The sequence below is a fragment of the Nomascus leucogenys genome, chromosome 13, assembly GCF_006542625.1.
Source record: "Nomascus leucogenys isolate Asia chromosome 13, Asia_NLE_v1, whole genome shotgun sequence".
NCBI classification, from domain to species: Eukaryota; Metazoa; Chordata; class Mammalia; order Primates; family Hylobatidae; genus Nomascus; species Nomascus leucogenys.
The window spans coordinates 103146571-103290749 of NC_044393.1; the positions used below are offsets into that span (position 1 = coordinate 103146571).

A 144179-nucleotide genomic window follows, 5' to 3' on the forward strand; every position below is an offset into this window, starting at 1 on the left:
CTGATTGGTGTATTTACAATCCCTGAGCTAGACATAAAGGTTCTCCACATCCCCACCAGACTCAGGAGCCCAGCTGGCTTCACCCAGTGGATCCCGCACCGGGGCTGCAGGTGGAGCTGCCTGCCAGTCCCGCACTGTGCACCTGCACTCCTCAGCCCTTGGGTGGTTGATGGGACTGGGCACCGTGGAGCAGGGAGCAGCGCTCGTCAGGGAGGCTCGGGCTGCACAGGAGCCCACGGAGGAGGTGGAAGGCTCAGGCATGGTGGGCTGCAGGTCCCGAGCCCTGCCCTGCACGAAGGCAGCTAAGGCCCAGCGAGAAATCGAGCGCAGCGCCAGTGGGCTGGCACTGCTGGGGGACCCAGTACACCCTCCGCAGCCGCTGGCCCGGGTGCTAAGCCCCTCATTGCCTGGGACCGGCAGGGCCGGCCGGCTGCTCAGAGTGCGGGGCCCGCCAAGCCCACGCCCACCCGGAACTCCAGCTGGCCCTCAAGCGCCACATGCAGCCCTGGTTCCCGCTCGCACCTCTCCCTCCACACCTCCCTGCAAGCTGAGGGAGCCAGCTCCGGTCTTGGCCAGCCCAGAAAGGGGCTCCTACAGTGCAGCGGTGGGCTGAAGGGATCCTCAAGTGCCACCAAAGTGGGAGCCCAGGCAGAGGAGGTGCCGAGAGTGAGCGAGGGCTATGAGGACTGCCAGCACACTGTCACCTCTCACCAGGACACCTGATGTCCACAACCTAGCCCAGCACACCTGACACTGCTGCAACATCAGCCCAGGACACCTGCAGCCCAGGACACCTGACACCCACACAACCTCAGCCTAGCACACCTGACACCACATGACCTCAGCCCAGGACACCTGCAGCCCAAGACACCTGACAGTGCCCCACCTCAGAGCAGAGGTGATGCTCAAAGCACTAACAGCTTCGGGGCACAACCCGCTGGGGCTGCCCACATTGGGCTGGAACAGCCCCCTCCAACCTCCCCCATGTCAGGTATTTGGATCCCCCGGTGCCAGATTATGAGGTGATATTGGTGGGTGGGGACGCCCAAGAGAGGGGCTTATGCAGCACTACTACAAACGCGTGGGAGGATTTCCATATTTCTGTATTTTTACCACAAATGAGGGCTCCACAGTGCCGGCTGCTGACTCTCTGCCATTCTTAGATCAAACTTCTAGGTTCTTAGTGCAATAAAACACAAGTGGCAGAAGTGTCCCCAGAGATCCCCCACAGTGTGCGGCTGGGGTTACAAGTGGATCCCAAGTCTCCTTGGGAGTGCCATTTGACCAGTGGTGCCCCTCACAGCAGCCTGCCGCTTCCCTTTTCCTCGCCTCCATCCTTAGCTTTCCCAGGCCACCCCTTCCTAGCACCAATCCACAAAACTACGTGTTGCCCAGGTCCCCATGTCTTGGCTCAATAGGTGACTCCAAAACAAAAGCATTGTGTCTTTAAAGGTGCCGTCATTTCCTCTCCGTGTATGCCGGCAAGACAGGCTTGGAGGCTGGGATCGGGGCCTGGGAACAGATGGGCCCAGTGGGGGGCAGGCAGGGGCAGGCGGGGGAAGGCCCAGCAAGAACAGGGGATGCTTACGTAAGAGGAAAGCTGTCCTGGGCGCCCCAGGAGAGTCCCGGCTCAGGGCCCTGCATGTCGCCGGCAGAGAGAGATAGCCGGTGGGTGGGAAGTGTCACCTGAGCCCCCTGCTCTGTTCACAAGCCAAGTAAAAGGAGACCCAGCACCACCTGCCACAACTCACAGTGGCCAAGGGTGAGATGTTGGAGCCTGTGCCTGGGGTAGACCCTGGTCACGCTACTGAAACCTCTGTGCTCTGCCTTCCTCTGCTGTGGAAGGGAGGAGGTGACAGCACCTGTCTCCTGTCAGCATTCTGAAGATAAAGTGGGTGTGTATATGCACGGGACTTAGCTCAGGATCTGGCATGGGCAAGCACAGTGCAAGCACCTGTCCTAACTGTGCACCGTTTCCCGTCATTACTATTTATTATTATTACTCTCATTCCACTTCTTGGCTAATGGGGTGTGATGGCTGGAACAGGAACCATGTGCATGCATCGGACAAGAAGCGCACTTGGTCTGGCCTCTGTGTCTGATCGTGAATTGGTGTTTCTGAGATTGAACCTCTGGATAGTGCTTCTGTGCACTAACCAGTCTCCACAAGCCTAGTAACCAATCTTCAGATGACTAGTAACTGATTGCAACCAATTGCCAGATGGCTAGTAACCAGTCTTCAGATGATCAGTAACCAGATGATGACTACAGTTTCCAGATGACTGATAACTAACCAGTCTCCAGATGGCTAGTAACCAGTCTCCAGATGACTATTAACTAGTCTTCAGATGACTAGTAATTAATCAGTCTCCAAATAACTAGTAACCCACTGGTAGATGACGAGTAACCCACTGCCAGATGATGAGTAACCAGTCTCCAAATGACTAGTACCCCCGTCTCCAAATGGCTAGGAACCAATTTCCAGATGACTAGTAACCAGTCTCCAGATGACTAATAACCAGTCTCCAGATGGCTAATAACCAGTTTCCCGATGACTAGTAACCAATCTCCAGATGACTAGTAACTAGTCTTCAGATGACTAGTAACTGGTCTCCAGATGGCTCCCCAAGAGAGCACACCTTCAGTGTCATGCATGGGAAGCTCCCCCAACACTGAGCTGCCTGTCCCTGTGTCACCAGTAGCACCATGGTGGTGACACATGTCACTTCAGAGACTCAGTGATCAGAAGCCTTGAAGCATCCACCTTGGTGTCTGGGAATGCACAGTCCAGCCCATGCTGAAGAGAGAAGTGGGCAGAGCAACGCTGGTCAGCCCCCAGCCCTTCCTGTCAGCGCAGCCCCAGCCAACATGGGGAAGGGCTAGCTCATATCTTCCAGCCCAGGAGACAGGGATGGCCTGGAGAGGTCATGGGACCCCGTGGGGCCATCTCAGTCACCTCCAGCCAGGGAAGCCACACTCGCTGGGGCAGGAGAGTTGTGGAAAAGGCTCAGGCAGCCCCTGCTGTGCCCCACCCACAGGATCCTGAGCACAGCGAAATGGTTCTTGTTTTAGGGAATTGAGTTTTGGAGTATGTGTTCCCTATCTAGCAATATATATCCCAAAAATATCCTTGTGTTCAGGCCAACGTGCCCACAGAAGAGGGCAAGCCCTTCATATATGTATGGCTGGGAAAGGAAACTCATCTATTTCCCCTTCAAATTTGGAGCCCTCAAAATCATCTTTGGAGAAAGATAAACCTCCTAGAATGATTGAGACTTGTCTCATCACTTTTCTCAATTGACACCCTCAAGGACTCTAACTGGGGCTGTTAACGGTCAACCTAAGACAATCAAAAGGCTTGGGATCCAGTTAAAAGAGCTTAACCAAGTGTAAAGTATGAGGGCAGCTGTCTGGGACACACTGACACTGAAGAATGTTCACCAGTGCTCCTGGAGTCGGGAAACGTAAGGATCGTTTATATAGGGAAAACACAGGTGAATTACATTTTCCATGGAAAGGTTGACACAAAGATATAAGATTTAATTGGCTACTATTGCTTACACTCTCCAGCATTGCTTAACATTCCGTTGTGAAGAGGTAACAATCGCAAGGGTCTCTCGCTCCAGCATCATTTAGTCTAGGTGTAAATGAAGAATGAGGAGGGCAAAAATCACCTGGTGAGCATCATGCAGACCCCAGGGACAAAAATTCCTTATCTGAGGAATTTAGAAGTAATTAGATTTCCCTGTTATCTAAAGGTACCTGGTTCCAGGCCTCTTCTCAAAACGTGTGAGTAACTAGAATTTCTATACATCTCTGGAATCCTGCATGCATGCCAAAACTTATGATGCAACCCTTACTGACACTGAGGCACCAAAATGTCTACAAATGTAATACTTTACCGTGCAAATCACCCTTCAGCTCCTGCTTTAAGGTCCATAAATACCCCTAAGGAAAAATCACCGCAGCGTGCTCAGTCCTCTCTAGCTGAGGCACCCACTGCACTCTGCAGCAGCACTCTTTCTAACAAAACTTTCCTTTGGCCGGGTGTGGTGGCTCATGCCTGTCATCCCAGCATTTTGGGAGGCCAAGGCAGGTGGATCACAAGGTCAGGAGATCAAGACCAGCCTGGCCAACATGGTGAAACCCCGCCTGTACTCAAAATGCAAAAATTAGCTGGGCATGGTGGCGCATGCGTGTAATCCCAGCTACTCAGGCTGAGACAAGAGAATCACTTGAACCCGGGAGGCGGAGGATGCAGTCAGCAGAGATCACACCACTACACTCCAGCCTGGGCGACAGAGCAAGACCCCGTCTCAAAAAGAAAAAAAATTTTTTCCTTTTTCAAATCTATACTGTTGTTGGTAAATTCTTACCAACCCACGAATTGGCCACTTGCTGATGCCAGGTGGCAAAGAACAGGAGCCTGGCTAATGTGTCACATCTCAACACACCAAGGTCAGACAGCTACAGTTGTGCCCCAGAGAAGAAACACAGCCGTTACATGACTTGGTTTCCAGGGCCTTAGCTTTCCAGCTTGGCAAAATACATTTAGAAGCTCCTGAAACTTATTTTATTTTCACAGTTCTCCCTTTCTTTGAAACTTGTTCAGAGAAAGCATTTGTTTTAGTCCATTTGTATTACTATAAAGAAATACTTGAGGCTGGGTAATTAATAAAGAGAAGAGGTTTATTTGGCTCATGGTTCTGCAGACTGTACAGTAAGCATAGTGCCAATGTCTGCTTCCTGAGGGCCTCAGGAAATTTCTCCTCATGGCAGACAGGGAAGGGGAGCTGGCACATCATGTGGCAAGAGAGGGAGGAGGAGGTGCCAGGCTCTTTTGAAAAACCAGTTCTCTGGGCAACTCTTGCGGGAACCAATAGAGGAAGAACTCACTCATTACCTAGAGGACACCAAACCATTCCTGAGAATCCACCCCCATGACCCAGCCACCTTCCAGTAGGCCCCACCTCCAACACTGGGGATCAAATCTCGACTTGAGATTTGCAGGGGACAGACGTCCAAACCGTATTAGTATTGCAGAGGAATCATGCTCAGGCCTTGTATTTTATCAAATCCCACATTGCTAGGAGGGCTCATTCCTCGGAAGTCACCTCCCCAGGAAGGGGGACTGGAAGGGACCAAGGTGAAATGTCAAAGGAACAAAGGGAGAGTAGTCCTGGAGCCTGAGTCAGGCTGCGCAGCTGCCTCTTCAATCACAGCAATTCTCTGAACAATCACGGTTCTAGTTTTCTCAGCTGCATGTTGACTCAGTTGCAGACGAACACCGTAGCAGTGCTGTGGATGAGGACAGGACGAAACCCACCATGATGTTGATTCCTAAGATGAGCAGCAGCTTTTGCCAGCAAGTTCCCCAAGAGCCAAAACAACTACTTAGCCAGTCCCAGAGGGAGGGTTTTCGATCTGAAAGTCTGGTTATTTGGGTTATATGAGTTATGAATTTGTGAGGTTATTTGATTCATCTAACGTGAATGAAATGAAGGCACGACATTCAGTTTTCATGACAGCACATGCTTCTCCTCGGGCCGCACTGAGTGTGTCTCAGGCCACATGGCTCTGTAATACAGCCTTTCTCATGACAGCCACTTCATGATTTAATAACAAAATACCCATGCAGCTGTCACTTAGGGTCTTTCGTGCACAACTGGTTAGGGCCTCTATGTGCTAAATGACAACTTCAATACCCAGCTGTGGTAGGACGACAGAAGCCAAATGACCACACCAATGGAACACAGAACATACCCAACAAGATTGTAAATGAGGAAATTTTACTGGTTTTGATAGGGTATGAACTACACAGCCTTGTGCCCAAGCATAACCCGGGTAACATCATTCTTACCATCCTGGGGGCAACAATGGCCATATGTTAGTGTCACATAGCCAAGATGTTCCATTTGGGGCTATAACCAATAAATACCAGTACTTGTGTCTAATTGGTGGCAGACCAATCAGTCCTTTGTAAGACAAGGGTGCGGGCATACTGCATTTTTGGTGTCTACCCCATATCTCTAGCACAGTTGGGCCGTTATCTTTGGTGTGATTTTTTTTGTTCCTAACACAAAGGAGGATGCTGCCTAAACTGGCCATAAGAGGAGATGAGCCCAGGTGAGGTGGCTCACGCCTGTAACCCCAGTACTTTGGGAGGCCAAGGCGGGTGGATCATCTAAGGTCAGGAGTTTGAGACCAGCCTGGCTAACATGGTGAATCCCCATCTCTACTAAAAAAATACAAAAAAATAGCTGGGCGTGGTGGCATGTGCCTGTAGTCCCAGCTACTCAGGAGGCTGAGGCAGGAGAATTGCTTGAACCTGGGAGGTGGAGGTTGCAGTGAGCCGAGATCACACCACTGCACAACAACCTGGACGACAGAGTGAGGCTCCATCTGAAGAAAGAAAAAAAGAGGAGGTGAGCTAAGTAAGCCCACTCCAAATTTGTAATATACCATCTTGAAATCGTGCTGTCAATTAGGTATCATTGTTTTCCCTTTCATTTGGGGTGGGGCCTGAGGAAAAGCCAATAAGCTGGTTTCTTCTACCAAGAAGCTCTTCTCATGTTCCTTATTCTGTAAAGCGTCATCAATAGGTCGATGGTGTACTTTATCCCTAGTCAGACTAGTGTGAAGGACACCAGGCTGATTTTGTGTCCCGTCTGATAGTTTTGATAAATTTTTGACATTCTGTCCAGTCTTGCCTTTGGAAGAGAAAAGCCCACCGTGGTAGGCCAGAGCCACTGGAAAGGGACCACATATCCAGCAGGCGTCATTTTGTAATCTACCAGCATAGCCTGGGACCCATTGCAAAAAGAGGCTGATAGTCATGCCGTCACATAAGGACTAAGGATACTAGAAGGAAGTTCAGTGGAAGCTTATAAAAGAAAATCTTCTCCATAGATTAATAACTTAGTATTAAATGTTTGTCTAGCATTTTGGGTTTCAGCTGTCTATGTCAAATGCCATCTTTTTCTCTGCCTGGTGTCAACTATTTTGAGTCAGAGGTCACCTGCTGGGGAAAGAGTCCAACCTAGGGTCTCAGCCTTTGATATGGTTTGAATTTGTGTCCTCACCTAAATCTCATGTCCAAGTATAATCCCCAGTGATGGAGGAGGGACCTGGTGGGAGGTGATTGGATCATGGTGATGGAGTTCGTCCTTGCTGTTCTGTGATAGTGACTGAGTTCTCACAAGATCTGGTTGTTTAAAAGTGTGTAGCACTGCCATGCAGGGTGGCTCACACCTATAATCCCAGCACTTGGGGAGGCCAAGGTGGGCGGATCACCTGAGGTAAGGAGTTCAAGACCAGCCTGACCAACATGGTGAAACCCTGTCCCTACTAAAAATCCAAAAATTAGCTGGGCATGGTGGCACACACCTGTAATCCCAGCTACTTGGGAAGCTGAGGCAGGAGAATCACTTGAACCCGGGAGGAGGAGGCTGCGGTGAGCTGAGATCACGCCACTGCACTCCAGCCTGGGCAACAGAGCAAGACTCCATCTCAAAAAAAAAAGTGTGTAGCACCTCCCTGTGTTCTCTTCCTCCTGCTGGCCATGTAAGACATGCCTGCTTCCCCTTTGCCTTCCACTGTGATTGAAAGTTTCCTAAGGCCTCCCCAGCCATGCTTCCTGTACAGCCTGCAGAACCAAGAGCCAATTAAACCCCTTTTCCTTACAAATTACCCAGTCTCAAGTTGTTCTTCATAGCAATGCAAGAACGAACTAATAGTCTTCTTTAGATGAGAAGTGTTACTGACTTCTACTTTAGCAGCACAAAGTTTAGCAAGCAGTACTCAATAAGGTCTATACCATTTTGGTTGAAGAGAGTTATTTAAGAAATGTTGTGTCCAATAGATGAAATCTCATGGGTCAAGTCCATGGTCCTTGAAGTTTTCTTCTCCCAGGAGCTCACTGTGAAAAGATTCTTCTACCAATTCATAATTTTTAGTTAATTCCTTCATTACGCCATTGCAATAGCTAAATATGTCTCCTTTATTAGTAAAGGCTATAGATCTCCCTACTGTAATTTTTAATGGAGATAACTGGTGTTTACCAAAAGGGATCGACCTCAGATTAAGCGGAAACAGTGGAAGAGCTTTTAGCCAGGGAGTTTGAAAGACCTCCATTAATTTTGCCAATTGAGCTTTGATTTTTCTGTTTGTGTGGTCCACTAACCCAGATGACTGGGGGTGGTCGACACAACAGAAACGCTGGAGAATGAGCCAAATTTAACGTACTGGTTGGATGATTAGTCCAGTGATCCCATTGCCTCTGTCATTATGAAGCTCCAGAGGAACTCCCCAGGCTGCAAAAATGTTTTCTAAGAGAATTGTACTCACCCTAAGGTCATTGCTCTTCTACATAGAAACACCTGCACCCAATGAGAAAACATGCAAATCATTACCAAAACATATGTGTATATTTGTGAGGGTGGCAACTGGACAGAATGAAATTGCCATACCTTGACAGAGGCCTCCCTGGATTATTTTGGGGGCAAAGGTAACAACTGTACATCCTGTGTGCTACAGTCAGAGAAGGTTTCCAAAATATCGTTTCCCTCAAGCAATCACTCTGTCAGGCTCTGGGGAGTAATGTCATGTGCATAAGTTAGAAATGATAACAAAAATTCAGCATGAAGTAGAGGCATGTTGTTTGGTCCATATCATACCTCGTCTTTGGGGGAGTATGTTCCGCCTCTTTGCTTTCCAACTTTTATGTTCTGGTTTTGGAGCCCGGATTGAGGTAATTTTATATAAATGCAGGTGTTTCTTTTAAGATTACTGTAGATTATTTTTCTTGTTTCGATGCATTTAGAGTAGCTCTTTTTACTGTCTTATTAGCTAGCTGATTTCCTTTGCTTTCTGGAGTGTTTGATTTGGAATGGCCTGGAATTTTAATTATGGCCAGTGACTTTGGTAATAGTATGGCTTCCAACAATTGTGAAATGAGGTGTCCATTTTTTATGGATTGACCGGAAGAGGTGAAAAATCCTCTGTTTCCATAGCATTCCAAAATCATGAGCTACTCTGCAAGCATATTTACTGAATGTTATAATGAATATTATCAACAATTATTCCTTTCACCAACTGACAAACCCTGATCAATGCAATTCTGCTTGTTGATGTGAGGTGGCTTCTGGAAGGTAAGCCTTTCTATTTCTTCAGTTGAAGATACTATTGTGTAACCCGCTCAGTAAGTCCCTGATCCATCCTCTAAATAAGAGCTGCCTGTAACTCAAACAACATCAGCATTACTCAGTGGAGTCTCTTGCAAGTCAGTCCTAGGAGAGAGAAGCCAATCAGTTGGGGCTATGTGATCATGCAGTGTTTCATCTGAAAATGAAGGCAGAAGAGTGTCAGGATTTGGGTTACCCCTGGAGATGGTGATAGGAGAAGCTGAAAGAAGTAAAACTCATGTGAAGCTCGTCTACTAATTGAATAATGTCCAGTGTGGTGCGAGTTTAGTGATGCTTCCACAGAACAAGGGATAAAAATAGTAAGGGGAGTTCCCACCACAGTTCCTTGGGTCACCTTAATGAACAAGGTGGTTGCTGTTTTGTCTTCCATGCAAAGAGGCAATCCTTTTGCTAGCGAGCCTAATTGTTGGCTGTAATGCCCGACAGTTCTATTTCAGCCTTCATGTTTCTGAGTCAGATTATCTAAAGCATTTCCATCATTTTCATGTACAAACAATGAAAATGTGAGGTTATAATTTACATGCCCCGAAGAACAGGCATTGGCAAGATCATTCTTAGTCATTTCTAATGTTAGTTGATTTTCTTTTATCCAGTCTAGAGGGTTAAAAGGTCTCTATTAAGAGGGCATATAAGGAAGCTGGGCACAGTGGCTCATGCCTGTAATCCCAGCACTTTGGGAGGCCGAGATGGGTGGATCAATGAAGGTCAGGAGTTCAAGACCAGCCTGGCCAACATGGTGAAACCCCGTCTCAAGTAAAAATACAAAAATTAGCCGAGTGAGACTCTGTCTCAAAAACAAAAAAGAGGACATATAAGGATTGGGCTTTTAAATAAAAATTTGGAATCCAATTTCTCCAATATCCTGCCAGTCCTAAAAACCCACTCAACCATCTCTTCATTCTTGGTTGTAAAAAGCTGAGATCCTTTCTAGTCTGTCTGAATTAATAAAACGTCCTTCCTTGGATATTAGGTGGCCTAAGTATTTCACTTGTCTTTGACAAAATTGAAGTTTCTCTTTAGAGACTTTGTTTTCTTAGGGCTGCCTTTTGTAATAAATGTAGCTCATCATTCACAGAACCTGTTTGCTCTCCAAGATGGAAGTCATCTATTTACTGGATTAACACATGCATTTCCAGGAAATTAACATCTGAAAGGCCTATTTTTAATATTTTTGAAAAGTAAGTCAGGCTTTCAGTGATATATCCTTGGAGGCATGTGTGACCCAGTGTATTGTCTGTCTTCCCAAGTGAAGGCAAAGAGAAATTGGCTATTTTTGTCTACAAGAATGCTAAAGAATGTACTACATAAGTCCATGACTGTAAGGAATTCCACATTAGATGGAATGGCTGTGAGTAACATAGGCTTGTGCAGTATAGGGTGCCATGGGATTGCCATGTTGTTTATTGCTCTCAAGTCTTGTACAAACCTCCATTCGCTACCATTTCATTTTCTTACCAGGAGGATTGGGGTACTACAATGGCTTGTACAAGGAATCATCAGTCATCTTTCTGTATAATCTGACATTATAAGCTTTATCCCTCCTAGAGCTTTAGTTCTCAAGGGGTATTGTCTTATATTTTGAAGATGTTTCCATGGGTATATTTGAATATTTATTGGAGTAGCTGAGATGATAGTTTCTATATCAAGGGAGGACACTGACCACAATGGATCATGTACTGTCTTTAGTACATTTTGTAATTCTTCATTAAGCAATAATTCATTGTCTTTCATGGCAATAGGGATTGCAATTGGATTAGATTTTGAAAATTTTATTAAAATATCTGTTGTGTCTCGTAGTTGAGTCTTATAATCTAATTTTAAATATATTTCCTTCCTTTGGGAGAAAGAAATGTGGGTATCATATAATTCTAAGTAGTTTATTCCTATTGAATGGATGGGGTCTGATGGAACAAAGAGGAGGGCATGAGTTCCTTGTAAGGAACACAGTTGAAAGGTTACAGGCTGAGATTTGTATGCCAATACAGGAGGATTGTGATGCCTACCTTTTGAATTCCTTGTTTACTGCAAGGAATGGGACCTTGTACCAAGATGGGATTAATTCCAGATAATGTGGCTCCAGTGTCAATAAGCGCTTGTGTTAGTTCTCCATTTATAATAATTTCTATTTCTCCCAGTGTTAGTAAGTAGGAAATGAAAGGCCCCTTTAAGTTCCTTGGAGCACTCCTGTTTTCTTTTCTGCCTCCACTGGTTAACATTCTTTCCTTTTTCATTTTTGGCAGTTCTTTTTAAAGTGATCATGCTTTTTGCAAAAATTGCAAATAGTCTAACAAGGAGGCTTAGAGAGACAGGGGAGCAGGGAGAGAAGACATTTCAGTGTTTTTTAAAATTCAATAATGGTTTTAAAGCACTTTTTATTTCTTCCTCTAAGGGAAGAATTCTGTCAAAACCTCTTTTGGATGCTTCTCGGTGCCATTGGAAGTAACTCTCTTAATTATTTTATTTGATTCTATAGCTGGCTTTTTAAAATTTTTCATATAAATAATCTAGACATTTTAAATATTCTTCTCTTTGATCATTGTAATTTAGGATCTTCTTAGGTCAAATAAGACCATTTCTCCAACTATTGACAGGAGGTGGCGCCATAAGTCTTGTACATAAACCCCACTGGCGTTTCCAAAGGTGCATTGCTTAAGGAGGGCTTGGTTATAGATGGATAATTGCTCATAATTTGGATTCTCTTTTAAAATGCCCAAAGGCTAAAAGGGAAAAGTGTTTGGGGTCCAGTGTGCTGCTTAGTAGGGATTATTCCTGGAGGTGTCACCTACAAGTAGCTTCTTCCCTCTTACCTACCTCAGAGAAACCCAGACATTTCTGGGGGTTCAAGGCACTGGGTGACCAGTCCCTTGTGTGTTGTGTGCCCCAGGGGTTAAGCAACTCTCCCTGTGAATTCTTCTCTGGAGTTTGTTGTGAGCTTCCACACCCTTGTGTTACCTCCATTGCCTAAGGTGCCTTTCAGCTGGGAGAAAGAGTGCTTTTTGTCTTCAGCTTATCACGTCCTCATTCCAAGCCTTTTACAAATTTTTGGTCGCTCAAGAAGAAACTTTAAATCTCAATGTTAACCAAGATCCAAAGCCTGGCTGGTTTAATACCACAAATTTAGCTTAAGCCACAAACATTCACTTTCTCCTTTTAAAAGAAAACTGCTTTCTCTTTAACCAAATGTCAAATGAGAGAAAAGTTTACAAACTTGAGCAAGTAAGACGAACGAAAACTTAACCTAATAGAAAAGTGAAACCACAAATCTGCCATTAGCAGAATCTTTAGAGAAATGACAAACAAAACTCCTGCCTTAAAGCCCTAAATGACAGCTTCAATATCAGCCCCATTGAGCATGAAATTCATTTACTTAAATAAAATCTGAATCTCAGCCCAAACCTGGCAGATTCAAAACCTGAGAGCAGTCTTACCAAAGACGCCTGTATGTCTGGTGAAGTCAGTTGGATGCAAGCAGTTTGTGCTGGTACCAGGGCCCCAGCTACTGATGAAGTGGCAGGAGTCCACGGAAACCTACTTCAAAGTTCCTGGGGCTTCCAGGGGAGGTGAGAACACAAGTGATGGGAGAGCCTGGGGAGGGAATGTCTAGTGAGTAAAGGTTGTGCTGCTGTGGATGAAATGTCTCTGAGGTCGTAAACATCTCAGAGCTGCCTTCAGGAGAACAGGTGATAGTCATCTGGGCTGATGTCACCTCCAGTGTCCTCTCCTGTGATCTGTGTTAATCTTCCCAGATTGATGAGATTCCCGGGGAGGTGATTCATGACAACTGAGTTCCTTTTGGAGGATCCATCTTCAGGCAGGTAAGCGGAGCTCAGAGGAAACCTCTGCCTGCATCCGCTGATCCCCAAGTGCCCTCAGCTCACAGGGATCAGCACTCCCAAGTGCCATGGGGGTGGCATTTCCTGAACTCCTTCAAAGCAATAACAACAGGCTGGGTGTGGTGTCTCACACCTGTAATCCCAGCACTTTAAGAGGCTGAAGTGTGAGAATTGCTTGAGCCCAGGAATTCAAGACCAGCCTGGGCAAAATAGGGAAACCCTGTCTCTACAAAAAATTAAAAGAAAACTTAGCCAGGCATGGCAGTGCACACCTGTGGCCCCGCCTACTCGGGAGGCTGAGGTGGGAAGAGTGCTTGAGCCAGGGTGGTTGAGGCTGCAGGGAGCTGTGATTGCACACTGCACTCCAGCCTGGGCAACAGAGTGAGACTCTGTCTCAAAACACGCAAACAACAACAACAACAAAAGTGAAACAATAGCAACAACTAACTTTTACAAAATGGACATTTGGGATCTACATGCCACACTCCTAAGTGCATCTCTTTAAGCAACAGGTGTCACAGTCTTAAACCTTGTTATCCTTACCCTCTTCATTCTAGGCACCTGTTTCATTCCAGGTAGGGCTTCCTCCTGGTTTCCTAACATGGCAGGTTGATGGACAACAGAGAAGGACACTGCACACCTCTGCAGGGTCTCCCCTCTGGCCCACCAGCCCTCCCTTCTCCAGCAGCGAAGACCTCACTATGACATCCAGGCAGGAATAATATAGACAGAAACCCCAGAAGCCCCAAAGCTCTGAAGCCTAAACCACAAGCCCCACGAATTCCCACAGGGCCCACTGGGCAGAATGGCCTGAACCTTCAGGGTTTGTTTGGTTTTATGGACCATTTACTCATTCTTTCTCCTTCCTCCCATGGTAGCACTAAAATACATTCTCAGGCTCCCAGGTATATACAGGGGAGACGGAGAGGGGAGGATATTCCTGATTGGAAAACAAAACAAAACCTACCTTTACTAATCTCAATATACAGATTAGGCTAATCAGATTAAATAATTCTGGAATTTTTCAAAATTTCATTGTTAGATTTTTCATCATTTTAGAGAAGGGGTCTTACTCTGTTGCCCAGGCTGGACTCAAAATTCTTGGGCTCAAGTGAACCTCCTGCCTCAGCCTCCTGAGTAGCTGGACTACAGGTGCGCACCACCATGCCTGGCTGAAATTCGTTTTTATTGAGGGTCTTGATATGAAAAAAAAATCTTTGAATCTTAATGTTAATTTTTCATTTCTTCTTGGCAACAAAAGCATCCATATTTTAATTTTTATTTGTCTATTGTTGGCTAGAGAGCACTGCCTTCCTCATTCACTATGCATCAAGCCCTCTCCCCTGCCTGAAGAACACCATGTTCCTCTTAGCAATCATCAGTAACAAGGCGTGCCACTCAAAGAACTACGAAGATAAGGGTTTGGGGTTTATGCTGGGGAAAGCTCATGACCCTAGCTGCAGGAATAGAGGACTGAGCCTCCCAGGTCCTGGAAAGCAGAGGGATGATGCCCCGCTCCGATTTCCTCAGCATCCTTGCAGAGCTCTTGGTCTCCTGCCTGTGCCCTGCAGGCCTGATTCACCCTCCTCTCTGCACATGAGACTCTGCACACCTCCTATTGTGTTTATTGACGCATGGCAGCCTCAGCCCTCTGTTTTATGTGACCTCCCAGCTTTGCTCTCTACAACACCTAACGCAGTCAGTTTCTATGTCCTACTTCAAAATTGCTGGGAGAAAAAAAAGTCAGATTGGCATTTGAGTTTGAGAACGAAGCCTTGAAAGAGCCAGTTTGAAGAATGGAAGCAAGGCCTGGCTAGAGCACTGGTCGACAAATTTTTCCTGTAAAGGGCTGGGTAGTAGATACTGTAGGCTTTGCAGGCCATGAAATCCACTCTGCGTTGTACTGGTGTGCAAGCTGCCATAGTCAATATGTAAATGAATGAGTGTGGCTGGGTCGCATTAGCATTTTATTTCCAAAAATAGCAGGTGGCCAGATTTGGCCCATGGACTGTAATTTTCCAATTCCTGAGATACTAGAAACAGAAGTGTTTTGTTGTTGTTTTAACTAAATCTTTATTGAAGTACAGCAAACAGAAAAGTATACACATTATAGCATTTTATGAAGTATCACAGAGTGATTACACCTATGTAACCACCAACTATGTGAGAAAACATTGCCAGCATCCCAGAAACTATGTTTGCACACTTACTAGTTACTAATCTCACACTACTCCCCAAAAGTAACTAAAACTCTGATTTGTAATGTCAGTGGTTTATCCTGTTTTGGTCTTTATATAAATGAAGTCATATTGTATGTATTTATACTTTCTGTCTAGCTTCTTTGTATAATATTCTCCCAATGGAATTCATCTGTATTGTGGTTTGTACCAATGGTTCATTTTTTTATTGTTATTATAGTATTTTATTGCATTACTATAATACTATTTATTTCATTCTACTGTAGATGGACATTTAACATAGTTTCTAGTTTGGGGCTGTGGCATGTCTTTGGATGAATATGTGTACACATTTTTGTTGGAAGTAGAATTGCTGGTCCAACATAGATAGATAGATAGACAGACAGACAGATAGGCAGATTTATTATTGAATATATATAACAAAATTTTCTATATTGTTCATTATAATTACCAAATGTCATTTTTTTCTATTTGGTGTGGAATCACTTTCATACCTTCCATTAATTTTTTAGACATAGTTCTTTTATTTGAACATATTTTTGATACCTGGTTTAATGTCTTTGTCTAATAAGTCCAACATCTGGGCTTACTCTGGGATAATTTCTTTTGACTACCTTTATATGTTTATAGGCCATACTTGCCTGTTCTTTTGTGTGTCTCCTAATTATTTGGTTGAAAACGAGACACTTTAAAAAATATATCAACTCTGGAAATTAGAGTTGTTGCTGTTTTTGTGATTGCTGTTGTGGTGGTGGTTTGTTTAGTGATGTTTCCGGTTTGGCTTTGTAAAGTCTGTATTCTTTTTTGTGTGCAGCCACTAAAGTATTTACTTGGTTAGCTTAGTGGTCGGCTAATGATTGGACAGAGAATTCCCTAAATGCCTTCAACCAATAAGCCTCCTCTTGCTCATGGGCTGTTTGTTAGGGTATGTCTTCAATGTCCCTGTCTTCACTCCTGTTTGAGCAGACCCTCAAGAGCCACTGGAGTAAGTACTTAGGGCCTTCCTGATCTCTCTTGGGCCTGCATGCAGCCATGCACACAGGAGGCCTTCTAATCCCCCAGGAATAAATTGGAGCTTTCCAAAGCCCCTAAGAATATTTGTCTCCCTAGACTTTCCTTGTAAGTTTTATATCCAATATCTTATCTGCCCTAAGTGGTACCACCACTTTTGGCAGCTGGGATGTTGAACAGTTAGTGCTGATTGATTTTCACAAACACTCTGGGGATGGGGCTTTCCTCACTGGGAGATCTGAATCAGGTCAAATAAAGGTGAGCCTTGTGAATGGGGCTTGAATAGGAGCTGCCAGCCCAGGAGAAAGAGTGATGATTCTCTGGGAATGAGGTTTTTGGGGCTCCGAAGCTGTCCTGCCCCTCTAGTCCAGTCCATTAGGCTGTTGGTTTTCACTACTACCATGGTTCCAAGGCTGCTGTTTTTCAAGGCTGCTGCAGAGCTGATGGTGGTTAAAGGGGTGGGAGTGGGGAAGAGGCAAAGTTAAAATTCCACAAAGCCTGCTGTTTACTGAGTTTCAGCCATTTTCTTGAACAAACACTCTGAATTGTTCCAATCCTATGTTACTATCGAGAGTTCTGAAAAAGTGGATTTTGACAGCTTATGCTATGTCCTTTCTCTTATGGAGGCACAGATTCTTAGAGGGCCCTCCTCCATCACTTCACACATCCTTCTCCAGGCATTATGGGTGGTGGTTTTTATTTTTTACCATGGTAAATTTTAAATCTTTTCTAGGTCAAATTTTTTTTAGTGTAATAAAAGACACAGAAAAAAAGCATACACACACACAGAAACACACATACACAAATGTACATTGGCCTATTATATAATTCTATACGTGGATGTTGGGTTTTGTATTAGTCTGTTCTCATGCTGTTGTAAAGAACTGCCAGAGACTGGGTAATTTATAAATGAAAGAGGTTTAATTGACTGACAGTTCAACAGGGCTGGGGAGGCCTCAGGAAACTTACAGTCATGGTGGAAGGTGAAGCAAATATGTCTTTCTTCACATGGTGACAGGAAGGAGAAGCGTCGAGCAAAGAGGGAAAAGCCCCTTATAAAACCATCAGATCTCATGAGAACTCACTCAATATCATGAGAACAGCATGGGGGTAACTGGTCCCATGATTCAATTACTTCCGACTGGGTCCCTCCCCCAACATGTGGGGATTACAATTCAAGATGAGATTTGGGTGGGGACACAGACCCAGACCATATTATACACCCTGGCCCCTCTCAAATCTTGTCTTTCTCACATTTCAAAACACAATTATGCCTTCCCAACGGTTTCCCAAACTTTTCACTCATTTCAGCATTAACCCCAAAGCCCAAGTCCATAGTTTCTTCTGAGACAAGGCAAGTCCCTTCCACCTATGAGCCTGTAAAATCAAAAGCAAGTTAGTTACTTCCTAGATAAATGGGGGAACAAGCATTGGGTAAATACGCCTGTTCCAAATGGAAGAAATTGGCCAAAATGAAGGGGCTACAGGCCCCATGCAACTCTGAAATCAAATAGGGCAGTCATTAAACCCTAATGCACCAAAATGATGTTTTTTGACTCCAGGTCTTACATACAGGTCTCACTGATGCAAGAGGTAGGCTCCCACAGCCTTGGGCAGCTCTGCCCCTGTGGCTTTGCAGGGTACAGCCTCCCCACCCCCTGTGTGCCAGCTGCTTTCACGGCAGGCTTTGAGTGTCTGGCTTTTGAAGGTGCATGGTGCAAGCTGTCAGTGGATCTACGATTCTGGGGTCTGGAGGATGGTGACCCTCTTCTCACAGCTCCACTAGGCAGTGCCTCAGTGGGGATGCTGTGTGGGGGCTCTGACCCCACATTTCCCTTCAGCACTGCCCTAGCAAAGGTTATCCATGAGGCCTCCACCCCTGCAGCAGACTTCTGTCTGGACATCCAGGTGTTTCCATACATCCACTGAAATCTTCGTGGAGGTCCCCAAACCTCAATTCTTGTCTAATGCACACCTGAGGGACTAACACCATATGGAAGCTGCCAAGGCTTGGGGCTTGCACCCTCTGAAGCAATTGCCTGAGCATGTATCTTGGCCCCTTTTAGCCGCAGCTGGAGCTGAAGCAGCTGGGATGCATTGCAACTAGTCCTCAGGATGCGCACAGCAGGGGTGCCCTGGACCTGGCCGATGAAACCATTTTTGCCTCCTAGGCCTCAAGGCCTGTGATAGGAGGGGCTGCTGCAAAGGTCTCTGACATCCCCCAGAGATATTTTCCCCATTGTCTTGGTGATTAACATTTGGCTCCTCGTTACTTATGCAAATTTCTGCAACTGGCATAAATTTCTCCACAAAAAATGAGTTTTTCTTTTCTACCGCATTATCAAGCTGCAAATTTTGCAAACATTATGCTCTGTCACCTCTTGAATGTGTTGCTTTAGCAGGCAAAATTGTAAAACAGAATTCTAAAGAAATTTCTAAAGTTCAGAAATTTCTTCCACCAGATACCCTAAATCATCCTTCTCAAGTTCAGATATCTAGGGCAGGGGCAAAATGTCACCAGTCTCTTTGGTAAACTATAGCAAAAGTCAGCTTCATTCTAGTTCCCAACAAGTTCTTCACCTCCATCTGACACCACCTCAGCCTGGACTTCATTGTCTACATCACTATCAGCATTTTGGTCAAAACCATTTAATAAGTCTCTAGGAAGTTTCAAACTTTCCCGTATCTCCTTGTCTTCTGAACCCTCCAAGTATCCAGGCAGTTCCAAACTTTCCCACATGTTCCTGTCTTCTTCTGAGCCCTCTAAACTGTTTCAACCTTTGCCTATTACCAGTTCCAAAGTTGTTTCCACATTTTGTGGGTATCTTTGTAGCAGCACCCTACTCTCTGTGGTACCAATTTACTGTATTAGCCTATTCTTACACTGCTATAATGAACTGCTAGAGACTAGGTAATTTATAAAGGAAAAGGTTTGACTCACACTTCCACTGGGCTGGGGAGGCCTCAAGAAACTTACAGTCATGGCAGAAGGTGAAGCAAACACGTCCAGCTTCACATGGTGCCCGAAAGGAGAAGTGTTGAGCAAAGGGGGAAAAGCCCCTTATAAAACCATCAGATCTCATGTGAACACACTCACTATCATGAGATCAGCATGGGGGTAACTGCTCCCATGATTTATTTACCTCCCACCAAGTCCCTGCCCCAACACATGGGGATTACAATTCAGGTTACAATTCAAGATAAGATTCAGGTGGGGATACAAAGACAGACCATATCAGGTTTTGAACACAAGGTTTAAGATAAGTTAAAAGAAAGTCCTGTGGAAGAGCAAAATATGAATTCACAACAGAATCTCCCCTTGGCCAACCTCCTTGTCACCAATTCACTGGCTAAACTAGTGCTCTGCATTTTCTTGTTTTTAAATTGTGATGAAATATACACAATACAGGACTTAACATCTTAACCATTTTTAAGTGTACAGGTTTGTTACTTTTAAGTACATTCACACTGTTGTGCAGTCACCACCACCTCATCTCCATTACTTTTTTCATCTTAAAACTGAAACTCTATACCCATTAAATAACTCTCCACGCTTCTCCCACTCCCTGGAAACCACCATTCTACTTTCTGTGTCTATACATTTGACTACTCTAGGAACCTCATGCAAGTGGAATCATAAATTATCTGTCTTTTGTGACTGATTTCTTTCACTTAGCATTATATTTTGAAGTGTATGATAAATCATACACTATGTGTCTTTTGTAACTGATTTCTTTCACTTAGCATTATATTCTGAAGGTTCATCCATGTGTAGTGTGTGTTAGAATTTTCTTCCTTTTTAAGGCTGAATGATATTTTTAAGGCTGAATGATATTCCTTTGTATGAATAGAACACATTTATTTATTCATTCATCTAATGATGAACACTTGGTTTGTTTCCACCTTTTGTCTATTGTGAATGCTGCTAATATAAACATGGGTTTACAAATATCTTGAGGAGCCCCTGCTTTCAATGCTTTTGGGTATATACTCAAAAGTGGAGTTGCTAACTCATATGTTAATACTATTTTTAATTTTTTGAGGGCATGCCATACTGTTTTCCATTTTACATTCCCAACAACAGTGCACACATGTCCAATTTCTCCAAATATTCACCTACATGTGTTATTTCCTGCTTTTTTTCGACAGTAGTTATTCTAATGAGTGTGGAGTTGTTAGGGTCCAGCCTCAACACCACCTGTGGGTACCTGAAGTTTGGTGGTGATAAAGGAATGAGAAGAGTCAAGTTAAGAGTGAAAGGTGGGGAGCCAGGGAGCCAGTGCAAAATGTGGAGGTTGCGAAAGGCTCAGAGCTCTGATTTCCACACTATTTGTTGAGTACAGTCACTTAGATCTGAGAAGCAGATGTTCAGGAGTGAAACAGGGAAAGGCAGACAGTGTGTCCTATGTGTAATCTATAGCAGTGGTGGTTTAAGTGAATCTCCTTTGTGCTCAAATACTATATCTTTAGTTAGTTGGTGGAAGCGGGCTTAACTAGAAGCCTGCATATCTAGCCACATTCTAATGCTTCATAGGAGTGTCTTTCTCCTTGAACACGGTGTTTATGGATAAGAGAGCAAGTCTTGCTCAGAGCATGGGAACATATTGGTGATAAGAAGGCTTTCTTCTTCAGAGGCCTCTTGTGGCTTTCCGCAACTTATTGTCTCATATTTTTATGGCCAGTTTATGTAGGCACCCCATAAGCCTTTCCCCCAACATGGAGTGGTATTTTATTGTGACTTTAATTCACATTTCTCAAATGATTGGTGACACTGAGCTTTTTTTTTTCATGTGCTTATTGTCCATTTATATGTCTTCTTTGGAGAAATGTCTATTTCAAGTCTCTTACCCATTTTTTAATCAAGTTGATTCTTAGTTGTTGAGTCATAGGAGTTCCTTATGTATTCCAGATATTAATCCTTTATCAGATATATGATTTGCAAACATTCTTTCCCATCTGATGGGTTGCCTTTTCACTCTGTTGTCTTTTAATACATAAACATTTTACATTTTGGTGTAGCCCAATTTATATTTTCTTTCGTTGTCTATGCATTTGGTGTTGTATCCAAGAAGTCATTGCCAAATCCAATATCATGAAGCTTTTCTATGTTGTCTTCTAAGAGTTTTATAGTTTTAGCTCTTAGCTTTAGGACTTTGATTCATTTTGAGTTCATTTTTGCACATGGTGAAAGGTAAAGTTCCAGCAACATCCTTTTGCATGTGGGTATCCAGTTTTTTCCAGTAGCATGTTAGAATGACTGTCCTTTCTCCCATTGAAAATCTTAGCACCCTTGCCAAAAATCATTTGGCCCTATGTGCAAAGGTTTATTTCTAGACTCTGTATTTTATTTCAGTGGTCAATAAGTCTTTACGCCAACATCATATTGTCTTGATTGCTGTCGCTTTATAATATTTTGAAATCAGAAAGTGAGACTTCCACCTTTGTTCTCCTTTTTCAAGATTATTTTTACTGTTCACTCTTGAGATTCCATGTGAATTTTATGGTCAAGTTTTCTATTTCTGGGAAAAACGTCGTTGAGATTTTGATAGGGATTGCATTGAAACCATAGATTGCTTTGGTTGGTATTGCCATCTTAACAATATCATCTTCCAATCCATGAACATGGGATGTCTTTCCATTTATTGGTATCTTCTTTAATTTCATCAATATTTTGTGGTTTTCAGCATACATATCTTTCACCTCCTTGGTTAAGTTTATTCACAAGTATTTTATTCTTTTTAATGCTATTGTAAATGGAATTGTTTTAATTACTTTTTCAGACTGTTCATTGTTAGTATATAGAAACACAACTGATTTTTGTGTTGACTTTGTATTTGCTGGTTTATTAGTTCTGTCAGGTTGGTGTTTTTGTTTTGGTGGTATCTTTAGGGTTTTCTACATATAAGATCGTGTCACCTGTGAACTACCCCATTAAGTTTTATATTTTAATTATATTTTATTTCTACATGTTCCTTTTGATACTTTTTCAAATCTGCTGGGTCATTCTTCATAGTTTCTTATTTCCTGCTAATATTTTAAGCCTGCCTCAGGAGATACTAACTGTGTTGTGTTCTCTCATAATTCCAAATTATGTGGCTCTATTTCCTATTTCTATGTCTGGTGTGTGCCCATTTTTGTTCATGATGCCTTGCTTCCTTGCTGTTTTCTCTGCAGGATAAGTATGTGTTTAGTCCAAGATGGGGGGGGGGTATCTCCAAGGAGGATTTGTAATTCCTTATGCAATTGCTTTAAGGTGCTACTAGCCTAAATTCTGAGCTTGAAGGGTTTTTGGACCATCCATGTATTGTGAATTAGTGCAGCAGCCCTAAGGTTCAAGACTGGCAGTGACTCCCAGGGTTGTTGGCGGCAGATTCAGGTTTATTTCTATTTCATATTTATACCTAGGGCATAGCCCTTTGGGGTTCCAGTCTTAGGGAAGGAGGATCTTCTATTTGGCTCTTCACTTTGGGCAGACCCTGAACACTTACCTTCTCCACAGTGAGGCTGTGAAACTCAAGTTCAGCTGCTTGCACAAATGCTCTCAAGGCAACGGCCTCAGTGCTTAGCTAGTCCCTGAGTTTTCATCTTTACTTAGTTCTTGGCCTGAGTACTCCTGTTTTGCCAGCTCATGGATTTGTTTTCTATATCTAAGGTCAGCATTTTTCATTTTCAGAAGGATTACTAGTCAAGGTAGCTGCCCACCGTATTGCCAGAGATACAAATGTCTCCCTGAACACTGAGGTCTCATACCATCAAGATTCTCATCTCACCTTGCCAACCATTCCTTTGGTGTCTTCCACTGACCACTGAGAAGTGGTCTTCAAGCCCCAGTCCTTGGCAGTACAAAGGGTAATTAGGGAGTGTTGACCTACAATTACCTAATGCCACTATGATAACTCCCCAGTAATGGAACTCAGCTTACACGCTTACCCAAATTGCAGCCTTAATTTCACTATAAAATTTTCTCTGGCTGCCTTACCAAGTTTGTTGTTTATATTGTTACCACTGATTTCTTTTCTCCAAATGTAAAATTTTTAGTTTAAATCATGAACAAAGCGATGTTGTTTTCCTTTGAAACACCGCATTTTTCCCTAAGTCTATCCTAATTCCAGGTCTTACTACTTCTTATAAAGGTGAATCCAACATGTTTTGTTCACTTACCTGCCTTCATTGTGTCTACTTTCAAATTAATCTTTCTGGAATAGCTTTTATTATATCCCCTCCCCCCACAAAAAAAAACCTTAAAACTATTCCTTATTTTCCCTCTATGATAATTTTAGTTCAACACATTTTGAGCAAATGCCTATTAAATGCCAAGCAGTCTACAAAAATTTGGGATACTGTCAGTTTTCTATTGCTGCTGTAACAAATTGCCACAAATTTAGTGGTTTAAATGAGAACAACTAAAATCTGTTGTTTTACAGTTCTATAGGTCAGAAGTCTGGTGGGGTCTCATTGGAATAAAATCACTCTTAGTTCCTTGCATCTGTAGGACTAAGGTCCCATTTTCCAACCCACTTTCCTGCCTTCCTCTTCCGCTGTGAGGGGTTCATGTGACTCGCTCGGGTCTTCCTGGATAATTCTGCCTGCTTCTTCCACTGTGAGGGGTTCACATGGCTTGCTCGGGCCTTCCTGGATAATGCAGGCTCATCTCCCCATCTCAAGGTCCTTAACCTTAATCACACCTGCAAAGTTTCTTTTGCCACTAAGCTAACAAAGAAGCCACAGGTTCTGGGGATTAGGTCTAGGACAGGGATCCCCAGCCCCCAGGTCATGTACCAGTACCAGTCCACGGCCTATCAGGAACTGGGCTGCACAGCAGGAGGTGAGAGGTGGGCAAGCGAGCATTACTGCCTGAGCTCTGCCTCTTATCAGATGACTGGCAGCATTAGATTCTCATGGGAGCACGAACTCTATTGTGAACTGCACATGCCAGGCATCTGGGTTGCATACTTCTTATGAGAATCTAATGCCTGATGATCTGAGGTTGAACAGTTTCATCCTGGAACATCCCCTAAACCCCCGCCGAGTCTATGGGAAAATTGTCTTCCATGAAACCGCTCCCTGGTGCCAAAAAGGTAGGGGACTGCTGGTCTAGGGTATCTTTGGGGGGCTATAATTCTGCCTACCACGGATAACATCAGTAAAGAGGGCCTAAATCTGTCTCTAAGGCTTTATTAAGGCAGAGAGGAACAGATTGCAAACAAGTAACCACTCACCTCTAAGACATCTATTCCATTGTATCAGAGAGGGCTGAGGACACAAAGATGAGGAAGCTAGAAAGAATGTTTGCAAAGATCAGGAAGGCCTTACAGTCTAAATGAGGGGAAAGCTTGCCAGCTAGGAATGGGAGTTCTTCTAATAGGAAGAAAGAGCATATAAAGTGAGAGAGGCCTGTGAAGTGTTTGGCAAGCTTGGATAATCACATCTGATTCCATGTGACTAATGGGAGTAAGGAGGTGGGATGGTGACATTACAAGACGTTAAGATGCTGGCCGTGGTGGCACGCACCTGTAGTCCCAGCTACTTGGAAGGCTGAGGCATGAGAATCGCTTGGGCCCGGGAGGTGGAAGTTGCAGTGAGCCGAGATCATGCCACCACACTCCAGCTTGCACTACAGAGCGAGACTCAGTCTCAAAAAAAAAAAAAAAAAAAAAAGATGTGAAACATCTCATCTTGGACTCTGTTTTTCTTTTTAGCATTAATATGAGAAACAGAATCTTATTTCAGGAAAATTACTCCTGGAACAGTACAGAGGTCAACCTGAAAGGAAAGCGACTGGAGAAAAGAAGGCAAATGTAAAACCTTGCTAACATTTACAAGAGGAAAAGAAATTGAACACAGTGAGCATAAGGACAGGTAGATATGAACAGCTCTGTGGTGGGAGGAACAAACCCTGGAGATAAGGAGAGGTGACCTGTGTTTAGCCGCACCCCTGGAGGGTGGAATCGGCTGAGGAGCGAGCCCAGCAACACTGAAGTTTAGAGATGGAGCGGCTGGGCGGTGGGCGAGAGAAACTCTTCTGGGACACATGTGGTTCATTTCAGGGAGTAGCTAAACTTTCTACAAAGTTAGTACGTAATTACGCACTTATTTTTTAATTCAACAAAGTAATTTGGGAGAGCTTCATGGGGAGCAGCACTGAGGTTTACAGAGCTGAGGATACAATTATCTTCATTTAACTTACTTTCTATGCTAAAATATTTCTTAAAAATACAGTTGTGCAGCTATTATTATTCAAATATTTTCTTAAATTACCAAATATTTGCTAGATTGACATATGTTGAACTTTTCCTAATGAGAGTAAACTCCTAGAGCTAGGATACTCATTATTTCTTCCAAGTTTCCTCTCAATACCTAGCAGATAGATTAAAAACACACTTTTTGTGAACTGTCAGGTAGATAATTTTAATTATCCTACACAAAGAAACAATCTTGGGATGATTTGGATGGAATATCTATGTCTTCAACTTTGGCATTCACATTGCCTGCCATTCTTACTTGCCAGTGTTACAGAATTCAGGGTAAACTGAGGTGGCAGCACGGTGATGGACAGCTGTTCATCTTCTCAATGATCAGCCACCCCTGGTCACTGCACACTGGAAAAGTGCCTAGTGCAAGGGAGGACCTCCATTTTTAATTGCACTTTATGTTAACTTCAAAACCGACAGTAATTCAGTTATTGGAAGACACAACTATCTTTTGAATAATTTGAGTATATAAAGATACGTAATATACTTTTTCAACTCTAAGTGGTGTGAAATCTAAACAGATCAAGTACTTCCAATGAAAATTTCAGAATTGAGATGTTGTCTAAGTGTAAAATATACACTGGATTTTAAAGAATTGGCATCCCTCAAACAGTAAAAATATCTCAGTAATTTCTAAAAATATTGATTACTTCTGGCAGAAGCAATATTTGGATGTACTGTCTACATACTAGAACTAATTTTAAAACATTTATTGTAGCTACTAAAAATGCTTAAATTACACACGTTGTTCCCATTATATTTCTATTAGATGACACTGAGCCAGATGAAAATACCAGGATTAAATCTCATTTAATGTGTCCGATCTACTCATTTTTTTCTAAGAAGTATTTACTTGAAATATTTTATTTTTATATGTTCATCTAAGTCCCTCTTAGTCACCAAATCAATGCTTAACAGTTGTGCAAGCCAGCTGGCTTTAGACAGCTCCTGGAGTTTTTAAGGATCATTTCTTGGCAGCTTTAGAAAAAAAAAGCACTAATTGAAAGGTTAATCAAATCAGTCATATTTGTATGTTGGTTATATAAACACCCTGTCTCCACCAAAGATTAAACAGACGCATTATACTCTACCCAGAAGGCCCATTTATTCTGTAATGATTGTCACTTGCCTTCAAGCTTTTAAGTAGTAGGGAAGTACTTTGAATACTTTGCAAATGAAAACTCTATTCTGATTTATGAAAACGCTTCCGCACTTCCAGGATTCTACAGAATCTAGAATATTTTATAGCAACATCAATTCCACCTGTGGTACATGAGGGGAAAAGGTCAGTTCTACATCTACTCAGCGGTAAGTCAGTATCTCTAAGTTTATTTACGCACAAAAATATAAGCTTAAAAGTATACAAATTTTGAGGCACAATGTTTGTTATAAAACAGCTCTGAATGTCTGTGACAGCACTGGTCAGCACGATCTAAAGATATTAGCAGTTACTGCCCTGCTCATCTTTAATAAACCAGTGGTCTCTACCATTTTATTACACCTATGATCCAACAAGACATACTGCGACAGGGTCTGGAAAGAAGCAGGATGGATGGAAGTTCTGCAGCGTCACTGGTTCTCACTGGTTGCACCTGTGCTTAGTGATTGTGAAATAATGTGAATCCACCCCTGCCTGGGATGGAGTTTATTACAGTGACAAAAGAATGGCTGGCCTCCAGAAATTATTTCTTGAGGTAAAAAATTTACTGGAAAATATTTTGTCTTGAAATTACTTAAAATGTGATCCGGTTTGATATAAATTATAAGTTATGCAAAAAATGTGGAATAATAAAGGATTACTCAATTCTAACTTCAAAAGTACATTTATTTAAAATGTGGGCAAGATATCAATATAAAAGAAAACAGAGTATAAGAAATAAAAATAATCAAAGTACAAAACATTTCAAATCTTTAACATCCATAATTTAGAGATAGCAAGGTCTTTATTTACACCATTTTATTTCTAGTTGAAGTCCCATAACAGTTTTGTGAAAACATTTAAAAACCTGGCAAATGAATCATAAAACCTAATGTGGGCTCTTAAAGTCATATAGTACAAAACATAATTTATGTTTCCTCAGAATAAAATTGCACATCTTAAAAAGATGCAGTATATTTATTGTATGTGTCTTCCTGCTTCACAGTCTGATACCCCAAGGAAGCAGCTGGAAAACAAGAGCATGTGAAGGAAGCGCGGCAGCTCCTCGCCAGCCAGACAGCCAGCCCTGCACCGCAGGAGTCGACACGCACGGCAGCCTAGACGCCATCAGTTAAACTTATATGTAAGCTTGTTGAGGAAAACGACTTTCAAATACAAGGCAAAAGAAAAACATGAAACCAAGGGTTCCAACATTCATCACCAAGTTTCAGGGACACCCCTGTAGGAATGCTACAGCCTCTTACCCATTCAAACCAGTCGCTCTGCTGCACACCCAAATCACAGGAGGCCCTTGGCCCCGACACACAGGCTCACTCGGCCCAGGGACATGAGCACCTGTGCCAGCTCCGCAGGGGATCCACCATGTGGCCAGAGCTGAGGCCCAGCAATAGCTGAAGTGTCCTTTAAATTAACATGTACAACACACAACCCCCAAGAGCTGACATCCCCCAAAGCCCCACCACAAATAGCTAACTCCTACTTATACCTTCAGGAGCAGGTGCTGACCTCTGCAATTCTAAACCATCCACTTTGGGCAAAATTCATCATGGATATGAAAAAAGGCCCCCAAGGTAATACTCACAAGTCTCCTCTATGAGTTTTAAAGCAATTTCTTCTGAAAGTAAGTGTAGTATAGAATAGGCTTTCACAAATACAAATATGAATACTAGGAAAAGTCTGGAAAAAATGCAAGAGTATATATTGTATAAAAACCAAATGCTTATAGCATATCTGTAAAAATTTAACAGGCCTCTTATCATTCCTATCAGTAGCTCCTGCAATAATTTTCTAATAGATGGCGGTATAGAATACACCAAGCTCTGGTATGAATGATAAGAGGGTTTCTGCACCAAGCCTCATTCCAACTAGACAGGCTATTTATGGCTAAACACGACATTGGCTTCTGGGACTAAGGCAAATTTTACTTTTTTGTTTTTTTAAAGACAGAGTTTCGCTCTTGTTGCCCAGGCTGTAGTGCAATGGCACAATATTGGCTCACTGCAACCCCTGCCTCCCAGGTTCAAGTGATTCTCCTGCCTCACCAAGTAGCTGTGATTACAGGTGCCCACCACCATGCCCAGCTAATTTTTTATATTTTTGGTAGAGCCGGGGTTTCACCATGTTGGCCAGGCTGGTCTTGAACTCCTGATCTCAGGTGATCCACCCGCCTTGGCCTCCCATGCTGGGATTATAGGCATGAGCCACCGCATCCGGCCAAATTTTACTTCTTAAAAGTGCTTTTCTCTCAGTGATATCAAGGTCTTCTGTCTACTGTTATAACCATAAGCTCTTTAGGGTTAAGAGGAAAATGTTTGATAAATGTAATTAACTGGATGAATGTCAGTGTATTTAAATGTAAATATACTTAAATGTAATTACCTGGATGAAACAGGCACACATGAAGAGAAAAAAACCTCGGCAAGGATAGGTATCATTCTGACCTCTGCCTTACTGAAGCAGTCCTATCCCAAACACAAACGGTCCACTGAGGTTGACACTGGTCAGAGGTGGCAGAGGCCCCCACCCTCACAGAGGGGAGGAGCTCGGCCCTCCAGCCTCATTGCAGGAGGCCCAGGGAGAAGTCCTGAGAAACACCCCTGAGAGAAGGCCCTCTGCAATGGGAAATGGAAGTTGAAACAGAATTTTCCCATAAGGACCTGTAAGGCATGTTTTGCTTCACTGATGGGCTGTTCCTACATTAAAATAATAATTCAGAGATTTTTAATAAGGAATTCAAATAACAGATGATGAGCTTTATTTTTTCCTGAATGTCTGAAACAGAAAAAAGCCTAGGTGTCAATATTCTAAAGACTGACATTTGCATTTTCCTGACATGTTGATAAAGTATTCATTCTGCCACTTCTATTTAGTAGTAATTGATCTCCCATCCCAAAGCTCCTGAGTACAAAGACTATAAACGAACTAAATTTCATTTTGAAAACTACAAGCTCAAAAATGAGCTGATAAAAAGAAACATCTATTTATTTTTGCAATTATTTTCTATTTTATCTAATTGTCAAATTCTTTAATACCTCCATAAACTAGACAGTATAGATCCTTTCTAATTAACATCACCTATTAAAACTGAACTCTCAGTAAGTTAAGAGAATATTTTTACTAGCAACTCAAATGAATATTCTGAAGAGAAAAGAATTGTTCACCGCATAAATCACAATAGCAAAAAAAGGAAAAATGGCTTGCAAAACAGGAAAGGTACTGCCTTATTAACCTGGGAAATCCATTTCATATCTAACCCATCTACTTTTTATTCTCTTTTGAAAAGGATATGATTCATAGTCCAGCGTTTGTGTGAGCACTCCAGTCAGAACGAACTCTGCATTGTGAACATCTGAACAGGGTGGAAACAGAGACTGTTAGAGATCCACTGCTATGTGTGCACACATACTCACATACGTAAGCAGGGAGACGTACCTATGCCTCTGGCAAAATATTCTCGGCATAAATGAAGGTCATTTTCACAGGATATTAAAATTATTTCCGACAAACTCTAAGGAAAAGAAAATGAGTTTCTCAGTGACCGAACACTGAATGTGACACAGGGCAATGACGGACTCGCTGGCGGACTCCACTCTACCCACCGAGTTCTGCTTGTGCTCCATGAGCTTTCGGAAAGACGGTTGCTTGGATAACACCTTTCCTCCTGCACACTCTACGATTGCCTTCATAGTGGAAAGACTTGGACAGATTCCAGGTGTGATGTAAAAATATTTTGCCTAAAATTAAATGAAAATATATGTATTATGTTCTTAAAATGCTTTCATTTTTAGAGTACATAATTTTCATAGATTCTGCCCTGAGATTTTTGACAAAATTTCTAATTTTATGACATTATGAAGGTACTATTCTCCTACAAGCATTCAATCTGAAGTGGAAGAGGAATCCAGCTATGTAAATTTGGAATGTAAGCATTTTCACATGTTAAGTATGCCTGAAGATGATTTAAAGTAACCAGAACTTAAGTCCCTAAAACAAAGTGTTTTGTGAATAAGCAAGAATATTACAAATATTTTTGACAATTTTTATACAATTTTAAATCAGCATTATATTTCACCACACTTATCTGCCCAGCAACAGCCTCTGGCATAGCATGCTGCCTGGCTTGTATCCCTTTTCTTTATTTTCTCCATATTATTTGAACTCAAAGCAGGAAATGATATTGATGCTTAAGATTTAATTATCTAACAAGATTGCTCCTGAGGATACCACAAAATACTATTCTGTCTTAAACTGCAAATCATTTCTAATTCCTGTTGACTCCTTAAGAAGGTTAAAGAACAGATTATCTTTATTGATTTACTTAGTTCTTTGGTACAAAAAAATTTCTAACTGTTCTAACACTTATCTAACATTTAAAAATCTTTAGTTCTGAATTATATCTACGCACACACCGAATATTTTTCCCAAGTATCTTCTCCAGCTGAATATACATTTATTGACGATAGTACGAAGCAATGTCCTCTAAAGATTAAAAGCAGAAAAATGAACATGCCTCTTAACCAATTACTCAAAAACCTACTCTTTGAACAACTTATTTCTCACAGATGTATTTATTAAATTTGTGTACTTATTTTTAAACATTATAGTAAAGTTCTCTAGAGATGTGCTGTGGTTCACGGGAGGAACACCTCCAGTGGCAATGTCCAAGAAGGGAGCCAAGTGGTAAATGGGATGCAGGGTGAGCCCAGCTCCCCTGGAGGCGCACTTCCCACCAAATCGCCTGGTAGTTCCCTTGAGCAGGTCCATGTGTTATGCTTACTTGGACTGATTTACTTTTCCCTTAAAGTGTACCTTAAAGAGTGGAGAAACGTGTGCCCGTTTTAAGGATTCTTCCAAGCTGAAAGAGAAAAGTACTTCTGCCTCAGCATCTCGGAGAATGTAGTTCTGCTCATCTGGAAAACAGAACAGCACATACTCTGAAAAGTGTGGACACGTGAAGTGTGGCAAATGTGACCCAGAAAATTCTCGCCCATATTCAGGTACATAATATTACAGCTACATTTACCTGTACAGCCTTCGGATATTTAAATGTCACCATTATATTTCATTTACTTCCCTCTAAAAACAGCCAGACCAAAAAAAGACAGGCAGGTATATTTTCTCCTAGATCAGTGGTAATTAACCATTTGAGGTCATAAACTCCTGAAAAAAACGGGCTGGGTGTGGTGGTTCATGCCTGTAATTCCAGCACTTTGGGAAGCCGAGGAAGGAAAGCTGCTTGATGCCAGGAGTTCGAGAACAGCCTGGGCAACATAGTGAGACTTCATCTCTACAGAAAAACTTTAAAATCAGCTTGGCATGGTAGCATGTGCCTGTAGTCCCAGCTACCTGGCGGACTGAAGTGGGAAGATCGCTTGAGTCTGGGAAGTTCGAGGCTATGGTGAGCTGTCATTGCACCACTGCACTCCAGCCTGGGCAACAAAGTGAGATCTGGTCTCAAAATAATAGTAATAATTTTTTTTAACAATAAAAATGTAAAAAAAGAAAAAAAAGTTACTGAAAAATATGAACCCTCTTCCCACAGCTGCTCCTCCCCTTTACCCCCCCACTATTTTAGGAAGTTCACCAACTTTCTAAGCCCGCAGATCTCAGGTTAAAATCTCCAGTCCTAGAAAGACAAGTTTTAAATAATCCCATACAAGTATATATATGAGATATATATATATGATATATATGGTATATATATCATATATAACATATATGGTATATATGTATATATATCATATATACCATATATGGTATATATGTGATAATGTATATCAATCACATATATGTTATATATGTTATATATCACATAAAACATGTTATATATCACATATAAAACATGTTATATATGGTATATATCACATATAAAACATGTGATATATCACATATGTGTTTTATATAACATATATGTTATATATATGATATATATACACTAACTCCTCAAGAACTTGTAGGACATTGGAGTCATTTGGCTCATAATCAATTAGGTGAATTACCAAACTTTTAAAGATTCACCAAACACACATTCAAGTATATAAAAGTATACAGCAATTTATAAAGGATAGTTTTATCAATTTTTAAAGACTTCTGACAATTATTAATAATTGACAGATTTTCAGAGTTTTCATAGCAACATTTTAAGAAATGTGTCAAAAGTTAAAGATCACAAAATGTTTCAATCTTCCTATAAATATGTCTCATATTCAGAAAACCATTTCTTCTCCTCCGCCATTTCCTACCAACCATACAGCATAATAAGGCAGCTCAAACCCAATAATATATACATCAAAAGCCGAAAACAAGGAAAAGTGATTTGGGATTGGCAAACTGGGGTTAACAAGATGACACATATTTTAGGATTTGTGGGCTATTATTTGTCTTGCATATTCCTCTTCTTTTAAGCAATATTTTTAAAATGTAAAAACCATTCTCAGCGTATGGATCAGTTTGCCGACTGCTGGGCAGGAGCAACCACATCGTGACAGAAATGCAGGGATCTGTTCACCAACAGCTAGAAATACAAAATCAATCCCTGAGTCAACCAGCAGATAGAAAGCCTGCTTTTTAGGTGAAAGAAAAAAAATGTCTAAAATTTGGAGAAACAAAAAATGATGAATTAAAAAAGGAACAGAAAAAGTACTGTCACACATGAGATGGTATATTTGAAGTGTTACTTTCAAAGCTGATATGCCCTCTGAAGAACTTGTGTGAGATCACCAAGAAGTAGTTAATGTTTATGATAGAGAAAATACCACCGGGCGCAGAGGCTCATGCCTATAATCCCAGCACTTTGGGAGGCCAAGGTGGGCGGATCTCTTGAGGTCAGGAGTTCAAGACCCACCTGGCCAACATGGTGAAACCCTGTCTCTACTAAAAAATACAAAAAAATTTAGCCAGGCGTGGTCGTGGTGGGCACCTGCAGTCCCAGCTACTAGGGAGGCTGAGGCAGGAGAATGGCTTGAACCCGGGAGGCAGAGGTTGTAGTAAGCCAATGGCACCACTCCACTCCAGCCTGGGCGACAGACTGGGTGAGACTCCGTCTTAAAAAGAAAAGAAAGTAACATTGAAAAATAAAATAATTCAGCTAAGACGATCCTGTCATAGATGAGACATTGAGATTTTGGTTTTTTCAAACAGCGTTATGTTAACATAGTAGTAGCAATGTAAAGACTCAACCTGAACATTAAACTTTTCATGGAAGTACAAAAGAAATGAGTATCCTAGAAATTGATTATAATATTGATGTCTCAAATTTTATATAAGTTACACATAAATATAAAATCCCAAAAACAGGCACCTACCAAAACAGGTGCAGAAAAGTCTTTTCAACAAATGATGCTGGAACAACTGCATATCCATATGCAATAAAAGGAATCTGGACACAGACTTTACCCTCTTTTAAAAAAAAACTGACCCAAAAATGGAACACAGACCTAAATGTAAAATGCAAAACTATGAAACTCCTAGAAGATAACACACGAGAGAATCTAAGGGACCTTGAGTTTGGCAATGACTTTTTAGATACAACACCAAAGACACAATCCATGAAAGAAATAATAAGTAACCTGGACCTCACCTATTAGAATGGCCAAAACCCAGAGCACTGACACCAGCATATGCTGAGGAGGATGTGGAGCAAGAAGAGCTCCCATTCACTGCAGGTGGAAATGCAAAATGGCACAGGCACTTCAGAAGACAGCCCGGCGGTTTCTTACAAAGCTAAACATACTCTTACCATATGATCAAGCAATTGCAACCTTGTTGATTTACCAAAAGGAGTTGAAACTTATGTTCACGCTAAAACCCGTACATGGATGTTTTAGCAGCTTTACTGATAACTGCAAAAATTTAGAATCAGCTAAGATGTCCTTGTGTAGGTGAGGGGCTGAACAGATACATTCTGACAATGGAATATTATTTAGTGCTAAAAAGAAATGCGCTATCAAGCCATGAAAAGACATGCAGGAAGCTGGAGCGTATATTGCTAAGCAAAGGAAGCAAATCTGAAAATCCTACATACTGTATGATTCCCAATATGTAACATTCTGGAAAGGGCAAGACTATAGAAAGAATAGAAGATCAGTGGTTGCCAGGGGTCAGCAGGCAGGAAGGAATGAGTGGGTGGAGCACAGAGGATTTTTAGGGCAGTGGAACAACTCCGTATGATGCTGTAATAGCAAAATCATGGCCTTATACATTTGTTAAAACCCAATGACTGTTCAAGGCCAAGAGTAAGCCCTAATGTAACTATGGACTTTGGGTGACTGGCCAAGAGTAAGCCCTAATATAACTATGGACTTTGGGTGACTATGACCCAAATGTCAATGTAGCTTCATTAACAGTTAATAAACATTTCACTTTGGTGTGGGATGGTGACTGCAGCGGGGGTGGCAGTGTGTGTGCATTGGTATGGGCTGGGGTATATGGGAATTCTCTGTACTTTCTGTAATTTTGCTGTGAACCTAAAACTGCCCTAAAAATTGTCTATTTTTAAAAAACAATAATTATAAACTGCAAAAATTCTCTTAGGAAATCCTAAAATATGGAAGATAAAATATGAAATGTTTTCTCAATATTAAATGTTTATAACAACCACTTTTTAACCCTCAGAGAGCAACACAGCAAACATTTATTAACAGTGCTATAAAGAAATAAAAGCTAGTCAACCAAAACTTCCCATCAAATATGAACTGTAAACTTTATATATACAGATAAAAGAACCAGATTTTCACAAACTGAAACTTGAAAAATTAAGTAAATTGGTCATTCACTAAATTGGCTGCTTGGCAAGCTAATTTTCAAAGAATTAGCATGTTCTTGGTTGGAAAAGAAAAAGAATAAGCAAAGTCCAAAAGTAACAATAAAGATCTCTAAAGCTGGGTGTTGCCCAAAAGCAGCCGATGGAGCCAACAGAGGCTGCAACATTGCAGACCCGCTTTCTCCACCACCCAAGCTGGTGTATGCCATGCTCCCACAGCAGAAGCTAAGAAAGTACACTTACTATTTCTGTTAACAAATAGACTATCTCCTTCTAAATTGTATAACATTATACAAAATTGGAAGCTAAAATGTTTGCAGTAATTGTTTCTACCATGTTTTTCTTCTGCCTTCATTGTTAAGTTTTGTTTCATTAATATCTTTTTATTTTAGAGTAGAAAAATTTTCAAAATTTCAATTTAAAAAATTTCTAAATACCACTTAATACATGTGAGCCTCATTATTCACAGATTCTTTGCTAATTTTCCTCCCCTCTGAAATTTATTTATGAACCCACAATCAGTGTCTGCAGCACTTCAGTGGCCATTTGTGGACATACGTGGACTGGAAAAGAATCAGTCACCCACATGAACGTTCCTAGCCGGGAGGAACAAGGCCATGCCTTGCCTTCCTGTTCCAGCTGAAATGGTGAATAAGCATCCTTTTTGTGATCTATTTAGTGCTATTGTTTTCAAATTTGTGTGCCTTACGTTGGTGATTTTGCTGTTTAAAATGTCCGCAGCCCTAAGTGCAAGAAGGCTGTGATGTGCCTTATGGAGAAAATATGTGTCTTAGGGAAGCTTCATGCAGGCATGAGTTACAGTGCTGTTGATCATGAGTTCGATGTCAATGAATTAACAATATACATTGAATAAGATGTCTTTAAACAGAAACACACATAAAACAAGGTTATATATGATTGGCTGATGAAAATGTAGTGAACAGAGGCTCTCAGGAACCTAACCCCGTGTTTACCCACAGGCTACAGTACAGCATTCACTAACTCAGTGTCTGTGCAGCTTTATAGAGCATAACTACCTGAATGACAAGAATTGCCTGAATATCATAGTTGAGGATTTAGTCTTTTCTTCAGATTAATGATTTATTCTTTCCTGTGTCTTACTGCCTTAGATACAGAACCATAAAATTTTAACTTTAGTTCTAGCTTTGCTATAAACAGCAATCTTAAGTATCTTTATTTTTCTGGGTCTTCTCATCTGTAAAATTAGACTACATGAACTTTAAGACATATACACTTCTAATTTATTTACATAAACATGAATTATATTTAAAATCTGTGGCCAAAAATGTGACATGAATCTAAAACATTTTAAATTTAAAAGATGGATTTAATGACTTGTGTCTAAGTGATAAATAAGGTGAGTTTAGCCACAGGAGTGTAACGGGACCTAGTAGCGCCCCCTGCAGGCCTTGCTTGCTCCACAGCCACATGCCTTGCTCTTCCCTTTGGCAGCTGTATCTTTCTGTTTAAGGGGTCAGGGGCGAGGGAGGCATAGGTGAGAAAGTGTGAGAACACGTCAATATAGGGCAAACAACTGGCACAGAAAAATGAGCATGTGGATGCTCTAAATCAGGGGCTGGTAATCAGTATCACTGCTACATGATGGAGTAGCCAGGGAGCTCAGTTTTAGGGCCTGTGTGGTTGGGGCAGAAAGACCAAATGAGAAAAATGACTGAGAATTCAGTGAAGCTTGTCATGGGGCATGTGCCTCTGAACCTTTCAACCCAGACAGGGCCCAGGGGAGGATGGAGGACACAGCTGGGGAAGCTGAGAGGTGCCTGGCCTAGACGACACACTGTGGACACCAACCCTGCAGACACAGGGTGACACCACTCCTATGCAGGACAGTCAGGGCACACAGCTGCCCTGGCTATACAGCCTCCATGAAGAAAAAAATTGCTTAGAATTTATACTTATTTTATACCTAGCAAGGTTCTAAAAACATTTAGGTGTATATCAATCTAAGAAAAAACTATCTTTTACATACCATCTCTAAATGTGCCTGTTAGTAAAAGAATTTCTCTTTGGGGGCTCTGAACAATGGAAGATGGGCAAGAGGACATAGATGTCTTTCCCTCCTTATATAAACTGATATTCAAAGTGTATTTGAGTACGACATTTACATACACCAGCTCTCTTTCCAAATAAAAAAATACTTCCCTGCACTTTGAAAAATCTCATTTTACAGCCAGATTTCCAAACAAAATATACTAACAAGAAAATAAAAAGAGGGATATAGAGCTTGTTTTCCCCCTAATATTGTCCAATTTACCAAAACTTTTATACTTAGGGTAAAATGCAAAGACATCAATCAAAGGAATCACTGGGGATATGAAATAAATTTATAAATTTAAATGAATAACTATCACATAGTTAAAAAATAAACATTTGTTGGATGAAAAGAGATGAATTCAAGAAAAAAAAAGTTTTTTTGGCATTAAAAACAAAGTTACTGGCGCTGCTCCTTACCAATGAACTTCTGACACCTGAAGCATTCTTCCAGCCACTCTGGCGTCACTATGTGCTTCACGACAGAAATCGCCGTCAGGAACTTCACAGTGCGAGTCACTTTGCTGGCAATGAGGTGTGTGCACTTCTGTGCAGACTCCGCAACCTCTCCACCGAGAATGTAGAGCTTCTAAAGGTCACAAACACAGGTCAGAAATGATAAAGTTCAGCATCCACAGAGCCACACTGACACAGAGGAATATCTATCTAAAGACAAGGTTTATGACTGTAATTCTCAGCCACAGCAAACAGTGTGACAGGTAAAACAAAACCTATAACTACAGGAGAAAAATAAAAAGGAGAATTTGTCATTTACATTTCTGTAGTTCAATTCCACACAAACCAAGATTAAAATATGAATTCTCCATCAAACATCAATAACATATCTGCATGAATAAATTAAATGACATGAGAATGATGCAGCTCACTTCACAATGAAGAGTAAACAGCCAAGACTTCCTAGGCCGAAACTGGTGTTAATGAGGAACATTTACCTGCTATCTTCATTTTTTGAAATGATGGCATAAAAACTGGCTAAGACTTGAGCATATTAAAAAGCGACCTCCTAATAACTATCCTCACATTTTAAAGGTGGAGAAATTAATTTGTTCTAAATGTATAATAGCATTTGTAATTATTTCTTTTCCCTAAAAAGGAAACCAGGAGTAAAACGTATGAATCCACCATAATACAGGTCAACTTATACTCTTAACCATCCTCTTCCTCACCAAAACAAAACAAAATCCCATCATCCTTGGGGATGTTATTTCAAAAAGTATATTTAAAACCTGTGCCCATTTATCATCTAAACAAATACACAAACTCCCTTTTGGCCTCACTCTACCTAAGAAAACTAATCTTGGATAGACTGTGTTTCAATCAGAGATCTTGAAAAGACAGTTTTCCTTCATGCTGGATGTCTTCATGAATACGACACAGAAGGAGACTTGCAAATGTTCATGTGTCTATTAACATGGTTCCTGGCCTATACTAATAAGAAAGCAACTATCTAAGTATGAAATAATAGCACAGAACAGGGCAGGAAGCCACAAAATACTTACTTATTACTATAAATACTACTAAAAATACTTCATAAATATGCACTATAAAGACTGTTATAACAAGATATTCCTATCTAAACTATGTAAGTTAATAAACTGCTGATCTGAAGTAAATATATATAAAAAAGGACACTGCTAAAAATCCTTGTACAAAGTAGATGAAATTTCACCTTAATATACTGTTGAACCTGGACAGGCTCAAATCCAGTGAAAAGCACAAGAGGGGTCAATTCTGGAGTTAGCTTTTTAGTGGGAGGTGGTACGTCTTCAATTCTGTAAATACACATAAAATAGTAGTGATTTCATATTTACTTACAATGAAAATTTTCTTTAGAAAACAAGGGATTTCAATAGTTTAACAAGCTTTAACTGCATGCGGTTTTTATTCTTAAAGGAAAAATACAATGAGCTATCTGTCCTTCCTTTCTTTCTACCATTTCCATAAAGTCACCTTCCAAAAAAGACTACCTTTGAAGCCTCCAAGGGAGGCATCCAATTCACTTTTGGTTAAGATCAATACTTTCTTCTTCATCAATCCCCTCCTGATTCATTTTTTTCATTGGCTTTCAGAAGAAAGCAAGTATCAAAGTTGCTTCTAAACATCACTGATTTTGCTAGCTTTATCACTTCAGTTTTTTTTCTATCAAGTTTTTAAGATAACCTTGTGTGACTCAGGCCACTCCTTGTTTGCATGTTCACCATCAATACAAGTCAGCCAAGAAGAGTGTCACTAGAGCTTCTAGTGTCTTTTACATTCTAGCCCTCTTCAACCACAAATTATAAAAACGCGGCTCTGCTGAAGCATACATTTTAAATTAAACCTTTTTGTTTTGTACATAACCCTTAAATTTTTTAGGTCTTTTTTTCAGCTTATTATTTTCTGAGACAGTCCAATAAAAATTTATTTTAAATTTGTGGTAATTTGATGACAGCCTCAAAAAATATCACATAATTAGGATTTTATTACAGAAGTCAACAGTTCAGTTTGTGTTCTGGAAGTGGGGAATGGAAGGAGGGAAAGAGGAGGAGCAGGGAGAGAAAAGATGAGGAACCTGGTAACTGCAAAAAACCATTCAAGCAGTTATATTTCCATGTACAGTTTGGAAAGAAGAGTTTTCTAGAATCAAGGAAGAAAATAAAAGCTCTGTTGGTTTGCTCCTGCATTTGCTATGCCTTACTAATTAAATGATTGGAAGGACTTCATTATTGACTCCTGTTGGCCGACACGACACTAAAATGATACGCATCTCAATCTGCATACTCCAAGCCAAAACCCAACATGCCACGTGCACTGCGCATGTCCTTCCAAAGGCTTTGGGTCTGGATCCTCCTTCCCACTGTGGCCAACACTGCTTTGTCCTCATCAAGAACTGGCAGATCCAAGGAGCATACCCAAGACGACGCCACAGCCTACATGCTCTCTCGGCAAGTATAGCAGGTTCTTCAGCCATGCCCAGGAGGCCTGGGGCTCCGCAGTGTATCTCTGAGCTGGGTTCTAGACCTCCCACCCCATTTCCACCACTGCAACTTCTGTTTTACATGTTGGAGAGGGGCTTCTTATAATATGTCACTTAAAGAAAAAGACTGAATTTTTTTAAAATAAAAAATATACTGGCCTATGTCATTAAAATGAAATATATCCCAATAAAGTTGTAAAGCAAAAAGCAAACCCTTTCAAATCCTATTTACTGCAAAACATTTTAGAAACTTTCCTCAATTGCCACCAATTTTCCAAAGCAGACCTGTGAAAGCCAGCAATAAAAAATTTAAGGTTATTACTCATACCTGGCTCTTTTGGAAGAAGGCTGGACATTAGCTACTTCATTCTGTTTCAGTTTGGGAGGTAGTCTTATACTCTGCAATTAAAATATTGTCGACTTAATCAATCTACTAAGTAATACAGTAGCTTCCAAAAGATTTATGTGTCAAATAATCAAACTACTTAAACATATACAAGAATCATGTTCTTCTTCACCACATCAGAACTAGTCTTCACCTCAAAAGATCACTAGGACAATGCAAGCTGAGAGAAGCAGCTAATATTCCAGAGAGAACCTCTGTATCGTTTCTGTTTATTTTTTGCTTTTTCTTTCCCTCTTTATTCACAAAATCCTTTCAGTACTTTAAAGTATCTTTGTTGCTTTTTTTCCTCCATGTTATATATATGCAGGCCTCAACCTTGAACTTCTCAGAATGGTTTTTATTTCAAATATTTTGTCCTGTGTCCCAATTTAGAATGTGGAAAACATGATTGAAATTATACCTCCACCCTAAAAGACTATTCCTAAAAGAGAAATTTCACCTATGAGATTTCACAAAAGATGTTACATGACAATCAGATCAACACTGCTACCAACAGCCAGACAAGGTACCAAAACCTACACTCTGCCTCAGCAACATGGTCACATCCACTAGAACCAGCTCCAGTCCCTGACCCTGGAGCAGAAGCCATGCCGAGCACAAAGAGAGCAGGAAGGAGATGGGATTCCCTTGTGGGGTCCCGACCACAGTCAGCGTCTCCATTCTACACTATTCCTTGTTCACTCCTCCTTCATAGTTTCAACTCAGAAGTTCTTTGACTTGTGTGGGCCAACCATGTCTTTCCCAGATGTTTTATTACTTGAAGGAATTGCTCTCAATCTTATTAATTTACTTTAACTACAACTTATTTTTTCTAAATATTGCTGCCATATCTAGACAACCAAAATAAATATATCTACAGAAAGCATTCAAAATCTATTAGCCCTGTCACAGAGAATCAAGCTTTATAATAATTTGCAGGAAAGTTTATTACTTTCTTATTATAGCCTTTATAAGAAAACAATTTCTCAACTCTATTTCCGAAGATCGCATTTAAGTCTCCAAATTGTCGTTCATTGGTACCAAGAACAGAAACAAATGGTGGGATAGGCAAAAAGGATAAACTGGGCCTCTTTGTCTCTGAGATTTTTAGCTTTTAATTACTGACACAAAGCCACAAGAGAAGCTGACATTTGGAGCCCCTGACAACTTTAGAATATAAGCCATGTAGTTTGGGAGGAAAACTCTGATGACCACTTTCCCAGAGTGAGCTTAAAAGCCACCATAAAATTCTTTTCAGCTAAATGAACTGGGGGAATATTTGCTTTTGCTGATGTGTCAAAACTGGTCATGTCTTTAAAATCAAAATCATAACTACTAGTTTAAGCTAGGAAAAAAAATACATCTATGATCACATTATCACTAGCAAGAAGAAAACAAGACTGTGGCTTGGAGGGGCTTCCTCAGAGACGTGGGATGATTATCAGCAGCTTCCAGATGAGATCTGGAAAACCAGTAAGTCAGTAGACGAATAACCAGAAACACAGGCTTGGGTATTAGCTGCGAATCCTCATGAGACTATTCCCCTCAGCTAGTTGTTCAAGTGGCACAAACCCTAAATTACCTCTGTATACAACAGAAATGTGGTGAAAACTTGGTGGGTACATGACATGGAAATCCATTTTTCAAAACAAAGGTTAGTATATAACAACATGAACATAAACCAAAGCCTTTAAATTACACTACTATTGGCCAACAGTAAAAAAAATCTGCTGTTCTCAAAGTGCTGATGTTCAGTCAAACAGTGAGAAGTCACAGCAGACAAAGTCTACAGTGAAAAATTATTGAAGTGGTCCTGTCTGCAACTTAGTAAACGTGAATGTGGGGAAAAGAGAAAAAACTGATTTTCCACTCATCATACCTGACAGATGAGAATGCAGAAAGCACTTCTTTTTCTTGTAACTAACAACCAATGGCCCTCACACTTCAAGAATGGCCTATCCTGAGAAGCAGAGACCTCAAGCACTGTGATGTGACTCCCAACTCAGGACACTATGAAAACATTTCCCCCTCATCAAGAGACCCGGGACTCCTTAAGTTCTGATCTGTAGCCCCAAGTAGGTTACACACCCATTGCTTCCAGTGGTTCTTAAAGTTCTTGCCTTTCTAACACTACGAAAAACAAGACATCATCTTTGATTTTACTGTTCTCTATAAGCAATCACACAGCTCTCTGAAGCAAATAAACCCCTCACATGTATATATAAAAATAATGACAATCATATCCTAACAATTAAGAGAAAAATCAGTCCTAGGATTTACTGGAGTAGATAATTCGTTATCATGTTGACAAATTACTAAAATAATTTTTAATTTATGAAGACAAATACATCCCTACTGCATTTTAATAACACAGTAATAGCCAAAGTAAGGTTATTAATTTGACATACCATCAACAACTCTGCAGACACTTTTAAGGGAACTCTCCAAGCATCTAAAGAGAGAAACACATTATTTTTTATGATAGATACGTTGTTTAAATAAAAAGGCCTTTTTGTTAAAGTCTTCCCTGATAATCCTCAATAGACAGGTGGTTTAGCTGACAACACTTAACAAGGATAAATGTAAGTACTATAATGAAGTTTTAAAGAAAGCTTTCCAGGCAAGGTGAGGGCATGCTGCTGCTTTCGTCTCACATGCTGTCTGGATGAAGTAGCATTAAGACCATCAGCAGCAAACAACAAAGCAAACGTTGTGTCTAAACCCATGGCATTCACCCTCCCACCGTGGGCTGTCTGGGTAGACATTTCTAGGCCTGTGTCCAAGTCTGGGTTTCACACAGTCTGGCCTCTAGCAGGCACAAACCTTCTTGCCTGCCACAGGAGCCATAATGGCATCCAAGATGTAACAGCAAGTCAGTCAAAGCTCAGCAGTGACAAAGAGGACAGACGTCCGTTCTAGGAAAGCAGGGAATGTTCTGTAGGGTAGGGAGTAATTTGGACAAAAGATTAACTGGCCTAAGAGGCAAGACTATCAAAAAGCTTTCAAGCGCTCCTTCCATCTCTAAGAGTTCATCAAAAGCAAACAAAAATACTAAACCATGGCACACGCCTGTAGTCCCAGCTACTTGGGAGGGTGAGGTGGGGAGATCGAGCTGCAGTGAGCCATGATCATACCACTGCACTCCAACCTGGGTGACAAAGCGAGACCCTGTCTCAAAAAAAAAAAAAAAACAAAAAACAACAACAACAAACAAACAAACAAAAAAACAAACCAACAAACAAAAATCCTGGGCAGAGTGGTGAGAAGGAAGAAAGAGTATAGAAAGGAAATTGGAAATGAGTCAAAAACTGATTAGAAAGCTCAAGCCAGGCCTGGTAATTAGTATGAATAAAAAGATGGTAGAAGTAATGCTAATGATTTTATTTAAGTAAGATTTGCAGCATGTAGAATTTCACTTACCTAAAAGATTTAAAACTAAATGCTGGGTAGGGGCAAATGGATCCTGCAGACTGAAGGCCGTGTAGCGACTATACTGAATCTGCCGCAGTGCCTCAAAGTTTCCCAGAAGAATGTCGCCAAGCCACTGGGCGTTGACACAGGGTATCCTCCACTCTTTGGCTTTTTCATACTTTAAACCAGTTGGTCTTTTTATTTTTTGAGGAGGAAACATATTTATTAAATGTTAAAGATGTCAACTGTCCAAATGTACATTTATTTCCAACAAAAGGTATAAAAAATTTCTCATAATAGAAGTGGGAGGCATATCCTAGCAAAGTTGAGGGTGACCCTGAATGGTAATGAAATATACACCTCAAGGCTCACACAGAATTACAAAACCACCTAGGAGTCTTACTTCTACCCTATTCCTGTTTTGTTAATTCAAATTTCATTAGTTCATCTAATTTCATTAATTCAAATGTTTTCCAGGTATTTCTACTAACATTACTATATCATTGTCATACTTTGTTTAACAGACTTTGATTTCCACAAAACTATGACATACTAAAAAAGGCACAATTATTGAAATAGGCACTATATTGTGTGTAAATTTATGAATAAAAACAGTTTCAAAAATTTGCTTACTCTTTACAGATGAGGACTGTGTTGCTGCGGCATAGATAACCCGTATATTTGGCGCCCGCCAAATAAGCCATTAATTTTAGGTCATCTCTGTCACTATCAACAAATCCAGTCACAGAAATAATCTAAGAAAAAAAGAGAAAATAAGGTAAACACAAAATAAGCAAAAAACCAAAAGCAAGTACTATTTCTTCTACTTCTTGGTTGATACATATTTTTTCACTATTTCTTTGGCATTATGGAACACATTTGGTAATATCATTCCTAAAACTTTCAAGACCAGAATTGTATTAATGGTCAAAAGGTTATACACATAGCCCTCACGGGGAGGAAGAAAAAAATGAACATGAGATGCCTTGTTTATGTTACTGCAACACTGCTCAGACGATCCCAACAGCCACAAGCCAGCTCCTCCTTCTTCTCACTGATCCCAACGCTGAGATCATTTGAGTGGGAGGACCCACAACTATTGATTAGTTCCACCCAACAGGGGCCACCTTTGGTGCAAGACATCTGATTTATTTTTGGATTTTAAATAGTGTCAAAGACTGGAGAATCCATTAAATATCTACTATGCACAGAAAGTTGTGACTGTTACAAGGAACTAAAAGAAAACAAGCTATTTCTTATGAGCAGGCACTTATGAATTGGGCAAAAGTACACAGAGAAGCTCTGACTCAGAGCTTCAGGTAAGTGCTAGCAAGTGATGATTTGCCAAAGTCGAAGGATGATTTAACAAATGGAACGCGAGGACTCTTACATGCTGTGAACACGGCTTTCCTCCTGGTGGGAAGGCCACTGGGAAGTGAAGGGCTCGGTGCGGCGGTACCATTTTCTTCTTCTTTAAGACTGTGTTTAACCAGTGTGCAGTGACACATCTCTTTCTTTCTCTTATTGCCTATCAAACATAAAATTATATGTTTGTTGTTTTTGTTTTTCTGCTGCAGGATTAAAGAAAATTCTAAGGTTGTATAACTACAATACCCTTTTCATTGGAAGCCCCATAAAAGAATTTCATGACATCTAGCACTTGATTAAAGTAACGAATTAAAACCGTGTAGCTGGTTACTTGAAATACAACCTAAAAATGTTACTATCCATCTGCAAACAAGAGTCTACAAAAGCAACAAATTCTACAACAACCTTAAAAATAACTTCAGTGATGACTGAAATAACATGTATGACCACCAAAGTTAAAAGTGCCCCAGAAGAACACAGAGGGCCCCATATAAGAAAAAATATAAAAAACCATCCACCTAAGATGAACCACAGGAAAATAAAAAAAAGCCTCAGAAGTATTTCCACATTTTTACAGGAAAAGCAGATCCTGTGAATGGATATCCTCTTTAAGAGGGGTGTCTTGGAAGTCATTTGTCACATATATAATCTGTCTACAATAAGCATAATTTTTTGAAAAGAAATGAAACTTCAGAGAGCACAGGAAGGTAATATTGAGGAGAAAGCCTGCACCCCGGTAGTTTTAGAAAAGCTCTGTAAGGGACCTGGTCTTTGCATGCTTGTGTGAGAGTTACACACCAGTACGGAATCCTGCCTCCCTCCACCGTGCACAGAGAGCAGCTGGAATGGTGACTGCAGGGAGTGCTGCCCTTTCTTTTTCTTTCTTTCTTTTTTTTGAGATGGAGTCTCGCTCTGTCACTCAGGCTGGAGTGCAGTGGTGGAATCTCGGCTCACTGCAACCTCCGCCTCCCGGGTTCAAGCGATTCTCCTGCCTCAGCCTCCTGAGTAGCTGGGATTAGAGGTGCGCACCACCACGCCTGGCTAATTTTTGTATTTTTAATAGAGACGGCATTTCACCATGTTGGTCAGGCTGGTCTCAAACTCCTGACCTCGTGATCTGCCCACCTTGGCCTCCTGTCCGCCCTTTCTTACCACCACCTGGGAACATCCCTTTCTTTCTCCATCGCTCAAAGACAATGGTGCTCACAAAAGGTATCAATCCCACCAAAGAATCGATCACAGGAAGAAGCAATGTTCCTATCTTTAGAGGTAGAAAAAAGTTCTTTCCAAAAATAATAATCAATCACTAGCATTTAAGATTGCATATAAAAAATGCCAGACCTTGCTCCTGGTCGCAGCTAAGGTTATTTTCCTTACCTGTGCATACACGCTGCTGACTTGACTCTCACAGAGAAGGTGCGTGCATCGACTCGTGAACGTGGGGTCAACAGTGCCACCGTGTGCCTGGATTATCTACACACAAAGACACGACCAATGCAGTCATCAATCACTCAGAATAGAGGAGAATTCCAATTTCAAATAAGGCAGCTATTAAAAGACTCTGTCATATATTTATATCATGTATTTCCCCAAAGTATCAAGGATATGTAACAGTTCCATTTACAGACTTTTCTACCCAGCACCATACAATGAAAATGAACTCCAATACTCTAAATTTAATCTGAATTCCCAGGAAACAAGAGAAGAACAATGGAATGCGCTCCAGGGTTTCTCAAGCTCAGCATAACTGCCACTCTGGACCAGGGGGTTCTGGGAAGTGGGGGCTGTCCTGTACAGAGGAGGATGTTTGGCAGTATCCCCAACTTCTACCCACCCTATGCCAGCAGCAGCCCCCTAGCCACGACTACTAAAGATCTTCAGATACTGCCAAAGGTCTATGGTGGGCAGATCTACCTTCCTTAAAAAGGGAAATAAAAAGCAAATCAGAATGAAATTAGTAAATCCCAACAGTTTCTTCTCAAAACAGATCTGGTTTTCTGGCGGACGGAATTGCTCTGTGTCCGGGCTGTGACGGCTGCACAACCCCAGGCATTCTTCAGAACTCAAAATATTGTACACGGAAAAAGGAGAATTTGACGGCCTATTAGGTGAAATATAAACTTTAAAAAGACGAGCCCCCTAAAAAAACTGATTCTTTCACTTACTACTTTTAAGATGTGAATGTTTATTCTTCCTGTGGCTAAGCATAAATATAGTTTAATGAGGCACAGGACAAAACCACAGGTTGCTCACCCATCCCTGCTTTTCACTCCCCTGAAGCACATTTAGCACTTTAAGCCGTTTCCTCTGACAATTATTAATATATTCTAACTAACACTTTTTATTAGTTCCTTTTCTCTAGTTTTACACAACCATCTACTGACCTCCTACTGTGGACACCCTTCCCCCTAGTAACACACACACTCTTCAAGCCTTCCTGATTTGGTTATATCCAGACTCTTGTTTAGATCAGTCATCAGTGACTTAACATGACGCAGCCCAGCCACATGGCTTAATATGGCAGCCTAAAATTAGAGTTCCTTTCTGGTATAAACTTTGGTTTTCCCTGGTGCTAATCACTTCCTCATCCCAGCCCCCCAGAATTTGCCCTTTTCTTAGTTTTCTATATACCTTTCACTATTTCATTCCCAAACTCTATGAAAAATGTACATATGGTGGTTCTATAATATGTCTGCAAATTACTATATACTCCTCCCTCTAAGAGTTGGAGCTTTACTCCCCAGCCTTAAATATGGTCTAGACTTAGTCACTTAATATGGTGGAATTGACAGTGGGAGTCTCCCATAACTCAGTCACAAAAGACACCATAACGCTGCGGTTTTCCCTCTCTCTATCTTGGGTCACACCCCCTGGGGAAGGGAGCCAGCTGTCATGCTGTGAAGACACACAACCAGCCCTCTGGAGAGCCTCTGTGGTGAGGAGCTGAGGCCTCCAGCCCACAGCCATGTGAGGGAATCATCCTGGAAGGGGCTCCTGCAGCCTCCACTGGCATCCTGACTGCAACCTCAGGAGACAGCTGAGCCACAACCGCCCTGCCAAGCTGCTGCAGGATTTCTGACCCACGACCAAACTGAGAGGTAATGTTTATTGTTTTAAGCCACTGGGTTTTGAGATAATCTGTTACACAGCAAGAGAAAATGAATATAGTATCACCTATCCTTGAGCAACACCGGTGTGAACCGTGTGGGTCCACTGATAGCTGGATTTTCTTCCACCTCTGCCACCCCTGAGGGAGTAAGACCAGCCCCTCCTGTCCCTCTTCCTCCTAAGCCCACTCATCGTGAAGACGACAAGGATGAAGACCTTTGTGATGATATACTTCCCCTTAATAAATAGTACATATATTTTCTCTTCCTTATGATTTTCTTAATAACATTTTCTTTTCTTTAGCTTACTTTATTGTAAGAATATGGTAATACATATACAAAATATGCATTAATTGACTGTTTATCAGTAAGGCTTCTGGTTAACACCAGGCTATTAGTAATTCGGGTTTTGGGGAGTCAAAAGTGATGTATAGATCTCTGATTGCATGCGGGTCAGCACCCCTAAGCCCCACACTGTTTCAGGGGTCATCTGTACATGTCTCTCCTGAATCTACCAGTGTTTTTGTTTGCTTGCTCCTCCTGGAAGTCTCTCTTCCGGTCCCAGGTCTAGTTCTCTCTACACCTACTTTCTCATCTATTGGTGTTTCCCTTTACCTCCATCCTAGGAACTCTCTTTCAATCTCTGAGTCAAATGCCTCATTTCCTGGCTACCATGTCTCACTCTCTGCTGGCATAGTGGCTTCCTAAGGAAGAATATAAGGCAGGTACATTTTTGACCATTAGTCTACAAATATCCTCCTTCCATAGTCTTATGACTGACAGGCTCTATGGGTTATTTTGGGTTGGAAATTATTTTCCCTCAAAAATGGAAGAAGCTGCTCCGTTGCTGGCCCCCGCGCACTGCACTGGAGGCTCCTGAAATCGCCCAGACTCCTGATCTGTCCGCGTTTCCCCTCCAGTGAGCTTGTCTTTGTCTGAGAGAAAACAGTTTTCTCTACCAGCATTGTGAACGTTCCCAGTTGCCTTATCATGGCTCTCCTTACATTTCTTTCAATCCGAGGGCACACAGCCTTCAGCTACAAAGCTATTTTCTTTCATAATGTTCTTGCCTTCATTTTCTCTGTTCCCAAGCTCCTATTTAATGTTAGACCTCTTGGATAAATCCTTTAACTTGAAAACAAGACAAAAACCCCCAACTTTTCTCCACTAACTTTTGTATCCTTGAGTTTTGTTATACTTCTCAAGACACTTTCTCAGTGCTGCCTTCAAACACTTCTGACTTTTAAAAAATCTCTGCTGCCGTCCTTCTCAGAACGGCTCCCTTCCTTCCTCACCCTGGCACATGCCATCTGCCTCTTTCCTCAGCCAACCACACAGTCATCTCCCTGGTCACCCTCAGATTCAACCCTTTACTATTTAAAATGCACAGCTGATCACTTCACCTGCATCTAAACTCCACCACATGGCACATCAACAAGGTCTTGGAAGACACGCTAGCCCTGGCTCCTGCCCCCATCCCTGCCTCGTGGATCCCACTGAGGCACCGTCCTTTGCACCCTCCTGTCAGTTTCCCCGGTCACATGCCTTCGGCTGTGCTGCACCATTTGGAAAATCCTCCCCACTGATTCTCACTCCTACTTATCCTATAAGCAGTTCAGGAATCACCTCTCCCAGCAGACTTTTCTTAACACATCACCCCAAACGCTATGGGTGAAGGTCCTTTCTCAGGCTCTCACAATAGCCTGCACCTGCCACCCTGCCTCTGCTTAGCTGTGTGGCTGCCTCTCGCACTGCTCTTGGGTTTTCTCCGTCTCTGTGATTTCACACATATTCCCTAGGTCTTGCAGCATGCTTGGCACATAGCAGGGGTTTAAGCACTAAGGACGTTTATAGTGAAGCATATTCAAGATATATCAGAGGCATATTTAAACTCAGTTTTTATGAAAAAGAATTTTTTTTGACTCAGTTTTGTTTTGGGGAATGCAAGTATTTCTTTTCTTTAAACACCACCATGCAAAATAATAAATAATTAAATTAACTCCAGTTTCACAACTGGGCTGGAAGAATTGGAGGTTCTAGAGATTCCAGGATTTTCCAACAGTTACCTTTGGAGAAAGAGAAATGACTGAGATGCATACAAATTAATGGTCCCTCTCCCAGGACACCAAAACCCTGAACTTATTTCCATCACCCCCATTATACACATACAATTAGTGCCGCTTGGAATTTCCAAGCTGAAAAAAATAAAAAGTCCACCATCTTCATCTAACAGCTGAGAAAACTGATGCCCAGAAAAGTGCTGTGCCTGAGGTCACAGAGAATGTTAATCAAAATGCCCATCACATATTCAGAACACATGTAGGTGCAGCTCAGTGAATGCAGCTAAGTGAACATAGTTACATCTACATAAGAAAGAAGCATCTTCAGACACAGTCATCCTTCCTCCAGGCACAATCTCACCCTTTTCCAGGTGGCCAGCAGTTGCTTATCAGACATCTGCTCTGGATAATCCGCAATTGCAAACACACATCCCAATAAGAAGCATTCTTCTGGAACTAGAGTAAAATTATATAAGAAAAAGAAAATTAAAACCCTATGAATACGCTTGCACAAAAGTTAAAAAGTGGCGCCTTGCAATGTGAATCTGTTATGCTTATCAGTCCTGACCATGACGTATCTGCCAGTAATCAGAGTGCATGGGGAATATTGCTACAAAGATCCTATTTAACTGTCTACATCAAATGATCATTAAAAACTAAAACCAACGTAACTTATGCCTAGCCATTAAATATCCTGAATGAGTCCCTGTGGCAGCCTAGATGTTCTACGGGACACCAATATTCACTTCAGGATATGATGTCCCAACGTACAAAAGCAAGCATAATTATCCCATGGTAACTGTATTCTTTGTTAGGTATGAGACTCATACTCTCCATTTTGTAATAATTGTTTTGATATGAATCCTTACCCCACACTCAAACACTCTCAAAGCATTTATGTGGGTACAAGACTTTTAGGAGAGAGGAAAAAAATCTCCATTACTAACTCTCCACTGCTGGATCATGTCCAAAAAGCTGATGCTGCTGAGGCAGTGGTGGTGGCTGCTGTTGCTGCTGCGGGGGCTGCTGAGGTGGAACCTGATGCTGCAGCGCCTGTGACGTCTGACTCAAGTGTGGCGCCGTCTGACTTTGCATCTGCTGCTGCTGCTGGTGGTGCATGCGCTGGAGCTGCTGCTGCTGGAGCTGCTGCTGCTGAATCTGCTGTTGCTGCTGCTGCTGCTGGAGCAGGCTGTGTTGCTGCTGGAGCTGGGCGAGCTGCTGCTGCTGGAGCTGGTGCTGCTGCAGCTGATGGAACTGCTGCTGCAGGGCATGCTGCTGCTGAAAGGGCTGGAGCTGCTGCTGAGGGCGATGCAGCTGCTGTGGAGGATGCAACTGTTGCTGTGGAAACTGTAGCTGTTGCTGTGAAAACTGGTGCGGATGGGCTTGCTGCTGCTGCTGCTGTTGCTGTGAAAATGGATGCGGCGGCTGCTGGGGGTAAGGTTGCTGAGAAATCTGCTGCTGCTGCTGCTGCTGCTGCTGGAGTTGCATTATCTGCTGGGGCTGAAGGTGTAAAACCGGGTGCTGCTGCTGCTGCTGCTGGGCCTGCTGCTGCTGCTGTAGCATGTGTGTCTCTGGCGTCACTTTCACTTGGCTAAACAGCACTGCATTGGCATTTGTATGTCCCTGCTGGCTATGATTCACCTGCTGTTCTAAATTTTTCGTAGGTGCTGAAAGAGTCTGTAAGATCTACAAAACAAAAGTTAGGTGAAACATTTTCAATAGTTCCTGAAACAGACGAATGATAGTTTCTTAGTCAAGAGAATAATAGCATATCCTACTTATTAACAATATTCAACCAAGTAGACACAGCAAATGATTGGAAACTGCAAAAACGATACTGCATTTTCTTTTGTATTTATTTTGTAACACCAATATCATAAAGTAAATTCATATATTGAGACCACCAAAATTTGAAACTATGTTAGTATAATGGAGTAAACTAACGAATTAAAGTGACAAAGACTCAGACGGCTGATGTGTTTGCCACAGGAGGGCATGTGAGTCCTGTGCACACCTGATGGCTAAGCCTCGGTGCTCCCTGCACCGTGCTGCGGCACCTCTCCACTGCCCATTGCCTGCATCAGCTCCGCAGACCCTCTCCTGGCCCAGGAATGCACTGAGGAATGACAGGTGGTGAAGGCATCTGGTAATCAGGCTCAGCCTCACCTCAAACCTTCTTGCCACAGCTGCCACTTCCCATTTCCTCTTGTCTTACAGCCCAGAGTCTAGTAAAGAAAGGTTCTCAGTGAATCACCTTCCAGATGAAAGCAGCATGACCCAAGCTGTGACTCCAAGAGCCTTTTGCTCCACTGTCAACTTGCTATGTGCACTGGCATGCTATGGAAAAGGAGGCCAGCTAAGACACCATCAGGGCTGTTTAAATGGTGATGTTCCTCCCAACTAAGAACTCATCATTAGAGCTGGGAAATGATGCTTCCTCAAAAATGACTGAGTTCTTCATGTGGGACACAAAAATATTTCAAGCTAGAAAAAAAGAATTCAAACCAGACTATTTGTCTTCTAGCTCTTTCTGCTTCACAATGACAGGAAATAAGCTGAGGGTTCTGTGTACGCTGAGAAGTAGGAGAAGGATGGTGACCAGCAGATACCCACCAAGCAGAGTAAGTTATTTTTTTAATATCCTATAGGGCACTGAATACAACAGAATATACACGTTATACAATGAATTTTGTTCAACATGCTCAAGCAACAAAAATTTGAAACCAACTTCTTATGGTCATGGAAATCAGTAAAAATAGATTTTACTAAACTCAATCCATACTACCTTTAACCCTATTAAAAGCATTTAAAATTTAAATAAAATTCTAGGAATTTGATTTTACCACATATCAGAACTATACCAAAATCTCAAACATATTCTAACATGTATCTTTCACTTAAACAGACTCCAAATTGAAAAGGTTATATGACCTGCAAGGGTAACAGATTTTGGATTTAGTAATAAATAATGGAGTTTAGAATTGAAATAAGTAAAAATCAAGAGCTCGGGCACACCCATCTTTAAAATCACCTTATGTATGAGACATCTCTGTAAGGAGATTCAAGGCTTCAGAAACACCTGAGTGGAACTCTAAGCAGAAAAATGTCTTTTAAACAAAATAATAAGACAACTGTTTCATCTCCATATTTAAAAGTATTTTTAAAAATCCGGAAAAGAAGAGGGGAAAATTCACCCCACCATATGCCACCCCATGGAGCCCAGCAGCATTTGGTGCTGTGCGAACACCCCCTAAGAAGCATGCACGTGTGGGGCACCTGCCTGCGTGGTGGGCACCAGCCATGAGCCCTACACGGCAAACTGCTGGGAACAGCGGCTGCCTCTTGAGAAGGTAAACAGCAATGAGGGGTGGGAGAGGGCTGAGAGTTTAATTGTTCACTCTGTCCTTTGGTATCATTTGAATTTTTGAATTTTGTACACATATTACTTTTTCACCCTCATATGTAAACAGCCCATGGAACTCTGAGGGATGGTAAAGAAATAAATGCCCATCTGCAGGTGGACAGGGCTGAACCAGTCATTCACCACATGCTGCTCCCCGCCTCCTGTACCTGCCAAGCCCAGGTGGAAGGGAGCTCAGGAACGGGCACAGGACCTAGACAAACACAGCAGCAGACATCGGACAGGACAGAGGCCAGAGGCTCCTATTTTTCAGATTGGCCAAGAGGACTCAGCATGGTCTGCTGCCTGCAGAAAGTGCTCCATCTGATCTCAGAGGGCTGAGGGACGCCTGGGTGGGACAGGAGGCAACTTACAGCTGTTTCTACTACGGGCTTGAGTTAAGATGGGTCCTCATCCACTGCTGACCCAGCCCATTAAGGGAGAAGAACAGATGGAGATTCAGGACAAGAGTCCCGGCTAGGAATGAAGATGGCCATTGGCCTGGAACCTTCTCCACTTGAGGCAGCGAGAGGTGCAGGCCTGGATGGAGGGGAGAAATCTGCAAGGCCAGCCATCGAAATGCCTCCCAAAACCCCTACCACATTCATCCGATCACTTTTTCAACCATCTGATCTGCCTCTGGCTGGAAACATGTTAGTCCTGGAGAACGTATGAAAAAGAATCTTAATTGCTCAATTACATAATTGTGCTATACTACAAACAATTCTGAATGAATGTCAAGTTTAAATTTTTCCATCACAACTGTCATAATCCTCATTTACATTACATTAATACTGAGTTACTGAATGCCATATACAGAAAGCATTATGATACACACCACATGGCTTCTAACCACTATAAATCTGCAATTTAAACAGGATTTTGATGGTAAGTTACGCCCTCCCTTCGAACAATCTAATGTTCAACTAAATCTGTCTCATATTTCTAAAGTTTCAGTCATTTTCTTCACATCTAGCAGTAAAATGTCCTTATGTTCTCTTGCATTGTGGAAAGTCTCTCAGAAAATCTCTGCAATTCTTCTCACTAGTGATCAAATCTATTCACTCACTAGAAATGGACGGAGCCTTCTCAGTTTTCCACCACTAGAGCACACAGCTAAGTATACCAAATTTGTCTCCTAAGGACAATTTCCAGTGCAGAGATGTGCCCAAACTCCCTACTGCAGTCAATTTTTCCATTTCAAAGTAAATTATTTTGTCTCTATATCCAAATACAAACTTAAGGAACTTTATATTTAAACCAACATCCACTGTATTTGAAAAACATAATAAGGCCAGGCACGGTGACTCACACCTATAATCCCAGCACTTTGGGAGGCTGAGGCAGGTGGATCACCTGAAGTCAGGAGTTCGAGACCAGCCTGGCCAACATGGCAAAAACCCGTCTCTAATCAAAATAAACAAACATTAGCCAGGCGTGGTGAAGGGCACCTGTAATCCCAGCTACTCAGAAGGCTGAGGCAAGAGAATCGCCTAAGCCAGGGAGGTGCAGGTTGCAGTGAGCAGAAATCCCACCACTGCACTCCGGCCTGGGTGACAGAGTGAGACTGTCTCAAAAAACAACCAAAACATATATATTAGAAATAAGTAGTAACTAACCAGCAGTAACTGACTAACACTTTTTGACACCACAAATAAACGAAAAGCAAAGAACATTTCCTATTTCAAATGGATGACTTCTGTCCATAATTTCTCACCTAAAGAAAGTGAGAAAGTTGCATTTCTCGAAGTGCCAGCGGCTTCATCCATGATTTTTCAAACCAACCCTATGAGAGAGATCTTTACGGCCCATATCCCGCATATCCCACTGCTGAAAGGACAGGTCCACTGCGTGGTCCCAGTCTTCCTGCCAGGACTGGTCATCTTCTCAATTCCTCCACCTCAGCAGTATCATCACTCTTCTCATGTTTGAGGTCAAAAATGCTAGAATCCTCTTTGTCTCTAGCCTATCATTCTTTATGGCCTTTACTTTCTACCTGTCACGACATTCTCTGGCTCTCAGGACGACTGTGTGATCGTCACTCTGCTGCTCTGTGGCTGAGACTGTGCCCTGTGGCTTTATCCCACCCACCTGCCTGGATGCGGATGCGCAGGGACCAGGGCCGGCACCCTCAGCACTGGGCAGTGCTGGAGCTGCTCCTTCTGTGCATCTACCTTTTCCCTAAACTCGGCTGACCCCAGCTCTCTCATGGGCACCCATCTGGACAATCCCTGGCCTTGCAGCTCTTGGACCTCCCCATCTTGGTGGGCTTCTCCCCATTTCCTCAGCCACACATTCCCAACCACCCCCAAGACCCATGATCAGTGGCAGGCCTGTTTTCCTCCAGGACCCAACAAGGTAGCATGGAGCGGTGGGCACCGAAGCAGGCCCGAGAGCTCCTCTCTAACGGGCAGCTGCTGCTCAGCTACAAGGCACTGTCACCACCCAGGACTTGAGGAAGGCCAGCTCGGCATTTTATCAGGTATCCACCTCTCAAGCCAGAAACCCAAAGTCTTCCCTATCTATCAATCAACTATTTGAAAATCTTCTATTCTCCTCAAACCCGATGACCTTCTCCCTCTACTCACCTTCTCCCCCACCATCTTAACTGTCTGCTGTCTAACATCTAAAGGGCATGTTTGCCTCTATCTTACTCTGGATGCCAGCCAACCGCTGTCATCATCCCAAGAACCATGTACTACTAATACTTGCTGCTTAGGTGGAGGGGAGGGGAGACAAAGATTTTGTCTGTCCCACAGCATTTCTAAACACTTTTTAAACCACTGCTATTATCATACCCAATAAAATGATCATTGTCAACATCACCTTATACCTATGCCATATTGAATTTCCCCACTTCATCAACATCAAGCCTTTCCACTGAAAGTGGATGTGGAGAATACTGGATCCTGCTTCAGGTTGTTCCTATATGCTACAGAGCCATTTTTCTGGGACTCTGAGCTGTCATTATGAAATGAAAGTGTCCAGAACAAGGTGAAGCGGCAGACAGGGTGTCATCAACAGATGGAACAGCCCAGCTGGCTCTCAATGGTGGGGCTCCTCAGAGCCTGGCCCCAGACCCTCCTCTTGCTCTGCCCCACCTACTACACATCCTCACATCTGCCTCCATAGCTTCAGTCAGCCTTGTTTCCTCTGGTTCCACCACGTAGCAGACAGCCCCTGCATGGATCAACCCAACACATCTGAAGAGAAACTTAGGTTCTTCAAACCTGCAGCTTTCCAGTGTCCCTTATCTCTGAAACAGCATCATCTTCCTTCACTTGCTCAAGCCAGAAAGCTGGATCCTCCCATTCAGTTTTTTGTCTCTCAAACTCCACCTCTGTATCCTCTTAAGGGGCCTCTCTGCTTCACTCTTGCCCCTCTACGATCCACTGTTCACACAATACCTATCAGAGTACATCTCACCCCAACTCAAAGCCCAGTGGCTTCCTTCTAAGAAAGACCATACTCCTCACTATGGCCCCATATGGCAAAGCCCCTTTTAAATCCTTCCTAGAACTCATCCACCTTATGAAGTTCAAATTTCATCAACTTTCTTTTCTTAGAACTCAGCAAATTCATGCCCACATTTGGGTCTTCCTTTTGCCTGGGAAGTCTGTGTCCTCAGTTCTTCACATGGCCTCTCCTTGTCATTCAACCCTAATCTAAGTCACCTCCTGCCCGAGGTCCTTCTTGACCATCTCGTCTAAAATAGCCTCCTTTCCTTCACCTGCTATTAGGGGAGCCTGATTATTTTCTTTGAAACACCTTTCACCATCAACAGTCCTTTTGTTCATATTTCTCCACTTACTGTAGGTCTTCTCTACCTAAATTAGTTTTCTGATTCACAATTTTATCTCCAGTGCCCAGAAAAATGCAGAGTGGCCAATATACCACCTCAGCTACCTTCTTTCTGTCTTAAATAGAAATATACCTACTTAAAACATTTAAGCCATGCGTGGTGGCTCACACCTGTAATCCCAGCATTCTGGGAGGCCGAGGTGGGTGGATCACTAGAGATCAAGAGTTCAAAACCAGCCTGGCCAACATGGTGAAATTGTCTCTACTAAAAATAAAAATAAATAAATAAATAAATAAATAAATTAGCCAGGCATGGTGGCACATGCCCGTGATCCCAGCTACTTGGGAGGCTGAGGCAGGAGAATCATTTGAACCCAGGAGGTGGAGGTTGCAGTGCGCAGAGATCATACGACTGCACTCCAGCCTGGATGACAGAGTGAGACTCCATGTCAAAAAAAACAAAAAACAACAGCAACAAAACTTAAGATCCACTCTGTATCAATAAGCTCCATGCTATATAAACTGTAACCTGAAATCAAGCCTTCTTCAACAAATGCATGAATTTGTGCTATTTATTTACTACCATGAAGTTCATTTATAAGCAAATCAGGTACGGCTGGTAAACTTCATTATTCTAAGTAAGACTGGAAACCCTTCAACGGATAGTACTCCATCACTGACATCCTGGTTCTACTCAGCTGCTTTAAATCTTCAAGTTAACATATGCTGTTACCCTCTTTTTCAATGATCCTGAAATAAATATATATATATATATACACATACACACACACACACACACACATACATACACAACAGTAAACAGGTTCTCACACAAATACTGCTTGTAAGTTATTTGGTCTGAAAAAGCAAAACCAATAACCTACATTGAAATAGACTGTGAAATCCAATTCTACAATCCAATATTCAAATTTTTTTCTGAAAGAGTGACTTACATGTGCTACATTTGATGGCCGGTTAATCTGCTGAATGTCAGCATTATTAGTAATATTCCTCAATGTCCGTACTGCTGGACTCCAGGTAGCTATCATTTCTGATCTTTCAGAACTTTGGAGGTTTTGTCCAGCAGCCATTAAATTACCCCGGACCTCAGGGGGCAAAATGTTACCTGGAACGGGTGGGACATTGGCACACAAGTTAATCAACCCAGGCTCCTTTCCCTGAGGCAGCCTGCGTTTTGCAGCAGCTAACTGTGGGACTTCGGCTGGGGTCCAGTTTAAATTTCTCTCTTGTTTTTCCGGTGATGAATCTGAAGAGTCATCAAACATTAATTCCCCTTTAGATTTTTCAGTGTTGGATTTAGGTGAAAACTGCTGGTCACCTGAAGGAGACCCTTCTTGAGAGCTGGCAGGGCTTGACTTCTCATCTGTACTACCCTCATTCTGAGACTCTTGTTCCTCATTTTCTACTTCCTCCTCCTCTTCCTCTTCCTCTTCTTCCTCTTCATAAATAATCAGACGAGGATGATAAAATGCTTCGTCCTTTTTGGTTTTCTCTGATACGCAATCCAGAACCCAGTCAGGAGTCACAATTTTAATACTTGCTCGCTTTAAAGCACATTCGTATTTCTCCTACGAGGAAAGCAGAAACACACAAAACAAAGCTGCAAATTTTATCATATTTCCCACAATTATGCATTTTAGAAAAAACTCAGGAGAGGAATGCAGTTGAAATGTTGAGCAACTATTATTACAATTTTATACATAAGGAAAGTTTGATCTTTCAGAGAGGGGACATGAGGCGAAAGTGAAAAGGAACCATACAGCAGTGATCGTAGGAAGGTCTCACACCTGCAGTAGGAGTCTTAAAAGGCTTGGCTTAAAATTAACTTTTTAAAACAATATTTTAAGTACAAAAGTAGAGCTAGTAATCCTATGGAAAATTATGAAATGAATAATTGCTACCTAAGTTTTTAAGATTGATAATATTTAGAAGCTTGGTTTTCCATGACAGGTAGTAAAGTAACAGCGTGGCAGAGTGCCGCCAATGCATCACGTACACTCATGGAGCGTGGCTGACTTGGCTGACTTGCACAGGACAGCTCTATTCATGATCCAGTATTTATGGAGCTCATGCTATATGCCAAGCAGCACTAAGGGATGGAGACACAAAGGATGCAAAAAGTCTCTGACCTAACAAGGCTCACAATTTGGTTCTAAAGAGATATTAAATACGGAATGCAAATACAATATAAAACCAGTGCTGAATGATGGTGGTGACAGACTGGAAGGGAATCTCATCAACGTAAGCTGGAGGACGTGAGGAAAGCCCCGTTGAAAGGTGAGCTTTGGCTGGGGCACAAATGATGACAATTTGCACAGTTAGAATGAAAGCAGAAAATACAGCCCAATGGAAAAGACGTGTCCGGAGTAGTATGTACAGCAAGCTAACAGAGGCCTCTCCTGTGGTAAAGGGTGCAGAATGTGGAAGGCACAGGGGAAGGAATAACAAAGAAAGAGGAAATAAATAAAAAATGTTAAATAAGAGTAATATGACAATAAAGTAACCTTAAAATAAATGAGTTTGTAAATTTGGCTGTGCTTCTAAAAGCCTAACACATAACAGCAATTCTCTAGCAAACACATAATCAGGGCCCTAAACTCAACTCCATGTCCTGTTGCAGAGCCCCAAGGTGGCACTTGCAATTTCTGGGTGGAATAAGAGTCACATGCAATAGGGATGCAGGGCAGCAGCACAGAGAGGACAGCTGTCGGTCATTCAGTCCTGGCGAAGAACGCCAGGCATTGTCCACCTGGGAGATCCTTGCAAATAGTGAGCTCTGCACACAGCTCAGTGACTTAACTTGTGTTTGTGAGGTTGTTCTTTCTTAAACCTTTTTAAAAGACAAGAAAAACCTAGTCATGGGAGATACCCATGAATAAGAAGCTAAGCAAAGGAAAATGAATGTAATCATAATCACACTGACTAGAAAGGACCACGATTAACATTTTTAGGGTATAAATTATTTTTGTTATAAATATATACATACATATATTAAAAGGGCAAAGGGAAAAAACATATAGTCATAGTGAACAAATACTTTATAATGTTCCTTTTTCACTTAATACATTGTGAACAACCTTTTCCTATGAAAAAATGTATACTTTGATGCTTTCGTTTTTAACTTTTTTATGTACATTTTCAAACACAGACCAAATTAGAGACTAGTGGAATAAATCCCTTCTATCTGTCACCCAGCTTCAATAACCTTTTACAAATCTTGCTTCTCCTGAACTTTGTTTACGGATCTCAAATTGATAAAGACTTTCTAAACCACCAAAATTATCACAGCAGCACAATGAACTATGATTCACCTCATCCTCAGGCCCTATTCAGATCTCCCCAGTAGTCTCAAACGCTTTTACAGTTTCCTCTTCGGTTGCACAGCTGTGTACCTTAGTTCATCCCCCAGTGTTAGCCAAGTGGTTGTTTCCAGTGTTTCACTACTATGAAAAACTGGAGTTATATTTTATGACAGATTCCTAGGTTTTGGTGTTGAGGTTTGAAAAGGAATACAGATTTAAGGCTTCATATCTCTAACTACACTTCCCTTCCCAAAAAGGCTATGTAAGAGTCCATCAATTTACCTATACCCTCGACAATAAAATGTCTTATTCTTTATCCTAAAAATCATGCTGTTCTTAAATATTTAAAAGCATAAAATGTTATATAGCTCTCCCCAGATGATAAATTTCTACTAGAGATTTTCAATTTCTGGACTACCCATTCCAGAAAAACCTATTTTAGGAAAATATGAAGTCCAGGTACACAGCAAAATATTTTTGAACCAATTAATACAAAAATATCGTCTGCTTGAATAACATATGACTATATGTAATATGGTTTACATATGATTTTTCCAAGTTAAAAAGATATTTGTTGAAATAATAAAATATGAAGAAAAGTTATTTGTAATTGTTTTAACAAATACCAAAAAACAAAACAAAACTATTGCCATGAAGAGGAGTCACTGAAAATTTTGGATATGAAAAAGATAATTTCACACTTAAAAGGCTGGGATCCAGTAGGCTCCTGAGTTCCTAGTTTGTATAGAATGCTGGCATTTCACATTTCAGAAATAACTTGACTATTTCCTGTGGAAATCTAAGTAAAACACTTAGGTGAACAGCCTTACTATATTTCACTCAAGTTTTCTCTCACTTTTCACAAGATAGGTAGTTTTTAATCACTGAAAGACAGTAACTGTTTAAACAAAGATGATTTAAGAGGAAAGCAATGTTTAGATACCTTTGCCTGACCCAATTTATCAGCTAAATTATTCTAAATTTTGTATCCTCAAAACTTCTAACTCACTAAGGGCTAAGGACCTCGAGGGTCAACCACGTCCCCTCTCCCCAACAACTAATAACCATAACCCGTTTCTGTTGGTTTTAAGTTATAAATTCTTTCATTCTTCTCAATTTGAAACTTTTAAACTTCAAGAGTATAAAAGGTAGTTTTATTAGGCCATTTGCACAAGCTTTTGCTATGTGCTCATTAAAGAAAACAAAAACATTTACTTTAAAAAGAAATGTTATTTTTGTGTATAATCAGCCTGTCTCTAGCACTCATAAAACATAAATTAGAAGAAACTATTTAAATTCACCATATTAGGTTTACAAATTTATATCTGAATAGATTATAAAATACAATAATTTAAAGGAATGATAAAAATTCAGTCTTTTTAAAGGGATTTAATTTTTCAAATATTTGTGGTTATTGAGTTACATAAGCCACAAACATAACATAATTGTGAATCAAGAACATAATGGCTAATTATAATTACCATTAAATTAAAACCATTTTGGTTTTATAAATAGAAGACTATGCCAGAATATATGGTTCCTTCAGTTCATTTTATAGACTGGTGCTTCTCAGCCTTTAAGGAGTGAGTTAGAAAGAACCAGGGAAGAGGCGAGGTGAGGCAGGGAACACCATGCCATAGAAGGGTGCATGGCCTACCAGAATCCAACAGGAATGAAACACTATTGCCTTAGAGACAACAGACAGACATGAGCACGAAGTCCAACTGTCACTTTCTGATCCTGTGATCTTGGCTGAAACTAACTCAGTAACACTAAAGAAGAGCTGTTACCACTCCCTGAAGTTTTGGAAATTTGTGAGAGCCTGTTGTATTTGTCACAAAAGCTGGCTGGGAGGAAATGGTAGAGGGAATGCTAAGTCCTAGAATGATCAAGACAATGCTGCATAGTCGAGGAATTATCCTGCAAACATTCTGGTAACGTACCATCAGTCATACTAAAAAGTATCTGGAGGTATGTACTTAATTTTCCAGAAAAAAAAAAATCAAAGGAATTATTTCTAGCTTATTCAAAAATTTACTACAAGTTGGTTTTTTTTAATTGAATTTTATTGGAAACTGTCACTAACGGCAATGATCGCTTACCCTTTATGTCATCATTACAACAGATAGACATTAATTTTTTTTGCAGCTGCCATATTGAGGATTGTAATATATAAAAATATATGCTCATATATATGTTATACATATAAAAATATCTTTTTTTTTTTTTTGAAGCAGGGTCTCACTCTGTTGCCCAGGCTGGAGTGCAGTGGCGCAATCATGGCTCACTGCAGCCTCAACCTCCCAGGCTCAAGCAATCCTTCCATCTCAGCTTCCCAAGTAGCTAGGACCACAGGCGTGAGTCACCACATCCAGCTAATTTTTTATTTTTTGTAAAGATGGAGTATCACGGCTGGGCGCGGTGGCTCACGCCTGTAATCCCAGCACTTTGGGAGGCCAAGGCGGGCAGATCACGAGGTCAGGAGATCAAGACCATCCTGGCTAACACGGTGAAACCCCGTCTCTACTAAAAATACAAAAAAATTAGCCGGGCACGGTGGCGGGCGCCTGTAGTCCCAGCTACTCGGGAGGCTGAGGCAGGAGAATGGTGTGCACCCGGGAGGCGGAGCTTGCAGTGAGCCGAGATAGTGCCACTGCACTCCAGCACCTGGGCAAGAGAGCAAGATTCCGTCTCAAAAAAAAAAAAAAAAAAAAAAGATGGGGTCTCACTTTGTTGCCCAGGCTGGTCTCAAACTTCTGGGCTCAAGAGACCTCCCAGCTCGGCCTCCCAAAGTGCTGGGATTTACAGGCGTGAGCCACCACTTCTGGCCCATGTAATATCTTACTACTTCATTGTCTTCTAGGGTAGTTATGCTTGAGCATTAAAAAATCCTGGATGTTTTTCATTATTAATTACCCTCTTTCTCTTTCTTTACATGTGGGCATTATGTTCTTAAAAATTAAGGGCTGGGCGTGGTGCTCACGTCTGTAATCCCAGCACTTTGAGAGGTCGAGGTGGGCAGATCACTTGAGGTCAGGAGTTCAAGACCAGCCCAGACAACATTTGGTCTCTACTAAAAATACAAAAATTAGTCGGGTGTGGTGGCACGCGCCTGTAATCCCAGCTACTTGGGATGCTGAGGCAGGAGAATTGTGTGAACCCGGGAGATGGAGGATGCAGTGAGCTGAGATTGTACCAGTGCACCCCAGCCTGGGCGACAGTGAGACTCTGTCTCAAGAAAAAAAAAATTACTTAGGAACAGTAATGTGTACAGAACGGGGTTAGAGAAAGGAGTGGTGGGTGTCTGTGTTTCAGTTTCCTCAAGGGGACAGCAGGACTTCCTTCACTGTATGCCACAAGCAGCACTGTACTGGCACTTAGTAAGTGCTCACTAATGGCTGCGTATTAGTGTTATTTTTATTACTGGCAAACACAAAATCTGCTTTTAACAAATATTTACCATTGCAGAAGAAACACAGTAAGCATTAAAATAGTAGTTCATTTTTCCCTATGTTGAATTAGTTCATGTAAAACTGGGAAATTAAAATTGGAAAAGCAAAAAAAGACTTATCTTTCTTTTCCAGTCCATAAATGAAATCAAGAATGAAGAACAAATATATTACATAAGACAATATTATAATTCCACTATTGACTTAGATAAGATAATCTCTGTATACATGCATAATACATTATATATAATATCATGTTTAGTATCAACTTTTAAAATATATGGAGTATTTGCTTTATCTAAATATAATTATAGTAGCATATTTGTTGTCTTATTCACAAGCATGTTTTAGCCAAAGAAAACGATTACTTTTAAGTGCCTCTTTGTTGGGATAAATAAAGCTCAATTAAAGTATTTATATATAGACCTTATGACTTAGATTTGTTTTTCCTTCCAAATAAAAATTTTAAGATTCCATTTTTAGCTATACACTTAAAAAATTAGTCTAAAGTCAATAAATACTTTAAAATATATACTATATCCTAAAGCCCAAAGAGTTACTAAGGATTTCTCATCAAAATATTTCGGAAGGTGAAAAAACGCTAAATTAAGGCACTAGTAAACGTCAAATCACAATTCAAAACAGCTTTGACAAACCCACTCTGTTCACACAGCGCCTCTTGAATTATCATTCTAACGCAGTGAAAAAAGCAAAAGCTTTCATTTCCCCTTCAAATTATGTAAAAATCAAATACATTTTTGCTATAAATCAACATTAATATAAAAAGAACCCACTATTTTAACCAAAGCACACTGTTTATGACTTAAATTGTCATGGAAAATATGTTTTTTACTTAAATTTTAGGAGTCACATCATAAATTTTATATAATGCTTTCTAGAGAACAGTGGTTCTGAAACTTTAGTATGCATCAGAATCACCTACCAGAGAACTTGATCACACACTGACTGTTGGGCACATTTGATTAGGTCTGGGAAGAGGCTAGACAGACTGCATTTCTTTTTGTTTTTTGAGACAGAGTCTCACTCGGTCACCCAGACTGGAGTGCAGTGGTGTGATCTCGGCTCACTGCAACCTCCACTTCCTGGGTTCAAGGGATTCTCCTGCCTCAGCCTCCTGAGTAGCTGCGATTACAAGCGCATGCCACCATGCCTGGCTAATTTTTGCATTTTTAGTAGAGACGGGGTTTCTCCATGTTGGTCAGGCTGGTCTCGAACTCATGACCTCAACTGATTCACCCACCTCGGTCTCCCAAAGTGCTGGGATTACAGGCGTGAGCCACTGCGCCTGGCCAACAGGCTGCATTTCTAACAAGTCCCCAAGGAGGGCAGATGCTGCTGATCCCAGGCCTTACTTGTGGAAACAAAATCCATACAGCCACACCACTGCTCAAGGATGAGAGCCCCATGCTTATCAAGACAAAAGTCATTTTCGTATATTCCAGATTATGAAGAAAATATATCGAAAATTTCACCAAACGCATGTTTATAATCATACCTGATACGAGGTTCTTAAAAAAAATGGTGAAGGGAACTAAAAATACATTTTTTTAACAAATGAAAATGAACCAAAGTTTTACTAGATTTGAAAGGAAATTCTACAGATTAATAAAATTTTCCTGTTTTCCGCATAAAATGAAGCCAAATTTCACAGTATTTAGAAGTTATATTTGGCTTACAATTTACAATCATCTCACATCTTTTGTGGAATGAAGCTGGATATAAATAATATAAACCAATATAATCAGCTTTTGTAAATGAAATATAATTAATTTAAAAGAAGCTCAAAAAAGACATGTGATTACTAGAAATTCTTAAATGACATACAAAAATAAGGTGGCACAAGAAATGCTTACCCCCTTTGGCTCTGGAACAATCAAATGTGTGCATTTCTTATTGAGGGTTAGCTGGCAATCTCCCCCATAGAACGTAACCAAAGCCCACAGGGCACTTCTGTCTTCAGATGACACCTGACAGAAAGTTAGAAAGAAGGCTTTTACCATACATTTCAATCTGTGCATGGCTATATTTTCACTTTAGTAATAAACTGCAACAATTCTGTTTCTCCCTTAATAAAATTAACCTAAGAATATTTGTAGAAAAAATAGAGAAGCTTTTAGCTATCTGCTTATTATAACAAAAACTTCACTCGTATCATAATAGTTTTACATATATAAATTACTTATTTTTGCCTTGTCACCAAATGAATTTAAAAATATTTATATCCACATTCCAAAAAGTGGAATGGAGGATTATTTCAGTCGATAACAAAAATAGTCAGGGGAAAAAAAGCAGGAAGAACTAGTATGCCATTCCAGCTTCCATTTGTGTCACTTTTGAAAATGTTTAAATACAACAGCAATATCGAAATCGTATTTTAGGAATGCCTTTATGCTAATGGATAACAAATACTAATTATGAAATGAATAAAATAAAAACAAAGATAAAATATGGTGACTTATAAGTTCAGGGGAAAATGTAAATATTACTTAACACAGGAAAGAAAGAAGGCAAGCATAAAAGGAATAATTCTTATGCTTGCTCAGTGATGAAGTAAGGACTCCAGATACAATGGCTTATGCAGTCAAACAGGCTTTCACTGTAACAATAGAAACAGCTACCATTTATTGCCTGCCTACTATGTGCCAGGAACTGTGCCAAGTGCTTTATATCTACACAGCTAACCCTTCCAACCGCCATGTGAAACAGGAATCATTCACCCCATTTTAAAAATAAGGAAACACACTAAATTACACCTAATAATTGGAAAAGCTGGCTTTTAAAACCCAGGTCTGTCTACACCCAGGTCTAACTCCAAACTGGACTTTCCACTGTTCTATAGTGCTTCTCTAAGGGTAGTTACTGCTGGGAAAGTCAAAAATAATTTCTAAAAAAAGGAAATTTTAGAGTCTGAAAAGCAAAAGAACATTTAAGAAAAATAAAAATATAAACATTAATTCTAAGATAATCATTTAACCAAGTAAATTTTTTCTGGATAAATTTATTGTAAGTTGAGGATTATAGTTGTTGAAGAATCCTGAACTTTGTCTCAAGTTAATTTTTTAAAAGTATTGATAATAGCATGTTAATCTCTTTTTAACTGCCAGTATGCAGCTTGCCAATAATCTAGCATTCTTCTAATCTACTCTCATCCATTTACAAACATTTCTAGAAATTATTCTGTATTACACACTATTCTATGAATATTAACAAAAACAGGTTAGCTTTCTAAAAATCACTTTTCAAATCATTATTTTATAACTTGTTAATTTAGTAAGTCAATGTCACATTTCAGAAGACTGGACCAGGTTATTTTTATTAGAGGCTTTCACAAAAACATTTATATCCTGCAGCATGTGGAGAGTTGAGATTTAATTACATGATAATACAGGTTAATCCAATGAGTCATTATATAATCTTTATTAAAAATGAAATTAAAAAACAGTCTAGATATGCCTTTATTACCAAGATTTGCCTATATGTTCAGTTAAGTATTATTTTATTTTACTGACTGCAGTAAGTCTAGTCCTATCCCCTATTTGGCCTGTGTCACAGGCGTAGACCTCAACAGGGTGCAGTAGATTGCTGTGGAAAGAACATCAGCTAGGGAGGAAGGGAGGAGAGCTGGTATTAATATGACGCCTCCAATAACTCGCTTATGTCAACTTGGAAAACTTCCATGATCCGGATTCTTCACTGATGTATGTTTGGATTAAATGACTTTGGACATCCATACCAGCTCATTTAACGAATCTCCAGCAGCATAATTAAGAATGCTCTTTCCACACCAAAATGTTAACAATAGTTACTTAGTGGTGATAGGATTATGGGGACGTTTTTATTTTCATTTTTATACTTTTCTGTATTTTCCAAATTTTCAAAAGCATTAATTTTATAATTGGGGAAATGTGCTTTTCTTTTTTAAAAACCATCTTTCCAAAATACCAATGTTATCATGTTGGCTAATAATGTCTCCTCAGTGCTGTAAGGCTAAAATCCAAAGGCTCCCCAATAGTGTCCAGGCCCTTCCTGTCTGGCTGGCTCCTAACCACCTCCTCCTGCCCATGAGCACTGCCCCCGCGTGCACCTTCCATCCTCACCACGTTCCGCTTTCCTGTGCCCTGCTGTGCCCACCCTCCGACCTCCTCCTCTAAGACTCAGCTCAGGTGGCATTACCACTGTACTCCCACAGCAAGCTGGACAGAAATCTAAATACTTGTCACACTCCACAACTATCTGCTTGCTTATCTGTCCTCCCAGCTATACTCCAAAGCAACCAGGAGCAGAGGACTAGAATTTCAAGTCTGTGCTCCCAGGAATAAAAGCTTTCCTTTAAACCAATCAGGAACACTCTCCCTTTTCCTTCTTCAGGCCTCACCACCCCCAATAAGACACTCCTTGATTCTAGTTTATGGGATTTTCTCCTTGTCCAGTCTTGATTATGAATTCTAACACTCCTTATTAAAGAGTCTAACATGATGTCCTAAACTTCTCTGAGATCTTTCACAGTACCTAGTACAGTGCAAGGCACATGGGTAGGCAGTCAAGAAATACTGTTGATTGAGATACAGAATGGAAAGGACTTTTTAGTCTTCCAGATTTAAATCATGACCTGGCCAGGCTCTCCATTACACTCTTGACCTATTCCCCAAAACCTACCCAGCACATTACAACAGAGGCCTCAGCCTGCATCAATACCGGGTCAGAAGAAGGCAGATGATCTCTGTGCTTCCCAACTTCTGCTGGACAAGCTCCCTTCCCTACCTCTCCCTGGGAGAGCTCTGGAAGACTCCAACAAAGAGCTCCAGCTTGTATCAACACCCTGACGGGGAAAAGACAGAAGGTCACTGAGAACCACCAAGAAACAGTCCTTTTGTAAAGCTAGGGTCCTGCCTGGCGTGTGCATGTGAGTGTGTGTGCGCATGGGTGCTCCAGTGTGCAGAAAAGGTGCAGATCCCTCTGACAGTCTCCAATCAGTTAGGACTAACCACTGTGAGCACTCGCTCCTGTTTCTGTACCTGGTGCCCACTTTCATTTTTGCATATGTTGCAACATACCGTATTTGCCCAAGGTCTGACCCCTCCTAGACTGTATGTTTACTGAGAGAGAAATCGCATCTTAATTAATTTGTACCCCTCTGCATTGCTCCTGTCACAAAGTACCCATCAAGGATTTGTTGGACCAAAGTCCCTTAGCTGCACACTGTACATATGTTGTTAATTATCTTAAAACCAAAATAACATTTTTTAGCAACCACAAAATATTAGTGCTCCCAATGCACTTTTCTTAAACTACAATTTCCAGGGTTTCTTCATAGAAGTGACTATCAAAGTCTTCCCCATCCCTATTTGAACAATCTTTCTCAACTTAAAAGAAATGCTTTTATTTTACCCCATGACACACTGTGGATTCCAATTCATCATGCTAAGTGATGAACTGCGGGAAGTACAGTAAGTGACCCACAAAGATCATGCTAATTCTGGATTCTGATTTTTCTTATCCACTAAATTTGCTAAAAGGATATAAAATACTATCAAAGAGCTTGCTAACAAATTAACCTTTTGGCCACCATTGACCCAGCCACTCCCCTTGGTAAGTTTAGCACCAAGGTAAAATTCGACCTTTCATCTGACAGTGGGTGAGCAGGGCCTCTGCCCAGTTTTTCACCAGCAGAGCCCCTTCCCAGACCACACAATCAAATGACACTATTCCACTGCAAAGAATCAAGATATTCACGTTCTCTGAGCAGTTTGCTCACTTAGTTGTTTCTTTATGGATATCCATCCTCCTATTCCCACAGGGACTACACTGGTGACTTCTCAGCTGAGAACCCAAGATCTACTTAGACCCCTCAGCCTGCGTGATGCTCACTGAGCCAGCTGATCCTCCTGTATCACTTTCTATCATCCTTTTCCTCCTCTTCCTGGGTCACAGAATAGGACTCAGGATACAATAAACCTATGTACAACTATCTTCTACCAATTTATGCTCTAAATCTTCACCTGGGTTGTTATTTCCCAGCAATGAAAATCAAAATGATTAAGTCTGACTTTATCTTGGTTTCTAACAATAATATCCTACTCCTCCAGTATCATCTCTGTTTTCAAGCTCCTTCTTTTTTTCCTCCCCAAATCTCTCTACCAATGCGTGCTATCCAAGGCTCTACTCCCAGTTATCTGCTCCTCTCTCTATTATGCTCTGCAGGAGTTTCCTTCATGCCACAGGAGCTCCAAGTTCCTACACTTCCATACCTTATCAACAGCCCAGAGTGTGTTTCAAACCAATGTCACCATCTCCTCTCACCAATCAGGCTCCTCCCTATTTCCCAGCTCCTTCAGCGATGCTGCCACTTTCCTGTGCTCCCCAACTGAAACAATGACATAATCTTTGGCATCCACCATGGGATCTGGCGCAGGGAGGTATACAGTGAGTGCTGGCTTCTCACTCTTTGCACCACAGCATCCCACGTCCCCAATACCTGCTGAGTCCCATCTGTTGCTAAGTCCCATGTTGTATCTGCTACCCTGAATCTAATCTCCATTTGTCAAAACTCCAGCCTCTGTCCTGCCCTGCAAGTCATCCTCAGAGCTCCTGGACCAGTTTTACCTGCAATGATCACAGGTGATTCTAATTTTGTTTGACTTCTGGTTTCCCAAATTTTCTGAGGTAAGTATTTGTAATCCAAAATCAAATAACGAGAAAAAAAGGGTGATGAAGCATCCTGCTACCTACTTTACCCAGTTCAAACTCATATACCTTGGTTTCCCATCATCTCTATCCATCTACCTGCCTGACCATTTTTTCTTCTACATGCAAATGCACACCCTTGGTTGACACCAGTCTCCTCTTATCTAGCCTCTGTGTACTCCTGACTTCTCCTTCCACCTTGCTCTATGCAGAATGCCCTCCTCCCTTCCCATTTCCTCCAATTCTGTCCATTCTTTCCGGGCCACTCACACCTTACATCCACTCTATCAAGGCTTCCCTCGCCTCGCAATCCAGACCGAGGCCATCCTTCCTAAGCTCATACAATCATACTTGTGCCCCCTGAGTGGTCATATATGTATCATGTATGTATGTCTATACTATAACCTAATTTATTACATGTATAATATAACAATCTATTACAAATATAAACTCTGTTAAACATAAGTATTAGTTCTTTGGAAGACTAATAATATTCTTTTGTGCTAAACTCATAGTTAATATTTAACAATATCTAATTACCTCATTTGAAACCCTATAATCACCTTGTACTCACATACTTTTGATTTTCTTATTTATTTCACCAAATCAAGTCTTCAAAATCCCATGTCACTGTGACCTTCATCTCTGAAAAATGCCCACAGGACTCCCTGTCCCTGTCCCAAACTCAGCGTGGCCCTTCGTCCTCTCTCCCTTTCTCATTCAATTGGAATCATTTCTGGATAGTCGGCTCTGAGTCTCTGAAACCCAGAAATCCAACCAGTGCAAATAAAATTAAATGAAAAATTCACATTTTAGCCAAAGTACATTGTGTTTATACATAAGTAGTAATGCTTTCATTTTTAAAACTTTTCTGATACGTTGATTGTAAATTTGGAACATACAGAGAAGTAGAGGAAAACAATAAAAATTACATGTAACCATAGCACCCAGCATTTAAAAGGTTTTCTCATTTTAGTCAACTTTAAAGATCATTCATGTAAATATACACTTATAACAGATATGAAAAAACATTGCAAAATACAAATACCAACAAAATTCCTGTTAAAGAGAAAAAAAAAATAAGCCAATTTTGCTTCTTGAAGGATCTCCATCAAATTAATGTCACAAAAACAAAAACAGGATTTTAGAGAACTTCCAGAATACAAGAGACACAAACAAAAACACAGTAACCACAGATAAATTCACTTATTACTTGGACAGAGGATGGGTCAACTTCAGACTGGTGATACCCTTTGCATTAACTGTTGAGTCTGGCCAACAACCTAACAATGCTAAACCAAATACTACCCAGCTCCGTAACCCTCTATCACAAAGGCATAAGGAAAAGCAAGATTATAACCGAATTCCTTCCCATCTTACCTAATAACTTGAATGTGCCCTTTTCTCAAAGGTGTGCACAGAGAAAGATGACTAAATACTTTTTCAAAACTATCACCTATGAGCACCAAAATGACAGCCTGGGATGAGGACTGTCAGGTCAAATAAGATGGGACATCCTACAGTGCACTTTTACCTTCCTAAGTACCACTAATTTTAAACAAATTATTCCACATAATTTGTAAAACGACTTTAAACAATAACAATTTGATTTTTTTCTAATAGTTTTTATTATGATTTGAGGTTTTTCTTAGCTGGGGATTAGAAAAACAAAATACGATAAAAAAATATTAAATATTCAGATACCCGGCGCCTGTAGTCCCAGCTACTCGGAGAGGCTGAGGCAGGAGAATGGCGTGAACCCGGGAGGCGGAGCTTGCAGTGAGCCGAGATTGCGCCACTGCACTCCAGCCTGGGAGACAGAGCGAGACTCCGTCTCAAAAAAAAAAAAAAAAAAAAATTCAGATACCCAGAACCACTGTTAACATTTTGGCTTCTCACTTCAGATATTTTATTTGGTTGGTGTAATATTATACATACCTAGGCTACGGCCTGCTTTTGCCACTTAAGACGTTTCCCATGTCTTTACATGTTTTCATAAAACAGAAGTCAAAAATGGCTAAGCAGCTAGACTACTGTGTAAGTATATACAATAGGTTCCTTAAACATTCCCAAATAGTGGGTGATCTGATTGTTTCCAATTTTACCATCTTATAAATAATGCTTATCAATAAATGTGAGCACCTTTATGTGTCAGTCTGTCCTATCGACTTGGGATAAGTTTCTTTCTCCTTTTTTTTTTTTTTGAGATGGAGTTTTGCTCTTGTCACCCAGGCTGGAGTGCAATGGCACAATCTCAGCTCACCACAACCTCTGCCTCCCAGGTTCAAGTGATTCTCCTGCCTCAGCCTCCCAAGTAGCTGGGATTACAGGTGTGCACCACCACACCTGGGTAATTTTGTATTTTTAGTAGAGATGGGGTTTCGCCACATTTGCCAGGCTGGTTTCAAACCCCTGACTTCAGGTGATCCGCCCACCTCGGCCTCCCAAAATGCTGGGATTATAGGCATGAGCCACCACGCCCGGCTGACTTGGGATGAGTTTCTAAACATAAAAGAAATGCAGGTGAAAACGAAATGAGTATTTTAAGGCTCAACACTGCTCCCCTTTCCTAGGAAGCTGCTGTGCTGACTCCCATTCCTGACGGCAGGAAGCAGGAGTCTGTCCTCAGCATCTCCACCAACACTGAACACACTGTTAGAAATTCGATGAGCAAAAACACTTATCTCATTGCTATTAAAATGTTCATGTCTTTCATTATAAAGTGCATCAAATGTTTTGTTACACTTATTGGTAATTCCTCTTTATAGATTCTAAATTCGTTTCTCTGCCTTACCTGCTAAGGTCTTTTTTATTCTTGTTGATCTGTATGATCCCTTTATTTATTAAGAAAATTCTTTGCCTGTATTTCTAACTGAATTTTCCTTGTCATCTTTTAATTTCATTTTTAATATTTTTTCATATTCAAGTTTTAAATCTTTGTTCTTTTATTTATAAAGACCATTTTCACCCATTAAAAACTTTAAATCTTAAAAGCAAGCACAAATATTTAAATAATTTTAAGTGTCATGAGTTCATATTAAATATACAGTCAGTTTAGGAAATAGCTTCTCTAAAACTGGTTAACAGGTCATAAATCCAACCATACAAAAACTCAGAAGTGCCCCATATAAATAACTCAAGACTAACTGTAACCATGCTTACCTGAGAAAGGCAGGCAGTGATTCCAAAAAAAATCTGACATGATTCTGGAGAAAAACCATTTACTCTGTTTTATAGTTATTAAGATTACAATGAAATAAGATTAGTGCAACCTGTACTTCACTAACAGACATTACCCACCCACTCCATCCCCACTCAGTCCACTTAAGAAAGAGACAGACTTAAGATAGACAAAAGTACAGGGCAGAGTGGAATAGAGAGCAGTGGGTGGCACAGAAAGAACTGAGTGCTTTTCTGTAAAGTGCATTTTGAAATCCAATCTCTCCACTTATATCATAAATCAAATGGGCAAAATATACTCGCAGGGGGAAGCCTTTTGATCTCTGCTAGCTAGCTAACTATATACACATATATAAACACACACATGCATATACACATACACACAAATGGCATAGCAGTTATTTTAAAAGCAAAATTAAAATGTCTTGTTTCTTTTAGACTGAAACGTTGTGACTGCTTCCACCGCACAGTAGGAAGAATCCTTCATAAGAGCTTGACTGAGCTCTAGTTTTATTATCTCCGCTAACTTTGTGAACTTAGGCAAGACAACTGTGAGCTTCAATGTCCCCTTCTTTAAAACAAAAGTTGGAATATGTGATTCCAAAGATCCTTCCTATTTCTAAAGCTGATCTTAAAAATTCATTCAAAACGATTAATGAGCATTTACTACACATCACACACTGTGAATTTAACAAGACACAAGGCAGTCATGATCTCTATGTGCCTGTAATTCATAGTCTATTCAGAGCAAACAATGACTTTTTTTGAATAATTTGGAGTGTGTAGAATTCAAAATGGGTTACAGTATTACTCCTCTTTCCCTATAGGAGAAAAGTATACTGATTGAGATAGGTGAATCAAGAAAAATATCAGCTTAAAAATTCTATTCCAAATTTGAAGTCTCCTATACAGTTATACAGATGAATCTTATAAACACTTGAGACCTCCCTGGCTGTAAAAAAAAACTCTGTAGACTGCAATGACACCTTCAGCCCCATTATCTAAGATCTGTTTCCAGCTTCCAACCTAAGCTCATGGATTTTCTACTTCCAAAGACTTGGGGAAATATTAACAAAGGCAAATCTCAGAGCGCACTGTCTACCAGTGAGTCTCCCAGGCTCCCTTGTTTGTTTGTTTGTTTGTTTGTTTTTGAGATGGAGTCTTGGTTTTGTCGCCCAGGCTGGAGCACAGTGGCACAATCTTTTGTTGTTATGGATAAACAAGTAAGAGCTCAAAGAAGATCCCAGTGGCTGGGCGTGGTGGCTCATGCCTGTAATCCCAGCACTTTGGGAGGCTGAGGTGGGCGGACCACAAGGTCTATAGACTGAGACCATTCTGGCCAACACGGTGAAACCCCGTCTCTACTAAAAATACAAAAATTAGTTGGGCGTGGTGGCGCATGCCTGTAGTCCCAGCTACTCAGGAGGCTGAGGCAGGAGAATCGCTTGAACCCAGGAGGCAGAGGTTACAGTGAGCCGAGATCGTGCCACTGGACTCCAGCCTGAGCAACAGAGCAAGACTCTGTCTCAAAAAAAAAAAAAAAAAAAAAAAAAGATCTCAGCTTCTTAAGGAGTCTTGAACAGAGAATAAATGACCTAGAACAGCAAAACCAGCCTCTTATCTCTATTCCCAGTCTTTTTCACTTCTTATAAAAGTAATAAATAACAACAAAACAAAAACAGGAACTAATTTCCTTCAACTCTTTAGGCTACATACAAGAAAATATTAGAACTTCTGAGTTGGAGGTGCTAAAGTTCTACACATCCTCCAAGAAGAATTGCTTGTACAGTAATGTTTTCCCTATTTCTCTATAAATATTTCATGATAAGTTTCCTTCCATCTGCATTGATTCAATGGGTAATAAGTGCTTTCAAGAGAACTGCCTGGCATAGCTGCAAAATAAAATAGAGCACATAACATAATCTCTTGCCAGGTCTAAAATTTTAGCAACTGTATGGTATCAGGTACTTGCAAAAGAAATGATTTCCACAAGCAAGTTACACTTGAAATAACAGTCCCATGAAGCATTATCCTTTTAGGATGAAAAGGGAGCCACCAGGCCTAGAAGAGTAAACAGGCCTGTAGAATGCCTCATTTCTGACTCCTGACACAGTGCCAGGGCAAGGGCACATCCATGAATGCTCCATGAATGAACAATGCAAGCAAGGAAGCTCCCTGAGGGCAGAAATGGTCTTCTTCACCACTCTATTTTCAGTACTCAACCCACAGCACAGGTGCACTGAATTAATAATCCTTCTACCCAATGCAATTAAAAGGATTAACAATGCACGTTATAAATTTTCTTCTCATGTTCTCTTCCCCAGTTTACTCCTCAAACAATTCATGATTTGAGTCACATAGACTTAGAATTTTAGAAATATCCCTCATCTAGCTAGCACCACAAAAGCTGAAGAGAACCGGAGCTCCTGCCTCCAGTTCCTGGCCTAGAGCTACCTGTCACAGCTGAGCCCCCTTTTAACATGAGGAATGACAAGGATCAGGTACATAAAATTTGAAACAGGATGGAAAATAGTAGGAATATAAGATGTAGACAAAACAATCTGTCCTAACGAATGAATCCACTTTTCACCCCGTTAACTATCATTTCTTTCAGTCTTAAACCCAAAGTTACCCTTTCCCTCCTCCCCCACTCAAAAAAAAGGATACGGCAGAAGAGCTCCACACTGAACGGACAGAATCACCCAAGAAGGCTGAAAAAGAAAAGATTAAATCAAAAAGTATTCTCAATTTACAAGTGGCATGATATTATTTTACTAGTGTTGTTCTTAGAAATTAAAAGTCTCTGTTATAACCTATTTTAAAACATCCAGATTACAAGTATGAATATTCAAATAGAAATATTATAGTCAAAGATTAGTTACTAATACCCAAGATGAAAAATCCAATTATAGAATGAAGCACTACCATATTTTTTAAAATTATGTATAAACATTTAAGTTCCAGGTTTATACACTTATTACTGCTGACCCCACAATTAGGACAGGAGAACTGCCACCCATCCTACCCCACCACCGCCACCTCATCCAGGGCATAGTCAGCTCCTCATACGCTCCCTTCTTCAATCCCAAATTCAGTCAAGTCTAAATTCATGAGGTGTTTGTTTGTTTTAGTGAAGTCAAGTAGATGCAATGTTTGTAAGCCATAAAAATTATTTCTAACTGCCTGAAAATATTTTTATAAAGTCTAAAAACTGAGATTAATTATAAAACAGATTAATTACTACCTTTCTGGGTAATTTAAATTTTGAAAAATTATCTTGTTTCTATGTTTAATTTTTATAATTACACAAATCATTATCCTGATAGCTCTACTTCACAAAATTACTATCAAAATGTAGTAATGCCCCCATTACTACATTCTGGAAGGCAGCTGACTTCCAGAAACTTCAGCCAACTGAAACATACATATATACTCATTACCCACCCATCAATTCATTCATCAAATATTTATTGAGAATCTATTTTATGCAGAGATGGTGCAAGGCGCTGGGGATGTAACAATGAAAAAGAGAAACGCAGTCTTTGCTCTCCTGCAACTCATATTCTAAGCTAATGATCTTCAAGCTATTTTTGTCATGTACACCTTAAATAAATTTCATACAATGAAATGCCCCCCTTATCATTTTTTAGATGACATCTACAATTTTTCAGCATAACTCTAAATAAGCATATTTTCTGTGAGAAAAGGAATATTAAACATTTTATAAAATAAAATAAAGATTGGCAGCTGTGCCTGGGATAATTATTTAATGATGATTTGACGTTTACCAAAGGTTTTAACTAAGTTATTGGATTAGTTATCTGAAATCTGAAAGAAGGCACTTAATTTTTCTATCTATGTGCCTTATCCAACATATCTTCACATTTTTTGATAGTCCTAGAAAAATTCCAGCTAAATTTAAAAAAATGGGCCAGCATCAGGAATCTGTATTGGCTTTGACACTTCTGAATTCAGAACACCTTCACGTAGACCAAGCTCTCCTCTCAACAGCGACACCCAGAAACCCCTCTCTGCTCATGATGCCATGACTGAGCGGTAAGGGAAGGGTCCCTAAAACCAGTCTTTCTAGTTGTCCTTTTGTCTGCAGGCCACGAGAATTTTCATTGCCTGGGGCAATGCACTATAAGATTAGGATGGGTGAAGGTCTGATTCCTCCTGTGTAAAGTGGGAGGGGCCACTGTGACCACAGGTGTGTTCTCAGGCAGCTTTAGGAAGGGCCAGTCTGGAAATGTTATCTATCACCTTACAACCACACAGCACACGAAAATCTCCCCCCAGGGAGCTTGGGTAGGGTATCCCAGTTTAAAGACTGCTGGCTATCATAAAGTCCCATCCAAGCACAGTAGAATCACTGAGGCCCTACTTCAGATAAGTTTAGATAAAATAATGCAAAATTAGGATGTAGGCCACAGTACAAAGCAGAAATGGAGAACTATAAAAGCAAAGTAATAAGGAACTATTTATCCTAAAGGCAAAGAACAATATATAAAAATAAGCTGGCTGAGCGCGGTGGCTCATGCCTGTAATCTCAGCACTTTGGGAGGCCAAGGCAGGTGGATCACTTGAGTTGACAGGTTTGAGACCAGCTTGGCCAACGTGGTGAAACCCCGTCTCTACTAAAAATACAAAAATTAGCCAGGCGTGGTGGCACACGTCTGTAGTCCCAGCTACTCGGGAGGCTGAGAGAGGAGAATCACTTGAACCCCGAGGCAGAGGGTGCAGTGAGTCGAGATCACACCATTGCACTCCAGCCTGGGAGATTCTGTCTCAAAAAAAAAAAAAAATTAAATTAAATAAGCCCACTACAAGTCAGCAAAAGTAACATTTCCAATGATGCCCAAAGGCCACTGAGAAAAAATCTCAATTAAAAAAATAATTTAAAAAGTTTTGGTGCCCAAAGAAGTTTTAAACATTTATAAGATTCAAATATGTAAATGATAGATAAACTGTCACTGTGTATAAAGATGCCTTATTTTTAAAATGCATTGTCAAACTTCCTATCAAGGTAAAGGCCAAGGGATATGCCTCTAGGGAACCAGGTCTCAGCCTTCAGTCATATGAATTCAGACTCAACTATTAGCAGCAGGATCCAAAATAAGACAGGCCCATAAGGTTCAAACTAAGAATATCAGGATCTACTTGAAATATCTTAGAGTGAAGGCAAACTGTTGGGTCAGCTCCAAAGTACTCTACCACCCTGTAATGTAACACAATAGTCCCTGGACAATACAGGTGCTGCCACAAATTACAAGCAGGCTGGAATGCTACTGGGTACAGATGAAATATGTCTGTCACTCATTTTAAAATACTATAGCCAGAGGGGTAAAAAGTTGGGTTCGAATACAGTAAACTACCTTGGCAAAATGGTGATAATCCTAGATGCTAACTGCTAATTGTACAAGTAATGGGTATTTCTACTTAGCCTTACATACCGACTTTCCCAGGAATATGAATACTGTGTAAAATGAAGGAAGACTGCTTTGTTTAGCTCAGGAATTGATCACCATTCTGAAATGTCACCTCACAGCGGCGACCCCACTTGTGGGGTATGAGATCAATCTGCAATTGCAGCAGCTACTGGCAGTGACTCTACATATAGCAGCAGCCATGCCCAAGTGTTTACACATTGAAATATATATTTACTATTTACTTCCCTTTTATTTCGCCTTCACATTTCAGTTTAGGCAACTTATATATACATATTTTAAAAGTTGGCTTATGTATCGATTCATTTCTGGATAATAAGGGGGGTGCTACAAAGTATTTATTACAAAAAGGGGGTTTGGGGTCAGGCAGGTTTAAGAACTACCTCTGGTAGTTGGCCTGGCAACAATCACCTAGGCCCCAAGGATGCGTTAGGAAGATCACCCTTTCACATCAAATCTGCATAAGATATGCAAAGCCACTTAATGAGACAATAGCTCCAGGCTATTGTCTGAGAGAAAGGAAGTTTGTAGGAAGGAGAAGGAAGGGACAGAGATACTGTCCCTACAGCAGTGCAAGGAAGCAAGCCAGAGACAAAAACATGTTCCAAAGAAGAGGGTGCCCCAGCTCAGGACCTCACCCCTGCGGTAAGTCACACAAAGGGGCAATGGGTAAACGAATTAGGAAACCTGCTGATACTCAGTCTTCACAAAAGAGTCTGTACCCACAGCGAGCCTGAGCGGGCCACACTGAACTGGGCCCATGAGTGAGTGGACATGACCGTTACCACCATAAATTCATAAGTCATTCTGACTTCTACAGCAGTCTCTTGAGAGTATGGTTTATAAACAGCTTGTCTTGAGACAGATCCACTTTCAGATTTATTTCTGAAATTCGAGTTTGTAGCCAGGCATGGTGGCTCACGCCTGTAATCCCAGCACTTTGGGAGGCTGAGGCAGGCAGATCACTTAAGGTCAGGAGTTCGAGACCAGCCTGGCCAACATGGTGAAACCCTGTCTTTAATAAAAATACAAAAATTAGCCAGGCGTGGCGTCGCACGCCGGTAATCCCAGCTACTCGGGAGGCTGAGACACGAGAATCACTTTAACCCGGGAGACAGAGGTTGCAGTAGGCAGAAATCACGCCACTGCACTCCAGACCGGACGACAGAGTGAGATTCCATCTCGAGAAGAGAAGAGAAGAAAAGAAAGAAAAAAAAAAAAAAAAAAGAAAAAAGAGAAGAGAAGAGAAGAAAAGAAAAGGAAATTCGAGTTTGTAAACCTACAAGGCAGTTTCCGACCCTGGGTACTGGGGAGGTCACCACTTCCCAGCAGCCAGGCGGCTTCTCTGGCCCCGCAATTTGACTTAATGGCAATCTTTCTATTTTTTCCCCTTTTTCTTTTTGTTTAAGAGATGGTGTCTCACTGTGTTACCCAGACTGGAGTAAGGTAGCTATTCACAGGTGTGATCACAGTGCATGGCAGCCTTGAACTCCTGGCCTCAAACAATCCTTCCACCTCAGCCTCCTAAGTAGCTGGGACTACAGGTGAGTCACTGCACCAGGCTGGCAATCTTTCTTAATTCCTAACACTGTTATTGTTAAGCCACAGTAACTTTCATACTGATTTCTTTTTAAGGCAAAGCATTTAATAACATGAAGGGGGAAAAAATGGTAGTGGTAAAGAACTATTTTAAAACAAATACTTAATACAAAAGATCTGAAATAAAATCGAAGCATTGGAATTACAAAATTCAAAAAATTTTTAAAACATACATTTTAACAGACGTCAACTAACTTATTAGCCATAACATAATACAGTACGTGGATAAACAAAATCTGAACAATTCTTCCACCAGCTGAATCCCCCATTTTCTGCAATAAATTACCCATAGGTCAAGTTAGATACACCCCAGACGACCAGCGGGTAGACAATGTGATTAAAGGTCATTGTGACTCTTGTCAGGAAGGAGTTCCACAACATAGTTAATGGGGGACTCCCTTCAGCTAACTGAAATTCAGGACACCTTGCCACAGCAGGGATGGAAAGTAACCCTGTCCTAAGAGTTACCTCCTGACAGGCCTTAGCCTGCTTTTGGAATGAAATACACTCTTACAATAACTCAAACACCCATCTGATTCAAGGCATCAGATCTGTTTCCCATGACAGGTTTCCTTGGCTCAGAAAACTTCCAGGCAGTGGTAACATGGGACGAGTTCTGTAGCAGGCATAAAGGATGATGACCTAGGATTACTTATGACATACAAAACCATGCTCTACCTTGGTTTAGTTGAAAGGGCCTGAAGCTAAGGGAAGTTACTCAGATGTTAAAGATGTCCACAGTTATCTGGCAACTTTCCACATAAAACAGGACTTTAGGGCCAGCACAGTGGCTCACGCCTGTAACCCCAGCACTTTGGGAAGCTGAGGCAGGTGGATCACCTGAAGTCAGGAATTCAAGACAAGCCTGGCCCAACATGTTGAAACCCTGTCTCTACTAAGAATACAAAAATTGGCCAGGCATGGTGGCAGGCACTTGTAATCCCAGCTACTCAGAAGGCTGAGGCACAAGAATCACTTGAACCCAGGAGGCGAAGGATGCAGTGAGCCGAGATCGCGCCATTGCACTCCAGCCTGGGCAACAGAGCAAGATTCCAGTTCAAAAAAATAAATAAATAAAATAAATAAAAAATAAAAATAAAACAGGACTTTAGCAAAGACCCTGAAAAGAGCTACATTGAAACTTCAATGTACTGCTTCCAAGATACGTGAGGAAAAGATATAAAACAAATCATATTTACTACTGACCTTTACAACAGGTAAGTCAAAGACTTCCCGAGCTTCCCCCACCTCTGGATTGTCCCCATCCTCTGAGATTATGTGTGAGGCTAGTGCATTGTAGGAAACTTCCTTTGCTTTTCCAGCCTTGAGAAGCTGAATAACCTAAAAAAGAAAAAAATCCACACAAATTAAAATGGGCAATACTGTACTGCGCTCTTGAATTACAGAAATAATTATTGGGCATAATAGCAATTTTTAATAAAAACACACCATATTCCCCACATAAAAACTAACAGCCTTTTACTCTGAATAATATGCCAATGAAACTGTTGGGGACAATCAAAAGCAGCAAATCTTGATTCACTGACCAAGTTAATGACCAAGTAATGGAGGCTATTGTGAGTCAAGTAGTGGACACGGTCTGTCCTCAAGACAGATGGGCTGGACAAACCAGGAGACAGCACAATCACTGCTGCGGTGGGGCCACGCACATGGCGCCCCTGAGCTTCCAACTTAAAGGCTGGGGCATGGGGAGTTTCACCATAATTAGGGAAAGATTCTGGAAGACGAGATATGTGAGCAGAACCCTCGTAAACGTCTGGGTGTTAGGCAAAAATCCATACATCGAGGAAGAGGGAGCAGTGTTGAAGGCACTGAACAGGTGAATACAGAGCAGACCGTAAATGGGCTTTCTTACACACTACGCAAAAAAGTCTGTGCTTCATTCTGCGGTATATGCAGGGCCACTGAAGGATTTCACACAGGAAAAGTAGCACAGATTTCATACAAAGATGACAGTCCATGTGAAAAGAATGGATTGGGTGGGCTGGCTGGGTTTGGTTGGCTGGGTGACTAAAGACAAGAGATCCGTTAAGAAACAGGCGCAATAACCCCGGTGAAAGAGGCATCCACTAAAGGGATGTCATGAGGGGCAGAAAGGAGGAAGATGTGAGAGAATCGGCAAGCCCTGGTGTCTGGAAGGGGTATAAGCACAAGAGCAAAGTCCAGACTGAAATGGTGGTGAGTACCACTCACTGAGGAACACATCAGAAGGCTGGCAGGTGGGGGACGCAAGGACGTGTTTTAGTTTGGGCATGCCATTCTTTGGGGGTCATGTGTAATATCTGACAAGAGGCATCCAGTTGCAGCTAGGAAAAGATGTGGATCTCTCTGACAGAAAGTCATCAGCATATTACATAGATGGGAGCCACAGCCAGGAGCGTGAAGGTGGTAGCAGTGCAGAATGGGAGGGGAGCTAGAGAGTAGACACAGCAACTGATACTTCAGGGACAGGTAGGGAAGTGCAGTATCACAGGAGAGGAGCGTCAACAGAAGCCAAGGAAGTGAGGGTTAAGGAACAATCGACAGTCAAGTGCTTCAGAAGAGGTGGGTAGTGTCTAAGCTGATAGTGCACACCAACTGTCAAAGTGACATGGTGCCCACAAAGCTCAAGTGACCCACAAGGGCAACCCTCTTCCAGGTCCCCTCTCTGCAGCAGAGAGCTTTCTTCTTTCAATTAAACTTTTGCTCCAACCTCAAAAAAAAAAAATAAAGTGACCCACAAGCTAGAAAACCTTTTCAGAATACTTTACGGACCACTAATAGATATGAACTAGAGCAGAGGCTCAATATTTAGTAAGGGAAAAAACAATGGTCGCTGGCCATGGGCCACTTTACCTTTCTTCCTTCCCTTGACCTCTAAGCATTTTTAGCTTCACGCATCCATTCGACGGGTCTTCAGAAAAGGCACCCCTCCTTTTCCTATCCTCCAGTCTGTTTCTGATCCTACTCCCTTTTTCATGAGTTTCCCTGTCCAGAGCTATGTTCCCTCCACCTGTAAACAGTAAAGTCACCCACATCCTTCCACGCGCTTGTGACGCAACACAGATCCCTCCCCAGCCCTCTCTTCCTCAGGCACCTTCTCTATTTCCTTCTCAGGACAAACTTCCTAAAGAGTCTAACCTTTCTCAGTTTCCTTTCACTCTTCAACTCCCTGCAATCCAGCCCCTTCCACCAACACTCTACCAAAAACACTTTACTCGGTTTTCACGGACTTTGAGGATGCCAAAACCAATAGCTTCTCTTCAATCTCCACACCACTGAATATCTTAATAGATTTATCTCATGTCACTCTGTTATAGTGATCATCCTAATGTATCCTAAACACATGAATGCCTTCATTCCTCAGCACATACGCTCCACATGAAAATATTCCCTCATGTTCTTAACTTCTGCTTATCTCAAAACCCAACTGAAATGACATCTACTGAGTGACATTTCAGTGGTGTCTACTCTGCACCCCAGTGCAGAAATCTGCTACACCTTGTACTGTGATATGTCCAGGTATGCTCCCTCCCCTACCAATGCGGGGCGCTCAAGGGCAGGTACCATGTCCTCTTCACCTCTGTATTACACCTGGCACCTAGTACATGCCTGCCTCATACTAGATGGTCAACATGTGAACTTATAATCAGTCATAAGAGTCAGAGAATCAGATGTCCAGGCTCAAAACTTTTCAGAAAATATACTGCTTCAGATCAAAGTGGTTTGCCAAGGACATTTTTAAGCGCTTAGATTTGATTCAAAGTCGAGTAAATATGGTTCCAGTTCAACTTGTTCCAGGTTTTAAGTAACATTTGGTTCAAGTCCCCTATAAGAGCCAAAGTCCTAAAATGAAACACGAAGGCGAGGAAGGAGGGGGAAGAGAAAAATAGTGGATAGCAAAAAACAAAAACAAAAACAAAACAAAAAAAGGGAGGACTGGGGAATCATCAATACTGGAAAAAGCTAACTGTTACAAGCACTCATCTTGATCACTCCGTGTTCAGCAACCGTTTCACTCTTTAAATTCAAAGATTGAAGTCTTTTTTTTTTGAGATGGAGTCTCGCTGTTGTTGCCCAGGCTGGAGTGCAATGGCACAATCTCAGCTCACTGCAACCTCCACCTCCCAGGTTCCAGCAATTCTCCTGCCTCAGCCTCCCGAGTAGCTGAGACCACAGGCGCACACCACCACGCCCGGCTAATTTTTGTATTTTTAGTAGACACGAGGTTTCACCATGTTGGCCAGGCTGGTCTCGAACTCCTGACCTCAGGTGATCCACCCGCCTTGGCCTCCCAAAGTGCTGGGATTACAGGGGTAAGCCCGGCCTTGAAGTCTCTTTACCCTAAAGTTACAGAGCAAAAAGGGACCAAAAAAGTTGTTACTAACATACAAGGACGAACCTCAAGAAGGCCAAGATCAATCAGCTTTCTACAATTCCTTCTACACCATCCAAGTTCATCTGCTAAATATGAGTCTCCGCCCTTCTAGGCCTAACTCTGATCACTGGGCATCCCCATCCTCCAAGGTGGGGGCCACTGATGTCACACCCAAGGCAACATAACTGTACAGTTAAACTTTTAAGAAGGAAATATTTTGAAGATTAACCTGAAGAGGATATTCAACTAAGATGCATTCCTACCACAGACTGATAACTGTGTGACATCAAACAGATGTATTATTATAGGAATACTAAGGAAAACCCACAATATCCTTTGGCGTGAACCCAAACTACACAACATTAAATGTGTAATGTGATGGTGTTACCAGGGTACCGTAAAATTAATCGTCCAAGTGGGAAAATCAAAGAAGACGAATGCCAGCCCCCACGTGCAGGGACACAGGCTGGAAGGGAGCGCTCCTCAGCCCCGCACAGGACGGCAGCTGCCCGGGTGGCGAAGGCGGCCAAGCCGGTGCACGGCCACGACCCCCGCCGGCCGAGCGAGTCTGGGATCCCCGCGCGAGCTGCCCCGGCTGGGGATCCCGGCGCCCCTCGTCCGCCCTCGGAGCTGCTCTCCCGGGAGCCGAGACGCCCGGCGCGGGGAAGGGGGAGACGGGACCCCGCGCCAGTCCCGCTCAGCAAAAGAGCAGAGAGCGAGGCGGCCCGGTGGGTGGGGGGCGGCGACCCCAGGGCCGCAGGCCGGGGGCTCAGGGCGCGCACTAGGGGCCGAGGCACAGAGCCCCAGCCGGCCCGGCCGCCCTCCCTCCCGCACTCCCCCGAGCCCCGGCCTCCCGCGCCCACCCCGCGGTCGCCCCTGCCCTCAGCGCATTCAGGCCAGCGGCCTCGGCGGACCCGACGCTCTGCGCCCTGCGCGCGCCCGCGGCAGGAGCGGGGACGGGGACGGGGACGGACGGGGACGCGGACGCGGGAGGAGGCCGCGGCAGGGGCGGGCGCGGTACCTGCGGGTCGATGTCGCCCACCGCGTAATACTTGACCTCCCTGAACATCTCCTCAGGAACTTTGGGCGCCTGGTCCGACATGATCGCGGCGGCCCGGGAGGCTCCGCGGCGGCGCCCGGCCCCGCCCACCCCCCGCCCCCGGCCCCCGCGGCGCCCGGCGCCCCCGCTCGCCCCGCCAACGGCCCTGCCCGCGCAGCCCGGGCCCGGTCCTGCGAATCGGGGTCCGCTCCCCCGCCCTCCGCGCCCCCGCCCGCGCCCGCGCCGAGCGCCCGAAGCGCGGGAGCCGCGCGCGCCCTGCGGGACGCACCATCCCGCCCCGGCCACCGAGGGGGAGCGCCGAGGAGCCGCCCGGCCTCCAGCGACGCCCCGCGCCTCTGCCGCCACCCACGGCTCCGGGGGAGCTGGCGTCCGCCGGCCCGCTCTGGCCCTTGCGGTTCCATGGCCGCCGCTCTGCAACGAGGGGGCCCCGAGGACGAGGGGAAACCCGTGCCCCCCTCGACGGGGCCGGAGTGAGCCGGTCCCGAGAAGGAGGGGAGCTGGCAGGCCCCTCCCGTCGCCACACGCGGCTGCTCGGGGGCGGCGCATGCGCGCGGCGGAGGGGTGGGGCCACGGGGCCGCGACTGGGAGCGGGAGCCGGGTTACGGCCTCCTCGGGCCGAGTGGGGTTGGGTGTCCCGGCTGTTCGCAGTGGCCGCGAGTGCGGCCGGACCTGGAGTAGTACCTGAGCCGCTCTGGCCGAGCGAGGCGCGGGGCCCCGGTCTACACCGCGCTGGACCGGGCTACGCCGTGACGGAATTCCCGAGGCCGTAGCGCCATGCGAGACGCGCACTGGAGGCCTCAGCGGCGAGTCCTGGGGTCTCCGCCAGGCCTCAGCGCCCGAGCTGGGGACGTGCTGTGGGGAGGCCCGGCCCCGTCTCTGCCCGAGGCCCCGCTGTCCCGGCCGGACCGGCCTGGTCCCTGGCGTCTTGTCGGGTCCGCGCTGGAGGAGAGTCCCAGACAGCAGAGCCCGCGGTGCAGCTCCCGCCCCGGGAAGCCCCGCGCTCAACAGGTTAATACTACACAGCGGCGATTCTAATGCTCACGCTTTTATTTACAGCTCCCCTCCCTTCCGCCAAGATTCACAGAACACGGCGGAGTAGCCTCGGGATCACCTGCCCGAGACACCTGCACGACCGGAAGTTGGGAGAAGAAATAAGGCCATGATGACGAACGCAGCCTTTCTCGTTTATTTCCAATCCCACAACAAACCGGAGACCAGGAACTCGTGGGTGATTATCGGAATATTACCTAGTCCTAAAACTGTGGAGCATTGGTTTCTAAAGGAATCTGAGACAGGCCCGCAGTGTCTCCTCCCACATGCCTTAAGTCACTTCTGCCAAGCAGAAAATCATTTTTAAGTAAATGTTAGTGAAATTGGTTTTAAAAAACAAAGGGCCGGGCGCGGTGGCTCACGCCTGTAATCCTAGCCTTTAGGAGGCCGAGGTGGGGGATTGCCTGAGTTCAGGAGTTCGAGACCAGCCTGGGCGACACGGTGAAACCCCGTCTCTACTAAAATACAAAAAATTAGCCGGGCGTGGCGGCACGCGCCTGTAATCCCAGCTACTCGGGAGGCTGAGGCAGGAGAATGGCTTGAACTCGGGAAGGGGAGGTTGCAGTGAGCCGAGATCGCGCCGCTGCACTCTAGCCTGGGCGACAGAGCGAGACTCGTCTCAAAAAAAAAAAATTAAAGAAGGCTTTCAAAATTACTCTGTGGTACACTAGTTTAACAGATTAGATCACTTTCCAGGCTTTAAGTTGGCCTTTGTTCTACCTTTTTTTAGTGTATGATAAAAGTTGTGTTAGTTCGTTGATCAGCATGCAATGAACTCTGGCTCTTGTTAATCCAGTGAATACAGTTTTGTCCTTACATTTGTATGTATGTCATGAGTGGTTTTGTATGGGCAGGAGGTAAACAACGCACATTTAAATATACTTAATGATTTATCATTCCAGTGTTTTCTGGTTTTTTTAGTCTTTTTCATTTGTCTCTTGAACAATCTGAAACATCCCTATTCTAAGGCTAAAAAATTTATTTTACAAACTTAGGTTAAACATTCCTAATCCGAAATCCAAAATGCTCTAAAATTCGAATTTTTTTTTAGTGCTGTCATGACCCCACAAATAGAAAATTCCACACTTGCCCTCATGTGACACTGGGTGACAGTCAAGTCACAAGCCTGGTGTGGTGGGCACCTGTAGTGCCAGCTACTTGGGAGGTTGAGCAGGAGGATTGCTTGAGCCCAGGAGTTTGAGTCCAGCCTGGACAATATAGCAAGACCCTGTCTGTAAAAAAAACAACAAAAAAAAAAAAAAAAAACTTTTTTTTAAAAACGCCATCAAAACTTTTTCATGCACAAAATTATTTAAAATATATAACCTTACCTTCAGGCTATGTGGGCAAGGTAAGGTGTATGTGAAACAAATGAATTTCCCATTTAGACTTGGGTCCCATTCCCAAGATATGTATATGCAAATATTCCAAATCAAAAATACCTGAAATACTTTTGTCCCAAGCATTTCGGGTAAAGTTACTCAACCTGTAATAAAAACACTGAGTGCTTGCCTGAAGGAAAAACTAAGAATTTATCATCCATCCTTAAATTTTTATGACATTTTTTGTAATCAGGAAACCCTTGAATACCTAAGAATAAATTTGATATATTCTGGTATATATTTTTCATTATAATGTTTAATGGTCTATGTTGGGAACGTATCAGTGTAATAAATACATTAGATCCAAATACAGATAATGCTTTAATGCTTTTTTATCAACCTGTGTAAGAGAACTTATTTATCCTTTTCTTTTTTTTTTTGAAACAGAGTCTCACTCTCACCCAGGGGCTGGAGTGCAATGGCGTGGTCTCGGCTCAATGCAACTTCCGCCTCCTGGGTTCAAGTGATTCTCCCACCTCAGCCTCCCATTTAGCTGGGACTACAGGCACGTGCCACCACACCTGGCTAATTTTGGCATTTTTAGTAGAGACAGGTTTTCACTATGTTGGCCAGGCTGGTCTTGAACTCCTGACCTAGTGATCCTCCTGCCTCGGCCTCCCAAAGTGCTGGGATTACAGACGTGAGCCATCACGCCCGGCCCTCCTTTTGTTTCGCTTGGTTAAACACAAACTAAGCATGTGATTTTTTGTTAAAAGACCTGAAGTGGACCTCAACCAGGTTATTTTATTTTGTGAATTAAGAAAGCAATTTGTAACGTTCAAGAGAACAAGCTTACCCTACTTCAGGTTCTGATAGTAAGGCAAATTGTGAGATTAAGAAACCTGCTATTTAAGGCCGGCGTGGTGGCTCACCCCTATAATCCCAGCACTTTGGGAGGCCGAGGCAGGCAGATCACTGGAGGTCAGGGGTTCAACACCAGCCTGGCCAACATGGTGAAACCCTATCTCTATTAAAAATACAAAAATTAGCTGGGCGTGGTGGCATGCACCTGTAATCCCAGCTTCTTGGGAAGCTGAGGCAGGAGAATCAGTTGAACCCGGGAAGCAGAGGTTGCAGAGAGCAGAGATAACGCCACTGCACTCCAGCTTGGGTGGCAGAGTGGGACTCAAATAAATAAATATGCCATTTAAAACCCCATCACCTAGTCAGAATTTGTAAAATACCACACGTGAACTGTGCGAGACAGTCCACACAAGTGGATCTTACGGCAACAGCATCAGGAAGGCCTGGAGGCAGCATCACACAAAGAAAATGTACCTCAGAGAGTCTCCAATAGTACTACTTGGCCAGTAATGAAAAATAAAAAGGTTTACATTAGGTTAATTTCATGTGGATAAAGGATGCTCTGAGGCAGTCTTAAAAAACTAGCACCCTGACATCATGAAGAGTAACCCATCTAGCAGAGGACATAAAGATGGCAAGTCAGTTTTTAAAGGCAAGCGGTAAACTCAGAAATTATCTTCCCCAAAATGGCCATATGCAAAGTTACAGGAACAAAATATGTTGACAGTGTGGTATCTTATTCACAGTTAAATAAAATTCTTATTACTGGTTTTGTGACACTTCAAGGATGACCCATTTTAGGGTGATAACTATCAGTTTATTAAACAGAAGCTTTGCATTTGTTTAATTTGAAGCATATACCACTTCCACATATGACACTGAGCATTAATATTTTTAGACTTCCCCCAAGTAAATTAAAAGCATGATCATTTTGTTGATAATCAGCCTTTGGAGAATTAAACAGCCTGCTTACTGCCAATACTAGTTCAGTAAATACGGTAATATGTTTCTCATTTTCTATTTTGCAAAATTAGATAACCTAAGCCTAGGAAAAATAAAAAATTAGAAAAAAATGTAGAGTTGGGGATATTTAACTCAAATTGTCCTTCCTGGTGGAAACTCAAGGCAGTTACTTAGATTATTTGCAAGTGGCTTTTTAAAAATGTATTTCTATATTGTATACAACAGTCTCAGTCTTCATCTCTCCGGTTCAGCTAGCCATACATGCCTTAAAATTAGATATTTTTAATGTTTAGTAAACCTTTAGTTTGGGTTTCTAGACAACATTTAACCTTCTCATGAAAGGGTCAGAATACTCCAGTTGCAGGCACAAACAGGCCATAGTTTAATTGCAGGAGAAACTGCAGACTCAAAAGAGCACTGCTTCTCTGCAGGAAAGATCCCATTGGTGGACCTGTGGGGCACAGCTGCCAACAGTGTCATGTAGCTATTGAGTGTCGGAAAACGAGAAATCACAAGTGAAGAAAAATTGTAAACTACCCCAAATTCTATACCCAGAAGCAAGCACTATTGAAATCCTTCTAGACATTGTCCCATATAAATATATTTCTTTCCCTAAAAAAAATTATACCCCATACTCTGCCACTTCAAAAAAATCAAGACTGTCTTTCCATGTCAATAACTATATCATTTAATGAATACATAATACTCGTTTGAATGTACAATATTTTATTCTGTATTGTTGCACATTTGTTGTTTCCAATTTAACAATTACAGTACTCCAATGAAGCAATCATCTTAAAATACAAATACATGTATAATGTATTATAATGTTCCATCCTTTAAGGTTAGAAACGACATCCCATACCTGTCTCCCATCACTCTGAGAACAGTGCGGTAGCAGGATCAGCGATTCTCAACCATGGGCAATTTAGCCCCCTGTGGCACATTTGACAATGTCTGGAGACATTTTTGGTTGTCACAGCTAGGGGGTAGGGGATGCATCTAGTGGTGGAGGATAGGAAGCTACTAAACATCACGCAACACACAGGACCACCCTCCATGACAAAGGACCCGTGCAAAATGTCAATAGTGCTACTGTTGAGAAAACCAAATTAAGATCATGTTGTAACTACATTTCAGTGGAATAAGACTTTGAAAGTTTCGACTGGGCACAGTGGCTCACGCCTGTAATCCCAACGCATTGGGAGCCTGAGGCAGGTGGATCACTTGAGGTCAGGAGTTCGAGACCAGCCTGGCCAACATGGTGAAACTTCATCTCTTACTAAAAATGCAAAAACTAGTTGAGCATGGTGGTGCGCACCTGTAATCTCAGCTACTCGGGAGGCTGAGGCACGAGAGTGGCTTGAACCAGTGAGGTGGAGGTTGCATTGAGTCAAGATTGCACCACTGCATTCCATCCTGGGTGACAGATCTAGACTCTGTCTCAAAGAAAAAAAAAAAAACGAAAAAGAAAGTTTCTTGCACATAACGCCTTGGTGGCTTGCTTGGGACAGCTTTCTTCCAAATGGGACTTGGCTTCTGTCATCATGCGGCTTTGCCAGCTATACAGATGGGGACAAAGCATATAGAGTATCCTGCTGCAGGTTCTATGGCTGAGCTAGCAAGAGTGGCACACATACCTCCAGCCATTTCCACTGGCCAGAACCTGGTCTCCTGACACCTCCGTAAGCTGCAAAGGAGACTGCTGGGTGATGTGGTCTTACACGTCCAAGAAAAGAAAATGGCATTGATGGTATCTTGCCAATTTTTGCCATTTTTGGTTTTCAAAAAAAATCTTATACAAATTAAGATTAGTGTAATATAAAACAAAATTCTCAAAGATAATTTCAAAAAAAAAATACCTGTTAGCTACTCAATAGATATTTGTTGAATTTGAAGTTACTGGCTTTATACATAGAGGATTAAGCGTATTCTTTTTCCCGCCTGGCCAAATGGTAAAACCCCATCTCTACTGAAAATACAAAAAAATTAGCCAGGCATGGTGGTGCACGCCTGGAATCCCAGCTACCCAGGAGACTGAGCCATAAGGATCGCTTGAACCTGGGAGGCAGAGGTTGCAGTGACCTGAGATCACGCCAGTCTGGGCAACAGAGTGAGAGTCTGTCTCAAAAACAAACAAACAACAACAACAAAGAAACAGCATTATTTTTAAAAAGCAAACACAAGGTACTTCTCCGAGGCATGTGAGGGATGTGTTAGATATCTTCCATTTGTCCCACTCCCCATGTCAGATCTGTACTCCATCCTGCTCCACCTTTTTCTCCGCCCCTGGGTGCTGACCTGAGCAGATTATATAAGTAGAATCCCTTGCACATTGGCTTCTAGTTGAATTTGGTCAATGGGGAGTACCAGCAGAAAGCTGGGCAATGAGGGGAGGGAGGAGAGAGGTATGAGGGTGTTTATTTCCCAGGTTCCTCATCAGCTTGCCTTGAGCTGGCAGAGGAGCCCATTCTATACAACTCTCTCCTTCCAGGTCCTGGGAATCTTTCCTTCCTCCCATCCCTTGGACCTAGGGGTGGTGAGGGCTCACCTGCTTCTCTCCGCAGATCCCTTCACTCTCCATGCATCCTGCCTACATCTTTGAAAGTAGTTCCTTGATAAACCTTCTCAGATGATTGTAATTTGAGTGTGCTGCCCCCAGTGGTGACCCTGTTGTGATGGACAGGAAAATCTTACAGGGACAATGAGAAATTCTTAAAATATTGTGACTGCTCTCAAAAAACTAACAAATACTTGGATGCACAAGCCTAACACTAGTGGGATTCTGTAGAAATGCAGCAGAGATTTAGAAAAGAGGTTCCCGTGTGCCAGAATAGCTGGGGGAAACCTCTTGGATGGATTGGGCTGAAGGGAATAGTTATTGAAGGGACAGGAGAAACCACTGAAAAGAGGCCAGAATACTGATATTGCCAAATAAAAGGGTGCACATTTTGGATATTAAATAACTGGTGATTTAAGGTAGAAATGGGGAATATTAAGAAATAATAGGCTATGTCTAGCGTATGAAGATCTTGGGACCTCATCAGAGGAGGTTGTTGCATTTGAGACTTAGCAAAATTCTGTGGCTGTGAAAACAGAAAAGAAAATTGCTTACCTGCTATTTAAAGTTAAGTACTTTGTGACAAGCTGCCTGTGGGATTGACTGTTTACTCATGTTGTGGGTAAACAAAAAGACATATTGAATCTTAACTCAGATTTTAACCCCTGGTACCTGTGAGTGTGACCTTATTTGGAGATAGGGTCTTTGCCCACACCATTAAGATGAAGTCCTACTGGATGAGGATGGGACCCAAATCCAGTCACTGGTGTTCATATAAGAAGAAGAAAATTTGAACACAGACACCCGGGAGAGTGCCAGCTGATGACCGTGTCAAGGGTTGGGGTGATGTGTCTAGAAGCTGAGGAACACCAAGGTTGTGGCAGACACCAGAAGCTGGAAGAGGCCAGGACAGCCCCTCCCCTAACACCTTCAGGGGAAGCACGGCCTGGCCACCACCTTCATCTTGGATTTCTGGCCTCCGGAACTGAGAGAATGAATGTCTGTTGTTTAAGCTGCCAGTACGGGGCACTTTGGTACAGTAGCCCTAGCAAACTAACATTCAGTATGTCTGAAGGGTAGTCAAGAGGAAGCTAGAAATTAAGATGTCAGCCCATGTTTGGAGTGGATTTAAGCCAAACAGCATACTATGTGTGCCCTGCTAAAAATTATAATATCGAGAAATTGTTACAGCCTAAGAGTGACCCCAGGATTTTTAACTGACTTTGAGTGCCCAAGAACTGTGTGATAAGTCTATTAAGATAAAATTATTTCAAGTCAATTATTTCAAAATTATTTCGTTTCTTTACATGTTTTCTCTTTTTTCCTATTAGCATATACACGTCCCGTGGTCATTTGAAGCCCGGGTGGGTCTAGTGGTAAGCTTTCACTGCTAGGTTATGCTGTGGGAACTAACTCTCCAAGTTCAGTGGCTTAAACAAGGCTCACTTCTCACTCCTGTGTCAGGCAGGCATGGCTCTGCTGCTCTTCTTTCTGGAAGCTCTGCAGAAGGCATAGGCAGTTCTAGTGACCAAGGGGAAAGAAGAATGGCAGAACCGTGTAATAGCTGTAAAACTTCTCTCTGGAATTCACACACATTCCATTTGAAAGTCAGTCTCATTGCCAAGCCTGATGTCAATGTGGTAGTGAATCTGTTCTTCCCACAGGGAGTCACTCCAAGTCATGGCAGAGTGGGCAAGGGTGTGTCATCCTCTTCCTGGGAATACAGCAGATAACTGAGGACAGCAGTACGTTCTACCAATGTTCCCTCTCAGTCACAAATGTGAACGTATGTCCCTTCTGTGCTCCACATCCATGTCTTTTAAGAAGAAATTGCAAAAATTCCACTCAATTATAGCATCAGGCCCAAAGTGTAGGCACTCTTGGGGGCCTCTACAGCAACTCTAGATGTGTCTTCTCTCAGTCTAGTAACAGATGGATGCCCCTCTTCCCCGAGGTGTGGTGGAGCTGGGAAAGATCCCTCCACTGAGAACAGGGAGAATGAATGCAGGCTGACCCAGTCGCTGGTCCAGAGCGCTACGGGCATCCCTGTGGGTGGATGTGGGGAGGGTTCCCCACCTCAACTGTCACTACCAGTTAAACTTCAATAAATTAAATTGCAGCTACACACAACTTCTGAATCTCATGACTCTGCGCTCACAGGCACAAGGGTGAGGTTCGAGGAGTTGGCCTGTGAAGGCAGTTGATCACTGTGGGGTGAGAACTCATGGGTGAAAGCTTTCCTTTCTTTGCCCCATTTTTTGAGACATTTCACCAGGCTCCTCAGAAAGGGCCCCATTGATCTTGCACTGAGTCCCATTGGGTGGCCAGTTTGGTCACACATCCCACGCTCCCTGTTTGACTCCCTGCACCTGCACTCCTGCTCCCTGGGGTCACTTTCCCAGTTAAACAATTTGCACACGGGCCCTTGCTCAGGCCCTGCTCTGAGAGGGGCAATTTGGAGAACCCAAGCCAGAGCCAAAGCAAGTCACAAGGCAAAGCCCGCAGTGAACAGGGCAAGAACTGTAATCCTACAGGAAAGCAACCCGTGGTGGGGAACAATACGCAACAAGCGACTGCGGTGGAAAAGTGTTGTTGTGGCTCTTGTTTCTTTGGTTGGGTTTTGGTTGTGGCTAAAGGCACGGTTCACAGTCCTCCGAGAGCATCTTAAGAGTTAGGATAATGCCATGGTTTCTAGTACATCACAGTGGACTTTCATTATTCAGAACTGTGTCATCTGCCCAGCAAGTAATTCCCTACAGTTTTCCAGAAAGTATTAATACGTTCACCAATTGCTGGTTCTTTAAAGTTAATGATTCTTCACACTGTGTTATCTACATTTGTCTGGGGCAGCTAAATTACTCCCAGTAACTTTGCACACACAACTGAGCACTAACTTAAGTGACATCATTAGGTGGCATCTAGAAGCTGTACTTGTTCAGATTCTGTGAACCAGCAGGGAGACAGCCCAGCATGGGACTCATACCTGCATCTTCTCAGAAAGAGGCGTGCATACACAGAGGAACGGCTTCTTTTACAAAACGGTTGGTTTAGACCTAACCTTTGTAGGTCTAGCATAGAGATGGACAAGTCCTAGGACTAAAACGAAAATACAAATCTAGGAAATAACAAAATATTTTCTAAGTCAGGAGCGGCCAGCCTGTAGGGTGATTGAAGACTTCTATTGTTTCATTTATCTCCTTTGAAGCATGTGAAAATAAAACTGTTGTCACGAATTGCATTGGTCATTTGATTAAAAACACCCAGCAGCGTTAACATGCCAATTGACCCACTTGTTTACAGTAATTAAAAAATGAATGAATTAAGGATTCAAGTTTTGGAGAAGAAATTGTGCCCCATCTGCTTCTACTAGTGCTTTCTAACACCTTAATTAGATGGGCTACACTTAATTCCTGTGGGAATTCGTAGGTCCCAGGTGTAGGAAATACACACTGAAGTAAGACAGTCCTGAAATTTGGAGATTCCCTACAAATTGGGGCTACTCACCTTCCTGTAAGCAAGACCAAGTGTCTATCGAAGATATTCTCTGCTGGCAAATGATTTACGGCGCTGGCTTTTGGGAATCCGTATTCGCTCACCCACTCCCACCCCACAGATGCACCATGTGCTTGTCAGTTGCATGGAGGCTGAGAACAATGTAAAAAAATACTCCTGGCAGGATACCTGCTTAGATATTTTCAATCTTAGAAAAATCATTTTTTCACACCTGTAATCCTAACACTTTGGGAGGCCGAGGCAGGTGGATAGTTTGAGGTCAGGAGTTCAAGACCAGCTTGGCCAACATGGTGAAACCCTGTCTCTACTAAAAATACAAAAATTAGCCAGGTATGGTGGTGAGTGCCTGTCATCCCAGCTACTTGGGAGGCTGAGGCACGATAATCGCTTAACCCAAGAGGTGGAGGTTGCAGTGAACCGACAGCATGCCACTGCACTTCTAGCCTAGGCAACAGAGTGACTCTGTCTTAATAAGAAAAAAAAAAAAGAAAGAAAAGAAAAATTATTTTTAATGGCACCAAGCAACACAACCTTTTTCTTTATTTGGTTGTTGTTCTGAGACGTTTCCCAGAGGTTAGGAATTTATATCCAAAAATAATGTTGACAGGCATGACAGTTTGGGGTTGAAGAGGAGTTGGGCGTGTTTGCAAAATATCTCTTTAATTTATCTCAGACATTTCACCAGCTAATTAATGAAGATCCCAAGCCAAGATCTAGTTCTGTATCATAACACCCTGAAAAGATTTTAACAGCTTCTCTAACTCTAACTGCCTGATCTGTTGCTCCTGTTTAACGCTGTGTCCGTCTCCAAGATGACGGGAGTCAATCTCACTTCTTTCAGAGACTACACTAAGGCTGAGAAAGCTGAGGCCCAAGGAATTCAAGTGACTTTCTCATTGTCACAATTACTGGCAGAGTCTGGGTTACACTCTCCTTTTTAGACTTATTCTAATTCATTCTTTAAAAACATTGAAAGGAAAGAGTTTTAATTTCATATACAATAGAAACAGAAAAGAGGTAAACTCTATAAAAGTAATATTTACACTATGGAAAAATCTAGGTTGAAAAGAGTATACAGATTTATATTTTTTGTAGGTAATACATATTTCTCTTTTGGAAGTGGTTGAAGTGGAAGAGACAATTTTATGTTTAATGTCTCGTGTCAGTTTTAATTTTCTGATTTAATTAGTTTCCTAATTAGAAGGGGTTAAATTAATTAACCTCATTATTTACTATATATTTAATGATTTCTCCTCTATAGGGAGTTACTTAATTTTCAATAATTGGAAAGCTTATGACAAGAGGGATTATTGCCAAGTCTTATACTTATTGTTTTATGATCAGTGGCAGGAATAAGACAGATTAAGGGGAATTTTAGGTGAGATATCAGATACTTGCAAAGGTATTTCTCACTTGTTTTGAACCATGATGCATGTAAAAACTTGAGTTGAGACTCCATAATTTCTGTCCAACTTGAACTCGATGGATACGTCCTTTGTTTAAGGATAAAATCCATCCTAGAACATAGACTTCTATAAGAAATAGCCCTGTCACATGATCTCAGTTATAGACAATAAAATAATCATGACGCATCAAATAATACTAAATAACTATAATGAAAAGGAGAGTTTCTGAAACTATCATCTGGTATAAATGGCATAATAAAATATTTAGTTTTTCCTCAGACTTGCCAGTGGACTAAATGGATGACATTTTGGGAAGACATAATAGATTGATAAGCCTAGGAGCTATATGGCTTGAGGAAATCAATAAGCCATATTATTTCATGTTTATAAATATAAACAATTTGTGGATACCTATGTTTTCATGTAGTGATGTGTTTTCCAAGAGCAAAAATGAGGCTGCATCTACAAAATGGCTGAATTTGCCTTGTCTTCCCACTTTAGAAGGGCCTCTGCACGGAGATTTGAGCAGCCAGCCCTCTGCAGGCAGACATGGATAGAGACAGGACACCGTTGCCCATTTCTCCCTGTCTCTGCATTGCCCCTTATCCACAGCACTACCTGGGAGAGATCCTGATCCATCAGGAGGTTATGTGAGTAAAGCTTGGGTACTGGTATAGTTTAAAACACAAGCCCAACGCATGTAGTCCAGTGAAGTGATCTGATGATAGGAAATCCGCTGTGGTTGAACAAACCTGTACTAAGCACGTAGGTGCGTTGCATATAGGCTTTGTGTTGCAGTCAAGGCCCGTCCATGGAGTGACTGAGTTCCAGCCTGTAAGTAGCATATCAAATGCCAACATGAGTTGTGTAGAGTAATGGAATTCAAAGTGTGAGATGCGACGGAGACAGGGATGTTTCAGGAGGTTGTCTTAGAGGAGGGGTCTTGAGAGACCTTCGAAGATCAACAGGAAGAGAAGGATGCCTGTTCCCTTTGGAAGAGAAGCCTGAGCAGAGGCCTGGGCTTGGGAATGAGCATGGTGGGGTGGCAGGACTAGCAGTCAGCTCCTGCCTGGAGGAAGATGTTGCAGGATGGAGCGCGGGAGATACGTACAAAGAAGCAGGTTGGAGACCTTCGGGGAAAAGCTTTATATGAAGAAATGACTGTTCATATTTCTCATAGATTAGAATCCTACTATTTTAAATTCCTATCAGAAAAATTTACAGGCTGAAGTTGAGACAGTAAAAACTGGTATTCCATTTGATTCCATTTGGAAAATATCTGCCCCTATTCTGTTTATTTTATTTTATTTTTTATTTTATTGAGACAAGGTCTCACTCTGTCGCTAAGGGTGGAGTGCAGTGCTGCAATCTCGGCTTACTGCAACCTCCGCCTCCCGGGTTCGAGCAATTCTCCTGCCTCAGCCTCCCAAGTAGCTGAGAGTACAGATGCGTGCCACCACGCCTGGCTAATTTTTGTATTTTTAATAGAGATGGGGTTTCATCCTGTTGGCCAGGCTGGTCTCAAACTCCTGACCTCAAGTGATCTGCCGGCCTCGGCTTCCCAAAGTGCTGGGATTACAGGTGTCAGCCACCATGCTTGGCCTGCCCCTATTCAGTGTACAATAGCAGGCAAAGTAGTGCTGCTAGTTCCACAATATCCAAAAAAGTACTAGCTAGACAATGCTGACTCAATGCTCTGGTTCCAAAATGTCCCATAGTTTCCCACCACTTGTAGACTGAAGTTCAATCACCTTAGCCTGCCTTTCAGAGAACCCTCTAAGCTGTTGCTTTCCACCATACACCCCACCTTTGTACGCCATAGCCCAAGCACACTAGGCCCACGTCCTCCCACTCTCAGCAGACCAGACTACAGTACTTGACTTTCCCACCGCAGCCGTGGCTGTGTTCCATCACCAGCAACCCTCTGCACACATGCACCTGTGCAAATCGCACCTGCTCTTCCTATGGCCAACCTTAGATGTCCCATTTCATGAAACATCTCTGATGCCTTGAGAAAGAATTTCTTTGGTCTCTTCTACTGTGATTTACATAAAGATAAATTAATTATATAACTGGTGGCTCTTTGGCTTGGATCAAGGATGACTAACTCAACCACATGTGAGAGAATTCATCTCACCCAACGTAATGGCTTGGTGTGGTGCTGCTGTGAACCATTTTCAGGGCAAGGAGTACAAACAAGGCTGGAGGGAGCCTCAAATGTGAGAGCTTGCCTTCATCCCAATACTTGTATTTAAAGTATCAAAAAGACTGTATTCTAAAATACTTTGCCATCTCATCACCACCACCACCCCACTCCCAACCCCTCCAGTACTAAAACAAGTTTTTGTTTTTAAGACAGGGCCTTACTCTGTTGCCCAGGCTGAAAGTACAGTGGAGCCATCACAGCTCACTGCAGCCTCGACTTCATAGGGCCCAAGCGACCTTCCCACCTCAGCCTCCTAAGTAGATGGGACCACAGGCACACACCACCAGCTACTTTTAAAATTTTGTGTAGAAATGGGGTCTCAGGCTAGCTACGGTGGCTCATGCCTGTAATCCCAGCACTCTGGGAGGCTGAGGCCGGCAGATCACTTGAGGTCAGGAGTTTGAGACCAGCCTGGCCAACATAATGAAACCCTGTCTCTACTAAAAATACAAAAATTAGCCAGGCATGGTGGCAGGCACCTGTAATCCCAGCTACTCCAGGAGGCTGAAGCAGGAGAATCGCTTGAACCCGGGAGGCGAAGGTTGCAGTGAGCCGTGGTGGTGCCGCTGCACCCCAGTCTGGGTGACAGAGCAAGACTCTGTCTCACAACAAAAGAAAACAAACAAATAAACAAAAAAACAAAAAGGGAAATGGCATCCACTGTGTTGCCCAAGCTGGTATCGAACTCCTGAGCTCAAGCCATGCTCCTGCCTTGGCCTCCCAAAGTGCTGGGATATCAGGCGTAAGCCACTGCACCTGGCCTAAAACAAGTTTTATTTTCCCTTAACACATATTCTCTTCCAAATTTAGTATGAGGCCTGATGTCAAATGGATGATGAGTAAATATTTAAGGAGTGGATGGATGCATTTTGAATGAATTAACATCACTGCCAGGGATTTTTCACCTTTTAGGGCCTCTTTAAAGATAATCATCATAATACAAATTTAAAACTTATTCTAACAAGGTTTCCTTGTTCTATTTCATTATACTTTACAGCTGGGGAAACACATTTGGGAAGGTTAGATCAGGGGTCAGCAAACATTTTTCTTGAAAGGCCCAGATAGGAAATATTTTAGGCATTGTGGTTTATACAATCTCTCTTGTGACTTCTCAACTCTGCTATTGCAGTGCGAAAGCAGCCACAGACACTCTGTGTAAAAATGAGCAAGACTGTGTTCCAATAAAACTTTATGTACAAAACCAGGCAGCAGGCCAAAGTTAGACTTTGGGCCTTGATTTGCTGACCCTGTGTTAGGTTTTCCAAGGTCACACACTAGCGAGTGGAAGAAACAAAGAAAGACTAAAACCCAACAGGTGTTCACTAACTAATGAGCCTCTTGACCCCCGTACAGCACTCTCCCTGCTTCACTGTGATAACTCTGCGGTCTCAGGAGGTCTGTCTGAATGCTTGACCATCAGGCAAACAAGGGAATTAGGGCTAATTAATTAGTCAAGACTTTGAAATCCACTGAGAAATGGGGCCTCATATTAAGTGCAAACTATCATCCTAAGTAATATATTTGTGGCACTTTCATTAAATTTTCTCTCAAATCTTGAAAAATAAGTATCTCCTAGCTGCCAAGATTTTCATCTTAGTATAATTATGAAGCCTCCCCAAATAATCATTTTCCAGTTTGCGATACTCAGTGGGGTACAATGCCAGCTGCAGAGACTGGATGGAGCTGTTTAATTTGAGACTTATTAGCACAGCACAGGTGAAAATGAAGAAAGTCTTAGTGAAATGTGCTCATCGTATGTTAGATCTAAAAGCTTATTGTTTAGTGAAGCTCATGGAATAAAAGAAGAGCAGCAATCTAAAAGCAGTTAATTCAATGTCTATCAAGATAAATATAGGAATTTTAGGGACATTTTTCACAGGTATTAATAGAAACCATTTTTATTAGGAAAAAGGCAGATATTTCAACATGTTATAATCATTTTGGGGGAAGGGCAGTTCTTTTTTTTTTTTTTTTCTGGAGACCGAGTATCACTCTGTTGCCCAGGCTGAAGTGCAGTGGCATGATCTCGGCTCACTGCAACCTCCACCTCCCAGGTTCAAGCGATTCACGTGCTTCAACATCCCAAGTGGCTGGGACTACAGGTGCCCACCACCATGCCTGGCTAATTTTTGTGTTTTTAGTAGAGATGAGGGTTCATCATGTTGTCCAGGCTGGTCTCGAACTCCTGACCTCAGGTGATCCGCCCACCTCGGCCTCCCAAAGTGCTGGGATTACAGGTGTGAGCCACCGTGCTGTGCCGGTTTTGGTTTTTTGTGACAGAATCTCACTCTGTCACCCAGGCTAGAGTTCAGTGGCATGATCATGGCTCACTGCAGCCTCAACCTCCCAGGCTCAGGTGATTCTCCCACCTCAGCCTCCCAAGTAGCTGGGACTACAGGTGCTTCCCACCATGCCCAGCTTGTTTTTTGTATTTTTTTTTTTTTTTTTAGAGATGGAGTTTCACCACATTGCCCAGCTGGTCTGAAACTCTGGGGCTCAAGCAATCCATCCACCTTGGCCTCCCAAAGTACTGGGATTACAGCCGCCATGCCTGGCCTATTTTAACCATTTTAATGAACAACATATTCACCAAAGAGAAAATGGTCACAAAATGAGGTGTGTGGCTCCTTAAATGAATTAAAATACATTTTTAAAGTCTTTTTACATGAATAAATATTTGAGCTTTAAGCTTAGAGCAAATTTAGAAACTGCAAATCTAAAAGGGCGTCTGTGAGTCACTTCTTGTTATGAACTTTCTATTCCCAGTTAATTCTCGAGACAAATTTTCAAAGATGTTATAAACCCAACCATATAGAATTTCTAACACTCTGCTACATTTCATTAATAGGGTTCACAAGTAATTCTCTCCTCGGTGGTAAATTGGTTCATTTTTTTCATTTAAAAACATACTACTCCTTAGAAAGACAAAGACCATAGTAAGAATATTATTAGTCAGCTAGGTGCAGTGGCTCACGCCTGTAATCCCAGCACTTTGGGAGGCCGAGGCCGGCAGATCACTTGAGGTCAGGAGTTTAAGACCAGCCTGGCCAACATGATGAAACCCCGTCTCTACTAAAAATACAAAAATTAGCCGGGTGTGCTGGCAGGCGCCTGTAATCCCAGCTACTCCAGAGGCTGAAGCAGGAGAATTGCTTGAACCCAGGAGATGGAGGTTGCAGTAAGCTGAGATCACGCCATTGCCCTCCAGCCTGGGTGACAGAGTAAGACTCCATCTCAAAAAAAAAAAAAAAAGGAATATTATTGGTCAAGAATATGGAGGGGAAAGGATGAATCAAAAAGAAGCTCACAGGAAAGAAGCATGCAGGCTGGGCACGGTGGCTCACGCCTGTAATCCCAGCACTTTGGGAGGCCGAGGCGGGTGGATCACCTGAGGTTGGGAGTTCAAGACCAGCCTGGCCAACATGGAGAAACTCTGTCTCTACTAAAAATACAAAATTAGCCGGGCATGCCTGTAATCCCAGCTACAGGGATGCTGAGGTAGGAGAATCGCTTGAACTCAGGAGGCAGAGGTTGCAGTGAGCCGAGATTGTGCCATTGCACTCCAGCCCGGGCAACAAGAGTGAAACTCTTTCTCAAAAAAATAAATAAATAAATACATAAATAATAAAAAAAGAAGTGTGCATTGACTGGGTAGCCTTGACTTTCTGCTATTTCCACTGGCATATAAGACGCCCTCATTGGATGGCTGCTGAGAATACTGGTGTATCGTCTTGCTCCTGTTACTCACGTGCTCACGTAGAGGACAGCGTCTGCACCGCACCTGTGGAGGGAAGGGAAACAAGACTATGAAAAGCAAAGACAAAAAACAGTTACGTCTACAACGCCTTGCCCAGGCAACATTCCAGTGATTCAGTGATTTAATAGAGTCCCGAATAATTTTGGTATCTTTCTAAGTGAGAGAATTTACTTAGTCCGTTTACCTATATGAGGCAGCTATGTGAACTTTAGAAGAAGTATTTAAAAAATCAGGAGAATATGCAGATAGTGTTGGATTCAGTTGTACGTTACATTCCTGCAAAGATGTTCAGCGTATTGGATGTGTGTTGAAGGGGAGGAAAATATCTCTCCTTCTCCCTTTCTAAGTTTTCAGCTGGGCTCCTGTAGCAAAAGACAGATTGACAACAGGAAAGTATACAAATTTTAAAAGTCTTACATGACACAGGGGCCTTCATAAGGAAATGAAGACCCAAAGAAATGGTGAAATCTGAGCATTTTTATGCTAGGTTTGATGAAGAGCAACAGAGGGGAGAAGTGAGAGGACAAAGGGTCTGAGCTAAGCACAGTGAGCTTGACAGTAAGAGCGCTCTTTCCCTGGAGTCCAGGGAGGGCGCCTCTCACCTGAGGAACTAATGACCTCCTTCAGGAGAGAAGAGGGAAAGTCAGACTCCTTCCTGCCATTTCTCAAATGCCTGCAGCTTAAAATATTCACTATGTCAAGCTGCTCTATTTTGGGGTAGCAGGTCCTGAACGCCACTGTAGAGAAACATCATAAAAACTGGAACTAGGGCCAGGCACGGTGGCTCATGCCTTTTGGGAGGCCGAGGTGGGTGGATCACTTGAGGTCAGGAGCTCGAGACCAACCTGCCCAGCATGGTGAAACCATGTCTCTACTAAAAATACAAAAAAATTAGCCGGGCATGGAGGCACGCACCCATAGTCCCAGCTACTCTGGTGGCTGAGACAAGAGAATTGTTTGAAGCCGGGCGCGGTGGCTCACGCCTGTAATCCCAGCACTTTGGGAGGCCGAGGCGGGCGGATCACGAGGTCAGGAGATCAAGACCATCCTGGCTAACACGGTGAAACCCTGTCTCTACTAAAAATACAAAAAATTAGCCGGGCGTGGTGGCAGGCGCCTGTAGTCCCAGCTACTCGGGAGGCTGAGACACGAGAATGGCATGAATCCGGGAGGCGGAGCTTGCAGTGAGCCGAGATTGCGCCACTGCACTCCAGCCTGGGCGACAGAGCAAGACTCCGTCTCAAAAAAAAAAAAAAAAAAAAAAAAAAAAGAGAATTGTTTGAACCCAGGAGGCGGAGGTTGCAGTGAGCCCTAGATCATGCCACTGCACTCCAGCCTGGGCAACAGAGTGAGACTCTGTCTCAGAAAAAAAAAAAAAAAAAAAAGAGACACTGGAATTTTATGTCTTATTTTAGGTTTTATAATTTACGTATCTCATTCCATTTATCCATGACACACTCAGTAGAATCAGAGAAAGAAGTGTCACTTATTCTTTTTAGTGCTAGTATTTAAAAAAGATTCATCAGAGCTTAGCATACTTGAGCCTCAGTACCCCAGTGCTTGCCAATTTGCTATCCTGTGATATTCTGGGCAGTCACTCTTGGAATCTGTCATAGGAATAGTTACTTATATGCTCAGTCAGACAGTTTCAGATATAAAATTATTAATCCCAGCCTTTTGAATGCTAAAGGAAGATTCCAAACGGCAAACAAAAACAGGGGACTTTGCAGGGACTTGAGTTGCTTGATGCCAAGACAGTTGTTTTCTCCCTTTCTCCACACTTGCTTCCCAGTTTTTTCCTTGGCTTTGTTTTTCTTTATTCTTTTTTTTTTTTTTTTTTTGAGACAGAATCTTGCTCTGTTGCCCAGGATGGAGTGCAGCGGCATGATCTAGGGCTCACTGCAACCTCCGCCTCCTGGGTTCAAGCGATTCTCCTGCCTCAGCCTCCCTGAGCAGCTGGGATTACAGGTGTCTGCCACCATGCCCAGCTAATTTTTTGTATTTTTAATAGAGACGGGGTTTCACCATGTTGGCCATGGCTGGTCTCGAACTCCTGACCTCAGGTGATCCACCAGCCTCAGTCTCCCAAAGTGCTGGGATTACAAGCATGAGCCACCGTGCCCAGACTTGGCTTTCTTTTTCGAATCCTCTTTTCTATCTTGCTTGACTCAATATTCTTCTTCCTTCTCATTTCCTTAGTGATAAGATGGGAGACATGCAGACATTTTAGCTGGTAAAGCAAAACATGCTAAAGGAAGTTAAATTAGGAGAATTTGATGTGAATACATGACTGTTTTCACCCTGCATCTTGCAATAATAATTTGGTTGATTATAATTAAGCATTTTGTTAGGATATTCATTCTTACTGGCAAAAAAAAAAAAAAATCATGCTTATCTACACTGCCCCTCCTGTGCCTTGATGGGCCACTATTGCCACTATGAGCTTACATCAAGTTCCCAGACCTGTTTTTCTTGAATTCCCTCCAATAATCATCATCTTAGGCTGCCTTGGAGCTCACTTGCCTATCCTTCTTCTTACAACTGTAGGGGGCCTCTTACTACTGTTACCGGAAGGTGGTCCTGATCCAAAGCCCAAGAGAGGGTTCTTGGATCTCATGCAAGAAAGAATTCAGGGCGAGCCCGTAAAGTGAAAGTACATTTATTAAGAAAGTAAAGGAATGGAGAATGGCTACTCCATAGGCAGAGCAGCCCTGAGGGCTGCTGGTTGCCCATTTTTATGGTTATTTCTTGATGATAAGCTAAACAAGGGGTGAATTATTCATGATTCCCCTTTTTACACCATATAGGGTAACTTCTCAACTTTACCATGGCATTTGTAAACTGTAATGGTGCTAATGAGAATGTAGCAGTGAGGACGACCAGAGGTCACTCCTGTGGTCATCTTGGATTGGGTGGGTTTTAGCCGGCTTGTTTATTGCAAATTGTTTTATCAGCAAGATCTTTATGACCTGTGTCTTATGGCGACCTCCTATCTCATCCTGTGACTTAGAATGTCTTAACTGTCTGGGAATGCAGCCCAGTAGGTCTCAGCCTTATTTTACCCAGTCGCTATTCAAAATGGAATTGCTCCGGTTCCAACACCTCTGACACTACTCCTATGCCCTGTGATTAAAGCCAGTAGAAAACTACAACCTATGACTAGTCAAGGTGCTTGCTATGGGCAAAGGAAATATGGACTGTGTAACAGAAGAAGGTAGTTATAAATTCCAATTAGGGGTCGGGCGCGGTGGCTCACATCTGTAATCCCAGCACTTCGGGAGGCTGAAGAGGGTGGATCACTTGAGGTCAGGGGTTCAAGCCAAGCCTGGCCAACGTGGTGAAGCCCTGTATCTACTAAAAATACAAAAATTAGCCAGGTGTGGTGGCACGCACCTGTATGGCGAGCTACTCAGGAGGTTGAGGCAGGAGAATCGCTTGAACCCGAGAGGTGGAGGTTGCAGTGAGCCGAGATTGCACCACTGCACTCCAGCCTGGACAACAGAGTGAAACCCTGCCTTAAAATATAAATAAGTTAATAAATTCCAATTATGACCACATGACTAGTTGCAGAAACAAAGGCTGTCATAGCTATGAGTGTTTCTTCCTTATTTCGCTATGAAGATGTATATGTAGGTATAGCCAATGTTTTCTTCCTTTCTCATCTTCCATCCCCCTGTAATCCAACATAAGATGTGTAAAGTAGTTAACCTCATATCTCTGTGTCTGGCTTACAGGATGCCAAAGGGGGAATGCAACTCAATTAGAAGTGGAAGCAGCAGCATCTAACTTTGAATAAAGGGTCTTTGTATCCAGTTTTGGGGGACAGAATCACATGTTTTCAGTTGTGTGAAGGATAATGGCTTTATGATAGGTGGCAGAAGCATGGTTTTGCTACCATCTATGTTTGGAAGTTAAGCATGGCTGAAAGTGGTGGCTTTCTATGCCAAGTGGACAAAAGGAGGATGGTGCTGGAATTGTATTGTGTCAATTTAGCCAAGTAGGAGCTACATTTCCCAGAGTTCCCTTCTTTGCATGGTTCGGGGTTAGCATGGGCCACAGAGACATTTGTTGAAGATTTGGAAGGCAGAAGTGGAACAGCAGCCGTTCTCTTTTCACGTTCTGCAGGCTGGCACGGGGACCCCAGGCGCCGCCCCGACACACACATGTTGTTGCTTTTCTGTGGCTCCCGGGCCTAGGCTGGGCAGCAGCTGGGCCCACAGCCCTTCCTGCTCCTGTGGGATCCTCCTGAAGGTTTTCCACCTCCTGGGCCAGGTGAGTGTTTAAGTTCTGCAGCTTCTACGTTGGGCCACCCCTTCCCCAAAGCAGGAGGACTGGAGGCAGTGAGAGCCTGATGAGGGTTCCAGCCCAGACTCTCCTGGCTTCCTCCACTTCACTCTTATCTTCCCTTCCTGCTGCCCACCCTGTAGACTTCAGATGCCAATCCCAGACAGACTCAACAGCCTCACACAGATGGTTTAATCAGCCGCATAAGGCTCTGTTTCCAAAATACATTCTCGGTATGTCGACTCGTTGCCCTGTTTCTCCAGCTGAGCTTGGATTCAGGGCCTGTGACACACAAATTCACTCACATCTGCAACTTCCCTCCTGCCTTCCCTCCAGGTGCAATAGGGAAGCTGCACTTCTAACTCTAGAGCTTTACATCTTCCCCCATCCGCCCGTATCCTCAGGAGCCTGTCACTCATTCCTTCTCCCTTACATATTCCACCCTTCTTAATAGAATCCCCCAAAAAGCTTTTAAGTAAGCTAGTGCTTTTAAACATCCCCACTTTATACATTCCAGACTTCCCTTCCACTCCAAATCTCCTTCGAATTTCTCTCCCTTTCTTTGTAGTCATATTTCTCAAAGAGTTGTTTCCATTTTCTCACTCCCAACTCTTCAACCCATGCTAATCTGACTTCCGTTGACTCACTAACACAGTTCTCAGGGGCACGGGGACCGCCATATTATTAAATTCACAGACAACATTGGCCTTTGTCCTACTGGTGTCCCTCAGCAGCCAATGACACTGTTGACCTTACTGTCTTTTTTCAAATACTCTCCTTCCGTGGCTTCCTGGACAGGACACTCTCCTGGCGGTCTCTCTGGCTATACCCCCTCTGTCATCTTTGCAGATATTTCATCCCCTATGCAGCTTAGCAAAGGCTCAGTTCTTATTTTGCGTTCTCTCCAAAACTCTCTACTGTGCTGCAGTATCAGTTGCCACCTGTTTGTATCCCCTTAAATTTCATATGTTGAATTTTTTTTTTTTTTTGAGATAGAGTCTCTATTGCCCAGGCTGGAGTGCAGTGGTGCAATCTCGGCTCACTGCAACCTCCGCCTCCTGGGTTCAAGTGACTCTCCTGCCTCAGCCTCCCAAGTAGCTGGGACTACAGGCATGCGCCACCACACCTGGCTAGTTTTTTTGTATTTTTAGTAGAGATGTGGTTTCACCATATTGGCCAGGCTGGTCTGAAACTCCTGATCTTGTGATCCACTGGCCTTGGCCTCCCAAGGTGCTGGGATTACAGGTGTGAGGCACCACGCCCGGCCCATATGTTGAAATCTTAACCCCACAAAATGATGGTAGTAGAAGGTAGGGCCTTTGGGAGATGACTAAGTCAGGAAGATGGAGCCCTTCTGAATGAAATTGTGCCCTTCTAAAAGACACAAGAGAGCTCTCTTGCCCTATTTCTCCACGTGAGGGCAGAGTGAGAAGCTAGCCCTCTATGAATCAGGAAGCAGCCCTCACTGGCTGCCAAGTCTGCTGGCACCTCGATCTTGGACTTCCTAGCCTCTGGAACTGTGAGAAATAAATGTTTACTGGCCGGGCGCAGTGGCTCACGCTTGTAATCCCAGCACTTTGGGAGGCCGAGGCGGGCGGAACACGAGGTCAGGAGATCGAGACCACGGTGAAACCTCATCTCTACTAAAAATACAAAAAGTTAGCTGGGAGTGGTGGCAGGCGCCTATAGTCCCAGCTACTCGGAGAGGCTGAGGCAGGAGAATGGCGTGAACCCGGGAGGCGGAGCTTGCAGTGAGCAGAGATGGTGCCACTGCACTCCAGCCTGGGCGACAGAGCAAGACTCCGTCTCAAAAAAAAAAGAAATAAACGTTTACTGTTTAAGCCACCCAGTCTATGGAATTTTTGTGATAGCAGCCCAAATGGACTAAGACACCACCCCTACACAGACAACTCTCAAAGGTACATATCCAGCCCAAACCTTTTTCTGAGCTACAGACCTATTCCACTTGCTGTTTAACATCTCCTCTTGCTCAAAAGCACTGCAAACTCAATATGCCCCAAACTGAACTTAATTTTTATGCTAAAGCTTGTTATTTTCTAGTATTTTTTGCATCTGTGAAAGGAGCCCTCCATCCAGTTATGCGGGCCAGAAACTTAGACCTTGACGCCTCCACCTCTCCCACCCTCCCTGGCCTATGTATAGTCTGTTCCTAATGATTTTACCCTAAATACGTCTTGGGTGGTCTACAACCCATCTCTGCCTGCCCATGTGCTCATACTCCAAACTCTCATCATCACTGTGAGTCTGGACTATGACAGTGATCTCCTAGCCATTCCACCCGGCTAGGTGAGGTAAGCTCACTCTTACCTTCCAATACATTTTCCACCCAGAGCCACACCACATTTTTTTTTCTTTTTCTTTTTTTTTTTTTTAGACTGAGTTTCACTCTTGTCACCGAGGCTGGAGTGCAATGGCATAATCTCAGCTCACTGCAACCTCTGCCTCTGAAGTTCAAGCAATTCTCCTGCCTCAGCCTCCCGAGTAGCTGGGACTACAAGTGTGAACCACTACGCTCGGCTAATTTGTTTGTATTTTTAGTAGAGACGGGGTTTCAACATGTTGGTCAGGCTGGTATCGACCACCTGACCTCAAGTGATCTGCCTGCCTCAGCCTCCTAAAGTGCTGGGATTACAGATGTGAGCCACTGTGCCCGGCCCACCAGACCATATTTTAAAAATACAGATCTGATCATGGTGCTGCCGCTTTAAAGTATTTCAGTGATGTCCTCTATTCTGTGGCCCAAAGGCTATGAATGAACCAGTCCTTACAGACTGCACCAGCCACATCTCCTACCCACTGTCTCCGTTATTTTTTAACTCTAGTCGTATTACACTCCTTGTCATTCCAAATACCTCCTGTGCTACTTCCCATTCCAGAACATGCTTTCTCACGTCCCCAGATGCTCTTCCCTCCTCTTTTCACATGACTAGTTAATTCCAGTCGTCTTTCAGAATGTGTGCTGTGGCTCGTGCCTGTAATCCCAGCACTTTGGGAGGCCGAGGCAGGAGAATCACTTGAACCCAGGTGACGGAGGTTGCAGTGAGCCAAGATCGCACCACTGAACTCCAGCCTGGGTAACAGTGAGACTCCATCTTAAAATAAAAAAAAAAGTATGCACAAGCACTTGCTGAAGGAAACTTTTCTCGGTTTAGTTAAATCCCCTGAGCTCTCTCAGCTCCTCTGCTACAGTACCTACCACCCCTCTCATGTTTTCACAGAGACAGAGTCCCACTATGTTGCCCAGGCTAGTCTTGAACTCCTGGAGTCAAGAGATCCCCCCATCTTGGCCTCTCAAAGTGCTGGGATTACAGGTGTGAGCCACCACACCTGACCCATTCTCATTTATTTATTTGTGTGATGATTTAATTAATGTGTGTTCACCTGGCTAAATCTACATGCCATGAAAACAGAGGGGATGCCTTAATATTTTTGTGATAATGTATCCTCCAGCTCCTGCCTCAGAGTCTGGTACGTGGTAGGTGCTTGTATATCAGTTCAATATCAATAAAGCACATGCTGGCTAACTTATTCCAAAAGGGAGTTTGAGAAATATTGGATATCTCACTAAATGGATGGGTTCCCAGAAACATCTGGGAACCAGGGCAGCTCTTGATAAGGAGGTGTCAGGAACTAGTCAGTCAAATCCTCCAAGGGCTACAGTCCCACACCAACCATTTAGTAGGTGCAGGAATCAAAGTGGGGGAACAGAGGGTCTAGTTGAGCCATGTTCCTGGCTGGAGGATTGCAGGCACCTTAATTGAGAGTCCCACCAGTGCTTCACACAATGGGCATGGGGTGGGCATTGAGGTATTTTCCCCAGAGGAAACTGGGGAGCCCGGTTAAGGAGGAGGAAGGGATGTTGACAACCAAAACAATGCATGTTGAGTTGTATTTCCTAAATGCTTTAATGCCTTGGTTCTTTCCATCTTCCCTTCTCTCTAGCATGCATTTCTCCTATTCTTCATGAGAGCATTTCTACCATCATGCAAATATCCTCCAGTATCTGCCATCTTTTTTTTTTTTTTTTTTTTTTTTGGAGACAGAGTCTTGCTCTATTGCCCAGAGTAGAGTGCAGTAGCGTGATCTTGGCTCATCAGAACCTCCACCTTCTGAGTTTCTCCTGCCTCAGCCTCCCAAGTAGCTGGGACTACATGTGCGTGCCACTATGCCTGGCTAATTTTTGTATTTTTAGTAGATGGGGTTTTGCCGTGTTGGCCAGGCTGGTCTTGAACTCCTGACCTCAAGTGATCCACTGGCCTCAGCCACCCAAAGTGCTGGGATTACAGGCATGAGCCACCATGCCCGGCCAGTGTCTGCCATCTTTAAAAACAACTGCAACCCCTTCTTCCTGCTTTAGAGGTTGTGTAAATGTTTGAGTCTTTGATCCCAGCTCTTTCCATGACTGCCTCTTTCTCATTCATTCATGATTGAATGTCACCTTTTAGGCAGCTTCCTAAACATGTTATTTAAGCATCACCTTTCCACCCACTTCATTTGGTAAACTAATGAATGGATGAGAAAGCACACCTGTGTCCTTCCTCTGATCAGTGTCCCACTGTGTGGTTTTTTTTTGCCTACCAGCTGCACCTCTTTTCTTATGTTGTTCAAGCATACTGTTTCATACACTAAACCTCCTGCTTCATATTAGAGTTTGTTAGAAGTGTATTGAAACATTAATATGATGTAGGTTTGGGGTAAAAAATGGAAAATAAATGAATACTGGAGAAGTATCCAACTCTCTATGAGTTCATGAGGAGTTACCGTTAAATCAATTTGTCTGTTATCTTACTTTGGAATATATGAAATGGAACAAATTGTTGTTAAAGCAGTTTGAACTTAGCTTGGCTTGTACACATTTGTAGAGTTTTTCTCTTTTGCTGAATCCTAGGCCTGTTTTATAAGTTAGGTTTCGGTTTCAGTACTCTGCAGATAACAAAACTTCCAGCCTTGCAAGTTATCAAGCTGATCTGCAAGTTAAGTAAATGCCACCCAGCACAAAACTCAGTACTCTAAATACAGAAACAAAGTTTAGCCTGGCATGGTGGCTCATGCCTGTAATCCCAGTACTTTGGGAGGCCAAGGCAAGAGGATTGCTTGAGGTCACAAGCTCAAGACCAGTCTGGGCAAAATGGCAAGACCCCATCTCTACAAAAACATTACAAAATTAGCCAGGCATGGTGGTGCATGCTTGTAGTCCTAGCCACTTGGGAGGCTGAGGCAGAAGGATCACTTGAGCCCAGGAGTTCAAGGCTACAGTGAGCTATGATCACACCACTGCACTCCAGCCTGGGCGACAGAGCAAGACCCTTTTTTTTTTTTAATTCTTAATTTTTGTTGGTACAGACACACTGTCTTAAAAAAAAAAGCCCACAAAATCCAGACATTTGGAGATACGACATTTATAATGCCCAGCATCCAATAAAAATTACTAGGCCTGTGAAGAAGCAGAAAATTATAACCCATAACCAGAAGGAAAATCAATCCTTTGAAACAGATATGTAAATCAGACAAATTATGAAATTCACAGATAAGCGTTTAAAAATGTCTATTCAATGACTTTTTAAAAAATACATATAATGAAGAAAGAAATGGAAACTATTAAAAAATGATTTTTGGGGCCTGGCATGGTGGCTCATACCTGTAATCCCAGTATTTTAGGAGGCCAAGGAGGGCAGATTACTTGAGGTCAGGAATTTGAGATCAGCCTGGCCAACACGGTGAAACCCTGTCTCTACTAAAAAACACAAAAAAATTAGCTGGGCGTGATGGTTCACGCCTGTAATCACAGCTACTCAGGAGGCTGAGGCAGAAGAATCTTGAACATGGGAGGCAGAGGTTGCAGTGAGCCAAGATTGCATCACTGCACTCCAGCCTGGGCAACAGAGTGAGACTGAAAAAAAAAAATTGTAGTTTTTTGGGCAACTGATTCGTACTTTATTGAGATTTCCTTAATTTAAAAAAATTTAATATTCAATTTTTCTGGGTACATAGTAAGTTTATATCTTTATGCAGTACATGAAATATTTTGATACAAGCGTACAATGCATAATAATCACATCAGGTTAAATGAAGTATCCATCACCTCAAGCATTTATCCTTTCTTTGTGTTACAAACAATCCAATAATACTCTTTGAGTTATTTTTAAATGGACAATAAATCATTGTTTCCTAGAGTTACCCTGTTTTGCTATCAAATATTAGATCTTATTCCTTCTATCTATATTTTAGTACTCATTAACCATCCCTTGCCCCCTCATTCTACTCTCTATCTTTGTAAGTTCAATTGTTTTAATTACTAGCTCCCCTAAATAAGTGAGAACATGCCAAGTTTGTCTTTCTGTGTCTGACTTATTTCACTTAACATAAGGACCTCCAGTTCCATCCATGGCGTTGAAAATGACAGGATCTCATTCCTTTTTATGGCTAAATAGTACTTCACCATGTATATGTACCACATTTTCTTTATCCATTTGTTTGTTGGTGGACATTTAGGTTCCAAATCTCGGCTATTGTGAATAACGCTGCAATAAACATGGGAGTGCAGATATTTCTTCAATATACTGATTTCTTTTCTTTTGGATGTATACCTAGTAGTGGGATTGCTGGATCATATGGTAGCTCTATAGTTTTCTGAGGAACTCCAAACTGTTCTCTGTAGTGGCTGTACTAATTTACATTCCCACCAACAGTGTATGAGGCTTCCCCTTTCTCCATATTCTTGCCAGCATTCTTTATTGCCTGTCTTTGGGATAAAAGCCATTTTAACTGGGGTGAGATGATATCTCATTGTTTTGATTTGCATTTCTCTGATAATCAGTAATGTTGAGCACCTTTTCTTTTTTTTTTTTTTTTTTTTTTTCTTGAGACCGAGTCTTGCTCTGTCGCCCAGGCTGGATGGAGTGCAGTGGCGCAATCTCGGCTCACTGCAAGCTCCGCCTCCTGGATTCACACCATTCGCCTGCCTCAGCCTCTCCGAGTAGCAGGGACTACAGGCGCCCGCCACCACGCTCTGCTAATTTTTTTGTATTTTTAGTAGAGACAGGGTTTCACCGTGGTCTCGATCTCCTGACCTCATGATCCACCCGCCTTGGCCTCCCAAAGTGCTGGGATTACAAGCGTGAGCCACCACGCCCGGCAGAGCACCTTTTCATATACCTGCTTACCATTTGTATGCCTTCTTTTGAGAAATGTCTATTTAGATCTTTTGCCCATTTTTCATCAGATTATTAGATTTTTTTCCTATTGAGTTCTTTGAGCTCCTTATATATTCTGGCTATTAATTCCTTATCAGATGGATAGTTTGCAGATATTTTCTTCCATTCTGTGGATTGTCACTCTATTTTGTTGGTTGTTTCCTTTATTGTGCAGAAGCTCTTAAAATTGATGTCATCCCATTTATATATTTTTGCTTTTGTTGCCTGTGTTTATGGAGTATTACTCAAGAAATCTTGGCCCAGTCCAGTGTCCTGAAGAGTTTCTCCAATGTTTTCTTTTAATAGTTTTATAGTATGAGGTCTTAGATTTAAGTCTTTAATCCATTTCGACTTGATTTTTAAAAATATGATGAAAAATAAAGGTCTAGTTTTATTCTTCTGCATATGGATATTGAGTTTCTCAGCACTATTTATTGAAGAGACTGTCCTTTGCTCAATGTATGTTCTCAGCACCTTTGTTGAAAATGAGTTCATTGTAGATATATGGATTTGTTTCTGGGTTCTCTATTCTGTCCCACTGGTCTATGTGCCTGTTTTTATGCCAGCACCATACTGCTTTGGTTACCATAGCTTTGTAGTATAATTTGAATTCAGGTAATGTGATTCCTCCAGTTTTGTTCTTTTTACTCAGGATAGCTTTGGCTATTCTGGGTCTTTTTTGGCTCCATATAAATTTTAGGATTTTCTTTTCCATTTCTGTGAACAATGTCATTGATAATTTGATAGGGATTGCATCGAATCTGTAGATTGCTTTAGGTAGTATGGACATTTTAACAATATGATTTCTTCTAATCCGTGAATGTGGAATATCTTTCCATTTTTTTGTGTGTCCTCTTCAATTTCTTTCATCAACGTTTGATAGTTTTCATTGTAGAGATCTTTCACTTCCTTGGTTAATTCCTAGGTATTTTATTTGTAGCTATTATAAATGCGATTACTTTCTTGATTTCTTTTTCAGATTGTTTGCTGTTGGCATATATAAATGCCACTGATTTTCATATGTTGATTTTGTATCCTGCAATTTTAATGAATTAGTTTATCAGTTCTTATACTTTTTTGGTAGTCTCTAGGTTTTTCCAAATATAAGATCATATAATCTGTAGACAAGGATAATATGACTTCTTCCTTTCCAATTTGGAAGCCCTTTGTTTCTTTCTCTTGTCTGATTGCTCTAGCCAGTAATTCCAGTACTACAGTGAATAACAGTGGTAAAAGTGGGCATTCTTGTTGTGTTCCAGAACTTAGAGGAAAGGCTTTCAGTTTTGACCCATTCAGTAGGATACTAGCTGTGGGTCTGTTATTACATAGCTTTTATTGTGTTGAGGTTTTTGTCTTCTATACTATTTTTTAAGAGTTTTTGTCATGAAGGGATGTTGAATGTTATCAAACACTTTTTAGCATCAGTTGAAATGATTGTATGATTTTTGTCTGTCACTCAATTGATATGATATATCACACTGATTGATTTGCATGTGTTGAATCATCCTTGCATCCCTGGGATAAATTCCACTTGGTCATGATAATCTTTTATTTTTCTTTTCTTTTTTGAGACAGGGTCTCATTCTATCGCCCAGTCTGTAGTGCAGTGGCACAATCATGGATCACTGCAGCCTTGACCTCTCCGGGCTCAGGTGATCCTCCCACCTCAGTCTCCCAAGTAGCTGGCATCACAGGCATGAGCCACCACACCTGGCTAATTTTTTTCTATTTTTGTAGAGACATGGCTTTTCCATGTTGCCAAGGCTGGTCTTTAATTCCTGAGCTCAAGCAATCTGCCCACCTCTGCCTCCCAAAGTGCTGGTATTATAGGCATGAGCCACCATGCCCAGTGAATGATCTTTTTAAAGTGCTGTTGAATTTGGTTTGCCATCATTTTGTTGAGGCTTTTTCCATCAAGGTTCAGCAGGGATATTGGCCTGTAGTTTTCTTTTTGTGATATGCCTTTGTCTCATTTTGGTATCAAGGTAATACTGGCCTCGTAGAATGAGTTTGGAAGTATTCCCTTCTCTATTTTTCAGAATAGTTTGAGTAGGAATGGCATTAGTTCTTCTTTAAAAGTCTGGTAAAATTCAGCAGTGAAGCCACTGGGCCCCAGGCTTTTCTTTGCTGGGAGACTTTTTATTATGGTTTCGATCTTGTTACTTATTATTGGATGGTTCAGGTTTTGGATTTCTTCTTGGTTCCATCTTGGTAGGTTGTGGATGTCTAGGAATTTATCCACTTATTCCAGGTTTTCCAATGTATTGGCATATAGTTGCTCATAGTAGCCTCTAATGAGGCTTTGAATAATAATCGTTTGCATTTCAGTGGTATCAGTTGTAATGCTTCCCTTTTCATCTTTGATTTTATTTATTTGGGTCTTCTCTCTTTTTTTTCTTAGTCTGGCTAAAGGTTTATTGATTTTGTTTATCTTTTTTAAAAAACAACTTTCTCTTTGTGGATCTTTTGTATTGTTTTCTTCATTTCTATTTCATTTATTCCTACTCTGATCTTAATTATTTACTTTCTTCTACTAATTTTAGGTTTGGTTTGCTCTTGATTTTCTAATTCTTTAAATTTCATCATTAGATTGCTTATTTGAAGTTTTTCTAATTTTTTGATGTAGGTGCTTATAGCTATAAAGTTTCCCCTTAGTGCTGCTTTTACCATATCCCATAGATTTTGGCATGTTGTGTTTCTATTATCATTTGTAACATGGTTTGGCTCCACCCAAACTTTATCTTGAATTATAGTTCCCATAATACCCACGTGTCATGGGAGGGACCCAGCGGAAGGTAATTGAATCACGGGGGCAGCTTCTGCCATGCTATTCTCATGATAGTGACTTCTCATGAGATCTGATGGTTTTTCCCCATTTGTTCTGCTCTCATTCTTCTCCTTCCTGGCACCATGTGAAGAAGGATGTATTTGCTTTCCCTTCCACCATGATTGTAAGTTTCCTGAAGCTTCCCCAGCCCTGCAGAATTGTGAGTCAATTAAACATCTTTCTTTTGTAAGTTACCCAGTCTCAGGTATATCCTTATAGCAGCGTGAGAATGGACTAATACAATTTGTTTCAGGAAATTTGTTAATATCCTTCTTAATTTCTTCATTGACCCATTGGTCATCCAGGAGCATATTATTTAATTTCCGTGAGTTTGTATGGTTTCCAAAATTCCTCTTGTTATTGATTTCTAATTTTATTCCATTGTGGTCTAAAAGATACTTGATTTAATTTTTTTAAAAATATTTTAAGACTTGTTTTGTGGCCTAACATCTGGTCTGTCTTGAGAATGATTCATGTGCTAAAGAGAAGAGTGTGTATTCTGGAGCTATTAGATGAAATGGTCTCTAAATATTTTGTAGGTCCCTGTGGTCTGGAGTGCAGATTAAGTCTGATGTTTCTCTGTTGAGTTTCTGTCTGGGAGATCTGTCCAATGCTGAAAGTGGGGTGTTGAAGTCTCCAATTAGAGTCTATCTCTCTCTTTAGCCCTAATAATATTTGCTTTATATATCTAGGTGCTCCAGTGTTGGATGCATATATTTACAATTGTTATATCCTCTTGCTGAATTGACCCCTTTATCATTATATAATGACCTTCTTTGTCTCTTTTTATAGTTTTTGTCTGGACATCTATTTTATCTGATATCAACATAGCTACTCCTGGTCTCTTTTGATTTCCATTTGCATGGAATATCTAAAAAATGAAAAACTTTGAGCTGGAAAATACAACACCACTGGAGTAGCAACAGATTAGACAGTGCAAAAGAAGAGGCCGGTGGACTTTAAGACACAACAATGGAAATTATCCAAACAGAAACATGGATTTAAACATAGCTGAAAAACAATGATCATCAGAACCTTAGTTCCTGTCAGGCAAAATCAAGAAGCCTCACATACATGTAGTTGGAGTCCCAGAAAGAGAGAAAAATATTTGAAGAAATGATGGTTATTTTCCATATCTGATGTCTAATGTGAACCCACTAGAAGCCAAGCATGCCCCAGGAAGGATAAACCAAAGAAGATAACTCAGATAACTCCAAGGCACATCGTCATCCAATTGTGCGAGCCACAAACTGGGAGGAAATATTTGTGATTCATGTATCTGACAAAGGACTTGTGGTGAGAAAATATGAAGAACTCCTAAACTCAACAATAAGAGGACAACAAACTGAAAGCTATAAAAGTGGACAAAAGATTAGAACACATATTTTACAAGAGAAAACATGTAAGCACCTCAATAAACACATGGAAACTTGTCTAACATCTTTATTCATTAGGGAAATGCAAATTGAAGTTATAAGATGCTACAGCATGTCCAACAAAATAGCTAATATTAAGATAACACCAAATGTGGCAAAGTGTGGATCAACTGGAACTCTCATGCATTGCTGGAGTCATTGGAAAATAGTGCAACCACTTTGGAAAGGGATCTGAGAGTTTCTTACGAAGCTATATATTTACCGTATGACCCATCAATTCCATTTCTATGTATATTTTCCCAAAATAAATAAAAACATATGCCCACAAAATCACCTGTACATGAATGTTCATGGTCTGTTTAGTCCTAATAGCTGCAAAATTAAAACAGCCTGAAATCCACCAACAGATGAATGATAAACATGTTGTGGTATATCCATACAAACTGTATGACTTCGCTTATGTGAAGTTTTGGAATAGGCAAAAAATGAATCTGTAGTTATAGGAATAAGATAAGCAATTGCCTGAGTTCAGGGGCAAACTTTTGGGGTGATAGAAATATTCTATATCACAATTGGTGTGGCTGTTAATGGACGATGACACTTGTCTGAACTTATCAAACTAGACACTTAAAAGTGGTACATTTTGCTGTATTTCAGTTATATCTTTAAAAAGTTTTTTTTTTTTCTTTATTTTTTGAGAAGGAGTTTCACTCTTGTCACCCAGGCTGGAGTGCAATGACACGATATCGGCTCACTGCAACCTCTGCCTCCTGGGTCCAAGTGATTCTCCTGCCTCAGCCTCCTGAGTAGCTGGGACTACAGATGCCCGCCTCCACACCCGGCTAAGTTTTGTATTTTTAGTAGAGACGGGGTTTCATTGACCAGGCTGGTCTGAAACTCCTGACCTCAGGTGATTTGCCCGCCTCAGCCTCCCGAAGGGCTGGGATTACAGGCATGAACCACTGCAAATGGCCAATAAAGTTGATTTTTAAAAATGATAAAAGATTCAGTTTTGACTGTGAACAAGTTACCTCAAAAACAAGGCTATTGTTTTCCTAATCTCTATATGCAGTTTCTACTAATGAATGTTTCTTATGTTTTAAGAAATAACAGATATGATTTGGATTTCTTTGGAAGAGATTGAGCAGGGGAGTAATGTGATCTGATTTGTATTTGTTTAATAGATTTTATTTTTTAGAGCAGTTTTAGGTTCACAGCAAAATGGAGACGAAGATATGAAGGTATCACATATACCTCCTACCCCCACAGATGCAGTCTCCCCCGTTCTCAACATCCCCCAACAGAATGGTCCATTTGTTACAGGCACTGAACCTACATTGACACATCATTATCCCCCGAAGTTTATAGCTTTTATTAGGGTGCACTTCTGGTGTTGCACATTTTATGGGTTTGGACACATGTATAATCACATGTCTGATTTGCATTTTCAACTGGTCTATTTTAATGATGAATAAATGTGATATGGTTTCTAGAAAAGAAAAAAAGGGGGATGGATTTTTGCCCAGACACCTGAATGTTTGGCTTTTCTCGAACAATTGGGACATCTGAAGACGTTGTTGTATGGTGCTGGTCTGGAGCTGAGCAGTTGCCACCCCTCTAGATGGAGCCAGCACTCTCTCCAGCTCACAACAGTCAACACTCACCTGCTTCCCTCTTTATGTTACCTGATGATACCCTGTGACCATTACCTGTGATGAGTTCAGGTAAAGGGCGATAGTGTATTTTTTTTTTTTTTTTTTTTTTTTTTTTTTTTTTTTTTGAGACAAAGATTCATTCTTGTCTCCCAGGCTGGAGTACAATGGCGGGATCTCAGCTCACTGCACCCCCTGCCTCCCGGGTTCAAGCGATTCTCCTGCCTCAGCCTCCCGAGTAGCTGAGATTACAGGCGCACGCCACAATGCCTGGCTAATTTTTGTGTTTTTAGTAGAGATGGGGTTTCACCATATTGGCCAGGCTGGTCATGAACTCCTGACCTCAAGCGATCCACCTGCCTTGGTCTCCCAAAGTGCTCAGATTACAGGTGTGAGTCACCACGCCTGGCCCCGACTGTGTCTTAAACACCTTCTTAGAGTTCCCTAGGCCATGGGGCAGCTAGATGTTAGCCATGTACCCAAGAGTAATAGGGAAGATGCAAACGAAAAAGCACGGTGTATGACACCTGTAATCCCAACATTTTGGGAGGCCAAGGCAGGAAGATTGCTTGAGCCCAGGAGTTCGAGACCAGCCTGGCTGACATAGTGAGACCCTATCTCTACAAAAAATAAAAAATTAGCCAGGTGTGGTGGTGCACACCTGTAGTCCCAGCTACTTGGGAGGCTGAGGCAGGATTGCTTGAGCCCAGGAGGTCAAGACCGCAGGGAGTTGTGATCCTGCTACTGCATTCCAGCCAGGGTGACAAAGCGAGACCTTGTCAAAAAAAAAACAAAAAAAAGCCAGATTCTAAGTGGATTTGGGCAGGAAAAAGCATAATGCAATACTTAACTATTCAGACTTATAGTAAAAAACCAGAAGGGAACAATCGCTAAGATAACTTCCTTCCCGACTCCCACCCTGCCACCCACCATTAAAGGTAAGACACGGTGTAAGGGGCACAAAACCTGAATGACTGTTCTTAAGTTTTTGCCATACCACTGATGAGAGAAAAAAGCATTTTTCAAACAGCTTCATTTCTTATGTAGATGAGATTCCTGCCTGCTACACTGCTATTTCTGAAATCACATTGATGTCAGCCACTAATTCCACCTAAACATACAGCTTAGGCTGGATGGAAAAGTGAAATTGTATCTTTGCTGCCAGCTAATAGTCATCAGAGTATGTTTCAGTTTACATAAATGTTTCCATACCTTGGGATTGTAACTTGGCTTTCCAGTCTTCTCATTTGGTGCTATTTCTACTTGTTAATATTGGAGACTTGTACTGCATATACGTGCAAAGACTAGAATTAAAAAATCATGCAACTGCCCAGTGGGTTCATCCTGTCCACTGCCTAGATAGAGCCGATTTATCAAGACAGGGGAATTGCAATCGAGAAAAAGTTTAATACATGTAGAGCTGTTTGAAATGAGGACTGGGGTTTTATTATTACTCAGATCAGCCTCCCTGAAAATTTAGACGCTAGGGTTTTTCAAGGATAGTTTGGTGGGCAGGGGGCTGGGGTTAGAAGCAATGCTGATGGGTTGGGATTGCAATCCTAGAGGTGTGGAAAACGATCGTTCTGTGCCGGCTGCTTCTGGGTGGGGTCCACAGAGAAGTCGCTGGTCTGGGTGGGACCATCTAGTCTTCAGAAATGCAAAAGCTTGAAAAGACAGCTCAAAAGGCAAATCTTAGGTTCTACAGTAGTGATGTTATTCACAGGAGTAGTTGGAGAAGTTACAAATCTTGTGACCTCTGGAACAATGGCTGGTAATTGGTTAATTATGTCTGCATCTTAGCAGAATTCAGAGCCCTCTCACACTGCTAACCTGGCGGCTTTTCATTAGTTTTACAAAGGTGGTTTAGTTTTGGGAATGGCTATTAGCATTTAAACTATAACTCAATTGGCCCCAAAGCTAGCTTAGCCTAAGCTCAGGAATGACCAAGGGCAGTTTGGAGGTTAAAGGCAAGATGGAGTTGGTTAGATCAGATCTTTTTCACTGTCATAATTTTCTCACTGTTATGAATTTTGCAGAGGTGGTTTCAATTTCTTAATTATTATTATTATTATTGAGATGGAGTCTTGCTCTGCTCCCCAGGCTGGAGTGCAATGGTAGGATCTCGGCTCACTGAAACCTCTGCCTCTCGGATTCAACTGACTTTTCTGCCTCAGCCTCCTGAGTAGCTGGGATTACAGGTGCGCAGCTGTATTTTTCGTAATTTTTGTATTTTTAGTAGAGATGGGGTTTCACCATGTTGGCCAGGCTGGTCTCAAACTCCTGACCTCAGGTGATCTGCCCACCTTGGGCTCCCAAAGTGCTGGGATTACAGGTGTAAGCCAACGCATCCGGCCTTCAGTGTCTTGACTCTGATAATGTTTCTTAATCAATTGCCTGTTTGTTTTCAGGTGATGGCTTTGTAATCCCTACTTTGGATTTTTTAAATCAATGTTTTATTAAAGCTTAATAAGTTCTACAAGATGTACAATAAAAATCAGCAATCTACCCTATCTGGAAGACAATCTGTAAGAAACAAAACAAAACAAACAACAACAACAACCAAAAAAACCCAAAAAGCTCCAGTAATTATTTCTTTTGGCATTTACTCGTAAATACCAAAATTCATACCAGTGAGAAAATTATAACAGTAAAAAACATCCGATCTAAGCAACTCCATCTTCCTTTTTTTTTTTTTTTGAGATGGAGTCTCGCCCTGTCGCCCAGGCTGGAGTGCAATGGTGTGATCTTGGCTCACTGCAACCTCCGCCTCCCAGGTTCAAGTGATTCTCCTGCCTCAAGCTCCCGAGTAGCTGGGATTACAGGTGCCTTCCACCACGCCCAGCTAATTTTTGTATTTTTAGTAGAAATGGGGTTTCACTATGGTGGCCATGTTGGCCAGGCTGGTCTCAAACTCCTGACTTCAGGTTATCTGCCCACCTCAACCTCACAAAGTGCTGAAATTATGGGCGTGAGCCATCATGCTAGGCCATATATATATATATATATATATATATATATATATACACTTTTGAGTGTGTGTATATATCTGTGTGTGTGTATATCTATATACATATATATTTTTTAGTGTATACATGTATGTATGTGTGTGTATATATTTATATACATATATTTGAATGTGTATATATGTGTCTATGTATGTGTATGTGTGTGTATATATATCTATATACATATATATTTTTAGTGTATGTATGTGTGTTTGTGTGTATGTGTGTTTATATGTATCTATATATAGACACCAACATATGTGTATCCATACACACACACACACACACACACACATATATTTGAGTGAGGGTCTCCCTCTGTCACCCAGGCTGCAGTGCAGTGACACAATCACAGCTCACTGCTGCCTCATCCTCCTGGGCCCAAGTGTTCCTACTACCTTCGCCTCCCGAGTAGCTGGCACCACACGTGCACGTCACCATGCCCAACTAATTTTTTATTTTTTGTAGAGATGGCGTCTCCCCATGTTGCCCAGGCTAGTCTTAAACTCCTGGAGTCAAGCAATTCTCCTACTGTTACAGGAAAAGGGTCCCGATCCAGATCCCAAGAGAGGATTCTTGGATCTCCTACAGGAAAGAAATCAGGGCGAGTCCGTAAAGTGAAAGCAAGTTTATTAAGAAAGTAAAGGAATAAAAGAATGGCTACTCCATAGAAAAAGCAGCCCCGGGGGCTGCTGGTTGCCCATTTTTATGGTTATTTCTTGATGATATGCTAAACAAGGGGTGGATTGCTTACGCTTCCCCATTTTACACCATATAGGGTAACTTCCTGACATTGCCATGGCATTTGTAAACTATCATGGAGCTGGCGGGAGTGTAGCAGTGAGGATGACCAGTGATCACTCTTGTCACCATCTTGGATTAGGTAGGTTTGGGCCGGCTTCTTTATTGCAACCTGTTTTATCAGCAAGGTCTTTATGACCTCCTATCTCATCCTGTGACTTAGAATGTCTTAACTGTCTGGGAATGCAGCCCAGTAGGTCCCAGCTTCATTTTACCCAGCTCCTATTCAAGATGGAGTTGCTCTGATTCAAAAGTCTCTGACACCACCTTGGCCTCTCAAAGTGTGGGGATTACAGGCACGAGCCACCACATCCAGCCCACTTGTATATTTTTAAATAGCATGCTTATGCTGTTGTTTCTCAATTTTTCACTTTTATTATTGACTCCTAACTACGGAAAAAGAAGACAGATTATACCTCCCTCAGTCCGCCCCCCATTCACTTCTCAATATAGTTATATAATAAATATTCAGTGTTTTATTATTAGAGCTGTGTAAAGATCATTATTCATAGCTGGGTTACAATATATACTGGGATTATATTCCATTCCATTTCTCTTTTTTTTTTTTTTTTTTTTTGAGATGGAGTTTCATTATTGTCACCCAGGCTGGAGTGCAATGGCACGATCTTGGCTCACTGCAATCTCCGCCTCCCAGGTTCAAGTAATTCTCCTGCCTCAGCCTTCCAAGTAGCTGGGATTACAGGTGCCTGCCACCTTGCCTGGCTAATTTTTGTATATATTTGGTAGAAATGGGGTTTCACCATGTTGACCAGCTCAACTGGTGAACTCCTGACCTCAGGTGATCCGCCCGCCTCAGCCTTCCAAAGTGTTGGGATTAGAGGTGTGAGCCACTGCACACGGCCTCCATTTCTTGTATAACATTATTTTCCCTGGATTTAATTTGCTTCCCTGACTTTGTCTTTTGTGCAGCTTTCCTGTGAAACTATCCAGTGCTCTATCAGGGCCATCGTTTTTGAGACCTCTCTCATAGAGCCTGGAGCTTTTGCTCTAATCTGGACTTGCTGCCTTCTAGGCCTGATGTGCACCTGCCATTCTGGAATCTCCCTTCACCATCTTTCTTTTTCCTGAACTAACTTACTTACTTTCTTTATCTCTCTTTCTCTCTCTCTCTCTTTCTGTCTCTCAGGCTGGAGTGCAGTGGTGTGATCATAGCTCACTGCAGCTTTGAACTCCTGGGCTCAAGCCATCCTCCCACCTCCGCTTCCCAAATATCTGAAACTACAGGCACATGTCACCACACCCAGCTAACTTACAAAAATTTGTTTTGTAGAAACGGGATCTCACTATGTCGACCAGGCTGGTCTTTAACTCTTGGCCTCAAATAATCCTCCTGCCTCAGCCTCTAAAAGTGCTAGAATTATAGTTGTGAGCCAATGTGCCCGGCCCTGCATTTGTTTTCTAATTTTGTCCCTATTCCACTTTGTTGGAGAATTTTTTAAAACTTGTCTTCTACTGAATTTCCTTTAAAATTTTATCATGGAAATTTCCAGACATATACAAAAGTAGAGAAAATAACATAATTAAAATCTTTAGCACCAGGTACCCATTATCCAGCTTCAACAATGATCAACTCATGGCCAATCCCAGACTTCAAAACACTTCATCTGTAAATACTTCAGCATGTACCTGTGAAAGATAGACTTTAAAAAACCCAGAATACCATTTTCATGCCTAAAGCTATTTGCAATAATTCCTATTCTGTTGCACTTTCACTTCCTCTGTTTAAGAGAAAATTTTAAGTGTTCGGTTCTCCCCATGTGTTTTCCTTTTTTTTTTTTGAGATGGAGTCTCACTCTGTCACCCAGGCTGGAGTGCAATGGTGCGATCTCCACTTGCTGCAGCCTCCACTTCCCAGGTTCAAGCGATTCTCCTGCCCCAGCCTCCCAAGTAGGTGGGATTACAGGCACACACCATGCCTGGCTAATTTTTGTATTTTTAGTAGAAATGGGGTTTCACCATGTTGGCCAGGCTGGTTTCGAACTCCTGACCTCAGGTGATCCTTCCACTTCGGCCTCCCAAAGTGCCGGGATTACAGGTGTGAGCCAATGTACCCAGCCTTTTTCCTTTTGTAAAATGGCATTTTATTCTTGTTTATACGGATATAATATTTTCTCTTATGTGTAAATATCAAAATAGAGTTTTCATTAACTTTTCTTTTTCCTGCATCATTTTTCTTGTTAATCAATTGTATTTTCCTGTTTGTGCTCCTCTCTTAGGGGATGGAGACTTTGTCCAGGTAGCTGATGATTCTTGGCTGCCCGCTCGTATTTCACCACGGAGCACTCAAATGCCATTCGGAGTCTCTGTGTACATGAACGAGGCTCTTGAAAGCGAAGGCTCCTCTGACTCTCAGTGTCTTCAGGTGCTTCCTACAAGCACAGATTTGGACAGATTTCTCCCAAAAGAATCTTTTTATCTCTTGCCTGGCTACAAAACTGAGGAACACATGGAACAAGGAGGCCTTGCAGATGCCTTGGTACTCTCCTGCCTGTTACCTCAGTTTCCAGGATGTCCCCACCCCAATCAGGAGTCCTTCTGGGTCACATTCTTCAGGAAGTGAGCTGGTCAGAGAGTAGCTTGACTGTACAAGGTGTGTGTGGGGGGGAGGGGAGGGTTCTTAACATTATGCTGTAGGTCCTAGTGCACTAATTTTTTTTTTTTTTTTTGAGATAGAGTCTCACTTTGTTGTCCAGTCTGGAGTGCAGTGGTAGGATCATGGCTCACTGCAGCCTCAACCTCGCAGGCTCAAGCAATTCTTCCACTTCAGCCTCTCAAGTAGCTGGGACTACAGGTGCACACAACCACACCCAGCTAATTTATGTATTTTTTTGTTTCGAGACAGGGTCTGGCTCTGTTGCACAGGCTGGAGTGTAGTAGCACAATCTCGCCTCACTGTATCCTCCACCTCCTGGGCTCAAGCAGTTCTCCCATCTCAGCCTCTTGAGTTGCTGGAACTACAGGCATGCACGACCACGCCCAGACTATGTATTTTTTTGTAGAGATGGGGTTTTGCCATGCTGCCCAGGCTGTTCTTGAACTTCTGGGCTCAAGCAATCTGCCCACCTCAACCTCCCAAAGTCCTGGGATTACAGGCGTGAGCCACCACACCCAGCCACTAGTGCATTGATTAACACAAGACAGAGATATACAAGCAAAAGAATTAGCATGGAAGCAATTACATTGTCATTAACTTCAGATAACATGGTTGTTTATGCAGAAAACTAAGAGGAATCTATGGCCTACCAGAACTAGTAAGGAAATTTAGCAATTTCACTAGATAGAGGATTATAATAAATTAACTGTATTTTATACCAGCAATAAATAATTCAAAAATTGAATTTAAAAAGGGAAACTATTAAATATGTGAACACATACCTGTAGAAAGATCTCTAAACATATGCACTATACTATGCTTATGTTGGAAAACAATACTGTAAAGATGTAAATTGTTCTCAAACTAATCTTAAGATTCAATGCATTCCCAATACAAACTTCAGAAGAAGTTTTTTTGGGGGGGTGAGATGACAGTTGACCAGTTAACACTAAATTCACATGAAAATGCAAAGGGTTAAAAATAGCCACGACAATCTTGAAGAAAAAGAAGTTTGGAGGACTAACACTCTTAGATAATGAAACATATTATAAAGCTATAGTTACTAAGACAGTGTAGTATTGTCAAAAGGATAGATAACAGCCAGTGGAACACGAGAGAGATTCCAGAAACAGCTCTCTATGCAGGTCACTTAATCTGTGATAAAGAAGACACTGCTGCCTGTTGGGTTACATGCTATTCATGGTCTTTTCATAAGTGGCACAAGATCAATTAAATATTCCTTTGGGAAAAATGAAATCTTGACCCTTATCTCTTACCATATACCAAAATTAATTCCAGGAGGTTTCTAGATCTTAACATTAAAAGGTAAAGTAATAAAGTGACTAGCAGATCAGAATCTATCTTCATGATATCAGAACAGGCAAAGATTTCTTAAACAAGTCCTAAGAAACAATAACTGTAGGCTGGGCATGGTGGCTCACACCTGTAATCTCAGCACTTTGGGAGGCAAAGGTGAGTGAATCACAAGGTCAGGAGTTGGAGACCATCCTGACCAACATGGTGAAACCCCATCTCTACTAAAAATACAAAAATTAGCCAGGCGTGGTGGCATGCACCTGTGGTCTCAGCTACTTGGGAGGCTGAGGCAGGAGAATCACTTGAGCCCAGGAGGCAGAGGTTGCAGTGAGCCGAGCTCACACCACTGCACTCCACCCTGGTGACAGAGCAAGACTCCGTCTCAAAAAAAAAAAAAAAAAAAAAAAAATCAGTAACTGTAAAGAAAAAGATAGACAACTTGGAACACATTAAAATGAGGAACTTGTACTTAGAAAAAGAGATTATTAAGAGAATGAAAAGACAAACTACACAGTAGGAAAATATATTTACAATGCATATAACTAGTAAAGGACACTTGAATCCAGAATATACAAAGAACACTTACAAATAAAAAGAAAAAGACAGCAAATGGAAAAGGATTTGAACAGGCACTTCACAAATGAAGATACTCAGATTTGAAATAAGCAAAGGAAAACATGCTCAATCTCATCAGTTATCAAGAAGATACAATGGGAGACACAATATGATTTCCTCCACCTGAATGATTAATACTAAAAAAATCATTCTACCTAGTGTTAATGAGGATGTGGAGGAACTGGAACTCTTGTGCCCTGCTGGGATTGTTGTAAACAGCACGTCCCTGAAGCCCAGTGTAACTATACCCTATGACTCAGCAATTCCACCCCAGCCAAGTGCCCAACAGAACTCTACACATGTCCACAAAAGGACTTATGCACAAATTTTCTTAAAGCATTCTCCTTAGTAGACATAAACTGGAAATAATTCAAATGTCCACAAGCCACAGAATGGATAAATAGTATTCATTTGTGCCAGAGAATATTATATAATGATGAAAATGAACAAACAACTTCTATGTGGAGCAGCATCCTTGAATCTCACTAATATAACATTAAACAAGGGAGCCAGACACAAAACTCATCTCTGCTGTTGGACGTCAGGATTGTGATTACTTCTGGGGGTATAGTGACTGGGAGGGGGAATTATGGTGGTTTCTGGAGTGATGGTAATGTGATATTTTCTGTTCTGGGTGGTGTTACATGGAGGTATTCACTTATGATGTATGCTTTTCTGTATATATATTGAATTTCATTTTTTAAATTTCATTAATAAAAATATGAGTGTGCATTATTCAAAGCTTTGCTGGTGACATTAAACTGTGTGACTCTCCAAGGGAGGTGGAACTGCTTAATTTTACTGTCTAAATAAAGTAGGCAGGCTCCAGAACCTGTTGCTTGATCTAACTAACAGCCTTGACATCAGCCAAGGACCTCACGTTGGGGATTCTGAAGCAGAACAGTCAGCATTCAAACAGCCATGGCATGGATTCAGGGGCCTGCTGGGGCCTAATTTGAGGCAGATTCTGTACAAAACTCCACTTATCACCTGATTACCGATATAGCTCAACTCTGACCAGTGAACCACTGTTGGTTCCTGCCGTCCCCAGAAATCAGTGTCAGCTCAGAAGCAGCATCCCAGAACCCTCCTAAGTTTGTGGCTAGTTCCCCTTCCCTTATACAAAGTTACTCAACCAATATCCCCAGTTTCCTTTGGAGGAAATTTAAGAGAAAGAGTCATAGTTCTCTTGCATTATTAAAACAGAGAGTCTCTTTAAGTGTACCTAACTGCCTCTTTATTTAAATACTTCTTGGTTGGCAAATTCAATAATTTCTGGGAACTAAGCGATTGGTCATGACTCCTAGGATAGCTCATAACAGGCCTCTATTGATCAGAAATAAATGTTGTGGCTGTTATACAAATCAAGGAAGACCATATGGATGGGCTGATGTGGTCAGCTGTTACTGGTTCCCCAGATTCAGTGTCCCTTCCTGTGGAATAATTATATGTCCCCACCCTATTGACCTCAGGTGTAGCCCCCTGACTTTCTTTGGCCAATGAAAAATGAGAGAAGTTGACACATGTCACTGCTGGGGAGGCCCCATAAGAGCCAGTGCAGGGGCGGCCATGCTGTCCTTCCCTGCCTGTGTGATTGTTGAAGTATGTGTGAAGATGGAGCCCCTGTTAGCCTGGATCCCTGAGTGACTACCTGGAGCAGTTCATGATGGAAATGGAACGTGTGTCAGAAGAGGTTGTAAGCCACGATTATTTCAAGCTGTTGCTCCAATGTAATCTAGCCACAAAATGCAAAACTGGAGGTGCAAGCATGAAAATAAACAAGAAAAAAATCCAGCTCTCAATAGATGAGGAAAACCAACCGGGGCGGATCCTGCCAGCATCCAAGCATAACAGTGAGATAAATCTGACATAGCTGACTCCATCTTGCTCCTTACTTCACAAGCTAGCTGCTTTTTCTCATTCCCGCATGTAGGCTGAGCTAACTATGGGAGGAATTTGGTTTATAGTTTAAAGCAAGAATGATAACAGGCTGTATTAGTCCATTTTCATACTGCTATGAAGAAATACCCAAGAGTGGACAATTTATAAAGAAAAAGAGGTTTAATGGACTCACAGTTTCACATGTCTGGGGAGGCCTCACAGTCAGGGTGGAAGGTGGTGGAGGAGCAAAGTCACGTCTTGCATGGTGACAGACAAGAGAGCATGTGCAGGAGAACTGCCCTTTATAAAACCATAGTATCTCATGAGACTTATTCACTATCATGAGAATAGCATGGGAAAGACCCTCCCCATGATTCAATTACCTCCCATGACATGTGGGGATCATGGGAGATACAATTCAAGATGAGATTTGGGTGGGGACACAGCCAAACCATAATATAGTCCCTTCCCCAAACTAACCCCTGAGGAGATAAGGAGGCTATACATACAAATAGCACTGTTCTGTTAAAAATATATAGGAGTGTATTAGAGCAGGTAGTTAGGCAGTCACGAGCAGGGCAGGAGAGGCCCCCACACCCAAGAATGTCAGGCGACCATTAGGTGATGGTCATTTGGTTAAGCTGTCTCTCTTTAAAATGGTAATTGGTAGCAACCGGCACCAGGGACAGACAGTCTTCAATAGATAGAAAACACCTGGCACTGGTGATCAGCAGCTTCCCAAAAGAATCTCAGGAGCTGGAGGAGCAGGCTCAAGCATGTGAACTGAGGCCAAATGGCGGCGATTAACCAGTATATGACCTTCCTCTAGGAAAGCTCAGCTGGTAAGGGAAGAATGCCCCAAGTGAGCATGTGCCCGACTTCAGTAAACACACTGCACATGTGGCCCCTCCCAAGTGCTGGCAGACCACTGTGCATGCAGACAGCCCACCCCAAGGGAAGAGTCATGGGAGAAGAGACACAAACCTCAGAATCACACCAGTATATAAAACCCCAAATCAAGGGCTGAACAGGGCACTTGGATCTCTCAAGTCACCCACTTGGCCCTCTTCCAAGTGTACTTTACTTTCTTTCATTCCTGCCCTGTAATTTTTTAAATAAATGTTCATTCCTGCTCTAAAACTTGCTGTGGTCTCTCCCTCTGCCTTAAACATACTTCTGCCTCTTGGCCAAATTCTTTCCTCCAAGGAGGCAAGGATTGAGTTTGCTGCAGACCTGTATGGATTCGCTGCTGGTAAGGTGCATCGTGACCTGACCAAAGACAAATTTTGCCACTCCCTTGGACGCCTGCTGACACCAGGTGTGTGTGGTCACCAGTCATCTCCTGACCTCAACCTCCTACTTGTTCCCTCTTCCCCAATATAAAAAGAAGCTTGAGATTCCTGCCTGTTAAGATGGTTCTTTAGGACCTTCATCTGCCATCTTCTCAGGTTGCTCACTCTCCAGCATAAAGTCCCTTTCCTTGCCCCCAGCACCTTGTCTCTTGACTTGCTGTCGTGCAGGGCATGGTATGAGCTTTGAACTCAACTACACAAGCAGTACTTGAGACACTGGCCTAAATAAAATACAGCATTTCTTCCATACTCAAACTTTCAAGATTCAAAGTCACTGGAAAGAGCATCTAATTTGTCAAACTTAGTGGTTTGAAGCAACAATTGCAGTATGTCTGTGTGTGTGTGTCTTTTATACCTTTCTCTCTGCTTATACAGATATGTAAAACACAAGGATTCTGGCTCCCTTTTATTTACAAAAATATACAACTAGTTCCCCAGTTAATATAATGATAAGGTCCAGAATATTCCACCCAAAAATATGACTGTGGGAGACCAGAATGTGCCACCCCAAACATGCCTTTTATGCATACAGATTATATGGAGCTGATCATTTTGAGTAGCAGCAGACCCAGGAGAAACTGGAAAGCAGAATAGAAGTGACACTTTTGTAAGAAATATTTGGGCCAGGTGTGGTGGCTCACACCTGTAATCCCAGCACTTTGGGAGGCCAAGGCAGGTGGATCACAAGGTCAGGAGTTCAAGACCAGCCTGGCCAAGATGGTGAAACCCAGTCTCTAATAAAAATACAAAAATTAGGCCGGGAGCAGTGGCTCACGCCCATAATCCCAGCACTTTGGGAGGCCGAGGTGGGCAGATCATGATGTCAGGAGATCGAGACCATCCTGGCTAACATGGTGAAACCCCGTCTCTACTAAAAATACAAAAATTTAGCTGGGTGTGGTGGTGGGCGCCTTTAGTCCCAGCTACTCAGGAGGCTGAGGCAGGAGAATGGCGTGAACCCGGGAGGCGGAGCTTGCAGTGATCCGAGATTGCGCCAGTGCACTCCAATCTGAACAGAGCGAGACTCCGTCTCAAAAAAAAAAAAAAAAAAAAAAAAAAGAGATGTTTGTGTCTGCAAAGGAAACTTCCAGTTGCAAGAGTGTCTTCCTCACTGCAGTAGGAAGAGAAGGATGACTAAATCACTAGGGACTTTTTTATTAATTGAAAAGGCACCACTTTAAGTATGCAGAACAAACCTTTCCCTTGTTTAAGGTGCCTTTCCTAGCCAGATTGCTTTAACTGGGCTTCCCTCCTGTCCACTGCAACTTTCTTTTTTTGTTTCAGAGAACAATGGTATTTAAATCTTAAGTCAATGCCCCTTCTTTGAGATCTATAGATGCTCCTTGACATATGATGGTGTTACCTCCCAGTAAACCCGTCGTAAACTGAAAATATCATAAGTCCAAAATGCATCTAATGCACCTAACCTACCAACCTCATAGCTCAGCCTCTCCTACCTTAAACCTGCTCAGAACACTTGCATCAGCCTACAGCTGGACAAAAGCATCTAACACAAAGCCTATTTACACTAAAGTGTTGGATATACTTTGTAATTTATTGAAAGTAAAAAACAGAATGATTTCACAGCATCGACAGCATCATAAGGTCAGAAATTTTCTTTTCTTTTTTTTTTTTTGAGATGGAGTCTCGCTGAGTCCCCCAGGCTGGAGTGCAATGGCACGATCTCAGCTCACTGCAAACTTCACCTCCCAGGTTCAACCGATTCTCCTGCTTCAGCTTCCCGAGTAGCTGGGATTATAGGCACCTGCCACTACACCTGGCTAATTTTTGTATTATTAGTAGAGATGGGGTTTCACCATATTGGACAGGCTGCTCTCAAACTCCTGACCTCAGGTGATCCACCTGCCTCGGCCTTCCAAAGTGCTGGGATTATAGGCATGAGCCACCGCACCTGGCCAAGGTCAGAAAATTTTCAGTCAAACCATCATAAGTTGAGGACTATCAGCAGAGGTTTACTAATTTCATTGGGTATCTCCCATGTGTATAGGAGGGATATATGTTATTACACTTCTGTTTGTTTTACTTTTGTTAATCTGTGTTGTGTTACGTGGAGTCTCAGCTAAGAATGCATGAAGGGTGGAAGATAAAATTATTTTTCTTCCCATAAAATATCATGGCATGCCACCAAGTCAATATGGATATATTTAAATTTAAAAATAATTATAGGCTGGGTCCGGTGGCTCACGCCTGTAATCCCAGCACTTTGGGAGGCTGAGGTGGATGGATCATTTGAGGTCCGGAGTTCAAGACCAGCCTGGCCAACATGGTGAAACCCCACCTCTACTAAAAATACAAAAATCAGCCAGAGATGGTGGCAGGTGCCTGTAGTCCCAGCTACTCAGGAGGCTAAGGCATGAGAATTGCTTGAACCTGGGAGGCGGAGGTTGCAGTGAGCCGAGATGGCGCCATTACACTCCAGCCTAGGTGACAGAACAAGACTCTGTCTCAAAATAAACAAAACAAAAAAATAATAATTATTACAAATTCCACAACATGGCTTTGCCATACTTAATTGAACCAGAATCTGAATGTTCACCAATAGGGCTGATTAGTTTTTGCTACCACAAACACCACAATAAACATTTTTTTTTGTACTGCAATAAGAACTGGTGCTTTTATTTCTATAAGATAGAATTCCTGTTATTCCTGTCTTCTTTCCTATTTCTCCCTTTTGGAGTGGAAATATCTGTCCTATGCCTGTCTCACCATGGAATTTTGGAAGCACATAACTTGTTTGATTGTGCAGATTCACAGCTAGAGAGGAATTTTGCCCCAATATGAATCCTACCTTGAGACTACCACTTTTTTTTTTTTTTGAGATGGAGTCTCATTCTGTGGCCCAGGCTGCTGGGCAGTGGCGTGATCTTGGCTTACTGCAAGCTCTGCCTCCCAGGATCACGCCGTTCTCTTGCCTCAGCCTCCTGAGTAGCTGGGACTACAGGTGCCAACCACCATGCACAGCTAATTTTTTTTTTTTTTTTGTATTTTTAGTAGAGATGGGGTTTCACCGTGTTAGCCAGGATGGTCTCGATCTCCTGACCTCGTGATCCACCCACCTCAGCCTCCCAAAGTGCTGGGATTACAGGCGTGAGCCACTGCACCCGGCTAGACTACCGTATTTTATTTAGGTGATAATTAGACGAGACTTTGGACTTCAAACCTTAAAGTTGATGCTGGAATGAGTTATGACTTTTGGGGCTTTTAGGATGAAACAAATGTATTTTGCATGTGAGAACAACATGAATTTTGGGGTGCTAGGGGCAGAATGGTATGGTCTGAGCCTTTGTGTCTCCCCAAAATTTATACGTTGCCATCCTAACCCCCAAGGTGATGGTATTGGGGGGTAGTTAGATCACGACAATGGAGCCCATAGGAATGGGATTAATGCCCTTGGAAGAGAGGCTCTAGAGAGCTCTTCCGCCATGTCATGGCAGAGCAACAAGGCATCAGCTCTAAATAAGGAAACAGGTTCTCATCAGACACTGAATGTTCTGGCACCTTAATCTCGAACTTCACAGCCTTCAGAACTGTAAGAAATAAATTTCTGTCTTTATAAGCCACTTCGTCTATGGTATGTTACTATAGCAACCCAAATGGACTAAGAAACATACATACGTACATACGCGAGTGTGTGTGAAAGTGAGAGAAAAGTAGGGTAGCAAAATGTTTGCAATAGGTGAGTTATGACATTCATATTCTCATTTTATTATTTCAGTGTTTCGGGAAGCTTGAACATTTTTCTTTTTTTGTTGTTTGTTTGAGATGGAGTTTCACTCCTGTTGCCCAGGCTGGAGTACCATGGCACGACCTCGGCTCACTGCAACCTCCGCCTCCCGGGTTCAAGCAGTTCTCCTGCCTCAGCCTCCCTGGTAGCTGGGGTTACAGGCACATGCCCCCATGCCCGGCTAATTTTTGTATTTTTAGTAGAGATGGGGTTTCACCATGTTGACCAGGCTGGTCTCGAACTCCTGACCTCAGGTGATCTGCCTGCCTCGGCCTCCCAAATTATTCTTCATATTTTTAAATAAGTGGTTTCAAAATAATCATGAGTCCCTCATTTGGCTAAAGGTAATTATTGCTGGAGGGGGTCATGAATCTGAAGGAGACCACTTTAAACTGGACAATACTGAGCTGCATTTATTGCTGAAGTTTTTACTAAAGTATAATATATAAAGCAGAACATAATGATAAGGCATGGTATATAACAAAGTGCACAAATCATAAATGTACAGCTCAAAGAATTTTCACAGGGAGAATGTACCCGTGTAACCAGCAGGAAATAGAACCTCACCTGCCTCCTCTTCTGGTCACTGTTTCCCCAACAGGATAACAAATGTTATCCTGTCCTGATTTCTGATACTTTAGGGTCATTTTCCTGTTATTGAGTTAATACAAATGGAATCACATAATAGGTCATATTTTGTGTCTGGCATCCTCTGATCAAAATGATGTCTGAGTGATCCATCTATATTGCTGCCAGGTGTGGCCTCTCTGTCCCCACTACTATAACACAGCCTTCCATTGAGGAAAGGCACCTCGGTGGTTTATCTATGTTGGTACTGATGGGCACTTAGGCAGTTTTCAGTTTTTTCTTATTACAAATATGTGATTCTAAATAGTTCCATATATGCCATTTGGTGAATGGATGTATACATTTCTGTAGGATATAGATCCAGCAGTGGAATTGCTGGGTTGTAGGATATGCACACACCTGGTTCTGACAGATGCTGCCAGTTTTCCAAAGTGTTTGTACTGCTTCACACCACCATACGGGTTCTATTGCCAGTCTTTTCCATTTTAGCCATTCTGGCAGATAAATAGTGAGATTGCGCTGTAATTTTGATTTGCATCTCCTTGATTCATAGGGTTGAGGGCTTTGCCGTATATTTATGCGTGTGTCACATATGAAGTGTTTATTGTATTTTTGTTCATTTTAAAAAGTATCTTTTTTTCTAATAACTTCCTGGCATGGAGACGGGGGCCTGTCTTTCGTCGATTAACCTGAATTTCTCCCTGGGGGTGCTGGTCTAGCAACTGCTGCTGAAGTTTTCAGTCCCTGTCACCTTCTGGGTGTCACATTTCTGAGGGATTCAGGAAGCATTTTCACCTGAATCTTTTGTTTCCCTGACATTTTCTCTACCTGGCATCAGAGCCTCTATTTCATTTTTGTATCTGGTTCAAATGTCTTTGCCTTGATCCACAGTATTTTCTCCCTTTTACAATTGATTCCAGGGTAGAACTAGCAGGGAAAACATCAAGCACTTGGAATTTAAAGTTTGAGATGTCATATTCTACATAGTAATGCCATTGCTTTCTTTTTTTTTTTTTTTTCCTGAGACGGAATCTCACTCTGTCCCCCAGGCTGGAGTGCAGTGGTGCAATCTGGGCTCACTGCAACCTCTGCCTCCTGGGTTCAAGCAAGTCTCCTGCCTCAGCCTCCCGAGTAGCTGGGATTACAGGTGCACGCCACCACACCCAGCTAATTTTTTTTTTTTTTGTATTTTTAGTAGAGACGGGGTTTCACCGTGTTAGCCAGGATGGTCTCAATCTCCTGACCTTGTGATCCACCCGCCTCGTCCTCCCAAAGTGCTGGGATTACAGGAATGAACCACCGCACCCGGCCCTGCTTTCATTTACATGGATTCATTTTTCTGGGTGAAACACACCAAATTCTATAAAAGAACTATGGAAACCTCAAATACTTTTCCTGTAAAAAATGCATTTTTGAAATGATAATCATTTCAAATACATGAGAAATACAGTATGAAATTTCAAATACATGAGAAATACAGTATCATGAGAAATACATTAGTTCTGGTGACTCTGGAGACATTGAACCGAAATACTCCACAATTCAATTTCTCAAGCATTTTATGTATATTTGCATGGGGTACACGCGCGCGCACACACACACACACACACACACACACACACACGATGGTACCACCAAGCCCCTACACTAGCCCTAGGCCTCCTGTCCCCAGGCTTCTTGTTATGCGAGATTATCTTGTTTTGGAGTCACTGCTCACCTGCCATTCTTGCAGCCAACAGCATTTGTGGTTAAAAATGACTGCAAAATAATACATAGAGCAGCAGATGGTTGTTGCATACATACATTCAGAGCATATACAGCACTCACTTAGCTATGCCATTACATTATTTTTCTGAGTGACTGAGCTTAAACTTGGAGAAATCTCATAATTCTCAGGGGTGGAATATGAGGCCTTGACCCATTCTCATGGTTTCACTTCATTTTCATTCAGATAAGCATTAGTCACTGCTTCATGGGCCTCAAAGAATGTAGTTTGCTTCCTCCTGGAAGATCTAGATAAAAGGGACAGTTGGGGCAAAAATCAGAAAGTTACTATTGTCAGGCCTCTGAGCCCAAGCCAAGCCATTGCATCCCCTGTGACCTGCACGTATACATCCAGATGGCCTGAAGTAACTGAAGATCCACAAAAGAAGTAAAAATAGCCTTAACTGATGACATTCAACCATTGTGATTTGTTTCTGCCCCACCCTAACTGATCAATGTACTTTGTAATCTCCCCCACCCTTAAGAAGATTCTTTGTAATTCTCCCCACCCTTGAGAATGTACTTTGTGAGATCCACCCCGCCCACAAAACATTGCTCTTAACTTCACTGCCTATCCCAAAACCCATAAGAACTAATGATAATCCATCACCCTTTGCTGACTCTTTTCGGACTCAGCCCGCCTGCACCCAGGCGAAATAAACAGCCATGGTGCTCACACAAAGCCTGTTTGGTGGTCTCTTCACACGGACGCGCATGAAAACTATTGTCCTAATACTTGTCATGAATGAGAGGATGGGAGTCTTGCAGGACAGTGAAAAGATGGGATAAGCTCAAATGAGACAAAAGGTTAGAACGTTAGATACAGTTGCAATGTCTTTCTTTGTCTCAAGAGTCAGAATTCAGTCATTTATTTTAAGGGGTGGGTTGCCCCTCCACACCTGTGGGTGTTTCTCGTTAAGGTAGAACGAGAGACTTGGAAAAGAAAAAGACAAAGTATAGAGAAATAAGGGGGCCCAGGGGACCAGCATTCAGCATATGGAGGATCCCGCCGGCCTCTGAGTTCCCTTAGTATTTATTGATCATTCTTGGGTATTTCTCGGAGAGGGGGATGTGTCAGGGTCATAGGATAATAGCGGAGAGAAGGTCAGTAGATAAACACGTGAACAAAGGTCTCTGCATCATAGACAAGGTAAAGAATCAAGTGCTGTGCTTTAGATATGCATACACATAAACATCTCAATGCCTTACAGAGCAGCATTGCTGCCCGCACGTCCCACCTCCAGCCCTAAGGCGGTTTTCCCCTACCTCAGTAGACAGAACATACAATCGGGTTTTATACCCAGACATTCCATTGCCCAGGGACGGGCAGGAGACAGATGCCTTCCTCTTGTCTCAACTGCAAAGAGGCATTCCTTTCTCTTACACTAATCCTCCTCAGCACCGACCCTTTATGGGTGTCGGGCCGGGGGACGGTCACGTCTTTCCCTTCCCACGAGGCCATATTTCAGACTATCACACGGGGAGAAACCTTAGACAATACCTGGCTTTCCTAGGCAGAGCTCCCTGCAGGCTTCCGCAGTGTTTGTGTCCCTGGGTACTTGAGATTAGGGAGTGGTGATGACTCTTAACGAGCATGCTGCCTTTAAGCATCTGTTTAACAAAGCACAGCTGACACAGCCCTTAATCCATTTAACCCTGAGTTTGACACAGCACATTTTCAGAGAGCATGGGGTTGGGGGTAAGATTACAGATTCACAGCATCTCAAGGCAGAAGAATTTTTCTTAGTACAGAACAAAATGGAGTCTCCTATGTCTACTTCTTTCTACACAGACACAGTAACAATCCGATCTCTCTTTCTTTTCCCCACATTTATTGATGAAGGGGCGATGATATTCCTATTTGGGATGAGGATAAGAAATGAAAATGAACATGTAAAAGTCACAGAGGAAGGCATGATTTAGATGTTGAGAAATACTCTACTAGGTAGAAGTCTTAGCTACCCTCTTGCCTATGTGGCGGCCAAATGCTGGTGGGGCGACACTACCTATGGTAGCCATGGCCCAAGTCAGTGTTTCTTTTCTTTCTTATTCTAATTAGTCTTTCAAACCAATTCCAAAGAGCAACCACCAGCTGGGCCTGCACTCTGCGGGTGTAGCGTATACTGGTTTTTGCTGCCTGAGGAGGCCGTTCTTGCCTTCTGGTTATGGCTAGGTCTTCAGGTCTTCAGAGAGCTCTTCCCAAGTAGGTGATGGCCACTCAAGGTTGTCACACACTGTCAGCATCAGGCTGTGGTTCCCGCCAGTGAGCCTGCTTAGAGGAAGCTTGGTGACAGTGAAGCCAACCATGTTCATGGCACTGACGATGGAAGAGACCCAAGAGATTATTTCGGAAAATGGTTTCCAATTAGCTAAAGAACAAGATCTTATGTAGAACTCCTGTATGGACAGACAAAAACTAAAATGCTCTTGTTGCTGGCGAGAGTGTTCGCTTGAAGCCTGTTCTGCTCAGAATCTCCACATCTGGACACTAGGGACCCTCAGAAAACAATCTGAAACATAATTTTGGAGTCCAGCTTAGCTTTGCAGAGGTGGTTAAACTTGGGTCCTCTTGGATAAGAGAGCCAGCTCGCCCAAAGCAGCGCTCCTGGCTCCAACATTTTCCACACCTGGCTGCCTAATGTCTAGTATGGAAGTGCACCAGTGAAGCCTAGGTTGAGAGTTGAACTGGGACACCAAGGCAGCAAAGGATGCCAGGAATGGCAGGGGAGAATTAAACGGACATTCTCATAGGAAAGCCAAGGTGTGAGCATGGAAAGGTACATTTACTAGACAGAGACTGCGGTTAGGGCAAAAGTGAAGTCTTGAGTCTGGGGAAGATTTAAAATGAAGCAGTTGAGAAACAGTCCAGGCAGTCAGCATCAGGGGAGTCTTGTGAGTCTGGATGACTGCTTTTAGTATCTGCTTGTAGACGAGCCTACAAGTTGTGCTGTCAAGGATCGGGGTGCCTTAAAGAACTAGGCAGATATCACCCCCTTGCATGTGTGATATGAGCATGCAGATGGCCAGCTCCTTAGGATATGATTGGGGTCTTAGCATGAATGGACTCCATGAAACCCACCCCCACTATTGGAAAATGTGGCTAAAGTGTAGACACCACTAATCATTGGCGAGTCATATTACATATTCCTTTAAAGAAGAGTTTTGGCCGGGCGAAGTGGCTCATGCCTATAATCCCAGCACTTTGGGAGGGCCAGGCAGGCAGATCACAAGGTCAGGAGGTCAAGACCATCCTGGCTAACATGGCGAAACCCCGTCTCTACTAAAAATACAAAAAATTAGCTGGGTGTGGTGGCAGGCACCTGTAGTCCCAGCTACTTGGGAGGCTAAGGCAGGAGAATGGCGTGAACCTGGGAGGTGGAGCTAGCAGTGAGCTGAGATCACGCCACTGCACTCCAGCCTGGGGAACAAAGCGAGACTCCCACCTCAAAAAAAAAAAAAGTTTTGCACTGAGGAAAATCACAGCACCTTGAGAACAGAGCAATATCAACCTCATTAGAAGGAACAGGGTAGCAGAGCTCATTGTGCTTTTGTCAGTTTCTTAGGACACTATGATGAGATTTTGCTGCATTCAGGCTGTGATGCTTATTCCTGTCCACAGAAGCCTTTGATCCTTACCCCCACGCTGCGACTCTGAGGCAGGGCGGACACGATTGTCCAGTTTTATAAGTGAGAGAAGAGCATTTAGCAGTGGTCACAGAGCTAATCTGTCGGGGTCAGGACTGGAATCCAGGCTGCAGGGTTGATGCTCTATCCATGCGTCAGTGCTGCCTTCCTGAGGAATCGGCACCATGGCTGCAATGCGGAGAGAGAAGTCATCCAGGGAGGGGTTTGAAAACTCAGCTCACAGCTGCGTCCTCTCAGTTGAGTGGAGATGACTCATGACATTAATACGGCAATCCTCTAACCATTCCCTACAGAGCTTGGCCTCTTAAAGAGTTAAGCTGTGCTCATCTAGAGCTCTTATTGAAACATGGTTAATCACTCTTTCCACATTCACAACCTATGGGATCTGAACTTGACCCATTTTTAAAACCATTCACCCTGCGTGGACTCCATGCATATTTTCACTGCACCAGCCTGCTGCCTTTCCTCGCACCTGTCACTATCATGTCACACCATCCATCATTTGCCTCCCCCTAGCTGCCAGTCCCCATTCCCCGCTGACATGCTACTTCTTCTTCTTTTGTTTTTTTGTTTTGTTTTGTTTTTGTTTTTTTGTTTGTTTTTGTTTTTTGTTTTTAGGCAGGGTCTCACTCTGTCGCCCAGGCTAGAGTGCAGTGCAATGGTGCTGTCATGGCTCACTGCAGCCTCAGCCTCCCCGGGGCTCGGGGGATCCTCCCACCTCA

At 42.3% G+C, this 144179-nt stretch overlaps 1 protein-coding gene and 1 long non-coding RNA gene across 5 annotated transcripts; one reads left to right on the top strand and one right to left on the bottom strand.

The window, feature by feature from the left end:
• Nucleotides 1-27300: 27300 nt before the first annotated feature.
• PAXIP1 (PAX interacting protein 1) lies at nucleotides 27301-87367 on the bottom strand. Of its 4 annotated transcripts, none has more exons than XM_030826255.1 (22): nucleotides 87098-87219; nucleotides 82905-83039; nucleotides 77320-77363; nucleotides 74635-74698; nucleotides 69484-69607; nucleotides 66642-66755; nucleotides 58949-59584; nucleotides 51742-52480; nucleotides 51156-51250; nucleotides 47005-47100; nucleotides 45650-45787; nucleotides 44893-45014; nucleotides 44269-44453; nucleotides 43257-43300; nucleotides 40792-40862; nucleotides 39177-39279; nucleotides 37907-38075; nucleotides 31465-31565; nucleotides 30255-30389; nucleotides 30088-30163; nucleotides 29944-30004; nucleotides 27304-27778 (listed from the first exon to the last, which is right to left on the bottom strand). In XM_030826255.1, the coding sequence occupies exons 4-22, from the start codon at nucleotides 74691-74693 to the stop codon at nucleotides 27763-27765; spliced, it is 3084 nt and encodes a 1027-aa protein (XP_030682115.1). In that variant the 5' UTR covers nucleotides 74694-74698; nucleotides 77320-77363; nucleotides 82905-83039; nucleotides 87098-87219; the 3' UTR covers nucleotides 27304-27762. The 4 variants fall into 4 exon arrangements, with proteins under 4 accessions (XP_012367813.2, XP_030682115.1, XP_030682113.1 ...); XM_030826253.1 differs by having other exon boundaries at nucleotides 69445-69607; XM_012512359.2 differs by lacking the exon at nucleotides 69484-69607 and having other exon boundaries at nucleotides 27301-27778; nucleotides 87098-87367.
• On the top strand, nucleotides 27702-31422 carry LOC115837977. The gene is made up of 3 exons (XR_004033036.1): nucleotides 27702-27778; nucleotides 28148-28226; nucleotides 29939-31422. It is a non-coding gene; the product is annotated as an uncharacterized LOC115837977 (long non-coding RNA).
• Nucleotides 87368-144179: the final 56812 nt, after the last annotated feature.

Excerpts from the sequence above, each read along its gene's own strand:
- PAXIP1 (XM_012512359.2), bottom strand. The coding sequence starts at position 87,178 with ATGTCGGACCAGGCGCCCAAAGTTCCTGAGGAGATGTTCAGGGAGGTC. Across the intron at positions 51,251-51,741 it reads ACATGATCCAGCAGTGGAGA|TTCCAGAAGAATGCTTCTTA; the intron begins GTTAGTAATGGA and ends ATTTTACTCTAG. Across the intron at positions 30,164-30,254 it reads TGGAGCACAAGCAGAACTCG|AGTTTGTCGGAAATAATTTT; the intron begins GTGGGTAGAGTG and ends TCTTTTCCTTAG.